Source organism: Thalassophryne amazonica, chromosome 15, assembly GCF_902500255.1.
Source record: "Thalassophryne amazonica chromosome 15, fThaAma1.1, whole genome shotgun sequence".
Lineage (NCBI taxonomy): Eukaryota > Metazoa > Chordata > Actinopteri > Batrachoidiformes > Batrachoididae > Thalassophryne > Thalassophryne amazonica.
The window spans coordinates 19,138,066-19,282,244 of NC_047117.1; the positions used below are offsets into that span (position 1 = coordinate 19,138,066).

Genomic DNA, 144,179 nt, shown 5'->3' on the forward strand with positions numbered 1-144,179 from the left:
CCAGCGTGCTTCTCATCAAGGACTGGTAAATATTTAACAATGTTCCTCTAGCAGCCCCCCAGTCCTGCCCCGCTAAGCACTTGATCTTTTTGTACTTGTTCAGTACATACTCAATTTGGTGTTTCCAGATCAGTTTTTCATCAAAGATGGTGCCAAGGAATTTAAATCTATCTACCTGTTCAAGTGCCTGACCATACATCTTTAACGTAACATTTTTATGTCACATAAAACTTGTGTTTTTGAGACTGGCATTCTAAAGGCCCATTTATTACACCACTCCCCCCACGTTATCACCGGCTCTCTGCATTTTTGTTTGTAAAAACTTCAAATTACGACCTCTAACCCATAACGCACCATCGTCGGTATAGAGGGACCTCCATACATTGCCCTCCACCTCATCAAATATATCATTAATCATATTAAACAACACAGGGCTACACACACTTCCCTGTGGTGTTCCATTTTCTACAGTGTAGGATTTCAGATCAAACCTGAATTAGGCCAGATAATGGCCGCCATTTTGGAGTGGGAATTCCCACTCCTAAACGACCAATAGGAGAGCAGCGCTTGCGCCACACCCCAAGCTTGAACGTCAACATTGACGGCAGCGTCTTGGCTGCCAACCAGTCACAGGCTAGGAGAAAGAGACGGGTGTCCGGCCTAATTCAGGCCGGTTGTCGAGCTACTACAACGCATATTTTTGTTGCCACCTGGCGCCAGAAAGCAACAGCAGCATGTTCGTCAGCAGGAAGTACCGACACTTTTGCATGACAAAAATAAAGCCTTTTTTGTAATAAAAACAACACACAAAACTATGTTTTAAAAAAGTGGAGGTTTCACATAAATGATGAGTAAGTCCTCTCCAGGTGGCCGCGACAAACCAAGTCTGTGAAGAAAGAAAACATGAGGTGAGTCCAACTCCACACAGAGAGACACAACTCAAAGGTGCACGCAATCAGCAAACACTTCCTGGCTTAAAGCTATACATCAGCTTCTCACCCTGCAGGCACGGAACAACTCAGTTCAAATCTCCACTGCAGCAGAAGCTGATTAGACAATTAGCATAACGTGACAGCTCACTAACACAAGGTGTGAGGGACACCAAATCCACTGTCATTACTTCATAAAAGTCACCAAAAACTGAATTACCTCAGGAAGTGTGCTGAAGAGCGTGAGACCTCACCCAATCCTCCTTCACAGACTGTGGCGTCAAACCTGGAGCGGTCTCTGTGTCCGTGATGGTGAGATTGTTCTCCTGACGTCGATCTCACACGTCTGCTCACAAGGTCGAGTCTCTGGCAATCACGCACTGTGCATTCAAGGTTTAAATGCAGCAATCTCTGATCAAGACAAAATACACCACAGCTGTGAGTCCTGATGACCTGCATGTGATAACAAGCCTCAGGTGTTCAGGGTGAGGTCCTAATGCTCAGCCACTCAGTCCTGAATGCATACCACCTGGTGGGAGAAACAGAAAACAAAAACCAAGCCAGCCAAACACCCCAGCCCACAATTTGTCAAACAAAATCATAATTTATGGGACTTTTTGTTAACATGTATGAACAATTACTATTTGTTTGGTTCTGCTCAATCTTTGCTTTTGTCTTATTTGTCAAATTGTAAATTGTCTATTAGTACCAATGATAACATGTCTCCAGTGACAGAACTGCAGCCTGGTGTGTCACAGGGATCTGTTCTGGGTCCAATTTTAATTTCAATATACACGCTTATAAAGATGACAATTGAAAATAGGATCTCTTTTGATTCTGACAACGACGACATGCAATTGTGTTAACTTGTATAAAAATTTATTTTACATTATATTATTCAGTTTTCTTACCTAAATGATATAAAAGACTGGATAGTTGGCAGCAAAATCAAGACAAGGAATTGGCTTAACTGTATGTTTTTCATTTCACATGTGCATTGTATTATTCTTTTGTGGACATCTTATATCGTTGTGTTTGCATTGTTAATTTCTATTGTTAGTTTAATTGCTGTATGTTAACATACACTGTGCTTTTCTTTTTTTTCTGTAAATTCCTTTGTGGCACTATTTTCAAAACGTGCAATGTAAACCTGCATGAAAAGTTAGATGTAAAACACATTATTCTTATTCTTATTATTATTAATTAATTTACCTCTGGAAAGTAATTGTAATATAATAATAATAATAAAAGTAATACTAATAATAAATGGTAAATGGCAAATGGACTGCATATATATATATATATATATATATATATATATATATATATATATATATATAGTGCTTTTCCATCTGCAGCAGACGCTTAAAGTGCTTTACACATCAATGCCTCACATTCACCCCAATGTCAGGCTGCTGCCGTGCAAAGCGCCCACTACACACTGGGAGCAACTCGGGTATTAAGGACCTTACCCAAGGGCCCTTAGTGATTTTCCGGTCAGGCTGGGATTTGAAACGAGGATCCTCTGGTCTCAAGCCCAACACTTAACAACTAGACCATCACCACCCCTATGATAATAATAATAATAATAATATAATAATATAAAAATCACAGCTCAGGTACTTCATTGAAATGTGTGTCAGTGACATTCCATGGACAAAGTAAAACAGAATATTATCATGTATTTACATCACTTGAATAAATAGACAGTTTGCAGCAGAGGATGTTCAGTTCCATCCAAGTACAACTGTTGATTAAAACAGAAATTGAAACATTTCATCAACTCTCCAGTGATTATAAATGTTGATGAGAAACAATTCAGCAGTAAGTCCAGACTGAAAATCCATCGCTGTGGCTGCACTGAGCCTCACAGGCATTTGACTTACAAAGCAAACTCTAAAGGCTCACTGGCACCACACTGGCTTTAAACTTTCATTCTGCCATCAATAAGTCAGTGCGGTTTTCTCTGACAGTCTTTAGCGTGAACATGCTCCTGGGTTGGTAGTTCAATAGAGCAGGTCCAGAGCAGAGATGGTGGGTTCTTTAGGTTTCTTCCTCTCTGGTTTGGGGAGTTTGATCCGGCTCATAGCTACTACACCACAGATGGCAAAGTGCATACCAATGCTGGCCACGCCCAGCCAGAAAGACCAGTCCAGGTCATCGTCCAGGACGACAAAGCGGAAGAGGTTCTCCCGATAGTTGGCCACCCGCTCGGTCAGTTGGTGGTGCCTCATGGCTGCCAGGAAACACAGCACACCGAGGGCTGCAAACAGAGCTACAGGGCACACAAGGGTCAGAGGTCACAGGAGGAGCCTCTATTACAAAAAACACCAGGTAAGGTCACAGAGATAGCACACATAAATATAGGTGGAGTTTCATGTTATACACTCTTGCACAAATATATGGAGATACATCCCTGTCATACAGAAAGTGTAAAACTGAAACACCTCATTTTAGACTTTTGTGACATATGTCACATTACTCCATATCTAAACTGTTGATTGGGAGACACACCCACTGATCCAGTGTCTTCTCTGTGCAGCAAAATCAGATGAAGACGGAGCGGCACCCTTTTGCCAAAGTGACATGGGGTGTGGCAGCATCAAGTTCTTCCCATTTAAACTGACAGTTTCAGTAACAGGCAGATTCTGTTGTGTGGGCTGCCAGAAGAGGAGGTACTGATGGCCCACCACCAGAAGGCGCCCTGCCTGAAGTGCGGGCTTCAGGCACGAGAGGGCGCTGCCGCCTCAGGAACAAGCCGTGACAGCTGTCACTAATCAACACATCTGGTATAAAAGCAGGAAGACACCTCCACCAAACTGCCGAGATATCATCTTCATCTGGAGGTAATACTCTCAGCCCCTTTTGTGAGATCGATAAATCTATTATTGTGAGTGTTTGCAGGAGAACCGGTCGTTTTTGAGGAGGCTGTGCAAGACGGCGCTCCTTTTCAGCTGAGACCGCTGCAACGCGCTGAGTGAGAGGTGGAGGTGGCATTCCCACCATTGTTACTGGGTGTTCACACACCCACCCTTTGACTGTCTTTTGCTTTCTGCCAGCAGTACCAGATCCGACACGCCGGGAAGGTGGCCACCTGAAGACTCCGGGACTTGGCGGCTCCAGTATTCCTCGGGTTCAGGTGGCGGTGGAAATCGTGTGGTTCCGGTTCGTTTCCAGACGGGCGTCTCCTATCGTCGAGCCTGCCCACACGACACCTTTTATTAATTGACTGTTGCACATTCTGATTCTGCTGTGTTTGGTTGTGACATTCACACCAGTAAAGTGTTATAATTTGACTCCTTCCATTGTCCGTTCATTTACGCCCCCTGTTGTGGGTCCGTGTCACTACACTTTCCCAACAGATTCTTAGAGATCTCAAAATTAGGCGTTTTAAAGCTGCATCACCTGAGCAGCTACAAGGTTGACTACAACTTTCTTAGACACAACTGATCTATATGTACTTGATAAAAAAGTTTAGAATATGTCCCTTTTAAGGTGGACATGTAAAGGGTTGGGGAGAGAAACCAGGAGAAAGCATGAAAGGGAGCATTAGGGTGATGTTTGTGTGCACGTTCCAAACTGTGCCACATACCAGCGATGAAGTTCCACAGGTACAGTCCTTTGTGACCTTTGATGCTCTGGTAGGGAACCTTGCGAGCATTGTAAATACAAAACGACAGACTGACCAGTGCAAAGCCCACAGCCAGGAGAAGGAAGAGGATCACCATCATATGAAGACCGCTGTTCAAAGTCTGCACCAGCTTTGGAAAGACTAGACAGCCAGACACAAAAAAACACAATGATTATTACTCTTATCATAAAACAATTTGGAAGGTATTTATCCGTCCATGGGTTCCGGTACGCTTCCCAGATCCTTTGACTGATTTCTTCCAAGCTTCATGTAAATGATGGTCAACCCACCAAACATGACACACATATGTAGGTGGACTCTACAAATGCCCAGGAAAGATAAAGATTACAGGTCATCGGTGTCAAAGGTCAAAATGTATTTTTCGTTTTCTCTCCAATTCGCACCAAAATTCCCACACAGGTGAGTTCTAGAATTGCCCTCAAATTCACCAAAGGTCAATCCTTGGGGGGTTCCGCAGGACAAAATTTAAGTTTTAAATTCTTATTTGTACCAAACTTTGCACACATATGGAGATGAGTTCTGGAATTGCCCAGTCAAGGTCAAATTTGAAAGGTTCGCCCACTGGGGTCAAGGTCAGGTCTGTTTGTTGATTTCTACCAAATTTGGTATGTAACTGATGGTTGACCACACAATTGTTTGGCATTCTATGAGTACAATAAGATTTTATGGTCCATAGACAACTGCAGAACAGGGGTTCATGGCCATTTTCACCCCCCAACTATGCCCCTGTTAAACTGAGTATAGTTGGCGTCTTACTGTAGATTTTGGAGCGCCTCTTCCCGAGCCCGCACTTCTTCGTCTTCCGTCCCTGGAACAGGCCGTAGTAAATATCCCCGATGAACTGATCGAGCTCCGGATCGGACGCGTTTACGATCTCCGCTCCGGTTTTACACAGGATCCGGCCGGTGACCCACCGCTCCGAGGCCAAGGCCACGACCAGGAGCGCTGTGGAGGCGATACACAGCACCGAGGCCACGGAGAACGTTATCCGTTTCCACAGTCCAGGCATTTTAGGAGCCCATGGCGGCCCGAGGGACGCAACACAGACCGCGGAGCGCGCTCACAAGCGGCGTTACGCGCAAAAACCATGAGTCTGTCCGATGGTTTGAGTTAAAAACAAATATCTCAAGCATTCAAAGGGGTTTTGCGTGAGTGTTTGGCAGGAGGAGAAATTGAATCCAAGGTGGCCAAAAGGATCCCTTACGCACGGAAACTCTATCCCGAAACCGGTGCGCTTGGGTGTTTCTCTCTCTCTCTCTCTCTCTCTCTCTCTCTCTCTCTCTTATAACTGTTTTCATAACATTGACTAAAGGTCACCGTACAGACTCAGTCACTTTTTCATGGATCAGTGAATTTGTTTAGGCACTTGGCCAGTAAATATGTTTTATTTGTAATTAACATAAATGTAATTCATGCACACTCCCGTAAATTGATCTTGACAGAAACCGTGGATCTACAGTGAACGCATTATTATTTTAAGGCCAATGCTCTTCACAAGGCAGCATTGTGACGAAAATTCAATATGCGTGCCCTGGTGGCGAAATTGGGAACTACAGTTGTAAACTGAACAGTCGATGCTGATCTCGATATCCACATTGAAATAGTCTTTATACTCTTATTTCTGGACCGATTTTGATTATTCAAATAGTTCTATCTATATGGCATTTCAATTTGTCAAAGCACGTGTCCCGTAAAAATCATTCAGACTTAGTCCAGAAGAAAATAATAATAATAATAATAATTAATTAATGATGATGATGATGATGATAAATTTGAAACCAAACCAGAGAAATTTCAAAAGGAAAGTGAGAAACAAGTCAGATCAAAGAACTGGAAGCAAGAGAAATGACAGAAGGAACTGTATCATAAAAAGGACTCCTCAATTTTATGTTGCATTTTATTATTACAACAGACGGTGCGAGATTCTCAGACGAAAAAAAAAAATCACTTTGAAGTTGTTGCTGTGTTTGTTTGACTACTGGTCTGAGGTATTCAGCACATTGGAGTGCAAATGTGGTTTCCACAGTTACCTGCAGAGGGCGTTTTCCAACCAAGTTTGGGCAATTTCACAACTGGAACTTTTGTCAAGATCAAGGTCGTTAGAGCCCAGAGCAGAGGGTTGTGTTGCAGTATGACCCGGGTATTTTATGAACAGATCTCCTAAAATAAATAAATAAATAAAAAAATCATAATTTTACATTTTTGGTTTAGTACATTTGTGTTGACACTATGTTGCTGACATGTTGCAAATTTTCCATCATTTATCCAATCAGTGATCTGATGAACAGTGAATTCTAAGGTTGGCACATGAAAAGGATAATCTGTGCTCCCTGTATTGGGAATCTTGAATGTCTCTCACCCAGTGTCTGCTGGGACACACTCCAGCTCCACCACCCCATGACCCTTAATTGGAGTAAGCGGTTAAAGAAATAAATGACCGAATGAATTATTATTTATTTTTGTTGTTGCTTTTAAATGTTACACTGTGCTACATGTGTAATTAAACACATCTATTCTATTTTATTGCATTCATTTATGTTATTTTGTAGACTGGGCAAATGTTGAAGGTATTTAAAAATTTAATACATTTCCTTGCTGGACTAAAAACCTGCAGCCCGTTTATATCAAACGCAGTGCGTGTTTGGTGACATCTGCTGGTGACTATTTGACATTGCAGGACGCGATGACGTCACACGCAAAGCGGGCGGTGGGCATGTTTGGCGAAGATGGCGGAGTTGCAGTCGACGGGTGTGGGAGAGGAGAAAGAAAACGAGAAGGAGGAGGACGGCGAGAAGGAGAAGTACGGTGCAAAGTCCGAGAAGAGCAAAGAGAAGGACGGAGTTACGGAGACGTTGGGATTCAGCGATAAAAATGACAGTAGAAAGGGCAAGAGACGCGACCTGTCAGGTGACGGCTAGCATCCGAAAGCTGCTACAGTTAGCTGCTGATGTTTGTTTTCAATTAGCGGCTGGTTTTCCTGACGATCTGTCAGAGTGCTAGTTTCTGTGAGTACCCGTGGGCTGTGACGGACTTGAGTCTGGGTCCGTGATTGACCACAAGCTGAATTCTTTGTTTTTAAACTATTAACAAATCTTACAGATGTTAGAAGCATCATTACAAAACATCTGTTTGCTTTTATGGCAAGCACCTTCTGATTATGTATCGTGTTTGAGTGTGTATACAACTCGGTTTATTAATATTTGGACACTGGCATTGAATATTTTTGTAGTTAATTGATATACAAATAATTAGGGGATAACCCTGTTATGTCTGATGATGTGTCGAACGTTCATGCTGGGATATACAGTCGAAAATATTGCTTTACTGGCTCCGCGTATAAAGGAGTTTTACCGATATTTCGACCATATAGAACAGCATGAACGTCCGACATGTTTGCACCCCTTATTTTTCTGTAGGTAATTCGGTCGGCGAGGGTAGGCTTACCGTGAAGCAGCGTGCCATCTCTCCAACAGCGGGCAGGGTGATATGATACGATACGATACACTTTATTATCCCCTTAGGGAAATTTGTCTTGGACTCATGCTAAGTGCCTTTACAAAAGGAAAACAAACAAATACAAATAGAAATACAGCCACATAAGGTGCGGAGTAATCCATCAAATGTGAAAATCCATCAAACGTGAAATGGTATCAGAATCCAGATCAGTACTTTCGTACGATAGCTAGAGTCACCCATTTCGGTGTCGACACGCGACTTTCTCTCACTCTGAGCTAGCAGAGCGCGCAGGCGGTGTTCTGACCAATTGAGTCTCGGAAGTTCTGCATCCTGACAATACTGTACATTCGTTCTTGTGCACAGAGGACAGGAATCACATTCAACAGTAACAACATCTCATCAGAACACCGGTCAGGGCGCGGAGTAATACATCTTTGGCCACCGGTCTAATATTTTATTCCGTTCCACAGATATTATACGCCTGATTATGTCACACGATTAACCAGTCACATTTGCGGAAGACGTGTAATTGGATTAGAATGAATGTTTACAAGTGCGATGGTAAGAATATTTCATGAGATGAAAGTTGGAATGTTCCATTCAGCTAGGCTCTTGGAACATTCCATGTTTCACCTCACGAAATACTTTCCATTAAACAAATGAAAAAGCATTCATTTATCTTATATAATGCCTAAAATAGATCCTTGTCATTTGATATTTTATTAATTTATATACAAGAGACAAGGGACTTACATTTTGTTGTGCATCGCTGGTCCTTTGACGTCAAGAGGTTCCAAACAGTCCAACGTGAATTTTAAATAGCAGTCCAATCCAATCCAAAATTGTTCTCAGTCAATTTGCAAAAACAGTCAGTTCAAAAACAATCCTGACCATGTCATCCATAGCTGATGCCGTGCACTGACTTCTTTGTGTATGGACTGCCTTCTGGTTTCTCAGTCCTGCAAAAATTCACGACAGAAATTTGTCAAGCTCTTCATCCGACGGCGGTTCTACTTTAGCTAGAAACAGGGTGACCCCCCCCCCCCAAAAAAAAAGCAGAACCCATAAAAATTGTAATAAATCCTGCTTCAGTCTGTGTACGATCATTCCCTAAAGTTTAAGTTATCTTGGTCGCGTTGCGTTAAAAAAGTCATGTTCTTTCAAAATTATGCTCCAAATGGTATGATTTGTTGGCGAAATAGGCCTTCAGGCAAAAGGTCTTTTCCTTGGTTGACCAAGACATGTTGGGGAAGATGTTTGGAACAATAGTCTTTGTAGGATTTATTACAATTTTAATGGGTTCTGGGTTTTTTTGGAAGGGGGGGTCACCCTGTATGTCCCAGATGGCTTACGGCGTACTGGATTTGTTTTTTCTTTTGTGTTAGAACAATGAGCACTGTCAGTAAGCTGCTAAGTACCGTCGTTGCTAGTGTGCGTGCTTGGTGTGCACAGTGTGCAATGGTACAAAACATACAGAACCAAATTTGCACGGTAAATGGAGCACAGTGGCAGATGGGACGAATGATCAATATCACATGGCATACAAACCACCAACCAACCAGATGTTAACGATCTGTTAGGCGTTATATAAAATCAAATATCCAAATCAATTTTTGTGATCTATTAAAAATACAGAGATCAGAAACACCAAAGAACAGCAAAAGTTGGGGCGATGACAGTCTATTCTTTCCCTGGTAACGAAAACCACTTTACAGCAGTAGTTCAGATTAAGAATATCTTCCAAAAGGCAGATGTAAAAGTGAAAAATCAAGAGAAGTCTTTACCAGAGGTCATTACAGAGGATTTACCTCAAAATTTATACTTGTGGTCAGAGGTAAAAACAGGAGGATCAGCTTAAAGTTTGCCCGAAGCAACTTGAATAATTTGAAGAGTGTAGATAAGAGAAGGAAGTCCTGTGTGAGGGTCCCTGTGATGGTTTTTAATTTTTCTCTCTCTAAGCATTTCTCAAAGCGGCTTATGTGAGTGAAAAGGCACACAAATTAATAACACATAAATTACATAGTTAGATGTTATTTATGTTCATTAAGGTCCACTGTCCATGGTGCTGACCAGATGCTGAATAGGAATGTGGCACAATTATCTATATTGTGTTGTCAAAACAAAAAAAAATCACAATGCACATAATTTTAATTAAGGAATTCTTTATGACAATTATGGTTGCAACTAACAATTATTTTCATAATCAGTTAATTGATTGATTGTTTTCTTGATGAGGCGATTTCTTGTAAAATTGTGAAAAATTGTCACTCAGTGTTAACCAGAGCCCGAGATAACACCTTCAAATGTCTTGTTATGTTCACAACCCAAACATACTCGGTTTACTACCAGATAGGAGAAAAGCAGCTCATAAAATAAATGCAGACCTGAGACAGATGCTGACTACACAGGTCATGCCAACAAGTATTAAATATAACGCAATGCTAAAATACCCTTGGCTGTATGAGCATAAAAATAGGAAACAGAATGTGACCTTTTCATCTCATAAAATAGGTCAAGGTTAACCATCTTTGAACTTGTCCAAGGTCTGTGTCCCAAGAACGTTCCCTGTGAATTTGAAGATCCTAGCAGTAATAGGACTGGACTTATGATGAGCACAGACAGACCGACGGACGGACGGACAGACGGGCGCAAAGTCTTTGCAATACCTGACAGCCATATTTTGGCCTTGGGTAAAATAAATTCAATACCACGAATGCTCAAAAAATTGCACATTTAATCTTCAGCATGCTCTGATGGTGTGTGTGTGTGTGTGTGTGTTTGTCTGAACAAAAATAGTGTTGTACCTGGGGGTCTTTTTTTTTTTACCATTATAATGCCCTTCGATATACTGTATTGTAGAAGCATGATTGATTCATGTTCCCTCAATTCTGAAGTGACAATGACAGTTTCAAGGAGTTTCAATTTATTTCATCAAGCAAATACTGTAAGATTGTTTTGCTTAACTGTTAGTCATTGCCTCTCTCTCTCTCTCTCTCTCTTTGTTTGTTTGTTTGTTTGTTTGTTTGTTTTTGGCTCTAGACCTTTCTCTGATCAGGTTCATAACTGCTGAGCTCACCAGAGGCTACTTCCTGGAACACAATGAGGCCAAATACACAGAGCGCAGAGAAAGGGTCTACACCTGCCTCCGTATCCCCAAAGAGCTGGAGAAGGTATTCACACAATCAGTGAATTCAGTCTGGGCTAAAAAAAAAAAAAAAAAAAAAAACTTATTTAATTTAAATGTTACAACTTTCTAAATGTTTCTCTTTCCTTCTTTAGTTGATGACATTTGGCTTTTTCCTGTGTCTGGATGCCTTTCTCTATGTGTTCACCCTGTTACCCCTCAGGGTGCTGCTGGCCCTCTTAAGACTCCTCACAGTGCCGTGCTGTGGTCTCCGGTAAGTACAAGTGTAGATATCAGGGTTGCAGCTAACACTTTTTATTGGCTGTTAATTGTTACAAGTGCTACATAGCACCTACAGAAAGATTAGACCTGCTGTCACAGTCTCACACAGACAAATTACAGGTCCATTTCCTAAATACAGCTACTTTTAAATGCACTTAAAACTTGCGTATTGTAATTCCAGCATTATAATAAGATGTACAAAGTTTGACCTCAGCAGAATTTTACAGTTTTCACAATTAAAGCCCCATGTTGCACCTGGATCATCACAAAAATGTAATCTACTCCCTCTCATATTATATCTAATATTTATACTAATTTTCATAACAGTTTCTTCAGTAGTTTTACAGCAATCACAACTGGTTAAAATCATCACCTGAAAATGTCTGATGATTAATGCCTGGAATACACTGCAAGGGGCTTAGCCGCGTCGCATGCAGCATCTGCTTGTGTGCATTTTCACCGGGCTGCATTACTGCTCAGTCTGGCCACATCATTTTTGTTTGATAATTATTTTTATTCCGCATTATCTTCTGTGACTGTTTTACAAAGTGCATTTAGTGTGGGCTGTTTTTGTGTTATGTGTATGCACACTTAAAAAAATTTTTTTTGGAAAACAGGTTCAGCAGATTAATCTATCCACATGAGAGCACCTGCCTGAAAGCAAACCTTGTTGAATGTTTTATAAATATATATAGTTAAAAATAGAATTAAGTATATAAGTACAACCCCGATTCCAGTGAAGTTGGGATGTTGTGTAAAATGTAAATAACTACAGAATACAATGATTTGCAAATTCTCTTCAACCTATATTCAATTGAATACACCACAGAGACAAGATATTTAATGCTCAAACTGATAAACTTTATTGTTTTTGTGCAAATATTTGCTCATTTTGAAATGGATGACTGCAACACATTTAAAAAAAAGCTGGAACAGTGGTATGTTTATCACTGTGTTACATCACCTTTCCTTCTAACAACACTCAATAAGCGTTTGGGAACTGAGGACACTAATTGTTGAAGCTTTGTAGGTGGAATTCTTTCCCATTCTTGCTTTATGTACGACTTCAGTTGTTCAACAGTCCAGGGTCTCTGTTGTCGTATTTTGCGCTTTATAATGCGCCACACATTTTCAGTGGGCGACAGGTCTAGACTGCAGGCAGGCCAGTCTAGTACCTGCACTCTTTTACTACGAAGCCACACTGTTGTAACATGTGCAGAATATGGCTTGGCATTGTCTTGCTGAAATAAGCAGGGATGTCCCTGAAAAAGACGTTGCTTGGATGGCAGCATGTGTTGCTCCAAAACCTGGATGTACCTTTCAGCATTGATGAGGCCATCACAGATTTGTAAGTTGTGTAAGCGCACACTGTGGTTGCAGCGTGCAATAGCACGAAAATGTATAGAACCAACATTGCACAGTAAATGGAACACAATGTCAAATGGTATGAATAATCCATATCATGTGACATACAAACCACCAAACAAATGACAAGGATTGATTTAGGCATTATATAGTATAGTACAAGGTATAGCTATAATTTTAGTAATATAAAATTGCGTCCAAAATTCTAACTTTGTTTGTATTTCCTGTAAAACTACTGAAAAAATTGTTATGAAAAGTGGTATAAATATTAGGTGTGTCTGTTTCAGTGGCTCATGCCTGTTGCAGCCTGCACAGGTGTGTGATATGCTGAAAGGCTTCATTATGGTGCTGTGTTATTCTATGATGAGCTATGTGGATTACTCCATGATGTACCACCTGATCAGAGGACAATCCGTCATCAAACTGTATATCATCTACAACATGTTAGAGGTACGTCCAGACTAATGTTCAGAACTCTACGTGCAGACAGCCCCACTACTCCGATACCTTGTTGACTGCTGTCATCTTTCTGTTGTTGCGTCTCAGGTGGCAGACCGCCTCTTCTCCTCATTTGGCCAGGACATCTTGGACGCTCTGTACTGGACAGCCACAGAACCTAAAGAGAAGAAGCGAGCGCACATAGGTGTGATTCCTCACTTCTTCATGGCTGTGCTTTATGTCTGTATCCTGAGTGGCAGTGGGGGGAGTGTACTTTTACTTCTGCCTATGACAATGTGAGTGACAACAAAAACACAGGTTGATCTTTATGAGAGACACACCAGTTCCAGATTTCTGCCCCTGTGCTGTTTCCAGTCCCCAAGGTGGGGTGTTGGTCAATAGAGAGTCATATTTTAATATAATAATAAGAAGAGAAATTAGGATTTGCGTAAGTTACCACGTGAAATAGGAAATAATTCTGCGTATAAGACAATATTGAGCGTAACTATTTTTTTCATAAATTGCAGAACATATAAAAAATCATGCAATTGATTTATCACAAAACTTAAAAACTCACACAGATATCTTCCTCGCATCAACTTCCCCTATTAGGGGTCACTTCTGCTGATCATCAGTTTTTATATAACGGCTGAGTGGATCCTTATCATTTGATTGGTGCTTTCTGTGTCACATGACATGGATTAATTTGTCCCATTTGTGTTGCATTGAATTTAGAGTGGAGTTTGGTTCCATTTAGAGTGCAAATTTGGTTCCATATGTTTGGTACCATTGCACCCTGTGCGCGCCATACAAACCATAACTGTGAAACTCAGCGGATCTGACGAATTCCGCAGATTTCATCATGGGGGTTTAGTGTTGCACTCTGTAATTGTGATCGTCACTGAGTCTGTGTCGCTCCTGTAAGACGCTTAAGCTAAACGTAGCATGTGGACATCGCAAACTTTTAGAGCTCTTAAGTTTTTAAAAGCAGAATTTTGCAGCATGTCTCTGTCATGGAGCAACATCAGACAGAGAGAAGATGGCAAGAAAGACAGTTTATAAAAGTTTTGATAAGGACAAGAATCTGTGGAATTGTCACTGGCTTCATCACCACACCTGAAAGATAAAAGAAACAGCAAAAGTGAACTGTGCCATCAAGAAACACGGTAAGAATTTTTTCTCCTCCCTGGAAAATAAACATTGTGCTGTTCAAATAGGATTTTAGATAAGATTATGTGACTTTTTTATTATTAATCTAGACTTTCTTTCACTGGAAAAAAAGACTGTGGCTTTGAATGGATTTACATGAATTTACACAAGAATGTAAATGAGTTTTTATTAATGTATACTTTTTCCTGGGGAAAAAGACACTGTGGATTTACAGGAATTTACACAACAATTTGTGACTTTTTTAGTATAAAGTGTGCTATTGATACTTTAGCCTATTTTTCAAAATATTCTACAAGCAATGCTTTAACTGTCTTTTCAGTCTTCATAAATTTCGTGTAGTTTAATTTTCGGAGTTAATGTATAATTTGGTTTACAATTAAAAGGAAAATCATTCCAATTCCTACTTCCGCGTCATATTCTATTTTTTCAGCATTATCATTGACAGTTCAAATGAAAGGTTGAGTCTAGGATAATTTAAATATGCACTTCTTTTGAGATTTTTTTTCTTCCAGGAGATGCTGAAAATGTATAATTAGATAGAAAATTAATTTGGTTTCTGGGGCCCAACGGGCCCTAAAGCACGGCTCGACCCCCCTGCAATTTTCCTCGGATTTCACAATTGTCATTTAACAGGCCTGGTACACACACACGCGCGTGTGCACACAAAAAAAACATCCACTGTGCTCTAAGCTGTCTGGAGGCTGTTTGCAGGAAGCTAGAATGAAAGCTGGACAAATTTCTGAAGTGGGTTTTTGTGTGTGTGTGTGCTGCACTGAGGAGTACACAGTCTTTTTTTTTTTTTTTGTAGCGCACCACACCCACGCGGGACAACGCCACGCGAGACAATGATTTGATTGAGCTAAGCTAACTGTACTAGTTCTTGTAACACATTCAAAATCCACTCCGCTGTAAGCATGAAGAGCTGTTCACATGAAACGCTGATGGGATTTTCGGCTGCACTGTGGAACTACACAAAGTCTTTTTTTTAATGGAAGTTCAAAGTCAGTGCACAGCATCACAGGCTACACGTCACAATTTGGACTTTAGCAGTAGTAGAACACCAAAATGTAAGTCCCTTTTCTGTTGTTTTATAAAGTAATAAAATATCAAATGACAGGGATCTATTTTAGCTGTTATATAAAACAAATAATGAATGTTTTTACATTCTTTCAATGGAACAAATATTTAATTCGGTGAAAGCTGGAACAAACCATTCAATGAGGCCTCATTGAATTGTTTGTTCCAGCTTTCACCTCATGAAATATTTGTACCATTGAACTCTCAAACATTCATTATTTGTATACCATCTCATCCTCCATGCTCTGCACCTCCTGTCACACCAACCACCTGCATGTTCTTCCTCCGCACATCTGTCATCCTCATCTTTGGCCTCCCACTTCTTCTCCTGTCTGGCTGTTCCACCCTCAGCATCCTTCTCAATATACAGTTGTATGTAAAAGTTTGGGCACCCCTGATAATTTTCATGATTTTCCTTTATAAATCATTGGTTGTCTGGATCAGAAATTTCAGTTAAATATATCATATAGCAGACAAAAACACAGATACTTGAGAAGTAAAATGAAGTTTCTAGTATTTACAGAAAGTGTGCAATAATTATTTAAACAAATTTGGGGACCCTTGTCATTTTATTGATTTGAATACATTTAGCACTAATTATTGGAACACAAAATTGGTTTGGTAAGCTCATTGACCCTTGACCTTCTTACACAGGTGAATCCGATCATGAAAAAGGGTATTTAAGGTGGCCCTTTGCAAATGTTTCTCCTCTTTGCATCTCTTGTAATGAATGGCAACATGGGAGCCTCTAAACAACTCTCAAATGACCTGAAAACAAAGATTGTTCAACATCATAGTTTTGGGGAAGGATACAAAAAGCTATCTCAGAGATTTCAGCTGTCAGTTTCCACTGTGAGGAAATGGAAGACCACAGGCATAGTACTAGTCAAGGCCCATAGTGGCAGGCCAAGAAAAATCTCAAATAGGCTGAAGTGAAGGATGGTGAGAACAGTCATAGTCAACCCACAGACCTCCAAAGACCTACAACATGATCTTGCTGCAGATGGTGTCTCTGTACATCGTTCAACTATACAGCGCACTTTACACGAGATGCTGTAATGCAAAGGAAGCCTTTTCTGCCTTCACGCCACAAACAGAGTCACTTGAGGTATGCTAAAGCACATTTGGACAAGCCAGCTTCATTTTGGAATAAGGTGCTATGGACTGATGAAACTAAAATTGAGTTATTTGGACATAACGAGGCAGTATGCATGGCGGAAAAAGAACACAACATTCCAAGAAAAACACTTGCTACCTACAGTAAAATTTGGAGGTGGTTCCATCATGCTGTGTGGCCAGTGCAGGTACTGGGAATGTTGTTAAAGTTGAGGGTCACATGGATTCCAGTCTCAATATCAGCAGATTCTTGAGAACAATGTTCAAGAATCAGTGACAAATTTGAAGTTGTGCCGGGGCTGGATCTTTTCAACAAGACAACGCCCCTAAACACTGCTTAAATCTACGAAGGCATTCATGCAAAGGAACAAGTACAACATTCTGGAATGGTCATCTCAGTCCCAAGACCTGAATATTATTGGAAATCTGGTGTGATTTTAAGCGGGCTGTCCATGCTCGGAAACGAACAACCTGACTGAAACTGGAGGTGTTTTGTAAGAAGAATGGTCCAAAATACCTTCAACCAGGATCCAGACTCTCATTGGAAGCTATATGAAGCATTTCAAGGCTATTTCTGCAAAAGGAGGATCTACTAAATATTGATGTATTTTTTCTGTTGGAGTGCCCAAATTATGCAACTGCCTAATTTTATTTAAATAATTATTGCACGCTTTCTGTAAATCCTATGAACTTTATTTCGCTTCTCAAATATCTGTGTTTGTCTACTATATGATATGTTGTTGTCCATATTTAACTGAAATGGCTGATCCAAACAAGCAATGATTTAAAAGGAAAATCATGGAAATCATCAGGGGTGCCCAAACGTTTAAATAAAACTGTATACCCCATGCCCCACCTCTGCACATATCCAGACAATCTCATTTTGTCTCAAAACTGTCTGACCCGTACCATCCCTCTGATATCCTCATTTCTATTCTGTGTTTATATTCATTCATTTATTTTGTGCAACTTATCATGGCTTGGGTTGTGTTGGCAGCAGAAGAAGCAGCTCAGTCCACACTATAAAAAAGTACAGTGCATCCGGAAAGTATTCACAGCACTTTTTTCCATATTTTGTTATGTTGTGTGTGTTATATTTTGTTATGAGTCACATTCACTCCTGACATTGGGGTGAATGCAAGGCATTATGTTAAAGTGCTTTGAACATCTGATGCAGATGGAAAAGTGCTATATAAATGCTGTCTATTTACCATGTTACAGCCTTACTCCAAAATTAATGAAATTATTTTTCCCCCAAAGTTTTACACAAAAATACCCCATAATGACAATGTGAAAAAGTTTTCTGTTTTTGTGTTGTTTTGTTTTAGATTTTTGCAAATTTATTAAAAGAAAAAAAAAAAAAGAAATCACGTGTACATAGTTAAGTATTCATAGCGTTTGCTGTGAAGCTCAAAATTGAGCTCATGTGCAACCTGTTTCCACTGATCATCCCATAGATGTTTCTACAGCTTAATTGAGGTAAATTCAGTTGACTGGACATGATTAGAAAGACACAGATCTGTCTCCATACAAGGTCCAGCAGTTGACAGTGCATGTCAGAGCACAAACCAGACATGAAGTCAGAGGAATTGTCTGTAGACTTCCAAGACAGAATTGTCTTGAGGCACAAATCTGGGGAAGGGTACAGAAACATTTCTGCTGCCTTGAAGGTCCCAATGAGCACAGTGGCCTCCATCATCCATAAATGGAAGGCCTTTGGATCCACCAGGACTCTTCCTAGAGCTGGCCGCTCATCTAAACTGAGCGATTGGGAGAGAAGGACTTTAGTCAGGGAGGTGACCAAGACCCAATGTCACTCTGTCAGAGCTCCAGCATTCCTCTGTGAAAAGAGGAGACCTTCCAAAAGGACAACCATCTCTGCAGTAATCCACCAATCAGGCGTGTATGGTAGAGTGGCACAGAAGCCAGTCCTTAGTAAAAGGCACATGGCAGCCCACCTGGAGTGTGCCAAAGGCACCTGAAGGACTCAGACCTGAGAAACAAAATTCCTCCGATCTGATTAGACAAAGATTGAACTCTTTATTGTGAATGCCAGGTGTCATGTTTGGAGTAAATGTGTGTAAATACCTATGTACATGTGATTTCTTAGTTTTTATTTTTAAGTTTGCAAAACTTAAAAAACATTTTTTTTTTTTCATGTTGTCATTATGAGGTGTTGTGGATAGAATTTTGATGGAAAAAATGAATTTACTGCATTTGGAATAAGGCTGTACATAACAAACATAAAAGCACTGTGAATACTTTCTGGATGCACTGTATATAAATAAGTGTGATATCTTGTACTTTAGTTTTTATGTAACAAATACTCATATGTGTGGTTGGGTGCACTGTAATTTGTCTCATAATATCCACCACTGCATTAAAATCAGTTTACTTAACGTAACAGTTTACAATCTGTGGGGATTTTTTTTCCAATCAACCGGTAAGGGTATTGCACCAAATGAGTGGAACACATCAGAATATTGGGCTCCATGTGTTCGGAAACAGTCTCTTTCCTGCAGGTCACCGTGTTTCTAGTTTTCCTCAGACGTGGTTTATGTAGTTCTACATGCTTATCATGGTTCAGGTTCAGGCCACCACTCTGAACGTGGCCTTCAACTCCCACACAAGTCCCTCCTCACCATCATGATGTCAAACAATGTGAGTGCAGCTCTCATACACACACGTCCACATGTTTAAAAAGTGCACATGGTACCAGGTCAATATACTTTGTTTTTTGCAGTTTGTGGAGATAAAAGGAAGTGTGTTCAAGAAGTTGAAAAGAACAATCTCTTCCAGATGTCAAATAGCGGTGAGTTGGTACATAACAGTGATTAAAAGAGCTCTATGCTTTCTACACAAACAGTGGTTTTGGACATTTTTGTACTTTTTGTCTTTTGAACCCACTGAATTTAATACAAGGTAAATTTATGGAATCGAGTTCAGCTGCTGTGTGTGCAAAGTAGTTAATCCAGGGATTGGGTTGTTTGTTTCACCAGATATAAAAGAGGTTCACCAACTACATCCTCCTGCTCATTGTCTGTCTGAGAAACATGGAGCAGTTCTCGTGGAACCCTGGTAACCACCACACTGCTGTTTAAAAAACAAACAAACAAACCTCACACACCCACCAAATATGTACACGACCATTCAATGTTTGAACACACTTTCCCATTCAATTCATATTGTGAAAATTATTTCACTGGTCACAAAAAAAAACACTTTTGTCTGCTACCTGAAGAGAAACAAACTGATTTTGACTAATTTGAGTATACTGATTTCAAATATGCAAACAGAATTTCTCTAGCACGTCAAGATTTTGAGTTATGTGACTATACCAATAAACGCCAGTCGCCAACTTGTTCTCAATGATTTTTATAGAAATGAACACACACTGGTGAAAAAAATTACACAGAATACCAAAATATCAATCATTATGAGGAAACTCAAATTAATACACTCCACATTACTCTTAACAGTTCAAAAGTGAGCCAAACACTTGCTCTTAGTCGCTTATGGCTCACAGACGTTCACTCGTGTAGAAACCAGCAGTAGTCACCCATCATGTTTGCATTATAATGCCCCTGGTACCTGGTCTCCATTTCAGAGATATCTTGGTGGAATCTTTCACCATGCTCATCACTCACATCACCCAAATTGGGTGGAAAGAACTCAAGATGAGAGTGCAGGAAGTGAATCTTAAGTGACATTCTGCAGCCCGTGCGTTTATATGATTTGAGCAAGTTGTCAACTAGTTCTTCATAGTTTGTGGCTTTGTGGCTGCCCAAGAAATTCTGTACCACTTGCACAAATGATTCCCATGCTCTTAGTTCAAGGGGTCTGAGCTTAGATGGAAAGTCTTGTCTCTATAAGTTCACGTATTTGAGGTTCATCAAAAATCCCAGTTTTAAGCTTGGCATCACTTTGGACTGCCCCAAATTTTTTGCTTCAGGTATTTAAAGCCATCTGAGCTATGATCCATTGCCTTCACAAAGTTCTTGATGAGGCCAAGTTTTATATGCAGGGGAGGAAGGTATACTTTCTGTGGATCAATCAATGCCTGGTGTTTTACATTGTGTTTTCCAACTGTGTGTTGGATTCATTCCGGCCACATCTTGATTTTGATAGATGTTCCTTTCTCATAAACATTTGCAGTGTGCTAGATTTGATGCATTTGCTCTAGGTCTCTTTTTTCATGTTTTGCATTTCTGATTTTAGAACATTGAACAAACTATTTTTGAGGCTAGATTAATCATATATATATATATATATATATATATATATATATATATATATTTCAGTGCTCCAGCAGTATTCCATCACTTGATATACATGTACCACAAAAACTTGGTTTTCATCTGTAGACTGATCAAAGCAATCATTATAAAAAAATTACAAATTTCTGGCAATGTTGGCCCTCAATATTGGCAGTTTATTGATTGAATTGTTTTACCATATTTGGATTAAGCAACCCAAAATCACCCAAATTAGTGCTAAATTCTGTTTTATTCTAAAATTAGAAATTTTAACACAATCTACATTTGCATGAGAAGCGCCATAATAGCAATAGAGTAGCTGAATATTGGCATGTGCATAACTCAAGAACCTGATGTGCTAGACAAATTCTGATTACAGATTTGGAATCAGCATACCTGAAATACCTTATACAGCACCTGGCAAAAATTATGGAATCACCGGCCTCGGAGGATGTTCATTCAGTTGTTAATTTTGTAGAAAAAAAGCAGATCACAGACATGACACAAAACTAAAGTCATTTCAAATGGCAACTTTCTGGCTTTAAGAAACACTATAAGAAATCAGGGAAAAAATCGTGGCAGTCAGTAACGGTTACTTTTGTAGACCAAGCAGAGGGAAAAAAAATATGGAATCACTCATTCTGAGGAAAAAAGTATGGAATCACCCTGTAAATTTTCATCCCCAAAACTAACACCTGCATCAAATCAGATCTGCTGGTTAGTCTGCATCTAAAAAGGAGTGATCACACCTTGGAGAGCTGTTGCACCAAGTGGACTGACATGAATCATGGCTCCAACACGAGAGATGTCAATTGAAACAAAGGAGAGGATTATCAAACTCTTAAAAGAGGGTAAATCATCACGCAATGTTGCAAAAGATGTTGGTTTTCACAGTCAGCTGTGTCTAAACTCTGGACCAAATACAAACAACATGGAAGGTTGTTAAAGGTTGTTAAATACTGGTCGACCAAGGAAGACATCAAAGCGTCAAGACAGAAAACCTTAAAGCAATATGTCTCAAAAAATCGAAAATGCACAACAAAACAAATGAGGAACAAATGGAGGAAACTGGAGTCAACGGTCTGTGACCGAACTGTAAGAAACCGCCTAAAGGAAATGGGATTTACATACAGAAAAGCTAAACGAAAGCCATCATTAACACCTAAACAGAAAAAACAAGGTTACAATGGGCTACGGAAAAGCAATCGTGGACTGTGGATGACTGGATGAAAGTCATATTCAGTGATGAATCTCAAATCTGCATTGGGCAAGGGTGATGATGCTGGAACTTTTGTTTGGTGCCGTCCAATGAGATTTATAAAGATGACTGCCTGAAGAGAACATGTAAATTTCCAATCATTGATGATATGGGGCTGCATGTCAGGTAAAGGCACTGGGGAGATGGCTGTCATTACATCATCAATAAATGCACAAGTTTATGTTGATATTTTGGACACTTTTCTTATCCCATCAATTGAAAGGATGTTTGGGGATGATGAAATCATTTTTCAAGATGATAATGCATCTTGCCATAGAGCAAAAACTGTGAAAACATTCCTTGCAAAAAGACACATAGGTCAATGTCATGGCCTGCAAATAGTCCGGATCTTAATCCAATTGAAAATCTTTGGTGAAGTTGAAGAAAATGGTCCATGACAAGGCTCCAACCTTGAAAGCTGATCTGGCAACACTAATCAGAGAAAGTTGGAGCCAGATTGATGAAGAGTACTGTTTGTCACTCATTAAGTCCATGCCTCAGAGACTGCAAGCTGTTATAAAAGCCAGAGGTGGTGCAACAAAATACTAGTAATGTGTTGGAGCGTTCTTTTGTTTTTCATGATTCCATAATTTTTTCCTCAGAATTGAGTGATTCCATATTTTTTTCCCTCTGCTTGGTCTAAAAAGTAACCGTTACTGACTGCCACAGTTTTTTTCCTGATTTCTTATAGTGTTTCTTAAAGCCAGAAAGTTGCCATTTGAAATGACTTTAGTTTTGTGTCATGTCTGTGATCTGCTTTTTCTACAAAATTAAACAACTGAATGAACATCCTCCGAGGCCGGTGATTCCATAATTTTTGCCAGGGGTTGTATCAGCTAATATTCACCATGTAGCAAAACCATTGTTGACCAGTGTTTTATACACTTTCTTATAGACCTGCAAACAAAGGTTTGGGGTATATTTGTTTTTCCATCTATTAGTGTGTCAAAGCACACTTGCGAAACAAGTTACAGATTTTAGTCAAACAGGCACTGAACGTAGCACCAATATGAAGATGAGCATGAAGGAAAATAATTCCAGTCTGACAGTTTAAAGTGAAGATAATTAGACTTTTGTGTTTAACCCCCCCCCCCACAACCCACAACCCACTGGCAGGCTTGATAGGCATGTTTTCTTTAAGAATTTGCCAAAATTACACAGTTTGTCATAGCCAGAATCTATGAAAACAGAAGTCATCATATGTTCAAATTTCTGAGAGTCCTGTGACCTAAACAAGGGCACCGAATCCTTCTGTGATGAAGACCAACTAAATCAAAGTTTAAAGGACATGTTGCACAGTAATCCTAAGCACTTAGATTTAGGCTGTTAGTGACCATCTGATCATACACCGGTGATGCAGACCGAACGGTCCCCCTAAAAATCAGTCCACCCTGCCTTCACTACGCATGCGTCAGTAGCTGCGGTTTCACCGCTCATCACCCGTTTCTGCTACAAACTGCACTCCAGTCATCATCTGTCTCACCGACAGATATCTGAAGCTTTGTACAAGTGTCATTTCCATGTAAATTCAGCATTATTTCATCATAAAAAGACTGAGGAAGCGATCAGAGCACCACAGCTACACAGCTGCTAACTGATGGCGTTCACAGCGTGTCGGTCATTTCAAAGTGTCACCAAGTATCGCCTTGTTTAAGCCCACCTCTGTGTGTGGGGGCTGACCACGACCACCAGCATGAAAGGTTTTCCCTGATTTAGAAGAAGAAGAAAAGGGATAATCCCAGCTAGGCGGACAGGTGTGTCCAGCCCACTAACTGTGAGCCACGGCTACTGGACTCTCTTGGCCACTTCCAAAAGCAGCTCTCTCTCATCATCTCTGCTACTTTGGTGTGCTCCCACGGCAACTCCACCATCAACTCCTCACAAAGTTCTCTCATGATTTTACTGCATTAGATAGAAAGTCCATTATCTCCTGAAAATAATGTATTACAACTTTTTACAATGTAATAAATACATGTGCATGTTGAGGCAGCCTGTAAAACAGCATTGTGGAGACATTCCACATGTGTGCACGGCAACAGTAAAATAGCATCCTTCAACACAGACAGCAGAGTCAGCACAGGTTAGGATCTAAAATCCGACAGGCTCTCTCAAAAAATTGAGTTTCGGAGTGAAATGTGTCGTCTCCTCTCTGTACATGCTCTGTAAATCCAAGCCATCGCAGTTGAATGAAAGCAAAAAGTTTCATTATCGAAGGTAGCAGCGTTTGTTTCACTCTGTTTGACAGCCATTGGGATGTGTCTGCATTTGCTAAAATGTACGTCACACGTCGAGAAACCAGGAGAAATGCCGAATAAGATGTCTTATGGAAATGCAGCTGCTGAATCGCCGATTGAGAGCAATAAAATACATCAGCGACCACTAATTATGACCACATGTGTGCGGATAGACTTACAATCATGACTGCTTTGATGTTGTGTTGCTAACCAGGGGCGTTAAATAACGTGCCACATGTCCTTTAAAATATTTCATCCAAATCACTTTATTCTACATGTCTCATTTAAAATTTTGCCAAAATAAACCATTGTTCTTTCCAGATTCTGTTAAAAATGGAAAGTCTGTGCGTCTCATAGATTAGTTGATAGATTATATGATGTTGATTTGTCAGCTCCTCCTCAACAGTTGTTGGATTTCAGTAATGGGCGCAAAAAAATGAAAAGGTTTTTTACATTTACTTTGGTATGTAATGCACTATGGGATTGTTATTTTTTTATTTGCTGTATTTATTTGTTGGTGAAAATGTCCTCTACATCACTCAGTTCTCACTATTGGATTTACAAGATGATTTATTTATTTATTTATCTATTTACCCCCAGACCATTTATGGGTGCTTTTCCCTGATGTTGTGATGGTGATGGCTTCAGAGATTGCTGTGGACATTGTCAAACACGCCTTCATCACAAAATTTAATGATATCAGTGCTGACGTGAGTATATGTAAAAGGAGGAAAATGAATATTTTGCATGAATTACCTGTTTGTCATGTTAAAGTGTCTTTACTAACAGACAGCTTTAGTTTTGAAACAGGAATATGTTAGAACCCACTGGGAGAGGATTTTTTTTTCTTCCCCCCTAAATGTGTCACATCATAGTCTAAATAAAATCTAAGTCAGTTATTGGATGTGTTTCATATTTTGGCTTACTAAAGTTTTTACTTTGTGCCCAGGTTTATGGGGAATACAGAGCCAGTCTGGCTTTTGACCTCGTCAGCAGCCGACAGAAGAATGTGAGTTCCCTTTAGCCATATCTGCTTTAGCAAACATTCTGTAATTAATTATTGATAGTTCTGTTTTCTTTGAATAAATATTTCATAAATGAAGAAGTTCAACTAAGCCCTATACAGGCCCTGAGGCCGTTGGTTCCAGTGTCGCCAACTGAACAGTCCCCCCTAAAATCAGTCCCCCTGCCTTCAGTGGCATGCATTATTTCGGAGCATCAGCAGCAGTCACCGATTATCACCTTGTTTCTGCTTAAACTGCACTCCAGTCATCATCTGTCTCAGCCACAGATATCTGAAGCTTTTGTACAACAATCATTCCACATAAATTCAGCATTATTTCATAACAAAGGCGGGGGAGCGATCAGACCACCACAGCAGCACGTCTGAGTCTGACTTTCTACACCCAAAGCGATCAAAGGGAATATTGTGATTATTAACCATCAGATGACAGAGTAAAACCTCTTAAATCATTCTAAAGTCAGTTTTAAGCAGAAAACGAGGCGATAATCAGTGAATCGCTACTGACGGTCCTAAATGACACATGCTCAGTGAAGGCGGGGGGACCAATTGTTAGGAGGGGGCTGTTTGGTTAGGGATACCGGCACTTATTCTCAGATTCTCCAGCATGAAACAGATGAGAGTCTACGATTCCCCTGAATGTGACACCAGTCCATTGCAGGTTACTTTCCCAGCCAAGGCAGAGACCCATTTACAGCTAGGTGGACTAGGACAATGCAGATAAAGTGTCTTGTCTGAGAAAACAGACAAGTAGAACAACTGGGAATTAAGAGAATTTTTAAAAAGATTTTTTTCTTGCAGTGTGTTAATTCAGGTATTTCATAATAAAGACTTACTCCCACTAATATATGATTAGTAAGTAGTCCAATTTGTGAGCTGGCCTGCAGCTTTCTCGTTTGCCACAGCATGTTGCTGTGGACTGACTGCTGACAATGTATTTTTATGAAGGGTTGATGTGTGTTAAATGTGTCCACAGGCTTACACAGACTACAGCGACTCTGTGTCCAGAAGAATGGGGTTCATCCCTCTTCCTTTAGCTCTACTGGTCAGTCACAATTTTCTGGCTGCTTCACTCCTACTAATATTATGTTTGTTGTTTTTTAATATTGGTTGTAAACCTACTGGTGTGTTTGTTTTTGTCAGTTGATCAAAGTGGTGACCAGCTCAGTGAAAATTCAGGGTTCGCTCTCCTTTATGTGTGTGCTGCTGTTCTACTTTGGGTAAATATCACAAGTGTTGGACATATATGTGCAGTGTGATTAGCGTAAAATCAAAATTCTACATTTTTTTTTACATTAAAACTGTGTGTTTGTGTGCAGAATGATCACACTTAAGGTGCTCAACAGTATTGTTTTGCTGGGAACGTCTTGCGCATTTGTCAGAGAGGCCAACATGGAAGAAAAACTCTTTGATCCTCCACCATCCGCCGCCTCCAGTCGCGTAAACTCGAGAGTTCACCGGACCAAACACAACTCACCAATGCAGGGTAACATGCATGTTGCCTGTCGCTGAATTACAGATTTTGCTGTTCTGCTGCTGTTTATTATAACCTGATTCTGCCTCTCAGCAGAAGGAGCTGACAAAGGAGGAACGTCCACGGCGTCTGTCAGCTCTGAGCCTCCAGCAGCACCTCCGAGCTCCGCCCCCACCCTGCCCAAAAGCGACTCTGACATTTTTCTAACGACACCTGATGAGGAAGACGACGAGAAAATCATTGCTAAAGCTGACACAGATTGGACCGCAGGTGGACTCAAACACAGAGTGCCCAAAAAAGACTTGCTTGAGATAGACCGCTTCACCATCTGTGGCAATCGAATAGACTGAAGGCCACAGAAACAAACAGCATCCTGGCAGGATAGCCAGGTTCAGGGATCAGCCACGGGTCAGGGAGCACAATCAGAGCCGATTTGTTCCTGTGCCTATGACCCTGGGAATATTTATTTATTTATTACTGACATAACCAGCCAAGGTGTAAAGCTGTTTCTACTACAGACATCATGAACCACTTCAGACCAGCTGCTCCGGTTCTGTTCCTGTCAGCTGAGTCGACTCTGAGACCGGGTCGTGGTCAGTGAGGTAACCTGCAGTCGTGCGCAGTGACAGTGACGGAGAGTACCTGGGACCAGAAGAACACAGTGAAAAGTGTATGTGGGGAATTGTACAAACAGCTGGACTGTGAGAAAATGTGTTCAAAAGCACAATCGTATCAGCTGCAGTGGGGCTGGTGGAGTTGTTCTGAGGAAGAACTATTTTTCAGAAACAAGCGAAGTTTTCAAATTACTGAAAATTTGTGTGTTTTTTTAAGATTATGGCTTCGCTTTTTTAATAATTGGCCTTGGTTAACTGCAGGATTACTTCTCATCACATTTGTTGAAGTCTGATGTTCTGCAGGTGCACACAAAACACATCCTCCTTAGGTTTTGTGATATGTTGAAACACAACTAAGTCCTAATAGATTGCTGTCTTACTTTACAAAGTTCAATCACAAGAACATCCTTATAAATAAGGGTAAAAGTTTTAGTGACATTTTATTTTAAATTGGAGTACAAGCTGAAGACCTTTAGGAAGAAAGTGATGATTTGTGACAAGTTTCTTAGCTGTGGACTTCATGTGTGTCTTCACCATGATGATAATGGTGATACTAATGATAACAGCTTTCTAGTTTTTATTATTATTATTATTATTATTATTATTTGGTTAGTATAAACCAGCCTGAAAAGACGCACTGACTGTAAACCCGCTTGGTGCTTTTAGATTGATGGTGTGTGTGATGGTGCAGCCAGCATCATCTTAGAATCTTTTATTTTATTTTTGTATTAATTCTTTACCATTCCAAGTACGGTAAAAGTGACATGGGGGCAAAAATGACTAAAGATGAGAAGGCAGATAAAATAAGTTCTTTGTCTCCACGACAGCCAACACGCCCATAATGTCGATCTACCTCTAAATAGTGCGCAGCAATTGTTGCCAACATGAATTTGCTGTAACATTAGCATTTTAAAAATAATTTGCAAGAAAGTTGAAAGCATATTGTCCTAAATTGAAGCTGCTGGCATTGTTCTGATTTTGTGAACTCTTGGTATCACTATGGGAACAGGATTGTCCAAATATTAACAGTAAGCATATGCCAGTGTTTTAGAAGTTCGGGGTATTAGCACTTTATGCAATATTGAAATAAAATTGTATATGTGCAGAATGGTGTTTTCTGTCCAGATGAAGCACAACTTTGGCATAAAATTTCAGATCATTTGAATATCTTAAAATGAAGTGGTGCATGTTTCTAAAAACTGATCCCAGTGATGTCACTTTTTTTGGGGGGGGGGGGGGGGTTCATTTTTTGATAAATTAGTCACGGATCCAGCAGATACTCATATGCAAAACCTGCTTGTTTGGGTTATTTACATAGTTGACCCGATTTGTTGTTTTTGACAACATTCTGAGCAATCTTAATAGTGTTGCACTTATGTGTGTAAATAGCTTTTTGCCTGGTTTTAATAGAAGTGTACTTCTGTAAAATATCACTCAACCATAGCAAGAGGTAAACAAATGCTAGTGTACATATAACACCAAAATATACAAAATCCCAAAAAGTCCAAACTTTAAAATACTCCGAACTTAGGAATATATGGCATATACTAAAAGCTGGAGCTTATTCAACCAATCGGTATGTCACTCAATTTCACCTACAGTTGTAACCTGCGCACCTTAAAGGAGAACTCGGATTTTTCTTCCTAGACTGCATTTTATTTTTAGAAGTTTTATTATTTTTAATTTATTTCTTTTGGGGGGGGTCATCTTTTACTTTGGACAAAAACAAAATTGGTGCATTGTTGATTTTAAACACAAATACTGTTGTAGGCTAACCAGCCTGTTCTTGACTGAAACACTCTGAGCAAACCATTTCTGATCAAAGCGCCACAGCAGTTATGTCTCCAGTTATGAGGAGATTTTGATGGCTGTCAGCTTGTTTGGTTGTGTGGAAATTATTAGAAGTTTCCAGTAGCACAGAGATGGTCCCTGTGAAAGTAAATGTACATTTTTGCCTCACTACATGTAAAACTTTTTAAAAATGACTGATTATACAATTAGCCATTTACTGTACCCTAGCAGTTCCCAGAATTAGGGGATCATTCTGTAAGATTCAGTCCCTCATTGACAGTCGAATTGTAATCAGCCTTCAAAATGTCTGAATGTGGAGCCCCAGTTGAAAAACATTGAACTTTCTCTAACGCTAAGATGATTATTTGCCGTTTGTATTACCTGGGAACTGGGTAGTCAAACAGGCGCTCATTCACGCTAAATATACATTTAAACACTGCTGTTGAAAAGAAGGCTTAAATGTTGGATATACTGTATGTTATCATCAGTTTCTTCAAATTACATTAATGTTAAAAAAAAAATTGAGAATGCCGATTAACTTTTGCCACTGGCTTTTTATTTTATTTTTTGCCAGATAGCTAGCTAAGTTAGATACTGTTAGCCTCGTGAGGGGACTTGATGTTTCACACTCTTTAAATTGTCATGTATTGTCTCAATACAGGTTTATGGAAAAGCACTTTCTATGGGTTATGTATGTACCAAATGGAAAAAAGGTTAAATAAGTGCTGTTACTAATGCTGCAACAGACCACGCCCTAATGATGTATTAATTAAATTGGGGGATTTTCTGTTGAAGGACTAACAATTTTCCATTTGTAATTATAACTTCAGGGATTTTTTTTAAAAAATCTTGCCCCGCCCCCGTTGTTTTTTCCTTTTAAAGAAGTCAAGAATGCGTTAAAATGAAGTTGGCCCATAGATTTTTAAAAGAATTGGGATCCCGCTTTTATCGTCCAAGGCAACACTTCTTCATGTGATGCGACTGAAAGAAAAGTGGACTCGGTCTACGGAGAGAAAAGTCTATAATGAGGCAAATAACTCCACTTTTGTTGGTGAAGGACCCACCATCCTAGCATTGTGATAATGTGTGTGTGTGTGTGTGTGTGTGCGTGCGAACATGTTTGTGCATTGATGGATACTGTATGTAGTAAGCATAGTTCTGTTTTTATCTAGGTCTGGATTATCTTTCATGTGTAAGATGTCTCTCCTGTGAAAGGAGAATAAAGGTTTTTTTGTTTTGTAACACTTTTCTGTGATGGGCTTTTTCTTTCTGCCAGTGAAAAGAGTCAGTGCAGCCGCTGTTCATCCAGCGAACACTGCAGGCTACTGTTCCCCCTCTGAATGAACATTTGGAAAGACTATCTGTCATCACACATCGACTCATGTTTTTTTTTTCCTGAAGGTCGCATTCGAACATATCTGTTTTATAGACACAGTGTGGCTTTTCTGATTGTCAACATATTTCACATTTGTGTTTAATGTAGAGTGATTACAAGTTGTAGAACTACACTCAACAAAAATATAAACGCAACACTTTTGGTTTTGCTCCCATTTTGTATGAGATGAACTCAAAGACCTAAAACTTTTTCCACATACACAATATCACCATTTCCCTCAAATATTGTTCACAAACCAGTCTAAATCTGTGATGGTGAGCACTTCTCCTTTGCTGAGATAATCCATCCCACCTCACAGGTGTGCCATACCAAGATGCTGATTAGACACCATGATTAGTGCACGTGTGCCTTAGACTGTCCACAATAAAAGGCCACTCTGAAAGGTGCAGTTTTGTTTTATTGGGGGGGGGATACCTGTCAGTATCTGGTGTGACCACCATTTGCCTCATGCAGTGCAACATATCTCCTTCGCATAGAGTTGATCAGGTGTCAATTGTGGCCTGTGGAATGTTGGTCCACTCCTCTTCAATGGCTGTGCGAAGTTGCTGGATATTGGCAGGAACTGGTACACGCTGTCGTATACGCCGGTCCAGAGCATCGCAAACATGCTCAATGGGTGACATGTCCGGTGAGTATGCCGGCCATGCAAGAACTGGACATTTTCAGCTTCCAAGAATTGTGTACAGATCCTTGCAACATGGGGCCGTGCATTATCCTGCTGCAACATGAGGTGATGTTCTTGGACGTATGGCACAACAATGGGCCTCAGGATCTCGTCACGGTATCTCTATGCATTCAAAATGCCATCAGTAAAATGCACCTGTGTTCTTCGTCCATAACAGACGCCTGCCCATACCATAACCCCACTGCCACCATGGGCCACTCGATCCACAACATTGACATCAGAAAATCGCTCACCCACACGACGCCACACACGCTGTCTGCCATCTGCCCTGGACAGTGTGAACCGGATTCATCTGTGAAGAGAACACCTCTCCACGTGCCAAACGCCAGCGAATGTGAGCATTTGCCCACTCAAGTCGGTTATGACGACGAACTGGAGTCAGGTCGAGACCCCAATGAGGACGACGAGCATGCAGATGAGCTTCCCTGAGATGGTTTCTGACAGTTTGTGCAGAAATTCTTTGGTTATGTAAATCGATTGTTTGAGCAGCTGTCCGAGTGGCTGGTCTCAGACGATCTTGGAGGTGACATGCTGGATGTGGAGGTCCTGGGCTGATGTGGTTACACGTGGTCTGCAGTTGTGAGGCTGGTTGGATGTACTGCCAAATTCTCTGAAACGCCTTTGGAGACGGCTTATGGTAGAGAAATGAACATTCAATACACGAGCAACAGCTCTGGTTGACATTCCTGCTGTCAGCATGCCAATTGCACGCTCCCTCAAATCTTGCAACATCTGTGGTATTGTGCTGTGTGATAAAACTGCACCTTTCAGAGTGGCCTTTTATTGTGGGCAGTCTAAGGCACACCTGTGCACTAATCATGGTGTCTAATCAGCATCTTGATATGGCACACCTGTGAAGTGGGATGGATTATCTCACCAAAGGAGAAGTGCTCACTATCACAGATTTAGACTAGTTTGTGAACAATATTTGAGGGAAATGGTGATATTGTGTATGTGGAAAAAGTTTTAGATCTTTGAGTTCATCTCATACAAAATGGGAGCAAAACCAAGTGTTGCGTTTATATTTTTGTTGAGTGTAGTTCTCAATTGCATGTTGCTGCATCCATCACCTTCATTCTGCTGCAAAGATACCAGCATCTTCAAACAGCTCCATCCAGTGACATGACTCTAAGCTCTTCGCAAGTACAACCCCTGGCAAAAGTTATGGAATCACCGGCCTCGGAGGATGTTCATTCAGTTGTTTAATTTTGTAGAAAAAAAGCAGATCACAGACATGACACAAAACTAAAGTCATTTCAAATGTCAACTTTCTGGCTTTAAGAAACACTAAGAAATCAGGAAAAAAAATTGTGGCAGTCAGTAACGGTTACTTTTTTAGACCAAGCAGAGGGAAAAAATATAGAATCACTCAGTTCTGAGGAATAAATTATGGAATCACCCTGTAAATTTTCATCCCCAAAACTAACACCTGCATCAAATCAGATCTGCTTGTTAGTCTGCATCTAAAAAGGAGCGATCACACCTTGGAGAGCTGTTGCACCAAGTGGACTGACATGAATCATGGATGTCAATTGAAACAAAGGAGAGGATTATCAAACTCTTAAAAGAGGGTAAATCATCACGCAATGTTGCAAAAGATGTTGGTTGTTCACAGTCAGCTGTGTCTAAACTCTGGACCAAATACAAACAACATGGGAAGGTTGTTAAAGGCAAACATACTGGTAGACCAAGGAAGACATCAAAGCGTCAAGACAGAAAACCTAAACTCCATAACATTTAGTTATAGATAGTCCAAATTATACCTTTTTGGAAACTTTATTTTCAGACAAATAATGTGGTATACCTTTAAATATGACTGGAGCATTTTTAAATTTTGACCCCTGTGTAATTCTTTAATTGACCACTACCTGGCTGCCTATTGAAAATTCAAGTGGCCAGTCCATTTTTTCGAAAGAGTAATGTCTAAGGTATATATTTGTGCCAAATCTGGTGCTTGCATCACCATTTAAAGGATCGTTTCAGTTATCTGCTGCACTAAAGGAGGTAGCAGGACATTAACATCAAATGTCAGTCTTCACAGTATTCTTAATAATACAAAATTTTAGAAATCTGGCTTTATCCACATGTTGACAGGGCATGTGCTGACTAATAATCAGAAAAATCCTATTTCTAACCTTAATTTAAATATAAAGTCGAAAAGGTCAAATGTGAAGATTTTCTCCTTTTAGGTGTTTGATATCTACGATTAAATTTATAGTCTGAACTGCTGGCCAAATATTTTAACATTTCACATACAGCTCTGGAAATTTGTGGGGAAACTGGTCATTTTTGAGATTGTGTCGATAGCGTGATATGATTAAAAAATTAAGTTGTCTAATTAATGTAAATTTTTGCTGGGGCCCATTCGGTAACTTATATACATACATGTTTAAATGTTAAACACTAATAAATTCATTAAAGAATAGTTCTGTCGGAATATAAATGAACTTTATAAAGTGTTACGCGTTATTTATTTATTTTGTTAATTTTGGAAATTCACGGCCGACGTGACCTCACGATGCCGCGCGACCTCAACAAGCTAGCACGAGCGCTCTGAGGTTTTCACGTGCACGAGCGCTCTGAGGTTATCCGGTGATCGCGAGGACGGCACGCGCTCATCCTTCAGCCGCGCGGTTCTCCTGGAGGAGAATGTGTGTCATGGGTCCGGTCATACGAACCAAGAGCTAACGGCAGCTGAACCCGAGTCCGGTAGATGTTAACTTTAAATCGTGTTTTTGGAACGGGACTATAAAACAGGTGTCTCCTCCTCACGCGCTTTAGTTGTGTCCGGGTGTCCTCGCGCTGAAGTTGTCCTCGACATGCTGTGGACTCGGTGGCTCGTGCTGCTGCTGTGCTGGAGGGTCACGGGCGGAGAGCAGGAGGATGGTGAAAGGGACGCGACCCCCGCCGAGGTCCGGGCGGACTCCCGCCGACAGCGGTCCCCTCCGCCGGCGGAGCCGCTGGACTTCGGTTTTGTACCGGCAGCGGTTTATGACACTCACGCTTACTATGAACCGGGAGCCATCGGGATCCTTTTCCACATGGTCCACGCATTTCTCTATGTGGTTCAGCCCAACGCCTTTCCCGAAGGTGAGATTCTAAAAGTCCTCCTCCAGAAACGCCGTCTGTCCGCAGGTGCAGGCTTCATTCTGGTTAAATCTCTCATCTGTGGAAGCGTCCGATTCTACTAAATTAAACATTTTATCCTTTGCTAGTCGTTTTCAGTAATAATTGTGACTATTTCATCCAAATTTCTCAATTATGGAAACCTAATTACATTTTCAAAGAAGGTATTAAAAATTAAAGCATTATTCTATTAAGGTTTGTCTAAACAAAAATTCAGGATGTCACCTTTGGGTAATTAATTAATTAATTAATTTTATTTATTTATTTTTTGTTACTGTTTTCACTCATTTTATTTTATTTTATATAACGACGAATTAAATAGAAGCAAAATGCCAACAGGATGATCAACAGTGAAGTAAGCTGCAGACTTGTTATTGTTACTTAAATATTAAAAACAGTCATGGAATTCGGTCTGTTTGAGACAGAAATCATCCTACTTTAAAGAGGAATTCAGAATCTGCATAACGTTCTTTGCGCGGTTATATTGCCCAAACATTTACCTTCCTCTGATTCTACAAGCACAGACTGCCCTTCTAAAAACGGAAGCACAAAAACTTCCAAGTGTTTAGTTGTTTAGGGTTCAGTTGTACCTTAATTTTTAAAGCAATGAAACAGTGAAAATGTTTGGACAGTCAGAGTTTAAAATGTGATATCAATAATAATAATATTAGGTGCACTAGGGGTACATCACAGCTGATCTGACTTTTATTTTTTTGGAATCCCTACACTGGGCATCCCTACACTGGCTTCCAGTTGCTGCAAGATTGGATTTTAAAGTACTGTTATTAGTTTATAAGATTGTTCATGGACTTGCACCTCCCTATCTGGCTGACCTGGTAAGTCTCTATGTACCAGTTCGGGCCCTGCGTTCTCAGGGTGCAGGACTTTTATGTGTTCCCAGGGTGAATAAAAAGTCTGCCGGTCACAGAGCTTTCTCCTATCGTGCCCCAGCTCTGTGGAACGATCTCCCGGCACACGTGGCAGTCGGATACTGTGGAGACTTTTAAATCACGTCTAAAGACTCATTTGTTTTCCTTGTTTTATCATTAGTGTTATGAAGTGTTTTTATTCTTGTATTCTTTTATGGTTGTCTTTTTATTGTGTTTTAAAGTTTTTAATTCAGTTTTTTCTGTTTTTATTATGTTGTGTGAAGCGCCTTGAGACAATTTCATCGTGAATTGGTGCTATATAAATTAATACATTTAAAATTTTGAAATTTGAAATTTTACTCCTATTCATCAGAAACGGATTATCCTTTGGTTATGAACAAAACAAGACATTTGAAAGCTCTGGACTCCAGGAAAACACTGATTGACAAACTAAATGATAGATTATTGGATTTATGAAAATAATAATTTGTTGCAGCCTTACTTTTTAGGTTGGGGGCGGGGTGTAAAATTGAATACCCTACATATGATTTCTATTTAGGTTTGTTTTTGTTTTTAAACCAACTATAGTTGCCTACATGGCATTATTGTCTTCCTTTCAAAAATCACATTATATGGCTTATGTTTTGAGTTATTACAAAAATAAAAAAAGTAAAGTGTTTTGTAATGTTAAAATAATGGAGGAATACATTCTGGATTCATATCAACAGCCTGATGGACACCAGAATTTCAGAGGATTCCTCACATAACAACCACTATTTCCACCAAGTTTCATTACGAACTGTTTGATTAACCTTTTTAGTTATCTTTACTAAAATAGTTGACAAATATAATCTGGATGAAGTACCAGCTGTTAGTGTATGTGTGGCTGCATGTGTGTGGCCTGCAGTTCTTCATAAGTTCAACAGCAAAGTCCAAAAAAACACTCAAAGTTCAAAAGACCAGTTATTTGCACACCGCTGCTGTTCTTGACTTCTGATTGACAGCCCGATTCCAGAAAACATGCCCCAAACTGCTCACCAATTTTTAAAGACTAGGTTCAAAGAGCGCACACACACACACACGGTCTGCATGCAGCAGTGGTGTGCACATGTTGAGCTGAAAAACCAGTTATGAGGAGATTTTGATGGCTGTCAGCTTGTTTGGGTCTGTGTTTTATTAATGAGGGCCAGCGGGTGATCAGTTCGGTCACATGATCAGTACCTGTTGTTGTGTTTGTGTACTACAGTAACCCTGTTGTGTTGTCTGGAATACATACAGCTAAAAGTGGCCTGGTTGTACAACCATGAGTGATCACGTTGGAGAATGTCACGGTGCAATAGGATTGAAGCATTAAGTTGCTGCCATTTTGGTTTCCAGGGTTAGGACCACTGGCGAGGTAATCAATTAGGAGATCAGCGATTAGACGGGACTTTCTCAGTCACCTGCATCACAGCATAATACCTTAATCTACTGGACCATATGCTGCAACTGTGAGGGACTTTCTAACAGGATTCACTGTCACACACCTGCGCAGGTCACGTGTGTGGCAGCCCTCTAAAACATACAGAGCTGAGCTGTTAATTATCTTCTGATTAAATGATTGATTTTGTGGGTAAAAAAAATTCATTTGTAACTTCACTTCTGTTGAAGCAACATTCCAAAACAGTATTAGATACTCAGGGTTCAATTTGGGTTTTGGAATTTGGACTCGTTGGAACTCCATGGGGGAAAAAGTTGGACTTCCTTTGTCATTTGATGGAGTCACCATTCAGTCAATGAATTTTTGATATTGAAATGCAAAGTACATTTGAATACAAGCTATTTCCCTTTCCTGCATGGTATCCACTTGTGCAGCACAGCACTGATACCTCACAGCAAGAAGGTCGTGGGATCACTTCCCGCCCTTCCTATGTGGAGTTTGCATGTTCTTCCAGGCAGTCCAGTGTTATAGACTGAACTGTCCCCCTAAAATTCGGTCCCCCTTGAAGACGCGGTTCACGGATTAACACCTCGTTTTTGCTTCAAACTGGACTCCAGTCATCATCTATCTCAGCGACAGATGTCTGCAGCTTTTGCACAACAATCATTTCCACATAAAGTCAACATTATTTCATCATAAAAGGTGGTGGAAGCAATCAGAACGCCGCGGCTAAACGAGCTGCATACGTTCGCTGCGCATCAGTCATTTCAATGCGTCACAGAATTTCACAGAGTTTCTGCTTAAAACAGCCTAGTTTCTGCTTAAAACTGACTTTAGAATGATTTAAGAGGTTTTACCTTTATCATCTGATGGTTAATAACCCCATTAATCCATTTGATTACTTTGGGTGAAGAGACTCCGTCTCAGATGTGCTGCTCTGGTCCGAAATGACGCATGCTCAGATGCAAAAGGCGGACTGATTTTTAGGGGCGGACCGTTTGGTCTGCGACACTGGTATCCTCCCTGCTTTAAAAAATAAATAAATGAATAAAAAATGCTTGTTTAGGGTCTGCTCCTTTCTATGCCCCTGACCAAGGCAGCGTCTCTCTATCTGGAGTTAGTCCCCAGGTGCCGGACTGTGGTTGGATTGTGTCTAACTGTAATTAGGATGGATTAAATGCAGAGGACAATTCTGTTGTATGTATGTACAATGATGACCATAAAGGAATAATAATAATAATAAATTATAGTTTTATTTATTAGTATTATTTTCCTCTTCTTATTGTTTATAATCTGCTGCAGTGTCGTGGTAATTTATAATGTTGTGGCAGCTTTTCTAAAAAGTTGCAATGCAAGTTGTGAAGGTTTTTGTCAGTTTTTTTTTTTTGTTTTTGTATTTTTTTGCAATGAAATTACAGTAACAAGTGAAAAGGGCAAAAATAGTTATGATCCTACTACTACTAATAATAATAGTAATAGTTGTTCCAGTGAGACATTTTATTGAAAACTATTATTTCTCTACTCACACACAGTTTGTCACACAGATGGACAGCATGCCATGTATCAGTTTAAGACATACTTTATCACGAATCGTGCATATTTCATGAAACGTACTTTCTTTTCAGTACCTGTAATAGATGTGGATGCAAAAGCCTCTGTCATGAGGGATCTTATGGATCTGTTTGTTGTTGTTGTTGTTTTTTTTGTTTACCTCCTTCAAAACAAAAAAATCTTCCCTTTGGCTGTAAATTAATCTGAATGGCGGCCCACATGCCAAAAAGTATTTGCTGTGTGTGAATGACATACAATTTCAACTAAATGCATTATATTTCATAGAAAATTTACATTCTAAAAATAAAATGAAGTTTCAACATAAAATCGCTTCCGTTTAATTAGCTAAACAGTAACTTAATAATTCCATGACCACTGCGCTAACTTTTCAGTTACTCTGAAACATTCTCTCTGCTGCAAAGAAAAAATGCAGCCAAACCCCCCGTGATGGAACATGCCGTCAAAGCTCTGCACGCTGCTTTTGCAATGATGACGAAGTCTGTTCTAAAGAGAATCCATACAGACAAACTTTACATGCTGTTCATTTCGCATCCCCAGGATCTTTTTTATAATTGTTTCATCCCCCCCCGTGGAGGGATGATGTTAAATCCACCTGTAAGTTGTTGGATGACAACAGCAATATCAAAGCGCTGACAGTGTGTTAGTCCTTTACAACGCTATTGGCTCCTCAACATACAAAGAATGTATATGAGTGTGTTCCTCTAAATGGCTAGAAAAATTAAAGCAATGTTTCTTAAGGCAGTAAAATATTCTGAACTTTGACATGGAGGTAAACCTCCTGCCTGTGACATAAAGACACTGAAAAGCTAAGAATGTTCATGCTGAAAGTTTATCATTGTTAATTATAATACTTTGGGGACAAGAAATTTAATTTTGAAAATGCACCAATCAGCCATAACATTGTGACCACCTGCCTGATATTGTGTAGGTCCCCCTTTTGCCACAAAAACAGCCCTGACCCTTTGAGGCATGGACTCCACTAGACCTCTGAAGGTATGCTTTATCTGGCAGCAGATCTTTCTGTTGGATCAGACCACATGGGTCAGCCTTCACTTCCCATGTACACTACATCAGCGAACCTTGGCTGCCCATGATCTGAACTGTCACCAGTTCATTGGTTTTCCTTCCTTGGACCATTTTTTGTAGGTACTGACCACTACACTGACAAGTGTCGTTTGGATCATCAGTGTTTTTCACCTCACCCGTCAGTGGTCACAATATTATTGCTGATCTGTGTGAATAAATTAATTTCAGAATCTGTACAATCCCAATTCCAATGAAGTTGGGATGTTATGTAAAATGTAAATAAAAACAGAATACAATGATTTGCAATTCCTCTTCAACCTTCAATTGAGTACACCACAAAGACAAGATATTTACTGTTCAGACTGATAAACGTTATTGTTTTTGTGCAAATATTTGCTCATTTTGAAATGGATGACTGCAACACGTTTCAAAAAGCTGGGACAGTGGTATGTTATCACTGTGTTACATCACCTTTCCTTCTAACAACACTCAATAAGCATTTGGGAACTGAGGACACTAATTGTTGAAGCTTTGTAGGTGGAATTCTTTCCCATTCTTGCTTTATGTATGACTTCAGTTGTTCAAAAGTCCAGGGTCTCTGTTGTCTTATTTTGCGCTTCATAATGCGCCACACATTTTCAATGGGCAACAGGTCTAGACTGCAGGCAGGCCAGTCTAGTACCTGCACTCTTTTACTACGAAGCCACACTGTTGTAACATGTGCAGAATATGGCTTGGCATTGTCTTGCTGAAATAAGCAGGGACGTCCCTGAAAAAGACATTGCTTGGATGGCAGCATGTGTTGCTCCAAAACCTGGATGTAGCTTTCAGCATTGACGGTTCCATCACAGATGTGTAAGTTGCCCATGCCATGGGCACTAACACACTCCCATACCATCACAGATGCTGGCTTTTGAACTTTGCGCTGGTAACAATCTGGATGGTCTTTTTCCTCTTTTGTCCGGAGGGCACGACGTCCATGATTTCCAAAAACAATTTGAAATGTGGACTCATCAGACCACAGCACACTTTTCCACTTTGCGTCTGTCCATTTCATATGAGCTCGGGCCCAGAGAAGGCAGCGGCTCTTCTGGATGTTGTTGATGTGTGGCTTTCACTTTGCATGGTAGAGTTTTAACTTGCACTTGTAGATGTAACGATGAACTGTTTCAATTTATTTTCATTTATATAGCGCCAAATCACAACAGAGTTGCCTCAAAGCGCTTCACACAGGTAAGGTCTAACCTTACCAACCCCCAGAGCAACAGTGGTAAGGAAAAACTCCCTCTGAGGAAGAAACCTCAAGCAGACCAGACTCAAAGGGGTGACCCTCTGCTTGGGCCATCCTACAAACATAAATTCCAGAACAATTCACGGACGAATATACAAGAAATGCTGTTGGTGCACAGGACAGGAGGGTCGCCAACCCAAATACAACTTCCATCTCTGGATGGAGCTGCACCTTAAACAGAGAAAAACAGAATCAGGCATCAAAAAGACCAAAAAATACTGTATAATTTGCCAGCATTAAACAACAAGAAAAACAGAAGAAATGCTAAGGTGATCGCTGGCCACTAGCCCTAAACGTCACAAAAAACCCCAGAGTTTAGGTAATGTTGAGGCCGTGGCCCGCTCCAATTACTAATAAAACGAATTAAAAGAGTAAAAAGCGCAAAACAAAACTGTACCAGTATGCTAGCCATATGAAAGGGAAAATAAGTGCGTCTTAAGTCTGGACTTGAAAGTCTCCACAGAATCTGACTGTTTTATTGATGCAGGGAGATCATTCCAGGGAACAGGGGCACGATAAAAGAAAAATCTGTGACCCACAGACTTCTTATTCACATTAGGGACACAAAGTAGTCCTGCACCCTGAGAACGTAAAGCCCGGGCCAGTATGTAAGGTTTAATTAGGTCAGCTAGGTAGGGAGGTGCCAGTCCATGAATAATTTTATAGGTTAGTAGCAGAACCTTAAAATCTGATCTCACTGGGACAGGAAGCCAGTGAAGAGATGCCAAAGTGGGTGTAATGTGGTTGTACTTTCTGCTTTGTGTCAAAAGTTGTGTTAAAACTGTGTTAACTGACAGTGGTTTTCTGAAGTGTTCCTGAGCCCACACAGTAAGATCCTTTACACAATGATGTTGGTTTTTAATGCAGTGTTGCCTGAGGGATCGAAGGTCACAGGCATTCAGTATTGGTTTTCGGGCTTGCTGCTTACGTGTAGAAAATTCTCCAGATTCTCTGAATCTTCTGATTATATTGTGGACTGTAGATGATGGAATCCCTAAATTCCTTACAGTTGAACGTTGTTGAACATTGTTCTTAAACTGTTGGACTATTTTTTCACGCAGTTGTTCACAAAGTGGTGATCCTCGCCCCATCTTTGCTTGTGAATGTCAGGACAGGCTGGAGCCTGTCGACCATGGTGGCTGGACCCACAACGCAAACTCCTGGACTAGGCTTAGGTGTAGGAGAAAACATGGTCTTTATTCCAGGCTCTGGTTCGGTACACATGTGATCAAGCAGCGGAGCAGAGGTACAATCAGGATCAGGCATAAACGCAGTCATGGTTGAGCAGGGGTCAGAGGCACGAGCAAACACGGACGTACGGGATGAGGCAAAAGGCATGGTCGAGGAAAACAGAGCAGAGGTACGATACACGGAGAAGCAAAAATCAGAAATGACAAAGGCGCTGGAATGTGTACGAGACAACAAACTGGCTGTAAGACTGTGAAGGTTTAAATAAGGAGCAAACAAATTAGGGTGATGTGAAGCAGGTGCTGGAATTCTCTGGAAGGGGGCGTGACCGGGGATGCCAAAGGTTGTGCAGGGTACAAGATAGTGAAGGAAGGAAAGCACAGAGTGGAGTGAAGTAACAGACAAAGAAACGTGAACTGGAGCAAGAGTGGGAGTGAACGAAAACACAAAGCAGACAAAGTGGGAAACAAAGACATGGGGCAGGTGCAGTCATGTGAACATAATAAGCTGGGTGTGAGGAATAAACTAACACTGAATGTGAAACTACAAAAACAAGAACTGAAATCAAACATGAGCATGTGAACAAAAGCAACTAGAACTGATCAGGGAATCAATACAAAAGCAAAATTAAACAGGAACAGACTAATAAACAGAAATCAAAACCCGATATACAAGTACAACAGAAAACAACAGCAAACATATACAGAAGAAAGCTAAATGATAAACAATGAAAACACAAACCGGCTGAACAGAACTAGAACAGAACTGGACAATGGCTAAAGTATGAAAAGTAACAAAGTGATAAGAAAAACATAACAGAATAACTCATGATGAAAATAATTACTGATAAATCAAAGATGAAGCAGACGGAAAACCACAAAAAGGGGAAAAACAAGGGCTCAGCGCCCTGACCTGGCCAAATCCCTGACAGTGAAGGGCTGAGACTTTTGGGGATGCTCCTTTTATACCCAGTCATGGGTGTCCTCAGTTCCCAAATGCTTATTGAGTGTTGTTAGAAGGAAAGGTGATGTAACACAGTGGTAAACATACCACTGTCCCAACTTTTTTCAAATGTGTTGCAGGCATCCGTTTCAAAATTAGCAAATACTTGCACAAAAACAATAAAGTTTATCAGTTTGAACATTAAATATCTTGTCTTTTTAGTGTTTTCAATTCAGTATAGGTTGAAGAGGATTTGCAAATCATTGCATTCTGTTTTTATTTGCATTTTACACAACTTCCCAACTTCATTGGAATTGGCGTTGTACAATCTTGTGCTTTTTCAGTCAGCTGTTATGTGTCATTTTTTTAATTAAATTTTTTTAGGTGTAATAGTTGTGATCTACCAGTCAGGCTTGTAAATGATAATACTCGGGCTGTTTGATAAAACCTCTGAAGAGCTCCAGTTTGGACTGCAGATTGCTGATAAACTATAATAACTAGTATAACTGTTAAAGAAAGTAGTTGCCAGCTAACGTCTGACATTTATAAGAGTATGATTTTTTTTTTTCAACTGTAAAAGTTGCATTAATGGTGAAGCATTTAAAAAAATGTTTTGGCTCATTCGGTGTGGGGAGGCAGTGTCTTATCCCTCTGATACACACAGGCTAGATTAGAGGATTAGCATCCACAGGGCTAATGCTAACACTGCATCTATCACCGCTGCAGATGGCATTGTCAACACGCACACCGAAAGTGGGTCATAGTGCTGATCTGTTTGCTTTAATCACTGTGATTGGTAGAAGAAAGAAGTGGTTTTTTATCTGGAAGCAGGTATTTTAAAATCAAATGGCACAGTCAAGAGAAACACAGATGAGTTGTCTCGTAAGTGAAGTAACAATGATATTACTACCTAAATGTCCAGATTAACATGGATTGATGCTGTAAAGTCTGAGATGGAGGGTCTGGGTTTGTGACTGTCCTGAATCAAGATGAAAATCCTGCCTTTGAATGATTCCCTGAGATGGTCATCAGTGCTGTATCTGCATTGAACTTGTTGAGGGTCACTTATCTCAGTATTGATGTTCATGTCTCTGGGACTTTGAGGTTGAGAGATGCCTGGGAAGGGTGTATGGAGAGAGTCACAAGGTCCCTGGACAGATGTGTGTTGAAGAGCCAAGTCTTTAGGGTTCCGGAGCTTCCTGTCTTATTGGTGTGAGACTTGGACACTAACCAGTGACCTAAGGTGACACTACATGTCTTTGGCAGCAGGTCCATTAGGAGAATCCTTGGATATTGCTGGAGTGACTTTGTGCCAAATGAATGATTTTCTTGTGGGGGAATATCACTTGTATCATGAGGAAGCATCAGCCACGACATTTGGCGTGTTTCTCTGGACATGATCCAGCACACTGGTGCCTCAATGCTGAGGACCCCAGCTTGTGGAACAAGACTCTGATATACTTGAGCTCCTCCACTTGGGGCAGTAGCTCTTTCTTGACCCAGAGGGGACAATCTACCTTTTCCAGCAGAGGACCGTGGTCCAGAAGGAGAGGCTGATTTACCCTCCTGTCCTCATCTATGGTGATGAGCTTTAGGTATTGATTGAAAGCACAAGGTCCAGGGCACAAGTGGTGGAAATGAGTTTTTTTTTTTTTCATTGGGTATCTGGTCTTATATTCAGGAAGACGGTGAGAAGCTCAAACATCCAGGAAGGACTCTGATTAGAGCCTATGCTTCTTCACATCAAACAGAACCAGCTGAAATGTTTTGGGCATCTGGTGAGGATGCCCCCCTGGAGGTCTCCTTAGGGAGATCTTCCAGGCACATCCAGCTGGGAGGAGGCCAAACCCAGGTCCTGCTGGGTTATTCATAGTTCCCAGCTGGCTTCGGAACACCTCAGAATGCCCTAGGAAGAGTTGGAGTACATGGCACAGGGTAGGGAAGTGTGGAATGAGCTGATTGGTCTGTTGCCACAGTGACCCAGACCTGGATAAGTGGGGAAAGAGTTTTCAGATTTTTACAAATTTACCTTTGTCAGCTGTGTCTTTTCTCAAATATGCTTGTGCTCTAAAGACTTGGACTTTTATTCACCTGCAGAAATAACAGCATCACTGAATACCTCTGTCGTACAACCTCATGAGTTCATAAACACTTCCCAAACTTCTCTCAGTCCCAAAGGCCAAGGTCCCATAGACATGGAAGTTACTCTCTATTAGCTATTCCCTCAACAATTTTGACACATACAGATGCACTTCTGATGGCTGATTCAAGGAAGTAATTGGAAAACTGGATATTAGTCTTAATTCAGACTACTGGGAACCCAGAAACTGCCCCTTCCCTGAGTTTCTCAAATGCTACAATCAGAGCGCCTATTGACTACACAAAGATCAGAGCATCATCCATAAGGTCAAGGTTGGTGCTCCGTGATCCTCACCGAGAAAGATACCTAAGTTGCTGGACTCCATAACCCTTCCCAACATCATGTATATGCAAACGATGTACAGAGTAGGAACCAGAATACATCCCTCATGACCACCAGAATTCACTGGGAAGAAGTCCGACACCAAGTTTCCACTCCATACAGCAATAATAGTTCCTGCATTTTGGCCGGCTGTGGTGTTCAGCAGTTTAATGGGGATCCTGCAATTTCTAAGGATATCCTAAAAAGCAGCCCGATCAACTGAATCACATCAACACAGGCTGCAAAGAAGCACTGCCAATATTCATGCTTGTGTTCCACAAGTACTCGCAAAGCTATGATGTGGTCGATAACTGACACCTTGGGCATGAAGCCACACCACTGTGGTTGGCCAGCAGCAAGTAGCTGTGAATGACCGTTGTAAATACCTTATCCAGGGGAGGTGATGATCTAGTGGTTAAGCATCAGACTTGAGATCAGAGGATCCTTGGCTCAAATCCCAGTCTGACCGGAAAATCACTAAGGGCCCATGGGCAAGGTCCTTAATCCCCAACTTTGCTCTCGGTGTGTAGTGAGTACCTTGTATGGCAGCACCTTCACAACTGGGTAAATGTGAGTCATTATTTGTAAAGTGCTTTTGAGCGTCGTAGATGGAAAAGCGCTATATAAATGCAGTCCATTTACCATTTATCCACCACAGAGAGCAGTGCAATGTCTTTGTAGTTGTTGCTGTATAAATAAAAAATATAAATAAATGGAATATACCATTCATGATTATTTGTGTATTAGTGTATAGCTACTTACCATACTGAATCAATGTGTTTTCATAAGCTCATAATGAGTCCTTCATATCTACCTGGAAACATGCCCCACCATGGAGGCCACCATGCTACACCATCATATTGATACCGTAGCCCAAAAATACATACTTACTGTCTTTGTCATTTGGAGCATGTCTGGAAGATGGAAAAAAAAACAAGGGTTCAGTGTTTGCTCCCCTATACGCTGATTGCTAGTGCAGGCTAACAAGTGTGAAGATCCTCATTGTTTGAAACGGAGGATCATACGGATCACAAACAACAACACTTGAAGAGAAACAAAATTGTGACTGGCATAATTGTGAATGGCATAATGCAGTCTGCAACAGAATCAATACATGACACCAAATCCAACACACTGTTGCTTTAAATCTCTCAGTGTGTGTGTGTGTGTGTGTGTGTGTGTGTGTGTGTGTGAGAAAGAAATTATATTATTTCCAGCCTTGTTTAATGTCTGTGTTAAGGATGAGAGCGTGTCTGAATTTATTAGAATTCCTCTTATACAAAAACAGCAGAGCTGCTTGTACGGTTGCATAAGACGCGGTAATCTCTTGGAGCAGGTCACTGTGGAGGACTGTGCTGACTATAATTACACATTACCGTAAGAGGGTTCTAGGTTCTTGCATCACAACTTTTAGCCAACAGCAACATTGAATGGTTTGCTGTTGAACTTTTGACTAGCAGTGTTTTTGTTTTGTTTTTTTGCATTTGTGAATGTGTGATGTTCACTACCGTTAGTTTGAATAAATAAAACTATAAGGCCAAAGTGGACTTGATCTTAAAACAAACAAACAAACAAAAAACTATAAAATAACAAAAAAAAATGGCCACATCACAAAGACCTACCATGCACAATAATTACTGTTGATGCTTAAAAAGTAATTTTTAGTAAAAATAATTCTGTAAACATGTTCCCTTTTTTTCCATTCAAAAAACTTGCATCATGTAGAAAGCAATTATAATTGTTTCTTGACTTTTGCACCACAGACACTTGAGTTTACGGTGGATCGTTTATTTATCTTCTATCTTTAGTTATCTTTTTGCTAATGATTATGACAGCAAACTCATACTGGCTCACTGAACTAAGCTGCTTGAGCTTAACTGCCCTCGGTGGATAATGCTAACTAAGTAGTTTAGCATCAACAGGTGGCATAGACAGATGTGCTCATATGTGCTGCATCCGTAATGTCAACACACACTCTTTTCACCTACAAAATGTGTGTGTATGTATGTATGTATGTATGTGTATATATATGTGTATATATATATATATATATATATATATATATATATATATATATATATATATAAACACTGCCAGTCAAAAGTTCAACAGCATTGTTTGAAACGGAGGATCATACGGATCACAAACAAAGGCAAAGGAGCATGAATCTGACACGCCTCTGCAACATCGCGTGGCGGTCGGGGACAGTGCCTCTGGATTGGCAGACCGGGGTGGTGGTCCCTCTGTTTAAGAAGGGGGACCAGAGGGTGTGTTCCAACTACAGCGGGATCACACTCCTCAGCCTCCCCAGTAAGATCTATTCCAGAGTACTGGAGAGGAGAATTCGACCGATAGTCGAACCTCGGAACCTCGGAGCAGTATGGTTTTCGTCCTGGTCGCGGCACACTGGACCAGCTCTACACGCTCCATCGGGTGCTCGAGGGTTCATGGGAGTTCGCACAACCAGTCCACATGTGCTTTGTGGCTCTGGAGAAGGCGTTCAACTGTGTCCCTCGGGGCACCCTGTGGGGGGTGCTCCAGGAGTACGGAGTCCGGGGTCCTTTGCTAAGGGCTATCCGGTTCCTGTACGACCACAGCAGGAGCTTGGTTCGCATTGCCGGTAGTAAGTCAAACCTGTTTCCAGTGCACGTTGGCCTCTGCCAGGGCTGCCCTTTGTCACCGGCTCTGTTCATTATCTTTATGGACAGAATTTCTAGGTGCAGCCAGAGTGTAGAGGGGGTCTGGTTTGGGAACCACAGAATGTTGTCTTTGCTGTTTGCGGACGATGTGGTTCTGTTGGCTTCGTGAAATCAGGACCTTCAGCGTGCACTGGGGCGGTTTGCAGCCGAGTGTGAAGCATCTGGGATGAAAATCAGCACCTCCAAATCAGAGTCCATGGTTCTCGACCAGAAAAAGGTGCTTTGCCCTCTTCGGGTTGGTGGAGTGTCCTTGCCTCAAGTGGAGGAGTTTAACTATCTCGGGGTCTTGCTCACGAGTGAGGGACGGATGGAGCGTGAGATCGATAGACGGATTGGTGCAGCATCTGCAGTGATGCGGTCGCTGTATCGGACCGTCGTGGTGAAGAGAGAGCTGAGTAGGGGGGGCAAAGCTCTCGATTTACCGATCGATCTACGTTCTGATCCTCACCTATGGTCATGCCCCCATGACCCAACTCTGGATAAAGCGGAAGAAAATGGATATATATATATATATGTGCTACACGCTGTCAATCCTGGTTATTGGGACCCAATGTACTGTGCATGATCCGTTTCTAACTGCACATAATGAGACAAATCAGGTTTGTTTCATTATTCATCCAGCTGTTGATTGGCTGGATACACCTGAATGTGCTGATGTGCTCTGAGTAGACAGGAAAACGAGCAGTACTTTAGGTCTCCAGAGCCAGGATTGGGAAACACTGAGCTACGGTATCTGGCGATAAGCGTTGTCCAAATGGACCTCAGAGCCTGTATATACTGGTAACGTGCTTCTACTTACTTCAGATGTTTGCAACTTTCAGAAGGGGATATGTGATCACCCCGATCTGTCTGTTTTTGTATAAGCCATCTCAAGATGTAAAGGATGGATTTTAACAAAATTGTGAAGAGTGACACCAGGAACAAGTTATGACTAAGATAGCTGATATCATGCAGAAGTACTGTTGTATGTGTGCAGCGACAGATTATTCTTGAAGCACTGGTGTATAGCCTTTCAAATACCAGCAAAATGTACATGGAATGACTTGTCATAGCCAAGCTGAATGATTGAATTGTCTGGTTGTCCTGGCAATTTCTTTTAATACATTTCAGTGATGTGTATTTTCATGGTTCAAAGTCTCTCAGTGGGTTTAGCAGACTGTCTCACATGACAGCCTTTGTGGACGTTTGTGTCAGATGAAAAGTTTGTCCACTGTTTCAGTTTGAAGGACAGCCCATCTGATATGGTGGTCAGTAGCACGGGGGCACCCCAGGGGTTGGTGCTGGCTACCTTCTTTTCACCCTCTACACAGTAGACTTCAATTACATGACTGAAACACCTGCATCTCAGTACTTTTAACACTAAAGAGCTGATTCTACAACCCCTGGCAAAAATTATGGAATCACCGGCCTCGGAGGATGTTCATTCAGTTGTTTAATTTTGTAGAAAAAAAGCAGATCACAGACATGACACAAAACTAAAGTCATTTCAAATGGCAACTTTCTGGCTTTAAGAAACACTATAAGAAATCAAGAAAAAAAAGATTGTGGCAGTCAGTAACGGTTACTTTTTTAGACCAAGCAGAGGGAAAAAGCATGGAATCACTCAATTCTGAGGAAAAAATTATGGAATCACCCTGTAAATTTTCATCCCCAAAACTAACACCTGCATCATATCAGATCTGCTCGTTAGTCTGCATCTAAGAAGGAGTGAACACACCTTGGAGAGCTGTTGCACCAAGTGGACTGACATGAATCTGTGACCGAACTGTAAGAAACCGCCTAAAGGAAATGGGATTTACATACAGAAAAGCTAAACGAAAGGCATCATTAACACCTAAACAGAAAAAAACAAGGTTACAATGGGCTAAGGAAAAGCAGTTGTGGACTGTGGATGACTGGATGAAAGTCATATTCAGTGATGAATCTCGAATCTGCACTGGGCAAGGTGATGATGCTGGAACTTTTGTTTGGTGCCGTTCCAATGAGATTTATAAAGATGACTGCCTGAAGAGAACATGTAAATTTCCACAGTCATTGATGATATGGGGCTGCATAGGGTCAATGTCAATGAGCAGATCTGATTTGATGCAGGTGTTAATTTGGGGGATGAAAATTTACATGGTGATTCCATAATTTTTTCCTCAGAATTGAGTGATTCCATATTTTTTTCCTCTGCTTGGTCTAAAAAAGTAACCGTTACTGACTGCCACAATCTTTTTTTCTTGATTTCTTATAGTGTTTCTTAAAGCCAGAAAGTTGCCATTTGAAATGACTTTAGTTTTGTGTCATGTCTGTGATCTGCTTTTTTTCTACAAAATTAAACAACTGAATGAACATCCTCTGAGGCCGGTGATTCCATAATTTTTGCCAGGGGTTGTAGACTTTACAAGATCCAAAATCCCCAAGAAAACATAAATGAATGAAGGCAGCTGAAAACGGATTTGACTGTTTTTGGAGAGAATGAATGTGTGGGTGCTGTGTCAGCATTCACACGCTAAACTGGCTTCCATCTGCTTACATTGTGTGCATCACTTGCTGTGTGACAATCTCCATGTTAGCAATGTTAGCGACGCTGCTTTAAAAGTCATCAACCAGCACTGCAGGACAGCACTGAAAGTTGTCTTTTTTATTTTTGTCTACAGCTATTTTGTCCATAGCTTGACCAAAATTATTATTTATACTTTTAAAGATTGAATGATAGAAAGTTTTTAATGCAGAGATGATTGTCTCGAGTCCTGGTTCCCAACCTGAGTTTCGTGTGAGATTTTGTTTGTGCTGAGGTTCTCAAAATTAGAAGTTAAGTAAGGTCGCAGCATACTTACTGGAAATCAAAATTACAGGTGTCAAGGTTGGAGGCCATGTAACCATAGTTTTATCACATGGTGGAGTGAGCAGTTGGTGCACTTTCTTCTAAAAGCTGAAGGTTCCCAGTTCAGAGCCATCTATGGCCCTTTCTACAGGTACCCCTGGACCTTCTTCATGAAGGACATCTGGAGTAAATTTGTTTTGGCCAAATCAACATGTGGATGCCTACATGAGCCACTGTTATGACATCATGCAACAGGGGAGAAGCCAAAAGATATTGATAGCTTTATCTTCAGTCTTGAGCCATTCTAAATGTGTTGGACCCCTCATGGTCACCAAGGTCAAAGGTTATGGTGTTATATTACTTCTTCCATAATGGTCTCTGTTTAAGTATTGGCCACAAATGTTGACCTTGGCCTGTGACCTTGACTTTTAACTAATTTTAAAAATCACGTTGCCTTTGGCCATTTCACTGATTGGTCCAAATGGAATCAAAACTCATTAAGTTGTGTTGTTCATACACGGGTGGACACGCAGGACTAAAAACAGTCGACCTGTATGCGTTGCTGAGGCATGTGGTGTAACAAGAAACCATGGAAGACCCAGAAACCACGTGGGAAACCAAAACACTTGGCCGGAGTCTCCAACTGTCACACTACCTTTCTTCCCCTAAAATCTGTTGACCAAATGAAAAAAGGGCTGCAGTTTTCGTCCATTCTTCAGCTGGCACTCTGCATCAATGAGCTCATAAGAAATATTTGATTTGACTGTGATGTGATGTACAGCGGAAATAACAAACCTTATTGTGCGTGCGTTCACCTGCTGAGTAACAGTCTGGGTGAGTCACAGGTTGGCTTAAGGTCGACTGACCTCGATAAACGCTCATCTGGACTGAGCCGCAGCGCTCGTTAGCTCGTCACACTGACAGCGTTCAAACAGCGTCAGGTTGCACTGGCATAATGTTTCAAATTTATTTAGAATTGTAGCTGAATCAAAATATTAATCAAGTACATTTTTTTGTTTTATTTCTACAAGAATTTTATGTTAGTTAAAATATTTGTTCCATTCTTTGTGTCATTAGCATCATTATTATCCTGTAAAGATTATCATTATGCTGTATAATTTCTGTAGATATAAACACAGCGATTATCTGCATCATGTTTTCTTTTTCAGATCTGATTATTAAAATTGTTCAGCAAAACAAGGGGGGACTCAAAATGGAAGAACTGAGAAAGGTATGTCAGCGCTGGCTCACGATACGTCATCACGTTCTGATGAATCCTTTTAATTGAAATGCGGAAATGCAGCACTGTCTCTGCAAAACTTTAAGGCACACGTTTTGATTAAACTGTATGGTTGGATTTTTAATTTGTGCATAGAAAGTGTCCAAGCATTCCTTTTCCAACAAATATCACATTTGGTGAAAAGTCGATGTACATTTTGCTTATATTTACAGATATACATGTTTAGCACATTTTTAGTGTTTTTCAAATGTGCCCAAAATATTGACACAGGACTGTATGCAGAGTCTAATATTTAATACAATTGAAAAATTATGTTTTGGCAAATGCAGTGTGGAATTATATATTTTATTCTAGACTCATTTTGACGTGTCAGTGTGAAATAAGATCTTCACAAATATTTTATTTAGTTTGAGGCACAGACATGAAATTGTGCACACAGTTTATTTAGCTGAGTGGTGAAAATCTGTTTTCCCATGACAATGCAAGTTTGGATCTTTGATTTCTGGACAGGGATTTTGTGTGTACATGGTGGAGAACTGTTGCAGGAGAGATCTGTGATAGGATATCTGCAAAACTGAAGGGGTCAAGGCTGCAATAAGACCTCCTGTGCTGTACGGGGTGGTAGCGCTAACAAAAAGACAGGTGGCGGAGCAGAGGATGCTCCGATTTTCTTTGGGAGGGACGAGAATAGACAAGATTGGAAGTGAACATCTCAGAGGGACAGCTCAGGTAGAACAGTTTGGAGACAGAGTCAGACGGGAGACTGAGATGGTTTGGACATGTGCAGTGGAGGGATCTGGTGTATACAGGGAGAAGAATGATGAGGATGGAGCCTCCAAAGAGGAGGTTTGTAGACGTGCTGATGGAGGACATGCAGGTGGTTGGGGTAACAGGGGAACATGCAGAGGGCCGGGTCATGTTGCAGGGCAGGGAGCAGCGTCTTCAAACTCCTTTCAACACATATGATGTTTCTTTAACTTACTTCTGTTTTTGTCTTTCATGTCTCCTTGTTGGTTTCATATTCAACATTATAAATTGCTTTTGATTCCACTCATTCTTTTAGCTTTAAAGCTGACCTCATTTTGCTTGTTTGTCTTATGTTGTGTCTCTGTGTGCACATTGCCACATGCGTGCACGTTGCAGCCAGAAAACGTGGTCCTGTTGTTGCAGGTAAACTCTTTTGACCAGTGTGAAATTTTTCTAACTGTAACGTGTGCCAGGCTGCTACAAAATAACATGCTACCCCCCCCCCCCCCGTTCACAGTGGCTCTACTATGAAACCGGATTCATTATCTGTGCGACCATCGGGGTGCTGTTTGTTGTCCTCACCCCAATCATCGGCTTATGTTTCTGTATGTGCCGATGCTGTGAGAACTGTGGAGGGGAGATGCACCAGAGACAAAGGAAGAACGCCGACTGCCAGCGAGGTTTCTACACGGCCTCACTCATCGTGACCTCCATCTTCATCATGTGAGCTCTCTGACATTATCCTCTTTTTGTTCATCATTGTCATGATCATTATTTTTGGTTCTCTGAGGTTGAACGTTTGTCTTTCTGTTCACCCACTGCTCTGACGTTCTTTGGCTGATTTCTGCCAACCTTAATATGTAACCTCTAATAGGCATTTATTTATTTACTACAGTTTGCACTAATTCTAGCACGGGTGGAGGTGGGTTCTGGAATTGCTTGGGGGAGGTCAAATTTAGAAAAGGTCAGTCATTGTGGTGAAAAGTGAAAATTTTAGTTTTTTCCACTCTGATTTGCATCAAAATTGACACACACATGGAGGTGGACTCCAGAAAGGTCACTGCCAAATTCTGGCAATTAATAGACTGTTACCATAGGATTACCATGGATTGGGTATTTTCAAGTTGAAATGTTGTGCCACTGTCAAGCTTGGGCTGATTCTCTTCTTCAAATGTATCTTTTGTGACTATTTAGGTTTTTGTTGTTTGTTTGTTTGTTTTGCCACCAACTTTAGCATCTGAGCTATATTAACTTTTTCAAAAAGGTGTATTCCTTGTTCACATTATTTCACAAAATGTCCAAAACTGCAAGTATGCATGAACCTCTCTGAATGTGGAGAAGGCAGGTGCAGGAAGGGAGAAATCTGATCCAAACTGTGTAGCACAGTTTGATGTTGGGCTGACTGAGAGAGGATTCTCTGTCTCAGTAACCAGAATCACACACTGCACACCGTGGATTCGGGTTGATAAAAAGCTTAAATGACCCTATCGGCCACTTTGAGTTGAAGCCCACAGTGTACAATCTGGAACCTAATATTCTCTATAGGCCCCCGTGGGCATGAATTTTGTACGTGTGCTTTTTTTTTATTATTTCCTCTGAAACCTGTAGTTACAGAAAACACAAATGCTCCTGTTCCCATTCAGATCTCACAAGTTAAAGGGGAATGCCAAAATTTTCTAACCTAGGCTCTATTTTTAGATGTTTTGAGGATTATGGTGATGTCTTGTTTGGGATGGGGGTGGGGGTTACTGCCCTCTACTGACAAACAGTAGTCACTACACACGTTGGTTTTACTGACGACTCCTGTGTGTTTTAGTGCAGGCGTAGTAATCGCTTATGCTGCGAATCATAATATCAGTGCCCAGATCAAGAACACGCAACGATTCATCAGTACCAATATGAGGGACCTGAAGACATTTGCAAACAATACACCTGCGGTATGTGCAAGCATGTATGTTTAAAAAAGAAAACAAATACAGACATAAATGTCTAAAGTTGGTCTGCCCCTCTCATGTAATCATGTTTCCTGTTGCAGCAAGTTGAGTACTTGATGGCTCAGTACACCGTCGTAAAGAACAAAGTCCTGTCAGACTTGGACAGTAAGTGGAACCCAGAGTATTAACATCTTTGTCTCAGGTTGGGCAAGCGGTGTGTGGAAGCCGGACCTTCTAATCTTCCTGTGTTTGCTGGCAGATATTGGGCCTGTGCTAGGTGGGAGAATCCACAGTCAGCTGGAGAAGGAGGTGGTTCCTTCCCTGGACACGGCCTTGCGTATGGCAGGAGGTAATGCACTCATGAGCAGCTTATGGTCACCACAATATCACAGTTCCGTGCTGGTGGTGTGGAGTGGAGATAAAATCGCCAGATTTTCTTTGCCATCACATCTGATTGTTTTTTGGTAAACTACAAGACCGTTCCTGGTCCAGTCCAGTGGTTCATCCAACAGGAGTCAGGAGGATTTCCCCCCGGAAGGGACGGCACTGTTTAATAACTCTGTAAGTCTGATGCGCAAACTTTCATGGGCTTTTTTTTCCCCTCAAATATCAGACACTGATTATCTTTTTGTTTGTTTGTTTGTTTTTGTTTTTTCAAATACTTACCCCCCCCCCACCCCCCCAAAAAAACCCTCTTGTTGAAAATACTTTTAATGTATAATGGGGATGTTTGCTGAATTTCCGCATCAGACTTAGAGTTGTTAAAAAAGTGCTGACTCCCCAGAAGCTGCATAAGCATTTCAAAGGAAGGAGCCATAAAATAGGTGGAAGAAAATGTGACCTAAAGACTGAATGAAGCTAATTCCCCATGAAACAATTAGTAAAATTACTTTGATTTAAGGTCATAAATACCTTTATAAAAAATAAAAACACGCAACAACATATGTGGTGCACCTTGCACTGTGTTGCTGCTCGAAAGACACTGTCGTGTGCACGAACTCTCGCACCAGGATCGTACACGCCTGCCCGCGCGTTGTGTCGTGGTGCGCAAATTCGAACTGTTTCGCCATTTTCGACCAAACTTCGCACTATGTGTGAAGGGGCCTTAAGAGCTTTGTGATTTTTTTTTTTTTTTTTTTTTTTTTTGTGTGTGTGTGTCTTAAATTTGTTGGCTTAAACAAATTGTAGCATGCTTTTAATTTGCTCCACAATGACAAACACAGGTGAAAACAAATATACAAAACATGATTGTTTTAATGTTATTTTAATTAAATTCAGTTTTCTTTGATTATTATCCTTATTATTGTTAGTTTTGTTGGTGATGCTGCTGTTGGTGTATGTTCTTGTGTTGGATTGGGCTCCATATAACTGCGTGTGCGTATTTTAGCATACTCGTATATCTTAGAATCTCTAATCTAGTTTTGATCAACCTTTACAGGTACATTGGACCTACAGATGGGGAAAAGTGATTTGATTTGGATCAGTTATTAATGAATCTCAATGGTCAAGGTTAAATTTCTGGTCGAATGCTAATAAATAGGAAAGTCTGAGTAGACGATTTCACATATCATCTGTGAATTTAAGTGTTTAAAAACCCAAGTATGAGTTTCTCCATGCCAGACACCATAAAATGTGGTTTTGCCATATTGGTCATATTTCATCAAATACATAGTTGTGTCACCAGGTGTATTAACAGACAACTAAAATTGAAACCAGTTTAATCTTAGAGGGTGTTCCTGCCTTTACATTTTCACATGTGGGTGCAAAAAAAAATCACTCATCAGATCATGTCTGAAGACAAACCGATATATTTTCTTCAATTGTAAATACTAGAATAAAGAGACACATTTACATATGCCTCTCCTTAATATTGTAGCTGTAGCTTCTTCTTTTGTGGTGTTATTACTGCAGAGTTCTGATGCATCTCTTTTCCATTTTCTTTTCCTTTCCTTTCCACTATATTAAAGCAAAAGTTGAGATTGCCATCAAAGGTAATCAGTGCTAGTTCGGATTCATTTAATATGGTGATGGTGAATCCTGAGTAGAGCCTGAGTCATTGTAACCTATCAACATCTTTTTGTTGTGGCTTTCCCATGGGTGTAGGAATTTCACAGGTGGGAAGTGGACAGTTTTTTGGCCTGATCCGTCAAAATTAATTTAAATAATTGCATTATCGTTTTTAGTAGAATGTCTCACACAGGCCACGCGTGTCAGTGTTCATCCCTGGATACCCTAAAGTGAAGTGAATGAGAGTCTGTGATGACTCATACATGGGACACCAGTGCATTACAGGTTACTTTCCCAGACAAGGCTGATAGATGGAATGGGATGCAGACAGGTAGCAGGTAGTGTGAATGGGAATTGAACCCAGATCTAAATATTGATAGTGCATTGTTAGTTTTAATAATATAATGATGTCCCCTGAAATAAGATAAGATAAACTTTATTGATCCCACAGTGGGGAAAAATCACTTGTTGCAGCAACAAGAGTTGTACAATAGTAAAGAAAAAGGAAAATCATTTACATTAAAGAAAGGTGACTAAAGTATATTGCAATGTTTGTTGGTGGGTGCATAAATACTAACGTGAACACATTATATGAAAATGGAATATAAGTGAGTGTGTGTGTGTATATATATATATATATATATATATATATATATATATATATATATATATATATATATATATATATATATATATATATATATATATATATATATATAGTAAAATTATTACACAGGATAAATTGCACAGTTGTGTATGAAATAAAACACAAAAGGTGGAAGAAGACATAGTTAATAGTGCAAATCGTCAAGTGGTTATGGTGCTAAAAACATTTTGAGGTATTAAACAGTCTGACTACAGTTGGAATAAATGACCTGAGGAGGCAGTCTGTTTTGGTCTACAGCCAAAATGCTTCTGAAATAAGATAGTCAAACTTTACTAATTTTGGGCCATGAAGAATGAAAATGTTGTTTGAAATTGTTGATTGGCTGTAGTTTTAAGAAATTGTACATACTGTGCTACTTTGCTGATTTTTAAAGTGTTACAAAAAGAGAACAGGTGAAATATTATACAAACAGTCAGAGAAACTTAAAAAAAGACCTATGTTTATGCTTTTTCATGAAAACTCTACTGTTAACACAATATAATTATGTAGACGCAAAATGTAAAACCTTGTATATCTTGTAAACAGTAGCCAATTAGCCATTGTCATATTCAAATTAAACATGCCAAAATCCATAATAAATAGCACATTTTATTTCTGAAGCAGACAACTTCTAAATATTTGTATACCAGTGATGTCTTCCATTTGAGATATATAAAATATACCAATTTATCGATTAATGGACCACATCTTGACGTTCTGTAGCACAAAGTCTATAGTGCATAGCACAAGTACTTTCGGTGCATGTGTAACTCTGTTTTGAGCATAACATGAAATAAACAAAGCGTATTGACATTTATCATTCCCTTTTAAGAGACGTGTCTGCTCGAAAATGCTATGTTGGAACTCTGTGTTTATTTATTTTAAATTGACACACATATAACTATACATCAGAATTATTTCTCAGCACTGTGCAAAAACATTAATTAAGAAAACAGAACATCAATAACAAGAACAATACCAATACAGGAAAACAAACACACAAAAAAAACTCCTCCCCAGACATAGCACTTCTTTGTGTACACATTTGTGGAAAATGTTATTTTGATGGCAGAGGGAAGTGAGAAATTTCCTGGTGAGGAAATGGATGCAAATTGTCAGTGTAGCAACAGATCATTTGTGCAGCCACCAAAGTTTGTTCCTGTAACACCTCTTCAATGTCCATCTACCTGATCACCTCCGTATGCTCTAAAGACTGGAAAATGTAATTTAAAAAAGTAATATGGCGAATGTTTAGTTGGCTGGAGGGACAAGGCCCACCTGATTCCACTCTGGTTCCTACGCCTATGAGAGTTTCCTGTATGGGTTATTAGTCTGTGATCAGTGTCACTGCTGTGTTTTGATAGTTATAAGGTGTTTGTATCTGTGCACATAGAGTGAGTATAAAACCAGTGAGGCTCAACAAAATGTCAGTGTGAACAGACATGGATATTTTTGTTGACATTTTCATTTTCCCTCAATGATTTACCATCAAACATGTGGCTGAGCTTCTTCCTGTTCCTGCTGTAGCCATGAGGGAGACAAAGGAGGCCCTAGAGAACGTCAGCTCCTCCTTGGAGGTGCTCCAGGAGGGGACAGGGAAGCTTCAAACCAGTCTGTCAGCAGAACGAGCATCTCTGTCCAACACCTTGTCCGACCCCGCTTGCACCAACGGAGCTGTGTCGCCCACCTGCAAAGCCATCCGCTCCACGCTGTCACAGCTGGAAATCAGTGCAGATTTCTCCAGGGTACCCGTGAATGAAATACTGTCCAAAATACACAGCACAGTGACACACAGCAAACAAATCAGATAAGTAATAATTAACTCTTCAAATTCCTGTCTGTCAGCTCCCAAGTGTCAATCAGCCGTTGACCAACATCAAGACCATTCTGAAAACAGATCTCAGCAACATCGTCCAAAAGGTTAACGTCCTTATTCAGTACATCATCCTGCCGTGAATCCGCATTGTTTGTTTTCCTTCATCCATCCTGAACACATCTCTGTTCAGATTAATCATCTTTCTTTCCATCTCCAGGGTTACTCATCGTTTAACGATACACCAAGTATGGTTAAAGAGCAAACTAAAAACATTGTCGCAGGTAATTACATGTATCCGTATGAATGTATGTAGTTCGTATCTGTCATTTATTTAAAACAGCATGACTATAGTCTTTCACATTTTTTTCTTTCACCTTCTCCGTATATGTGGATGATTAAACCACAGCTCTGCCTCGTAAGTTCTATTTCTTCACTTTACTTTCTGCATGACTACTTCTATTCTGTTGTTGATACATCAGAGTTGACAGATTAATTTTTTTCCATTCATTTATTAGCATGTCTTTACTATCTTCTGCCTATCTGTTTGTGCAGGAGTGAAAGCCATGTTGGACAAGTTTGGCGCAGAGATCAACGGTTTCTCGAAGATGTTTCCGGTGGAGGCCTCTCTGGTCAATTTCACCATGTTCCTCAACAAAGGACAGAAGAACATTGAGTCGTATTATCCTCAAATGGACCAAGTGGACTTCTACAGGTCTGTGTTCTACACTGACATAGCTCACACAGGTCAGATCTGGGAGCAGACGCCAGTGAAATAGTAAAAATGTTGAAGTTTTATTTCCCACAAACGCGTGGAGTCATCTTCAAATTACTACTTTTGTTTGCCAACCAGAAGATATTCACAATGGAATGTAAAAATGTAGAAGAAAATAAAACCTTCCCAGTGACCCTTATTAGAGTAAGTAGTATTAGAAAATGAAGGAATAGATTATTTTCTCTGTTGACTGATTAATCGATTTAATTATCTAATTGTCTTAACACTGTAATAAGGTGGATATGTGTGTTTCTGTGCCTCAGGTGGATTGGCTGTGTGGCGGTACTCTGCATAGTTGTCTTGATCCTGGCCTTCAACATTCTGGGTCTCCTCTCCGGCACCTGCGGCTACGACAAACAGGCCACACCCACAACCCGCGGCTGCCTCTCAAACACTGGAGGCAACCTGCTCATGGCGTAGGTCACTGCACCAACAATCATAGCTCAAATTGTGGAAATACTTTTTTTAATTTGGACCTGCATTTGTCATGAGACCTGAGCAGGCAACTTTACGGAAGAAGTGACTCCTAAAGTGAGCAAAAAAAAAAAAAAAGAAGTTTATTGATAGATCTCAAAGTTCTCACAAAACCGAGGCAAAAGTTGTCCATTCCTTTAGGTGGCTCAAAAATGATCAATCCAAACTTTGTAACACAAAACACAGCATGAGGTGTTGAGGTTAGAATCTGCAGGCAAAAACTCAGTCCAGTAAACAGAGCAAAATGGCAAAACCGTGAAAAAGACACTCGGGAAACGCACTCAAAAAGAAGGCTGGGAATGAAAATGAAAACTTACCACCTGAAACAAGACCGTAGAGGTTAAATAAGCAGCAGGGATAAGGAACAGGTGTGGGGAGTGATCGTGCATGGGTGAGACTGATTACAGTGAACGGGGAAAGCATGAGACCTCTTGACCCACAACAAAGTGGTGGAACAGAAAACAGACAAAACTGAGAACTAAACAGTCTAAAGTGAAAGGGTAAAAGCAAAAGGAGATGCTAACTAAAAAAGCTGACAGAGCAAAATAAAACCAATGAAAGCAACAACATTAAAGGGGAGCATGTGAGGAGAAACTAGTGACTGTACCCAGAAAACACTCTACAGCAATTGGAAGAGAAACTACTGGATGCCCTATCATATGTAAATGAACATTCAAGAGTAAGTGCAAGCTCCATGTCACATGGCAATATAATTATGTTTGCCAGGTCTACGTCTGTGGCAGTGCACATTACTGGAATAATGTTAAATGTAGTAATATTACTGCTAATACAAATAATCAATGGTTAGCTTGTGTTTCACTTCGTTTTCATAAAGTTCAAGATCAATTAAAGGTGTTAATTAATTAAAGGCCCTTTTAAATTTCTGCAAAATTGACCAAATTTACTATGTGTTGAAATCTAATTATTATAAAGTACCTTTATTTCTGTGGTATATTTCATAATTATGAATAATTTCACTGCTGGTAAAGTATTTTTTCAGGGGATTCCATGACAGACATCATGAGTGTACTCTGAGATTTTGCAAATGAAAGCAAAGCGTACAGCCAAAGGTTCAAAGTTCATGCTGTATGCAGTGGAAACTGGGATCGCGAAATTGGCAACTTACAATTAGACACACACACACACATATCTTTTTTTTTTCTTTTTTTTTCAGGGTGTCACGGTTCAATTCATATTTGTATTTAGACATTGTGGGCTTCAATATTCATTAAATGTTTATGAATTGATTGCATCTCTTGTGATTTGCATTGGAATTCATTTACTGTGTAGCTTAAGTGTTTTGTTAATTTGCGATGCCTTGTTCCAGACTCTTAATATTTTGCCAATTTTAAGTTTGTCTTTTGCACAAATGGCGGCCTCTCATAAACCTCACTCTGTAATTAATTGAAATCATTGTTCAGCAGCAATCTGTGAAATTTTAGACTATAAAACTTCAACTTTGTCATACGTTGGTGGCATTTTTGATCTAAACTTGAATTCGGTCTGACCGCATCTGGGGAAAGTGTTTCATCAACAAATATGGGACTGGTACACTTTCACTTTTGGGTTGAAGTTTCAGAAGAAAAAGGTACATTAACCAATTCCATTTATGCTTCCGAAGTTTATGATTGGAATATCAATTCGCTTGCTTCAACTGGCTGGCTCACTGTTTCCTGTATTCGGCATACACAGCAGGCTGAGGGGTGCACTGAGTCAGAAGACCACACCGTCTCCTGCACAGATCATGAAACTAGAGTGACATAGTCTGTAGACATGAGATGAAGTGTTGGTCACCTATGGAAGCAAATACACATGTATAATCATACTATGCAGTCATACCGTGTATTCTGCATACAGTTCTGTGCCCTGAACCACCGCATGTATGCCGTACGATTCAGATACATGTATTGTGACACCCCTAATATATATAGGGCAAAAATGAACAAAAAATAAATGTTTGAAATAGGAGATTGTTCTTGTTTGTTGTAAAAGCCAGTGCATGAGCATGTTCCAGCACTGTGCATCCTTTGTGCACAGTCATGATGTCCCACACGGACTCTGATATATTCATCTGTTTTTGGTCTACCTGTTACACACGGAGACATTTATTCATTATAAAACAAGCATGAAATAATTTAAATATGTCCGTTTACAATAAATTAATTTATTTTCTGTGCAGCCTCTGTTCTGGAACAGCAATCTTGAACAGCAGTTTGTCAAGTGCAATCAGTTAACACCAAGATTTCAAACTTGCAGCATACAGACGTCAGCAGCACCTGCTAATTTTCCCGTTACGTTGATAAATCATGTTGCGTGTGCAGACCTCATGCATTTGCCTGTTTCCTCCCACAATTTTGCGCACTTATAAGGAAAAAGACCAAATTGCATATTCATGAAGGCAAATGTGCTAAATTGGCAACATGCATTTAACATACGCAATCCTCACTACACACTCTTAGTAGTGCAGCATGCAGGTATATTTGCGATTGCAATGGCGTTTGAGCATGTTTTTACACATCTAAATCTTTAATAAATCAGGCCTATTAGAGTCTAATAAATCTATACTAAAATGTTACTCTGACTCATTTTGGCAAACCAAATTAAAAAAATAACTGTAACGTTAGAATCGACAGCTGACAGTAGCGCTGTGTTAGCATTGTGTGACCTGTCCAGCAAATATGCTCAGATTTTTATCCGGCGTTCTTCCAAATAGGATCTCTGGTGGTCTGTGTTTATCTGCTGTGGCCACAGCTGTCTTTCTTCATCAGTTATGACTTTTTTTGATACTTTGTCACACCTGAAGATTTGCAGTGTTCATTTGGCTTTATGAAGATAACACTAGCACATATAGCACAGCAGTGCCAAATGTTGGGAAAACCCTCCATGTGGGTCAAAATTCTTCAATTATTACCAGACAAGGTAAAGGTTAATCATATCGACAATGTTCTCGAGACTGTGAATCTTTTATTTGAATACTAAAGAACAAAACTGTAGCGGGGCAGAAAATAATTATTTCCATGAATTAAATGATTAATAAAAATCAAGAGGGAATACAGCTTTAAGAATCATATGGTCTGTTGCTGTCTGTGCCCCCCCGCCCCAGAGGTGTGGGCTTCAGCTTGATCTTTGCCTGGGCTCTGATGGCCTTAGTGACCGCCTTGTTTGTGGCTGGTGGCAACCTGGAGAAGCTGGTGTGTGAACCTCTGGCTAACCGGCAGTTTTTCAAGGTACTAAAAGCAAACTGACAAATGTTGAATTTTTCATTCTTTATGCTGCCTCTTAATTTTCTTTTGTTATGGAGAATTTTATCTGAGCAGAAATGTTTCATGCAGTTTACAGACTAAACTCTATGCTAATCAGAATAAATATGTGTGTGTAGATCATAGATGCACCGTACTTAGTTCATCCTGCCAAGAAGAACTTCCTTCCTGGAATGTTGTTCCAGAATCCAAACATCCACTTGACTGTTGAAGCATGTACCGGTAACCCGCCAACACTTAGTACACACATTCCCATAGGAAAATATCAATTTAACAGGAGCATTATAGTTTAAGCTAATTTATTACCTGGACTTCAAATAATTTTACCTTGCCTGGAATTTGTGGAACCCAACCCCATATTTGTGCCAAGTCTGATGCAAGATGGGGTGAAGATCTTTAATTTTTACCTTTGACCCAAGCGACCTGAACTCTAATAATCCCCTTTTGGCAAATTTGACCGTACCTGGGCAATTCCAGAACCTGCCCACATATATGTTCCAGGTTTGGTGTACATCATAGTACTGAAACAAACCTTTCAAGGACAGATCTGGGTTTCACTGTCATTCATATATCAAGTTCAGTGGAAATTGACCAAAGGACCTAAAAAGAGTAGAGGAACAGACAGACAGAAAGATAAACCAAGATTTAGACCTTTGTCCCCAGTGATCCGAACCTTTGCCCAAACAAACCTCGTAAGAGCAATTCTGGGGCAAACCTACAGGAACACAGCAAGTTTGGTGGAAATTGGCCCCAAAGCAGTGGAACGAACAAAAACTTCTCAAATTTATAGTATGGTATCCACTGGCTTGATTTTTCATTTTTTCTCCAAGCCAGTGGAAGGTTTTGTGTTGACTTACAGTATGTTTTTAAGATGTTTGACTTTTTCGAACTTACTTTTGGTTTTGACCTTATGGCTCTCCTAGAGAATGCTATCAGAACAATGGACTCTACCACGCTCTGCAACTAGAGACCATGTTCAACATCAACTCCTTCCTCAACAGAACCGTGGTGAGTGTCTATCTGCTGCGTCGGTATTTCTCTTTGTTACGTGTTAGTCGCACTCTGATGGTGTGTGTGTTTGAAAACAGTACAACAATGATCTGGCCAAAGTGTTTGACAGCGTGCACATCGACTTACGTGACATCACATTGCTGGAACAAGCTGGCAGGGACAACCTCATCAACTTTGCCAATTCTGGAGTTGGACTGATTGACTACGAAATATACCTATCGGAGGTAAATATTCTTCACATGACTGATTAGCTTCCATCTCTTGACAAAGAAAGGTGACCGCACGTTTGGTTCAGGCTGGTGTTAAAGAGAACTACAAGGAATTAAGTCAAGGTTTCCACACGTGATGAAAACAGACCAGGCCAAGGCACATTTCTGCAGCAATCATGCTGTTTAATTGGCCTCTTGATGCACCACACCCGTGTGGGAGTCAAAGATGAGGTGCTCACTAACACTGATTTTAACAAAACTGTGAACAAAATTCAAACAAAAAAAAAATGTGTGTGCATAGAATAACACTTATATCATTACTTTAACTCAGAGTGAAAAATAAAATTGTGTGTGTGTGTACGAACGCCTTGTAGGTAAAAAAGGGAGTCACTGTCGTAGATCTTCTGTCCTTCTGCAGTGACCTTGAAGCACAAGCTGACAAACTGGTAAGTCTCTTTTTTATTATTAAACCAACAGTTTATAATGACGGCTGTAACTGCTAAGATTGATCAAAGGCCAAAGTCAGATTTGCTTTAACTTTCATTTGATGTAAGATCAGTAAAGTTAGCACTGGCTGATGATGACACACGTAATCCTGAGCAACATTTTGGTCCTCCTTCTCACTTTCACAGTTGTCTTGAAATCTTGTCCTTGCACTGGAATACCTGAGAGGGTCTGGGAGCGTGTATGTGGTGAATTGGGATATTGTCCATGTGGTCTTAAGTTAACCTCCCTGAATTTTAAAGATGGTTGAAAATTTCTTTTTTCCTGTCGTGCTTCCATGGACTTTGTAACATTGTCCTACCTGCAACTTCACTGGAAGGTTTTCCAAAAGCGCCACAGCTATGCTAAAGTGTTATTATGGAGGTTCTGTAGTTGTTGTTGCACACATGAACTTTCACAGACTGTGACCTTTTGGGTCAGGTGTCTGTGAAAGTGAGAATGGAGCTTTATTAAAAAAAAAACCTCAATGGCAGATTTGTGTTGAACGTCAGAATCGACACAACAAAAATATGTATGTAAGGACAACAAAAGGAAGTGATGTAAATGTTCAAAATGAAAGAATTTGATGGAAACTTTAACATTGTATGTGGAGCAATTAATTTTTCTCTGCACTTAGTAGGGCAAACGTGAGCAAGTCAGTCCGAAAAGCTTCCATAATTAACTCCTTAAAAACTAATGAATACTCAACTCTGAATAACGTTGAAGACAGGGAACCTGCTATTTTGGGCAATGTTGGCTTTTTTTTTCCATAATAATTTGAAGTTGTTTTGTCTTAAATAGGAAAATTGGATGTGTCTGGGTGTGTCCAGACAGGCACATGTAAAGTAAACCTCGTTTGCGATCTGTGTGAGCTTGTTACTAATCGCAGAGTCCTGGTTGCTTGTTATTAAGTGACTGCTATAAAGATTTGTCCAATTTTGTACATAAATTAATTGAAATTACAACAGTCCTGCACATGAATTGAATTGTCACGTTAGACTTTGAAATAGACTTGAAATCATTTGGGTTCTGTGTGCACTTTGACTGTTTCTCAACCATGTCGGTCTGCAGTGTCAAATTTGTAGAACTTTTAACGCATTTATTTTTCTCATTTTAGCATTCAATTCCTTATTTTCTGAAGTATCACTCAGCCTTTCAAAGGCTATAGGGATAACGTAAAGTAGTTCTTAGCTGAACCATCTGTTTGAAATTTTTTGTGCTCAGTGATTGCACCTGCTGGTCTGAATAAATTTTAATTTCTTTATGAAACCATATTGCTTTTAAAGTTCTGGAACTAAAGTCTGTCATTGTAATAGTGGCGGTCACTGCTTTCCTGAAAGGAAGATAATCGTTAATCCACTAACTGTGTAAATCACTAAAACATTTAGCTGAAGCTACCGCTGTCTGCTAACTTTTATTATATGAATTTAGGTTTGGCATGGTTGAATTCTAAAAACTAGAGGTGGGCGATACTGGAAATTTTGGTATTGATCCGATACCAAGTAAATACAGGCCCAGTATCGCCGATACCGATACTTTTTCATATTTAAGCTTCATAGATCCAAAGGATTCAAAAGGCCTAGGATAGAATTTCGCCAAATGTGCGTGACAACAAAATATTATCACAATCAACATTTTTGTTTAAAAAATATCACTCACACAACTTAAAACAAAATCTCCTGAGGTAGAGGGTTGACAAACCACAATACAAGGGTGCACTGCTCCATGTTGTGTGACACAGGGCAGCGCTGCTCTTACAGACAGTGAGTCAACTTTGATGAATCTGCGTGTGCAGCAGTCAGTGCGTGTGGGAGAGAAAAAGCTTGAGTATCAATCTTTTTACACGGGGATCGTTCATTATCAATACCAGCGTGGTATTGATATTAGGATCGATCCGCCCCACCTCTACTAAAAACCCTTTCAACACACAACTGAAATTTTAATATGTTGAAGCATAAAGATGGAGGATCCCAAAAAGATTTGGTGTGCCAAGATCAGATGATGATCAAGATGTACATAATAATAAAATGAACAAATAAATTCAAACGTCTCTTTCCATTAAATGAATAGGAAATATGAATAAATAAAATGGGAAAATGAATTTAATGAGCTGTTACCTTTGTGCTATGTCTCAACTTTTTTTATGCGATTTATGTTTATTGTTGTAACAACAACAATAATTCCAACAACAACAAGCTTGCATGATTTTTGGATTTACAAACATTTTTTATTTTAAACTTTATTTAAAAAAAATGTTAACTGGCGTAAAGTTAGCAGAACTGCATTTAGTGAGGTTAATTGGTCTCCTCATGGTTTTCATGGTCAGCTGAAAAGCTAGCAGCTAATTAACAAAGCTATGTTTCTAATTAGCAGATTATCTTTGTTAATTAGCTGCTGCCTGATTAGCAAATTAACAAAGCTAAGTTGCTAATGAGCAGCTTAACAAAGCTAAATTACTCATTAGCAAATTAGATTTGTTAATTAGCTGCTACCTGATTAGGTGAATTTTGCCCACCATTGGATTCTAAATTCTGTAACCGTAAACTGCAGCCCAACAGTGTGTAAGTGCAATTAACGCCTGTGTCCTCTGCTCTTTGTGTGTTTTGCGTGTGAAGCCGCGCGGCGCGCTGGAAAACGCACTGAAAGGACACGCGAACAGCATCAGACACATTCACAGAGAACATGTGGTTCCCATGGAGCAAGCAACGGTAATAACCCCGCCCACAACACAAACTGCTTTAACATCCTACATAATTCAAATTAATGCAATAACACAATTTTCTTACAAGCAGTCACACACGTCTATCTGTTCATGCATTGTTCAACTGAAGCCCGCCCCTTTTTTTCCTCTGTGTCCTCTGTAAAATGATGGCAGAAATATGTCAGAGCGCGGGTAAGCCGCTGTCAATACAGAACGCTGTGGTTGTGCACCTGATTTGTGTTTGTGTTGCAGCTTTGTTTTTGTGCACTCAAAGCAGTGACGTAATGTGATTGTGTTTTTTTTATGAAGGTGTCTACTTGTGTTTTGTGTGAGCGATTAACAATCAGATTTTTGTCTTCAAATGCAGAACACACTGAGTCAGAGCATCCGGAAGCTCCAACGCATGACTTCTGAGCTGCCGGTGAGCAAACACACTGATTTAACAAAAAACAAACAAACAAACAAAAAAAAAACCCCTCAAATACCATCAGAAAGGTAACTCAGCCTGCTTTATTTTCCATTTCAGTTTGACAACAGCTTGATGTGAATACAGCCTTTTCCTGATTACTTGCATGATAAGAAAACCTAAAACCTAAACTTATAAATATAAAACAGTTACTGTATTTCCCAGAGTATAAGTAAAAAAAAAAAACAAAGCTTTTTGAAGAGGAAAACCCCATATATAAAATGCAGTGGAATATAAGTCGCACCTTTTCTGTTTTATTAGCTCTTTAATTTGGGATATTTGTACATTGTTGTGTCCTTTTTTATTTATTTATTTATTTATATACACACGCACACCGTGCTTCCGGAAAGTATTCACAGCGCTTCACTTTTTCCACTTTTTGTTAGCTTACAGCCTTATTCCAAAATGGATTCTTTTTTTTTTTTCTCAAAATTCTACACATAATACCCCAAAATGCCAATGTGAAAAAGTTTTCTTTTTTTGATATTCTTCCAAATTTATTGATTATTAAGTCCCTTCAGTTGCTCCCTTGTTTTCACTCAGGGTCGCCATAGCAGATCCGAGGTGGATCTGCATGTTGATAAGGGACCTTCCTGATACAACTCCACATTACAAGGAGAAATGTGGTAGGGGTGGGGTTTGAACCAGGAGCCCTCTGCACTGAAACCAAGCACACTAACCACTTGGCCACCACCCCTGCAAATTTCTTAAGAATTTAAAAAAATCTTAAAAATCACATTGACCTCAGGTTCATCCTATTTTCACTGATCATGCTTGAGATGTTTCGACAGCTTAATTGGAGTCCTGCTTTAAAGGTCCCAATGAGCATAGTGACCTTCATCATCCATAAAAGGAAAAAGTTCAGATCCACCAGGAGTCTTCCAAGAGCTGATTGCCCTTCTAAACAGAGCAATCAGGGGAGAAGGGCCTTAGTCAGGGAAATGACCAAGGACCCGATGGTTACTCTGTCAAAGCTCCAACATTAACTCTGTGAAGAGAGGAGAACCTTTGAGAAGAACGGGCAGCTCTGCAGCAATCCATTAATCAGGCCTGTATGGAATCCACTCCTTAAAGGCACATGGCAGCCTGCCTGGTGTTTGCCAAAAGACACCTGAAGGACTCTTAGACCATGAGAAACAAAATTCTCTGGTCTGATGAGACAAAGATTGAACTCTTTGCCGTGAATGCTGGGTGTCATGTTTGGAGGAAACCAGGCACCATCCCTCCAGTGAAGCATGGTGGTGGCAGCATCATGCTGTGGGGATGTTTTTCAGTGGCAGAAACTGGGAGACTAGTCAGGATTGAGGGAGAGATGAATGCAGCAATGTACAGAGACATCCTGGATGAAAACCTGCTCCAGACCGCTCTTGACTTCAGACTGGGGTGACCGTTCATCTTTCAGCAGAACAATGACCCTAAGCACACAGCCAAGATATCAAATTAGTGGCTTCAGGACAACTCTGTGAATGTCCTTGAGTGGCCCAGCCAGAATCCAAACCTGAATATGATTGAACCTCTCTGGAGAGATCTGAAAATGGCTGTGCACCGATGCTCCCCATCCAACCTGATGGAGCTTGAGAGATGCTGCCAAGGGGAATGGGCAAAACTGTCCAAACATAGGTGCACCAAGCTTGTGGCATCATATTCAGGAAGACTTGAGGCTGTAATTGCTGTGAACGGTGCATCAACAAAGTATTGAGTAAAGGGTGTGAATACTGGAACTGTGATTACTGTGTTTTGTTTTGTTTTTTTAATAGATATATCTGCAAAAATAAAATAAAAAAACATTTTTTACATTGTCGTTATGGGTTGTTGTGAGTAGAATTTTGAGGGGAAAAATGAATTTACTCTATTTTAGAGTAAGGCTGTAACATAACAAAATGTGGAAAGAGTGAAGCACTGTGAAAACTTTCCAGCTGCACTGTAGTGGTTAAGGTTAAACCCCTCACGAACTGATATATGAGAAAAATGTTCTTCGTGACAGCCAGGTCCCAGCAATAGAGCTGGTTTCTAGTACAGGTAGTGATGGCCTTATTTGTCTAGGGAGAATGTGACCAGTGAGATGAAGATTATCTTTTTTTTTCTTTTTTTTTTTAAGAACAATAATGGAGCAGTGGCTACACAACAAAACTATGCATGAAATATTTAACTCTTGCCCACAGGTTAAAGTCAACAATATCCTGAGTGCTATTGATGCAGCGGAGTACCTCCTCTCTCATAACGCCTCTCACGTGGTTAAACAGGTACACGGCTTCCAGAAATACTGTTGTACTAGAACATATAGTGTACAGTTTAAAGCTGTATGCAACCTAACTGATTTTATTTTGTCATGCACACAAACCACCTCCAATGACTTCCTGCACTCAGTCATGAGAAATGTATCTGTATGTGGTAAAAGTGTTGAACTTGTAGAGACATTGACTCATCTCGGCAATGACGTTTGTATCCTTTTGGTCCCAGGCCTTTGATATCGACAGACAGCTGGAAAGAGCTTATGGAGTCATGAGGTCACTGGAGAAAGGTGTTTGGTCATGGTGATACCTTTGCAGGAAAGCAAAGGTCCACGTTTTTAGGGTCTTGTTGCTTTGTGTTTTACTGAAAGGTTGTGAGACTTGAATGCTAACAGTGATCTAAGAGAAGGACTACATGTCCTTAGTCCTCTGATTGATGTGAATTCATTCCAGTGGGTTTGAAGGATCCTCCAATGAAGCAAACACTGTTTCTCAGTGAGACTCAGATGAGGACAATCACTTGCATCATGAGGGAATGTCAGCTGTGACAATTTGGCCATGTGATGTTTCTCTCTGCAACACCTCAGTGTTGAGGACTCCAGAGACTAGAGGTCAATAGTACGTCCATGTTTCACCTGGCTGTGGCAGATAGGTGGTTACTTTGTACAGGTGGGGATGGACCGGTTGTCTTCCTTGGTGGTTGCCATCCATGACCTGAGACTGCTCTGTAGTGTGGTGGAAGCGACAATGGATGGCCCCAGTACATGTTCCCAGGCGTCATCTGATATTTTGCATATCTCCATATGGTGTGAGGGTTTATTGAAATTCACCAGCTGGTTTAGGACGAGTTACATTTCCAAGGTCTATTGACGGATGGTGTGATTTTCCCCCACACACACTCTAAATTAATGTTTGTTGGGGGTATAAAAATACAAGTTTGTCTTTCACAAGCTTGTTGAATGTGACCAGCTGTGATGAAAGTTTAAAAGTTTTTCAGATCTTTTCTTTGGAGTCAGTGCTTCAGTTAGTTTGAGCAGAAATCTTTGAAGGTTTATGTTATTTGGGCACAAACTTTGATCCTGTTCACACAGCACAGTCGTACGTTCCCTCTCTGTGTTTTTTGTAGGAAACAAAGGGCTACACACAGAGATTAGTGGGTTACTTCACACAGTACACAGAATGGGTGAAAAACTCGGTGAGTATACTTTGAGTTTTAGCTCTGACTTAGTCTTTTTGAACATTACAGGGCAGTGTACATGGTTCCATGTCGATCAGAAACTAGGGCAAAGTGTACACCTGAAATGGATAAATGTTCAGTCTGCAATTGAATTACAACTAATCACACAGCAAAGAGCAAAACTCGAGTAAAGTCTCAGTTCAAATGGATTTAGCTGCTCTGTCATTTGCCACCAGGGGGCGAAAGAGGACTGCACTTCTTGGTCTTGTTCACATAAATAATATTTTTGAGAAATCATTTTTAAAAGTGCATTTTTTATTTATTTATTTATTTATATTTGTAGTAGTATTAGTAAAATATGCACAGTATGTAATTCTTTTATATTTTGTGTCTGTTGCTTGTTTGCACCTGCAGCTGACTGCAGAGGTCGCTCAGTGCAAACCCATCAGTAACATTGTGGACAGCATAGAAATAGTCGCTTGCAGCTTCATACTGGATTCGGTGGTAAGAAACCAGAACATTTCACAGCTCTGTTTCCATTCTCTGTGTGTATGTGTGTGTGTGTCTGGGGTGGTTTGAGGGACGTCTGTTGTGGAAGCAAGGAAGGATTTGGAGTCGACAACAAACAGGAGAATGTTTTACTTGCTCATGCTGTGTTGAGATATGACCTGTTTTAAAGCAGTTGATGGGTTCCATATGCAGCGATTCTTTACTGTTCTCACCCAGATGAGCTGTAAAGCTTTATATTCTGCACAGCAACTAAATATCAAAAGTGAATTTCAGAGTTGAGCCAGAGCTCAAACAAGCCGCAGACTGTGGTCAGATTAAATAAGGAATTTATGCCGTGTGCTGTGTGTCTTTGCACATATATTTAACTTTTATATCATATATTCTTGTTTCATCTGTGAGAGGTTACTTCAGTTGAGGTGCGAGAACACTTCTATAATTTCCACAGCTGAGAGAAATGTTTTCAAACAAATGTTTTACAGAACACATTCTGGTTCGGTCTGGGCGCCTGCTGCATCCTACTGATCCCCAGCATCATCTTCTCAGTCAGACTGGCCAAGTATTACAGAAGGATGGACACAGAGGATGTCTTTGAAGAGTGAGCATGCACACACACACACACACACACACACACACACACACACACACACACACACACACACACACATTTATGCAGGTAGGTGGGTGACAAATTAAAGATAAAGCCTGTCGAAATGAAACAAAAAAAAAATGCAGACTGAGTAGAACTCTGTTTCCACTGAATCGTTCATTGTGGAAAATACATTTTGACAAATTTCTGGATCTGTCCCATTACCCAGGTCGGGTCAAGAACTTTATGCTTCACATTTGCAGCCCAGACTCAGATGTTTTCAGAGATTTGTGAAGATCTCATCATTTCATTTAGAGAATTCAAGCCAACAAATCCACAGAAGACTGTTTAAAAATGAATAAATCGAGCTGGGATAACATGACCATGTAACTACAATTCACAGAAGGTTATTATTAATAAACTTTAAATGGGCAAGAAGACAATAAGGACTACAGCAATCTGGCATTTGACACCAATGACTTGACCAAATGATTGACCTCTGGCTGACCTTTCCAGGACAATTCTGAAATCCAACTGTGTGCGCCACATTTGGTCCAAACTGGATTGAAAATCAAATTCCTCAACTTTTGATGAAATTAATTCTTTAAGTGTAATTTAAGCATCAACCGTCATTGACACACCAAGTTTGTCAAAATCAGCAAAGGACCTGGGAGGAGTCGGCCTACAAACAGACAAGCAGACGTGACTTTGGCTGCAGTGATTAACTTATGGAAAGGCGATTCTACAACCCACCTCCATATGGGTGCCATGTTTAGTGCAAATCGTAGTTGAAATTTGACCTCAGCTTGGTGGTGGTTTGATGGGAAAAACTTCTTTGAAATATTTTTTGACCATTGACCCCAATAACCTTGACCTTTGCCATAACCACCGCTTTAGTTGTTATTCTAGGGTCAACGTTCATCCACGCACCAACTTTGGTGGAAATCGGCCAGAGACCCGAGAGAATTAGAAGAACAAACATTTTACCAAACTGATAACACACACACACACACAGAGAAGAATCGTAAATATTTTGTTTTGTCACCCACAGAGATGTTGGCTTTCCTGTGAGTTTTTCTTAATTGTCTCTGTTGTAGATCAAAATGAGCTAATGTGCGTCTGTCCTCTCCTTCCCTCTGTCCTTACTGCTCTTCATGGTCTTCATGGTTTGCCATCATGTTTCTCCAGCTCCTCGTACCCATGGCTTGTTGCACTCTGATGTTGATCTGTTCATACATTCTCTCTTCCCATTAATCTGTTTTTTGTTTTTTTTTCTTGTTGCAACATCTGTCTCTGTGATTTTTATTCTTCATGGCTCAAAAATCTTTCTTCACACATATTCTCTTGTCACCAGTCTGTCTCACATCTCTCTCCTGCATCATTCTTTATTTCCAACACGTCAGACGCGCATCACTCCATCCTTTCTGCTTTCTGCAGACTCTTTCCGTCCTTTCTGCGGATTCTTTTCATGCTGTCTTTCTCACCATATTCATGTTGGCCTTCGCTCTTGTGTTTCAGTATGGATAATACAGGTTACCCTGCCGAACAGGTGAGCGGTATCCATGGAAACCTTGCTATGGTCAGGTATGAGCAGCACCCCCCAAATCTGCATGTTGCGGGGAATTAATTGGTGGAGGGATACTTTAATGTGTGCAGTTTCGACTCTGTGCAGCAGATGTAGAGAATTCTCCGTCTGTGTGCGGATGTTTGTTTGTGCACATGTAGCTCCCCCTACTTCAACACCTTGACCCGCTTCCCGCGGGCCTCTGCCCTCACAAGATGCTCTGACTGCTGAACCAAAGGAACGTTCTTCCTCTCACAAAGGTACTGATGGTTAAAAATATCATCTAAGAATCATAAACCAACTCATTAAACCCAAACCGTGTAGCTGTGGTTCCAACTCACCCTATACCTTCAGGTTTTGTTTTTTAACAGGTAGACTCTGATTGTATACTGAAATCAAATAAAAAAAGGGAAGTAGAATGAGTGATGTGCATTTATGGAAAGAGATTGTTACTTTGTGAAAATTTTGTATAAGGTAAAGGTTCTTAAACTGGAAGGTTGTTTGATCAATCCCCAAGTACTCCTCTATGTCAAGGTATCTTGAAAAAGTCACTAAACCCCAATGTTGTTTAAATGATTTGTTTTTTGTAGTCAAGAGGGGAGCTGGAGCTCACTGGGCAAGAGGTGGCGTAAATCCTGGACATGACACCAATCTTATCACAGGGCTGATTAGATTAGACAAAAACACACATACCCATGGTTAATTTTGAGTCACCTCTTCAACTTGCATGTTTTTAGAAGTTGGAGGAGGCTGGAATACCCACAGGTAATCCACAGAAACTTCACAGAGAGAGGACCAGACGGACATGAACCTTGGATCTTCTCATTCTGAGGCAACAGTGTTAACCACTAAGCCACCGTGCATCTAAAAATATGAATTAATTTAATATTTATATTTCATTTGCAATCAAGGGATATATGTAACACTAACTTCATATATTTATTTGAATACATTATTTTTGAGAAAAAAATAGATAATTGGATACCTTCCAGTGTGTCAGTATTTATTTCCTCTTCATCTTTCATTTTTCACCTTTGTCTTTTATGTCCATTCAAACACCTGCGCATGATGAGCACCATACGTGCCTCATACTGTCTCACACTTCAAGAATGTGCCCAAATACTTTTACACGGGGAAAGCATTTTTCTCCAGGCTTCAAAATGTGTTTCCACTGTACACAATAAAATGCAATTTCTCATTCTCAGGCATGAGGATTTCTGTGTATCTGACTTTATCTTTTGATAATATCCTTTAAAATACAAACAGAATATACAGTATTGTTCAAAAAGATTTCATGAAGTTTACATGAAGCATAATTGTTGCAAAAGCAATAAAAAGCATCTTAATGTCAATTTATGATAAACAGCGCTGAGCAAATAAACATCTGTTGTGGCTACCTGCTATATTTAAAATGTAATTATTTTGGGTGAACTGCACCATGGCTTCAAGATAAAGGCTAGTCGCATCAAATGTTTATTTTATTCACTCATTATGTTTAGTATAGAAGTGAATAGCTGCTGCACAGTTACAAAACAAAATTGCTCAGTATCACATTATAACAAGAAGCTTTTCATTTAACTACAACATCCATCACGTTATGTGTTGCTGATTAAATTCAGTGCACTTGATCCACAGATGTTCATGCTTCACTTTTCCTTCACAGAAGGTCACATCTTGAGCCTCCAAATAATTTTTTTAGTGAGGTGGAGAGCTTTTTGAAGTACACTTCGTATATGAATAACTAAATGATTTGTCTGGTTATCATAAATTAAATGCATTTTTCTGTAGGCATCACACTTATCTCTAGATACTGTAACATTTCAATGCAAATTCCAAACATCTTGTGGTTTCATTCTCTGGACCAGTAGATTTGGTACCTTTGTTGGTGAGAAAAGGTTCATTGACTTTGACCTTGCAGATGCTTGGATCCTTGAAGAATCGGTGGATGAGAAGCTGGGCAAGGTATTGGCATGTCTGGGTTTGTGATTGCCCTGGATCAAGATCCAAACTGTCTGGACTTGGCCATCAAAAGTATATCTCTGTGTTGAACTTCTTGAGAGACTTGCTTATCTTGGCCATTACATTCATGCCACTTGGGTCCTCGACCTTTTGAGGTTAAGCGTTTGAGGTCACTGAAGAGAAGTGTCTGTCAATCTTTGTGGATAAATGAAAGCCCAAGTCTTTAGCTTCCAGGTGCTTCGACTCTTAAGATTGTGAGACCTAGATGCTAACCAGTGTCCTAAGGCCACAGCTGGATGTCTTGGCTGTGGTCTCACTGGAGAATCTTTTAGGTATTGCGGAAATGATTTTGTGTCAAAGGAATGACTGACATTATGGTCATGTGGTACGCTTTTCTGGGCACGCAGGTGCCTCAGTTGAAGACCCTAGCAACTGGACAAGACCAAGGGGATGCCGTGGTATCACCAGGTTTCAGCAAATGGACTGGTGGTTAGTACCCAGGATCGGAGGTGGTTCCATAGTGTGGTGAATGCGACTGATGCTTTTTGTTTTGTTTTTGTTTGTTTTTTGCCTCAAAAACCTTTACTTGCCTGGACATGTTTATGGCATTATTTTAAGTACAGCTGATGATTTTATTTTATCTTTTCCCACAGAGGACAAGAGAGCTGGAATTGACCACAGAACCTTGAACCAACGTGGTATGTGATGATCTGACCTTCATCTTCAATAAGGAGTAAGAAAGTGAAAGTTATGACGCCTTTTCAAATCAAAAGGGAAGAACAACAACAATCACAACCTGTACAACGAGGAGCCATCTTGTTTGACAAGGACTTCGGATACTAGAAAACTAATTTGTCATCTTTTCTCCCGTGTCTTTTTAGAGTCACACAGCTTATCGATTCTCAACGCTTTGTTCCTGCATCCCTTTGAACATTAGCAAATACTTTGTCATTCAGTTGAATACTATGGCACATATGTAAATGTTTTTTACACTTTCAAATTTTTTGAAAGTTTTATATATTTTTGTTCATGTTTGTTTTATAACATTTTGGTAGTTTTTTTTTTTTTTATAGTAGTAAGATTATCTGGCTGAATATCTGAATATGGCATCATTTTGGCTCAAAGATTGTATTGACCAGCTACATTGTTACCGGTTTGTTTTGGCAAGATATTTCTAAATAGTGCAGTGAAAAATCATTCAAATGGTGATACAAGCATTACGTTTTGTATGAAATTAAAAAGTTACATAAAATTCCAAGATAGCTGCCATTTTTCAAGATAGCGATCAATGGCGACATTTTGGCCAAAATATTTTTTGCACCTTGAGCAGGAAGAACACAACAAAACTTTATATATGTGGAAAGTACAATAGTAAGATATTTACATCACATACACCATCTGTGAGAAACACTTGGTGCATATTTGAAGGAAAGCATGATTTTTTTTTTTCTTCTTTTTTAAAATTTTCACATTAGGTATGCTGCCTGTTATTGGCAGCATTGGTCGCCACCATTTTTTGTGTATGCATGTGTGTGTGAGGACGGGTTCTGAACAAGTGACTAATGATTATCCATGCAAACATTATACCTGTATCACTATTTGAATAGTTCTGTCAAAATTTGTAATTATCGACTGCAGGAAAAGTTTTCAAGCCTTTGAAAGTATGAGCAGTCCAGTTTGAGCCGATTCCACATTGTTGCAAGAGGCAACAACATGCCGCTATCCAAAGCACAAAGACACTCAAATATGCTTTTCCATAACTAGGTTTGAGACAAAAAAAAAACCCTGTTGTTTCTTTGGGATTTGTCTCCTGACAATTATAGTGAGGTCTTGTGGAGGGTATGCACATGATGTAGTTAAACCCAGAAGCCAGCAGTTACAGGCATGCTGGTGACAGCAGCTCTCTTCGCTCATCCATAGACTGCATTGTCTGCTCTCACAAGGTGGATGATGGAACAGTCCACATTGTGAGAACAGGAATCAAACCGTTTTAGACTGTTTTTAAGCCTGTTGGAGGTCCGGTTTCATTAACGATCGTTAAAGCCGAACCAGTAGCATTGTTGGATCTCACAATGTGGACGACGGGAGAATCCACATGTGAGAACCTGATTCAGACACTTGTAGACTGTTTTCAGTCTGTCGGAGCTCCGTGAGGCTGTTTAATGATAGTCAAAGCCTAACTAGCATTTTGTGAATTACCGCCAGTAAGCGCAGAAAATCTTGCATTAGTGAAAAAACAATGACAATCATTCAAGCAAGTTACTTTGGAATGAAAAGTATTTAACATGTATTTTACCTCCATGTCTCACTCGCTGTGGATGCATGTGATTTTGCTTGCCACCATTTTAAAAAACAAAACCGTGCACAAAGTAACTCGCGTTTATTACGATGTGACACTCCTCTTATGTTGATCTTGTTCACGGACCTCATGATGAAGTATTTGTATCCCTGACAAAATAGTTGTAGATGGCCGGCTACTGAACATCAGGGACATATTCACATGCCAGCAACCCCGAAACTAGCCAGAGAAGGCCAGTCCACGCAATGTTTGTCATATACCTATCCTTCGCTGACCTCACCACAAAAAAGGATTTTGTTCTTGGTTGTGGAATTTTGGAACGTTTGGCTTCCATCCAGTGCTATAGTATTCATCACATTCTAATATGTACCAAACCTCAGTGGTGAAGGAGACACAGCAACGGCACTACGTCCTGGGAAGCCTGAGAAGAGTGAACCTGACTAATGACATCTGAGCTGCCAGAAAAGTGCTGCAGACAGTAATTCAGTCAGCAGAGGAAGCTGGCAGCACACCGATGGACGTTTACAGATCCCGATACATATGGCAAGAACTCATAGAAACCAGATTTGACTCCTCTGTCCTTTGGAAAGTGATATATGTCCATTAAGGACATGCAATTCTAGCATAATGAACACTTTTATCCAACTGCAATCAAACTGCTTAATTATTTTAAACATTATTAACCAAATTATTACAATTGGGATTTTAGTGCACCAATCTGTTCATCTTGTTTATAAGTGAGGGTGCTGCTTATCTCAGTATTTATTTATCCTTGCAACACTAAGAAGAAAAAAATCATTAGGATCGTTCTCGTAAAGGTCAGTAAAGCAGCTAGTGACAGAGGGTTAAAAGGTCCAAGCATCTGAACAGAGGGAAATCCAAAAGGCAGCAGTTGTTTTCATTACCTACCACCACCAGTGTGCCTCTGGCAAGATGACACTCTCTTCCGTCACCTGTGAGAGGACTGGGTTGGGCCTTAATCTCCAGGTTTCTCCCAGTATGCAGTTGAGAGTGTTGCATTGTAACATTGCGATGTATTATAGCCATCAGAAGGAAAAAACATTTATAAATAATAAATAATATATATATATATTATTAATTCTATAGTATACACATATATTCTATATAAATAAAGTCCATTTTTTGCAGCACAGTATTAGTTGTGCACCATCAATATACGTATATCAAGAACTATTCTGTATGTGGTGTGCTAAGAAGCTGTGCACTACACACAATGTAGTATAATGCAGCAGGGAGTATTGGTGCACACTCTGTTGGGGGTGGGAGTTAATTTTTGCCCGTGTCCCTTTCCAGGCACTATAGATGTTCATGAAGCAGGCAGAACACACACACACACACATACATACATACGTATAATTCCAGCTGGAGTTTTTGATGAAGCTGTGACTCACTGAATAAAGAATGCAAAAGTGTGTTTTTTTTTCTTAAAAACAAAGCTGTGTTTGTGAAGCTTGCAGAGGATGTTGGTTGTGTCCTGTGAACACGTGAAAGAAGAACACCAAAAACATTTCATCGCACTGTTATTTTTTTTTTTTTTCATGGACTGGACATCTCTCTTGATAGAACCAAATAGTGAGGGTGTCTGTTCATCATTTTCACCAGGTGTTTGTTAAACTCAGGTAATTCATTTATGCAATTAACAAGAAGAAGAAGTCAGTCTTGTACAGGCTCTGGGGCTCACTGGTGCCAGTGCTTCTCCTGGATTCCATGGATGAGAGTCTACAAGTCCCCCTGGATGGGATTGCCATTCTGATATAGGTCACTTTCTCAGCCAAGGCTGGAACCCATTTACAGCTGGATGTACTGAGGCAATGCAGATTAGAGTTTGAATTGATAAGCTCCCATGCAGCAAGTGCATTGGACATTCAAAACTTTAGTGCACTGAGTTGTGCATTTTATGGTTGATTTACTAATACCGTAATTGTGCATACAGTAGTGTTCAGAATAATAGTAGTGCTATGTGACTAAAAGATTAATCCAGGTTTGAGTATATTTCTTATTGTTACATGGGAAACAAGGTACCAGTAGATTCTCATAAATCCAACAAGACCCAAACATTCATGATATACACACTCTTAAGGCTATGAAATTGGGGTATTAGTAAAAAAAAAAGTAGAAAAGGGGGGTGTTCACAATAATAGTAGCATCTGCTGTTGATGCTACAAACTCAAAACTATTAACGTTCAAACTGCTTTTTTAGCAATCCTTTGAATCACTAAATTAGTATTTAGTTGTATAACCAGTTTTTCATGAATTCTTCACATCTGTGAGGCATTAATTGTTGGTTTGGAACCAAGATTTTGCTCGTTTATAGTGTGCTGGGGTCATTGTCTTGTTGAAACACCCATTTCAAGGGCATGTCCTCTTCAGCATAAGGCAACATGACCTCTTCAAGTATTTGTCATATCCCAAACTGATCCATGACACCTGGTATGTGATATATAGGCCCAACACCATAGGAGAAACATGCCCATATCATGATGCTTGCACCACCATGCTTCACTGTGAAATGTGGCTTGAATTCAGAGTTTGGGGGTCGGTCTCACAAACTGTCTGCGGCCCTTGGATCCAAAAAGAACAATTTACTCTCATCAGTCCACAAAATATTCCTCCATTTCCTCTTTAGGTCAGTTCATGTGTTCTTTGGCAAATTGTAACCTCTTCTGCCACGTCTTTATTTAACAGAGGGACTTTGCAGGGGATTCTTGCAAATAAATTAGCTTCACACAGGCATCTGCTAACTGTCACAGCACCTTATAGGTAACTCCAGACTCTTTGATTATCCTGGAGCTGATCAATGGGTGAGCCTTTGCCATTCTGGTTATTCTTCTATCCATTTTGATGGTTGTTTTCTGTTTTCTTCCACACGTCTCTGGGTTTTTTTTTTTTGTCCATTTTAAAGCATTGGAGATCATTATAGATGAACAGCCTATAATTTTTTGCACCTGCGTATACGTTTTCCCCTCTCCAATCAACTTTTTAATCAAACCGCTGTTTTTCTGCAGCAATGTCTTGAAGTCCCATTTTCCTCAGGCTTCAAAGAGAAAAGCATGTTCAACAGGTGCTGGCTTCATCCTTAAATAGGGGACACCTGATTCACACCTGTTTGTTCCACAAAATTGACAAACATCACTGACTGAATGCCACACTACCATTATTGTGAACACCCCCTTTTCTACTTTTTTTTTTTACTAATAGCCCAATTTCATAGCCTTAAGAGTGTGCATATCATGAATGCTTGGTCTTGTTGGATTTGTGAGAATCTACTGAATCTACTGGTACCTTGTTTCCCTTGTAACAATAAGAAATATACTCAAAACCTGATTAATCTTTTTAGTCACATAGCACTACCTATTATTCTGAACACTACTGTATGTCAATGGGTGGTAATGTGACACAGCACTATGTAAATAAGAATTTTGCGTGTGTGTTAATAAACCGAGTCCAGTCTCACATTTTTTTTGTTTTGTTTTTTTTTTTTGTGCTCCTGTCACGAAATGATTAAAATTTTCGTGACTTTTTTTTTTTTACTCGCTATTACTAACACTAACCCCAACCCTACCGAGAGACTGGGTTGTAATAACCAAAGCACAATGTTGAATTCAGTCAACCACATGCAGCATAACACAAAACGCATCCAACCTTAAAACGTGATTTTTTGTACCAAATAAAAAATGAATGCATCTTGAAAACTGTTTGTCATGTGAACTGTGTAGTGTTTGGCACAAATCTAAATTCGGCTCTGTCTCGCCTTAAGGTGACCATCTTCCATGTATGTCCCACAACGGGGTGCAATTAACTGTGGTGTTAATATGTTCTTCACTTTCACGTAATCGTAGAGGACATGATACAGAATTGAGACTTGGTTGTGTGTGTTTTGTATGTAGTTGCCTGTCCAGGGGCCTTGACAACAGACAGTGGTACTGACTTGTCAGCCTCAGATCTGGGAGCATGCACAGGTACCATGTATCACTGGATCCACCACATTACGGAACCACCTTTGGGCCTTCATGGCAACCACCCAAGCAGACAACTCCTCCATGGTCATTTAGTGATGTTTTAACAATAAAAGTTCATCTTCCCAAAGTTGCATAATGTAATGCAGATAACATAGACCTAAACACATGCAAGTGCACGGCCTCCGCAGCTTCAGGTCCGACTTTGGAGGGTTGGTTTGCAGAGAGCAGTGGGGGTGGGCTTAGATGGTGGCGTGATGCGATAACATCCTATCGGAGGGCGAAGTCACTCAGTGTAACTAAGAAAACATCTGTTTCACATACAAGCACACAAGATGTTTACATCCTCGGTGTGTGTAACCTCCTGGTTTTCCTCTTCAAACTGACGACTGTGCAAATAAAATGTCCTGAGTGCACGTGTACGGTATTTATACTGTACACTGTGCCTCTGTTCTACACTCTGTTTACAATGTGGCCACCTTATGTGGAATATTTGGCTCCCTCAAAAGGAAAATCGGTTTAAAAAATCTGTTTTTAATGGAACAACTCACTGTAGCGTGCAGTATACGTGCAAAATGAGGAACCCTTTGGTTGATGCCACAGTCGCCCTTCCACATCCAGTACAAACTTGTCCAAGGTTTTGGTCCAGAGAACATCAGTTTTGAATGTGGAAGTGTTGATAAATTAATTTAGCAACAAGGTTTGACCATGACCTACTTTTAAGTAGGTTACAAGGGTGACAGGTCACAAATTCACAGAGTGTGAGCTTGTCCAAGATTTTGTTCCAGACAGCATGTCTATCCAGTATGAAATGGATACCTTTTTTTTTTTTTTAATCATGACCTACTTTTAACAAGGTCACAAAAGTCACACAGTGCGCTCGTGCAAACCAGTCTAAGATTTTGCCCCAGAGAGTAAAAGGATCTGATGTGAAATAGATAACTGGAAGATTATGATGGCAGCAAAGTTTTGACCTTGACCTGCTTTAACTAGGTCCCCAGGGTCACAGAGGTCATCCCAGCTGACAAAATCCTAATGTCAGACAATGTAAATTTAAGTTGGTGCACCATAATTTTGTCTCGTATGCTGCAGTTGCCACCATGTTGTACTGGGAGTGGAACCAGTATTTTAATAGGAAATATTTATAGGTTTGGATCTGTAAGTCATGGTTTGGTATACTGTGCTCCCACCCAGGAGTGAAGCAGGGACCCCACACATAAAAAAAAAAACCTTACTATTGATTCACAAAAGGAGAAATGGCTCAACTACATGAACATGTACATGTTTGTACTCTTCAAAATATAGTAACATTGCTGGGAGACAGTGTGGTAACGTTAAACATCAACCAAAATATAACATTGCATTTAGGTAGTGTGTTTGCTTGGACAAGGGTCATGGAGCAACTCACGTGCAAACTTCTCCAAGATTATGGTCCAAGAGATCATTTATATCCCATATGAATGTGATCCCTGAAAGCACTGAGGAGTGATTGTGCCAACAAGTTGTTGACAGATGCACAGACACAACCTGTTTTCGTGTCTCCCAGGGGCTCTTTGGTTTCTTCATGGTTCTGAGTTAACCTTTTATTTTCTGTCTGTAATTCTGTTTTCTTGCAAGTTATATCTTTGCAAAATTATTGTACTTTTATGGCTTCCTCAGGGAAACATTTTGGCTGTGCATTGAGTAGAAACCAAAAACTCATGTTTTTTCCTGTGCTGGTAACGGCTTGTGGCTTGTACACCCAAAATGTTGATGAGTGGGGGAGCGGGCGGGTTAGGCCAATCCAGCCCGGATTGTAGGCAGTAACTCAAAAAACAGTAAATGCAATCATCTTATACGTCTCCAGTATTCTCATTGCTTAGTAAAACTGGAATTAAACAATGGGCTGAAGGTGTAAATGGTGATATACAGTACCATAACTTTATGTTGGTGCTGCAAATTACTCAGAAGACTTGTTTCAAAACCACTGAAACACCCATGTTTTTAACATTGGTCTGGGAGTCCATGCTGCCATCTGCTGGACAATTCAAAAATAAGCATCCATGTAAAATTTTTAATTTAATATTGAATGGCTGCAGGACAGAGCAGCATCTGTAGTTAGACGAACACCTACAATGTTTGTAATTATAGGAGATGTATTCACCATTGTTGGTGTAAAAATGGAAGCTTGCATGTCCTTTTTTTAATAACAAATCAAAATTAACTGTTCTGCAAATACCCACATCAGTCATCAAAGAATCTCCTGTGTGGGTTCATAAAATGTGAAGGTTTTTCTGAATATTTGCATGCACACACACACACACACACATTCATTTAACATCTCCCACCTTCACTCCATCCTGCCTGTCATTTTTTCCCCCTTTTCGTTTTGCCTGAGCCTCTGTGAGGTGAGTCAATGCTGGAGGGAGGGGTTTATGTTCTTCAGCTCACCTGAATAACACTTTCTTTGTGAGCTTCAGCCCTTATAAAGAGGCTTTCAGATGCCATCCTCCCCTCTGCACACACACCATCATCCTACGCACACGCCAAGCCATCGAAAGCAACCAACGCTGCCATGAGAAGCCGGTCTGAGAGCGTACTGTTGGTCCTGTCGGCGACCGTTTGTGTGTCATACGCTCAGACTAACAACAGCAGCAACGACAGCAAGCAGGAGGAGCAACACGTTGTTCAGGTTGTACCAATCCAATTTTCCACCAAGTCCAAGGATACTTGCACGATGGTGGTTTCTGCAGTTGGAGACTTTACTCGCCTTCGTATCTCTTGCAAAAGCCCGAGACGAGGACACTCCTATTCCTGCAACTTCCAGGGGCAAACCTAACCTGTGTCGCGCCTACAACCTCAACCCTCGCCACTACTTCACCCAGATAATGTGGCAAATAAGGAAGCTGAGCCACGCCTGCCAGGGCCACAAAATCTACCATCCTCACATGTGCAAGAAGTATCCCGATGAGGCCCAAATGACCTTCCTCCCTTCTTGGCCAAAGACAGCAACCACCAATCCCACCAGGGTCATACAGCAGACCCACAAACCAGCTGCTCCAGCCCAAACCAACTGGCCGCCACTGCTAAACCCATCAGGCCTCTGAAGCCCCAGATAGGCAAAAGGTCCTCAGAGCAGGAGAACGACCCCAAAGCCTGGAAAGAACAGCATGAATCCCACAGAGCAGCCCGAGTCCACAGCTTCTCGCCTCGCCAACGAGTACTGCTGGAAGAGCTTCCACGGCATCTGCAGCTACGTCATCAGCTGGTTCAACAACTGAGATGCCAGTGCAAACAGGTGGGTGAGTGGAAAAATGATGCAGGTGGCGCGACATACAAAAATACACTTAGTGAATGAAATATACTTTGCTTTTCCTGTCTCTGTGCAGTCTGCCAATATCTCAAAAACACAGATGCATCTCTGATATTGTTTATTTTTGTTGTTTTAGTTCAGAAACACTGAGAATCACGTCACCACACCGCTGAGCGCCTCTGATCCTTGTGTGTCGTGCCAACAGATGGAAAAGCCCTTTTTCCTGCCTGCAAACCACACAGCCAGAGAAAATCCAGCAGTTGTGTGATTGTACATGATGCATTTCAAACATTTTCTTGGAAATAAAGTGTGAAGGTAAAGACCTCTCCTCTTCTGTGTTGCTCAGTTTGTGCCAGCAGAGTCCACGCTGGTTTGATTTTCAAAGGGGTCTTTGTGCGTTTTGGAGTAAGCTGTAACAACACGTTTCCTCACGGTTAGAGTGACGATAACGCACCTCATGTTCGAGCTGAGCTAAACGCTTCTTTGTGTGACCTGATGAATTGTGTCTTCAGAGGTTCAGGAACAGAGGGGGCCAGTGTGGAGGTCAAAGACGAGCCTCCTTGGCGGCGGTGTTGTTTCCCACATCACAACTTTATAACTTTTTTGATTATTCAAATAAGTGTTAACCAGTTTTTTTTTTTTTAATTTCAGTTATCACATTGATACTTTTCAAAAGTATTTTACTCATAAACTTTATCACTCTGGTTGGCCAGGTGCATATTTTGCACTTTTTAAACAGTCTGCAAAATCGTAGCAACAATTTAAGGTGTAGTCCTTCTTTTTAACCATTTAAGTAATAAAAAGGATTTTCTTCAGCAGCACTTTAATATTGTTCTTTAGTATTCAATAATATATCGACAATCTAAAATTGCCAGTATAATTACAATCCACCTGGTCTGAAAGTTATTAAGGATTTTGACCCACATGGGTCAAAATACAACAATAAGCCATGACCCACTGGGGAACTCAGTTTCCTGTCAAGGCATTGAGGCTGAAGTGCAATGCTATGCTACATGCTAGTGTTAGCATCATGATGCTGAAGAATATGGGTTAATCAAACACCCGAACCAAGGTAGCATCTTTAGTTTCTATTGTAAATGCAAGATGGGGCCAGGGTCGGACTGGGAACAAATTTCGGCCCTGGCATTTTTCCTCTGGACCAGCCCACTATTGGCCCGACGAATCCACCCCCAAACACGCACACCCACCCGTCCATACCGAACCCCAATGAACAAATACTATACACCTAAACACCATGAACACACACCTAAACACACACTTTCACTGTCATTTCACCTTGATCATAGTACAAAACGCGGACCCGGCGCCACGAGGGGGCGTCCTGATAACATTAAAGGCAATTACATATTTTGATGAAATTACAAGTTTAAATGACTATATATATATATATATATATATATATATATATATCACACTGCAGTCATTGTTAAATTGTTTCCTTTTGCATTTATAATAACACTGTATGTATTTAGTGTTTGTTTTTCTGGTTGAAATAAGATATAAATAATCTACCAGACTTCAAAAATATACAAGTTTCCATGTTATTTATTTGTCTAAAATAAATGTCTGAGCTTCCTTATGTTAAACAAGAAATTATCTAATCTGAAATAACAGGTGGTTTTAATACAGATGAAAGGTTTCTAAAGAACCATTTATTGATTTATTTACCTATTTTAATTACAAGTGTTCTAAACTTTTTAACAGTAATCAGAAATTTGAAGTAACAACAACAAAAAACATTTCCAATGATTTTTTCTTCAGAAAAACTGCTTTATAAATGAGCAGTCCTGTCACACGTTAATGTTTTGTACAGATCAGTGGTTTCTGCACCAATCGGATTGGTCCAATCCATTTTGTAGAGATCAGTGGTTTCTGCCACGAGTCCTTCCGTGTTTTGGCCCGACGCGTCGTTCCTATTGGACAATGCCAAGGTACGTCACAGCTCAGAGTGTCGAAAGTTGGCGCACCTCATCTTGACAGAACACCGACTCTGTGGTATGCAAGAGATCACTTGACCGAGTGTCTATACGTTCAAATAATAATTTAAAAAAATACTGTCATCACTCTTCACTCTGGTCAGTCTCTTACAACGGTGCAGCATAAATACACGAGCTTTCCAGGAGCGCACGTCTCCTCCGGTGCGCACTATTTTTTGGGGGGGGCGACCCTTCCCCCTGTGATCCCTTACCAAAAAATAGTACTGATAAGTATATAAAAAGTAAACTAGAAGCATACTTGAAACATACTTGCATATACTACTTTTTGGTAAGGGATAAACTCATCGCCCCCTTAATTTTTTTTTTTTTCTGGCGCCGGGTCTGACAAAACGGAAGCAAATGCACACAAGCGGAAAAAGTTTTGTGTCTCCAAAGTGTGTGTGTGTGAGAGAGACAGAGAGAGAGAGAGAGAGAGAGAGAGATTCACACAGCAGCAAATTAAGGAGCTGAAGTCCGTAGCTGTTGCATTTAAAGATTAACAAAAGTAAAGCACAGTTAATTGAGATAAAAGAAACGATTCCAACCTTGTATCAGTAGAAGAGCTGAGAGAAGTCCAGGCACTGAGGACTCAATCCATTCACAGAGGCGGGAGCGCCCGCCTGCTCTTCCTGCAATCTGATTGGCCAACCTGTATGCTTCTCCATTATCATTGGCTGTTGGTCATGTGCTCGATGTAAGTCTCCGTTGTGTGATCAAACGGAAACAAAACTGAAACCTAGAATAAGACTGCGCCGTGTATGAAACACTACAGAACTTTTATTTTGACACAAATTCAGGAAGTGGGCTCTGCAGCTGCGCTGATTAAATGCTGTAGCTTCACCGATCACGGACTTTCCTCATGTTGACAGCAGCGCGCGGTTCGAGAACACTATATATTTCCATAATCTCTATGAATATGGGAAGGCCGGCCCACGCACGTCTAAACGTGCAGCGGCCCACCGGGCAAATGCCCAAAATCACAGATTATCAGTCCGAGCCTGAATGGGGCCATGTTCGGGCTTCACTGTCATGCTGGTCTTGCCCAGACACACTCTTTATCCATAAATTTATGAGTAGGCCAGAAGTGAGGCAAAAACAGGCACTGCCAAGAAGGTGACAATTGGGACCGCCCTATTTCTGTTTCAAGTCCATTGTTCAGAAACACTATGGTTGATAACAGAGTGGGTTTTGTCCAGTATATATACAGTCTATGGTCAGTTTCTGTGCTTCGCTCAGTGCATCAAAATTGGTTATAAACCTTTTCAGTGGGCTACTGCAGGTCACGGGTGTGATATTAAAGTAAGTAAACGATTTGAGATGCTGTAACTCATCCTTGGTCTTCATCAACCCACGATTTTAGTGGCTGGGGAAATTAAAAAAGCAAAACTAGCAACACTGGTGACAAGCAAGTGTTGTGCACTTCAGGGCTACCATACGGGAGAAAGGGCAAAAGCAGAATTTAGTCGGCAGACTGGGCACATGTCGGGACAGGACTGTCCGCGTACATAGCTTTCTCCACGCTACGACACACCCACCTTTTCTATTCAGTCACAATTACGCACCAGGTGACGCGCGCGTTTTACATCAGAAGTGTTTTTCTAAATGAAACATACACTCTTAGGCATAAAATGTTAAATTTAATTGATAAAGTTAAGGTAACTTTTTCAACATAACATTGTTAATTAAGTGCAAAACAACATTGTCACTGAGATTAATTAAATCAAATGAAACATTATTACTTAAATCCCAGTATTGTGTTGCACTTAATTGACAAAGTTATGTGGAAAAAGTTACCTTAACTTTATCAATTATATTCAACATTTTATTTCTTAGAGTGCAGAGAGCCACAGGCGCGTCTTTACGCACAGCAGCAGATCTTTTATTTCAGAGAGTTTAGAAAATGTAATGATGAGCAGCTGTCCTTCAGTTAACGTGCCAGAGAAAACCTGCTCCTGCTGAGGACATCAGCTCTCTGGTCACTGCTGGTCTCCATCTCCTCACGGACGCCGGTTCACCGCAGCGGAAACATCCACAAGGAGGAGATGTAGACAGTGCACGAGGGCGGCCACAGACGTCAGGGAGACGGTGAGGCTGTCGGTGAGGTTCCAGAACCTCAGGCGCAGGACACTGGCGGAATCAACGACCTGGAGTATGAGTACGACGGTAACCTGATATCGGAGCGACCCCAAGACCTTCTGGGACAGTGGTTATAGCAGACAACAAAGCTAACGAAACAACAGTTAACAAAAGCTAGATAGTTCATGACAACGACCAACCTGGAAGTAACAAAACTGTTGCGCATTGGAGCTGTCTCTTCGCAACAGGATGCGCAAGGCCATTACGCCTGTGAAACCATCGACGAAGGTAAGCCGGCTAATGTAAAAGTTTACCATGTGAACCAGTGATTAGATGGATAATGTTGGGCGACTAATTGTAGGCGACTAAGTAAGTTTAGTAGACTAAAACATTAGACTGATTTATGAAACCGGGCTCTGGAGATGCATCAAAAGAAAACATTTACCTGGGTTACAGGTGCGCTGAAATCCATCTGTATTGATTGATGTTTTTTGTAAATATTTTCCACAGTAGGTGGACCAAAGCTGAAGGTTTTTCTGATTTTGAGTTTGGCTGTCCACTTCCTGAAAGGTTCTGCCACTTTTTGAATTGACATGAGGGTGCTAAGATGACATCTTATTTTCCTATGGCAACCTGTTAATTTCCCTGAAATGCACAATAAATTCTTAAAGATTAAGAAGAGTTTGAAGTCTGAACAATAGTATTAATATGGTCCAGTTTCCAAATTTACAAGAAGACACTTTCAGAATTGTGCATCATGTTTGTGTATATTTGGAAGTCTGCACAATGTCATACCTCCTATATTGTCCAGGTGCACATCTGGAAGTGAACCAATACCAATACAGTGTGGAATATAAAAGTCACATGCTTCCATCTATTCTTTTATTTTAGCTACAGTTCAAACTAATCACAAATTCATGATATTACTCAAAACAACATTTCAGATAACATCATAAAATTTCAAGAACAAAATTTGAAAAACACAAAATTTAAGGAAGTTATATTTCATATCATAATATTTTATAAACCACCACAGCATTTTGAGCGGACAAGAAAATGCGTGTTTTCCACTTTTCCTTTGCTTTTCCTTGTATGTGTCCTAACATTCATCGACACATCCAGCCAAGGCTTAGTGTCCATGAGCACAACACAAAAACAGAATTTTCCAGCAGAGTATGAACTGTTTTCTGTTGTGGGCTGGGGTGTTTGGCTGGCTTTGTTTTTGTTTTCTGTTGCTCCCACCAGGTGGTATGCGTTCAGGACTGAGTGGCTGACGTGTGGCTGAGTATTAGGACCTCACCCTGAACACCTGAGGCTTGTTATCATGTGCAGGTCATCAGGACTCACAGCTGTGGTGTATCTGTCTTGATCAGAGCTTGCTGCACTTAAACCTTGAATGCACAGTGTGTGATTGCCAGAGACTCGACCTTGTGAGCAGACGTGTGAGATCGACGTCAGGAGAACAATCTCACCATTACGGACGCAGAGACCACTCCAGGTTTGACGCCACAGTCTGTGAAGGAGGATTAGGTGAGGTCTCACGCTCTTCAGCACACTTCCTGAGGGTAATTTGGTTTTGGTGATTTTCATGAAGTAATGACAGTGGATTTGGTGTCCGTCACACCTTGTTATATTGAGCTGTTACGCTATGCTAACTGCCTAATCAGCTTCTGCTGCAGTGGAGATTTGAACTGAGTTGTTCCGTGCCTGCAGGGTGAGAAGCTGAGTTATATTAAAGCCAGGAAGTGTTTGCTGATTGTGTGCACCTTTGAGCTGTGTCTCTCTGTGTGGAGAGTGTTGGACTCACCTCATGATTTCTTCCTTCGCAGACTCGGTTTGTCGTGGCTGCCTGGGGGGTGTCGGCGGGGTCCCTGGGTCCGAACTGCTGTGGCTCCGGACCGTTTGCGCTGCTGAGAGCGCGCCGTGTTTCCACCTCACCAGACCGCGGACTTCTTGGGGTTGTTTATCACTCCACTCACTATTATGTTTATTAATTCTGTTTGCTTATTTTACGCTGGGTCGGTGCTCCGACCGTGTCCGACACATAACAGTTTTCCACTTTACTGAAATTAATACTTGATTTCAAGTTGTTAAATTTACTAGTTTGAGGCTTGTTTTTTTTATTGATATTTTCTGTATTAGCATAACTGTGTTAGCTTTGTGGACCCTGTTTGTTTGGTGTCACCAATAAGTTCTGTTTAGATTAGTCCTGCATTCCAGTTTTGCTGCTTTTACATCATTCCAAACAAAACATACCGGCTAAATAACCAAATTTATAACTACTGTTAGCCACTTGACAGATGCGTCTATAAATTCAGCGTACCCATAGGATGTTGGACGGGTCCTCAGAACACCAGGAGAGTAAAATTCAAATAATTAGAATGGGTGAGTTCAAGGAAGCTTAAATCATATCTTTAATCCACCTTTAAATAAACTGAATATGGTGCATTCGGATTTTCCTCTTCCCGTGTGTGTGAGAGAGAAAGGTCATTGTGTTTGCACTTCATGACCACCGAATTCCAATTATTATCGATGCAAGAGTCTTTTGAGAGGTTAGGGGGTGAAAAGTGTGTGTGTGTGCGGCGATGTAATCCGATTCTGCAGAATAAACAGGGAGCGCATAGATCTGCTTCTCATTCAGGTGGGACGAACCGGAACAAACCATGAATGCCAAGAGCTCAGCGACAGTTGTGCGCGCGTTAACGCAAGTGTGCGTTGTTGGGCGTGAATGGTGGGCGTGTCGCAGTCTATGAAAGCCATGTGCGCGACCACAGAGTGCCACAAGGAGCGTCTTTACGCACAAGAACAAACTCATTCACGGTAAGAGACACGGAGTTGGACTTTATTAGGATCATATTAGTGGGTCTGAAAACACTTTATAAATATTTAAAACCTGTTTTAATCCAAACTCCATCGGCTCTTCAGGTGGTCTGCTGAACAAACTATGTATCTGCTGAGGACTTTGGCTTCTTGGCTGCTGCTGCTTTTCGTTGCGCACCGGATCTCCGTCTCCTGCGCGCGCGGCAAAGAGCGCGCACGGGAGCAGGGGGTGACCGCAGCGCCACGCAGGAGCGCAAACCACCGTGGAAAGTTCTCCGGCGGTGACGTGCACTGTACGTGGACGTCCAGAACCGTGCAGGAGACGGTGCGCCTGTCGGTGAAGTGCGAGGACCCGGAGGCGCGCGTCAAAGGCGGAGTCACCGAGCTGCAGTGTGAATATGGCGCAAAACCCGCACTTTGTGCGGGCTTCCGGTCCGATCCTAAAGGCTTCTGGAAGCAGGTGAGCCGCGCCATGAAAAAGCTACAGGGAAAACTGTGTCAGGACGAGCGCGCGCTGGTGAAGGCGGGGATGTGTAAGCGTGCGCCCCGCGGTGCGCATTTCAAATTGGACCCGAGAAACTCGGTGGCTGCCTCTCAGTCTGGCAGCGACTGGGAAACTCCTCCTCCGTCCCTTCGGGAGGTCCGCCCCACCGCCACCGCAGCTCCCGACCGGACGACGGCGTGCGCAAAACGCGCGAACCACCGCAAAGCGGCTGAAGAGTACTGCAACAGCTCGTGGGCCAGTTTGTGTAATTTCTTCATGAATTTACTGCAAAGTGACGACTGCTAAGCACAAAACCAGTGCGCAGTGTGGACATGAACATATGCGTAAAGTGGACATGAAATAGTTCGTCAAATAACCAGGGTTGGGTAGGATTACTTTGAAATGTAATCCAAAAGTAATCAGATTACAAGTAATCCAAATCTATGTACATACATACATGTAGTCCTACGCAACCTTGCAAAAAAATATTTTAAGTCCATATTGTGATTAAAAAAATACTCGAGATTTTTAATGATCTTGGACTTTCTTCTACCTGTACCTCTTGTATGAAGAACACCACTGTAACTTTCATGTATTTTAAATAAATATTTTGTAGTCTAAAACATGTTTTGACATGAATCTCAGGTCGTCTCACATTTTATTTTGTGCCAGATCAAGTTGAAACAATTCTATATATCCTGTATTACTGACCTTGAATCCAAAGAGGTTATATATGACTACTTAAATCAATCAATCAATTTTATTTATATAGCGCCAAATCACAACAAACAGTTGCCCCAAGGCGCTTGTTGGGTATTTTCTCCTCCAAACATTCCTTAAACCTTTGATAAGACAAACAGAGTCAAGAACCACCAGTGAGACAGAAAGTCAAAATTTTACGCGCGGAGTGCAGTCAGGCTATACACCAAAGCTACACTAAAGTCTGGCCTGCGCTTCACTCTTTTTTATAGTGAATCCCTCATCACATGAACAAAAACTTGTCCTAAGGGTGGGGGAATGACGCAAGACAAGTTTCTTCCCGTAACATAACACACACGTCAATAAGTGCAGCTGTAAGCAAAAACAGTTTCTTTCTTTTACTCTTATCGTCGAAGGTCAGCACATCTCGTTCATCTGTTGCAGTTATCAGCTGTCTGCATCTGCCTGGAGTGTCCTGGTCTTCACACTAAGCATCACGTCATAACAGTCAAAACAACCTTCAGTTCTTTTACTCCCAGTTCAGCCTGACCCAGCATGCTAAACAAGGTTGAAACACGTACATTCTCGGGGTTAAGTGCAAACAGCACAACACCGTTCTCATCAGAAGAAGACAAAAGGTACAAATGTTTAACAGTGATAACATATATATATATATAAAATCCTTAACAGCGCTTTATATTGTAAGGCAAAGCCATACAATAATACGGAAAAACCCCAACTGTCAAAACAACCCCCTGTGAGCAAGCACTTGGCGACAGTGGGAAGGAAAAACTCCCCTTTAACAGGAAGAATCCTCCAGCAGAACAGGCTCAGGGAGGGGCTGTCTTCTGCTGGGACTGGTTGGGGCTGAGGGGAGAGAATCAGGAAAAAGACATGCTGTGGAGGGGAGCAGAGATCAATCACTAATGATTAAATGCAGAGTGGTGCCTACAGAGCAAAAAGAGAAAGAAACACTCAGTGCATCATGGGAAACCCCCCAGCAGTCTAAGTCTATAGCAGCTAACTAAGGGATGGTTCAGGGTCAGCTGATCCAGCCCTAACTATAAGCTTTAGCAAAAAGGAAAGTTTTTAAGCCTAATTTAAAAGTAGAGAGGGTGTCTGTCTCCCTGATCTGAATTAGGAGCTGGTTCCACAGGAGATGGAGCCTGAAAGCTGAAGGCTCTGCCTCCCATTCTACTCTTACAAACCCTAGGGACTACAAGTAAGCCTGCAGTCTGAGAGCGAAGCGCTCTATTGGGGTGATATGGTACTACGAGGTCCCTAAGATAAGATGGGACCTGATTATTCAAAACCGTATAAGTAGAAGAAGAATTTTAAATTCTATTCTAGAATTAACAGGAAGCCAATGACGAGAGGCCCAATATGGGTGAGATATGCTCTCTCCTTCTAGTCCTGTCAGCACTCTAGCTGCAGCATTTTGAATTAACTGAAGGCTTTTCAGGGAACTTTTAGGACAACCTGATAATAATGAATTACAATAGTCCAGCCTAGAGGAAATAAATGCCATGAATTAGTTTTTTCAGCATCACTGAGACAAGACATTTCTAATTTTAGAGATATTGCGCAACCTATAACCTCTTTGCCTGAATCATCTGTTTAAAAAAAAAAAAGAAGCCATATTTACATCTGGTTATCTTAGCCTCATTGTAATTAGTTGCATGAAAAAAAATTAAAAATCTTCATAGGTCCTGAGGCGCATTGGGCTGGTGCTTTTCTGTGCTTTTTGTGTCATGAAGTGGATGAGAGTCCAGGACACCAGTCCATCACAGTTTACGTACCAGGCCGGTACACATTTTACAGCTGGGTGGATGGAGACAATGCAGATTAAGTGCTCAAGGTCATAGACAGGTAGTACAAGAAGGATTCAAACCCAGATGCAGGAAGCGTGAGGACTGGGCTGAGATTGTTACTGGCCAGACCAGTCTCATCCACGGAGCTACATGCTCTGAGAAAATCTTAATGTCATTTAATTTTAGCATTTCTTTCCTTTTTCAAGTGGACGAGAGTCTCACCATGGATGGGGTGCCAGTCTATCCCAGGTTACTTCCCCAACCACCAAGGCTTGTACCTCTTTACATCTGGGTGGACTGGAGAAATACAGATTGTCCTGTCCAAGAACACAGTCAGGTAGCATGAGCAGGATTAAAATCTGGGCCTACAGATTGACAGACCAGCTCCTTATTCACAACTACTACCTACTCTACATTCTAAGTAAGAAGTACATATAAAAGCTGTTGTTTTTGTCTTTTTTTCAGTACCCCCTGTAATCGGAACTGTGGACAAAATGTTTGATGAAAATCACATTAGGTGTTCTTCTTAATTCATCTTTCTAATATAGATAAAAGAGCAATCCAAGATTTCTGACGTCCGCCGCTCCGGATCCAGATCACCTCCAAAATTCAGTGGAGTCTTCCATGTCCTAATTAATATCTGTGGTGCAAATTTTGTCAAAATCTGTGAAGTAGTTTTTACATAATCCTATATAAAGTGAAATCTTGTTCCAGAATCCTGATCTGAATCACCTCCAAAATTATTGGAGTCTTCCATGGCCTAATATCTGTCTGTGGTGAAAATTTCATCAAACTCCATGGAGTAGTTTTGACGTAATCCTGCTGACAGACAAATAAATAGACACCAATGATTTTATTACATCCTTGGTGGACGTAATTATGAGACCAAATAATGACAACAGTGTAAATCTCCAGTGATGTCAATAAAATGTGGCTGTAAAGGTGATAATTAAACGTCATATACTATGTACAAACTTGTCCTGACTTTTTATTGTATTATATTCCAGTATAGTCTGTTTTTATTCATAATTTGGAAACTATTTGTCAACTTGGACACAATGCGAGTATTGAGTGGTGACGATTTTGAACTATTTGACATTTAAGTGATATTATCAAGAGGCGTGTGGGCTTTATATTGTGATCTTTGCACGGAAGCTGCTCCCGTGGATGTTTGCCACAGAAACCAGCAGCCAATAACATGGCCTGAACAGCAGGGTGTGGAGGTCAGACCACCTCGAGCCACAGGAACAACAATACGTCCAACTCCTCCTCTCTGACGCCGTATTGTGTGTGTGTGCGTGTGTGTTCAGTCAGCTTTGTAGGTCCACCTTTGTAGTACTCAGTGGGGTGTTGAGTTGTGTTTGGATGTTTTCATGCAGGATCCCTTTTCTTTTTGAGACAGAGCCGCGTCAGTTTACTGAATCAGTTTACACGGCACGACCAAACCCAACGCAATTATTCTAATACTTGAGGAAGGCACAATAAGAAAATACAAGTCTGTTTCATTTTAGCACCATTTTTGTGGTGGTGCACAGAGACCAAAAACACAACACTTGTCACTGCCCCAACAAAACGTATGGACCTGTCTGTAGTTTGCACGGCTTCTTTTGAATGTAATTCAGGAGAGAATTAGTATCTCCCATAGCCAAGGCCGTGGTATTTTGCTGGAAAGTGTGGATTATCTGTCAGTTTATGACCGATGCACACCTCCACAATCTATGACCCTTTTGTTTCACATAATTTAACATTTTATGGTTTATGGGTCAAACAATCATAATTAGAATAGATGTAGGTATTTTAAATTCTCACTTGCACATTTTAATGTAATAATTGTTTTATGGCTCTAAAGGATTCAGGACACTGATTTTCCATTTGACATTGATTTATTTAAGATGGTATGTTCATCTGTCGGTCAGCATGGTGGCTTAGTGGTTAGCACTGTTACCTCACAGCAAGAAGGTCATGGGATCGATTTCCACCTGTGTGGAGTTTGCATGTTTTCCCCGTGTTTGTGTAGGTTCCCTCAGGGAGCTCCGGCTTCCTCCACATCCAAAGACATGCAGGTTATGTGGATTGCAAGTTTAAATTGTTCGTAAGTGTGCATGCAGGTATGAATGCAACTCCAGCCCCCCACGACCCAATCTTGGATAAGTGGTTGAAGATGAATGTGTGTGTGTGTGTGTGTGTGTGTATGTTCATCTGTCACACACTGCCAAATAAAAAGTACTAATGTATAAAAGTGTTCATAAACTGGCATAAATTACAAATATATAGTCATTTACTAATGTATAAAAGTGTTCATAAACTGGCATAAATTACAAATATATAGTCATTTACATTTTCTCCAATCTACCACGATATTGCAAATAAAACAACAACAAATAATGAATTCAAATTAAAAGATACTGAATAAAATTGAAACTATGGGTTCTGAAACATTTGACCTTGACCTTTAATAATGAAAAATGCAGTTTGGGTTTGGCCATTACTCAACTCTTACTTGAGGCAGACATCTGAAACAAACTCTGTAATTTTAATTTGTATCCTGCATTCCCTGACATTACCTCAGAAGGTGCTTAAAATACGCTGAAAGATCCTGCTTGCAGTATTTTGTTACATCTTACTCCGTTTTTCTGTTTCCTGTCACTCTCTAACTGAAATCCCGCACAAAATAAAATAATTAACAATAAAATAATAAAAACAACAACCCAGAGTTCCAATATTCACCCGAGAGCAAGTACAAGAGGATGAGGACAAACTGCTTTTAACAGGAAGAAACCTCAAGCGGAACCAGGCTGTATGGAGGGGCCATGTGCTACAACTGACACTGTAATTTACTGTAGCAACAGTTCTATGAATTCTTAAAGGGCATATTTACTTTTTTTTTTTTTTTTTTTTATAATCTTAGTTATATTACAACATAACCAGGAATAAAGCTTCTGAATGCTCTCCTCACCTTTGGCATGATGAGACAAAAAGCTTTTTTCCTACAAACTGCTAGAAAGGAAATACATGAGTGTCAATTGGGGTACCTGTAGTAGAATTTCAGTGATCTCAAATTGTGTTTTCCAATCCTTAACATTTACAAAATATAGTTATTAACACAGTCTTACATTTTATGATTATTTACAACATGTATTACAGTTGATATTATTACATTTTTATAGCGACTATTTGCCCACTGGTGGTATTTGAAGATTAATTTTCAACTGAAGATTCCACATCCAGCTTTGTTATTTATTGCTTAAAAAGTTCAAGGTCGGGGGGCATACTAGAGGGTTCAGCCAATAATAATAATAATAATAATAATAATAATAATACACACAAGATAAGACCACAAATAGAGGAAACCAGAGACCAGAACAAAGCACCAGAAATGTGACCTGTCATAATCTTCATCTTATGATGGACTTTTGTAACTCCTGGACTGGTTACCAAGTTCACTCTTATTCATTTTTGTCCTCATTTAATTTGTTAAAACAGTACAGACCTGGGAGGGGAGCACTCACAGTTTAAAAAGTCAATATGACGAACATTGTTAAAAACAAGAGAATTTTTCCTTTCACCGTCACAGATGTTCCTTTCTGATCATTCTTGTTATGGGAACGCGTCTTCTGGTGCATCTAAAAAAAATAAATCTTTACATGTAACCTGCTGGAGAAAGGTGACGCAAACCCACAACACTTAAAATTCCTGAAGACATGCTGCAGCATTCCCGGCTCGGCAGAGGAATCAGCTTTGAAACCAACCGCTGTTCTTGTACAGTCCCTCCATCAGTCCCTGTACAGTCACATTATGTGAGGATGACCTGCACAGTGGTACGAGGTGTGACCTTGTGCTTCATACAGCAGGTGCGACCGTCCTCTCCCAGACGGGTGCAGCATCTCATGTTCTCACTCAGCCAAAAGATCATGACAACAAATCCAACTTTCAGACTCTAAATCTGAAGGAGAAATTCAAACATTTACACCTGATTCCTCTCATAAACAGTCCTGCACTCTGTGTGAGTGATTTAACACTTTTTATTGCCTGTGTGGAATCAAGCGTTTACTTGTGAGACCAGAAACTTCAAAGGGCTTTTAATGATCCTGTGAACGGAGGCTGTTCTCACCACACGTCTTCGAGTCAAACAGAAGCTTCATCAGTGACAGAAACAAGACCAAACACGCAGCCATCGTGCCAGAAAACAGCAGGAACACCCACCCCACACACACACACACACACACACACACACACACACACACACACACACACACACACACACACACACACACACACACACACACACACACAGTTTGTGACACGGATCATTATCTGTAATCTTGTGTTTTTCCTTCAGGTATTTATGTGAATGTTTAATCTGATGGAGCTCCAAATGGAACATAAAGTCTAACAGTGTAACTCCAAAATTTGTTATTACAGATGTGTTACAAAATGTCAAAAAGTAATATATCTGCAGTCTTCTTTACCTTTTTATGTTCAAGTCAGGATGGTTCTCTATATTATAGAAACTGTGTTTCAAACTATGCACCAGTGAGTTCCATTTTTTTTTTTTCCAGTTTCTGACACTTTAAAATGAACCAATCTTCATCAAAAGTTAAATCAGGCTGCACCTAATTATTATTGTGTTTAGTCTACAAATATCAGAAAATGGTCAAGAAAAATGCCATTATTTAACCCAAATTAGAGCTTCAAATTTCTTGTTTACATTGTTTTAAAATGTATTTAGGTAATGAATGAATGTATGAATGATCGACTTAGAACACAGTAAAGGAAAAATATCACATCAGAAAAACTGATGTCAGTCATTTATCTTTTTCAAATTATTTGAACAACAAAAAAGTGTGAGAATATTATATATTTTTAAATATTTATTAACTAGTCACTCAACAATTTGCTGTAAAATATCTGTTTTTCAAGATTATAGACTTTAAAAAAATAAATAAAATGTATAGATCAAAAGAGGCCAAATTATAATCATTCATTTGTTATTATTGTCTTTTTCATTTGTCAGGATGTACTATCCTAATATCTAGCAAAGCATTAATACACACTGTGAAACAAATATTCTCCTCCACAAAAGGAAAACATGCACAACCCACAATTCAGAGGCGCAACAGAAGACTCTGATCTTTTTTTTTTCTGATATCTCATCCAGTAATTCTGTCCAATATCGGACCAATACTGATCCAACATGATGGCTCAATGCACCAATAACTTCAATGCCAAATTGTAAATTCAACAATAGTCAGGTTTATTCTGTCGCTGAAGCACCAAATAATGACTAACGTTAAGAAAGAAGATGAATTGAACTGTTCTTTGATGTTCTCTCTCTCTCACACTCTCTCTCTGACTGCATTAAATAAAAACTAATGGTGGTACTTCAATGTACTCAAAGAATTTTTCATCACTGACTTTCATGTGAGCCCCATTGAGGAAAAAGGAAACACTTTGGATTTCAAGGACAGATTAAACTCAAGTTGATGATTCATGTTACAAACATTATCATTAACTTGTTTTATTAGCTAATGTTTATTTAGCCAAAATAAAGCCGTGACGGTGGCACGGCGGCCCGCGGACTGACTACCTTGCTGAGGGCGACCTCTCTGAGCCGCTGCAGTCTGCTCTTCCATGAAGACAGCTTTTACTTTAGGGCCTGTCACACCTTGGCAATTTAAGACAGCGTATGCTTACTGTAGTAAATATGCTAGCATACGCAGACGCACATCTAAGTGAAACCGACAAAGCAATGGATGGGTGCTGGCCCTGCACCCCAGGGCGCCGTACTTATCTCATGACTCTTTTCTGTTTCTTCAGCTTGTTAAATCTTCATAAAAAAACTTGTAAAACTTGTTAGAATGGCCTTAGATGTGGGTCACCCCTCTGAGCCTGGTTCGCTTGAGGTTTCTTCCTCAACATCGTCAGAGGGAGTTTTTCTTTGTCACCTGTGTGCTTGTTTGGGCAGCGGCGGGTGGGGGGTTGATAAGGTTAGACCTTACTTGTGTGAAGCTTTGTTGTGAATTGGCACTGCATAAATAAAATAAATTGAAACTGAAGTAGTTAGTGTCTTTGAAACAGTGCACTGAACTCATGATGGAGTTCCAAACATCCACAGTGATGAATAATGGTTTAATGTTTTTCCCAATGTTCAACAAGAGAACAGATTGACATAAACTGCACTTACTAAAGACACCGTGAATAATACATATATCTATGAAAAGCATGGAACAGCTTCATCGAACACTCTTGGTCTCCAGTGTGGAGGAATTTCATCTTCGGCATCAGGACATTTAACTGATGATAGAGCTGCGAGATCACCATTATGTTTCCATGCAGAAATCTGCATGTTGAGGAAAAAAAAAAAAATCACATTACATCTTTTATTTCTGTGACTATAATCGATAGTCTTTTTTTGTCACATAATTTAATAATCTGTTACTCCTCAAACCTCTTTGTTTAATTGTGGGGTAGTTTTGTGTGGACACCACACACAAGGGACTAAATACGACAAACTGATTCAGTCAGATCATGAATCCTTAATTTTCTCTTTGTATTCTGGCTACGTAACCTGACCTGCAGACTTCAGCCTGCATGTAACATTAACTTCCAAGCGAGACAAATGGAGGGGGGTTTGTTTTTTTTTTAATAGTAGATATAGCAAGTATAAAGCTTGCAACCTATAGATTTTGACCTCTTGACCCTGAGCCTGGTTCTGCTGGAGGTTTCTTCCTGTTAAAAGGGAGTTTTTCCTTCCCACTGTCGCCAAGTGCTTGCTCACAGGGGGTCGTTTTGACCGTTGGGGTTTTTACGTAATTATTGTATGGCCTTGCCTTACAATATAAAGCGCCTTGGGGCAACTGTTTGTTGTGATTTGGCGCTATATAAATAAAATTGATTGATTGATTGATTGACCTTCAGATCTGATGGTATATTTTTAACATCCACATATTACTTCCTCTTTCTGCTTACGGGCTGATCTACCACCACTTAGCTACTATAAACTATCAAAGTTTGAGTGACCCTGACAGTGACATTCAAGGTTATTTAAGGTCAGATCTGATGTACTAACCACGGGTTTATCTAGCACCATTTCTCCACTATACACAATCAAAGCTTGGGCAACCTTGATTGTGATGTTTAAAATCACTCAATATCAAATCTGATGATATATTTTGAATGTCTAATATAAACCATAGGTCTCTCACCTCTGACTCCTGAGTTATAAACCCTAGAAAATTTCCCACTGTCTATTTATACTGGGCATTTTTTAAACCTTGCGGCCTTGGCCTTTGATATTTAAATCTAAAATGTCACTAAGTTCATCCTTGTGTTGGACTTAACTAATGTTCAAATTTTGGTTAAAATTTCTTAATTAGTTTTTGAGATATGCTATTAACAGACACACTGACAGACACATATGAAAACAATAAGCCCCCTGATAATTGTCAGGGGCTTAAAAGTGGCTTTAAGTTTTTGTTTTTCCGCATCAAAAAGACAACTTCCTTGAAAAGAAAAAAAAAATCACTTTTAAATTGTTTTTAAAGGGGTCACTTTATGCAGAATCCATTTTATCTCAGTTTTACAGTTAAATGTGATGGAGGTTTCTTATTAATCATCCTTAAACAAATTCTTACTCGGGACATGTCTATCTCGGCTTTCAGTGCTTACCAGTCGAGTGAGTATAAAAGAACTTGTGGAGAGCTGGACATGTCCAAACTTGTCCTCTAACACGCCGAAACGAAGGTGTTCCTTTGTCTCGCTTCATCAGCAAATCGGTCGTGACGTGCGAAGCCTCCGCGCGGCTTTCCATGACAAAATCTCTTGTTAAAAGTGAAATCTGCCGGAAAATGGCTGATGTCCAGGTCTTGTGATAACCAGAGAAAGAGCACACGACGGTCTCGTATCCACAGAGCCATCAGCTTAGAAATGATCCAGTGGTTTGTGCCGCGTCGTCGCAGCTCACAGCGCGGTGCACCGACCGTCCTTTAAAGGGGTCCTTAAACCTGTAGTTAAAGTCCTTATTCTCTGTGAAGCCCGTAAAATTTTCACTGAAAGCCAGATAAATTTTTCGAATGGTTTCTAGGTGCCAGTCTCTAACAGCTTCTGAAAAAATTCTGATGGAAAAAAAGTCCTTTTCATTCCGCCATTTCCAGACAATGAAAATCCGACGAGGGGGCGGGACCACTCCTTCCACAAAGCGTGCTCACAGGCGAATGACGTCACCGACAGGCGTGGAAAAACTCACGCATGCGCACGAGGGTTCAAGCATGTCTGACTTAAAAACATATGAATGAAATCCATATAGTTTTTGAAAAAAATAAAAAGGTACGATACTTTATGGACAGACCTTGTATACGAAGTGTAAGATTATTTACACAGACAACAGCTAACAAGAGTTAAACTGTTAAGTAAATATTCACTTACATGCCATCTGTGACAGATAATCTATCATGTTCTCTGCCAAGATACAAAGTCTGTTCCCTTGTTTGGACTCGGGGTCGCCACAGCAAATCCGAGGTTATGGTGGACATTCAACAATGGACATAATTTACCATAATGGGTATGTTTCCTGTTTGATGTGGCAACATGCCCAGATGTGTGAAGCACATACCAAAGTGCTGCCACCAGTAGTTTGAGTGTGTCCTCTGTTCTATGGGTGTTAACACACCAACGTGTGCATATTGATGTTTCCTGTCTTGGCCCCTGTGTGGGTAATTGCCCATGTGTATTCCTGATATGCATAAAACAAGCTGTCTCGGATATTGCTGTTTCCTGTGTCTGCCCCTGCGCGGGTGATTAGTAGTGTGTATTCCTGCTGTGCATATAACAAGCCGTCTCGACCCCCTTTGGTGTTTTTCCTGTCAGAACTACTGTGAAGTTGACAGGCATGGCCGAGCTGTTATAAAAGGACTGTGAATTGTGTGAAAGGGGGAAATAAAGTGGCATGCTAATGTGTTGTCAAAATGGGAAATTGTTGCTCCTTCTTTCAACTATCACAATTTCCACACAGTGGATCTGCATGTTGACATGACAAGTTTTACATTGGATGAGCTTGAACCCAGAACCTTACACACTGAAACCAAGGGCACAAACCACTTGACCCCCCCCCCTTCTGCCAAGATAAAAAGTTAAAAGTCACATCAACTCAAAAACTCATGTATCAAAATATTATCTGAGTTTTCTATAGGAAATTACAACTTTATAATTTCCAAATCGGCAAGTCGTGTTTAATTCCTATAGAGATCAACAGTGCAATCACGGAAGTAAAACTCCCATTCATAGTATCCATAGAGATTCAGATTACGAGTTAAAAGTTGTAACCATCCAAAATAGACTCACTAAGAGCTACGATGTGTCACAACGGTATGTGCTCCTGTAGAAGCCACGTCTGTATATTAACCCTGTTTGAACAAAAAACACATTTTATTTGCAAAGTTATCAAAAAGAACTACTACAATCCTAAATTGAAACGTTGATGTCTCTGATTGGTGGACGTCATTATTCCTTGGTAATTTTGTTTTAATATATTTAAACTGGGAATAACCAGCTGGTTTGCTGTTAATATCCGCAGTTAATATGAGATCAAAAATGAATTAGACTGTGTCTACAGAACATAATTAACTAGTTACTTTCTACCACTGGTTGTATTAAAATGTATATACTTGTATTGTATTTTGCTGCATTAATTTTCATTATTATCTTGATAGAAAACTGGTTCTTGATTTTCATGACGAAATGCTCTACTTGTCGGTTCAGGCATAATCCAATTATTGAGAGGTGATAACAGTTTTGAATTATTTGACATTTAATGGATATTGCCCACGGACCTGGCACCCAGCCAAACGCAGAGAAACATTTTACCTGGGAGCCATCCCACACCCCCAACAGCTACCGCGTCATGTTCTGCAGTGTTTAAGTGAAAGAATGTACGGTTCATAAAAACATTTTCTGTACAGCTGAGAACAAAATGTGCCAAAACACATCAGTGGAGAAATGCAACAATTTAGTACAAAAATGAGGAACCGTTACGAGTTAGGACACAATCTGCACCACAATGCCACCATATTGCAGAAAAATCAGATGCTGGATCCAGTCGCTCAGCGCACAAATAAGTATATCAATAATATAATACAAACCAATTATGTGATCCAGTGGTGTGAGCTTCCAGGGTCTGTAGTGGGCATTGTTACATCGACAAGTTGCGTTTTATGATTCACACGCCAAATTCAACAAACGCTAACAGCGGATAGTCCCAGCATATGCAGTCAATCCATTTGCTGTTATGCTAACAGTTAGCAAAACTAGCCTCAAACACAGTTAGTATATATACACATAGCCCTGCATCGAGTTGTCTAAGTTGCTACTGCACCCTTCAAACATGGCAATGTGAATCTTCAAATGCACCGTGTCAAAATTGCATCATACTGAGTTTGTAACTACACATGTGCACTACAATTTGAAACTGCACATGTACATTGCCATAAAATGAATGTCGACCACTTCAGCTGTGCTTGAGGTGTTCTACTACTTTCAAACGAGGAAAAAAGTGTAAATAAATGTATCCAAATCAGCATGACAAATTCAGTACAGCAATCTCAGCATGACCAATATTTTTTTTGCATATGTACTTCAGTAAAAAAAACAACTCGAAGGTATATTTTATTTTAAAGCCTACAGTCAGGGATTACCTCTTGGAATGAAATATGGTGGGGACCTTGTGTGCCTTGTGACCGCAATGGTAGCCATGAAGGACCAACAGGCACCCTGAAAATGAGACAGCTAACGAGGCTCTGGTGAAACAAGAAGTCCTCAATGGCGGATCAGGCGAGGAGGTGGTGGCTTGTAACCAAAGGGCTGTGAAGACAGATGAAGGCTGCAGCGGGTCTTCAGACCCTGAACGTCTGGGATCCCAGCCATCAGACCAGGCTAAGGATCTGTCAAGGATCGTGTTAGTCGGCGTGCAACATTACAATATTTTAAGCAAAGCTGGGCACAGGTGTCTCTAGATCAGAGGTCTCAAACTATTTCCAGAAAAGGCCAAGAGGGTGCAGGTTTTCTGTGCAACCACCCACTCCAACAGGTGATTTCACTGATTAATTGCTCATGTGCTCATTGTGATGTTAATCGGTTTGAGACCTCTGCTCTAGATCAACAACTGGATGTAGATAACGCATCCAGGAATCGATCAAGAGACAATCTTCCTCGCCACCAAGAGATTACCATGACCACCGGAGAACCACAGCTGTCTTTAGGACTGGATCAGTATAACGTATTTTCCTCAGGAAGGGTTTGACCACACCATAAGCGACCAACAGTCAAATTCACAAGATGAACAGTAATAAGATGTCCAGTTGCTGCAGAGTAGACTTAAAAAAAAAAAAAATCCTGAGAACCTTCACTGACCAATTTCTAAACTGCGCCACAAGGCTAGACTCACAATAACAAGCACAGTATGTTAAAGTTCTAGTTTAAGAAATCTTACCCACATTTCTTGTCTGGTGTAATCATTTAAAAAAAAAAAAGTCGTACATAAAAAGTTACTTTTTTAAAAAAGGTAAAATTCTAGCCACAGTAAAGATTAAAAATATTAAAATAAGTCATAGTAGGTAGCAGGTATGGACATTTTTTCTTAAAATTGTATTGAAAAGATTTTAAAAGACTACAACACACATTAAAATTTTACTCCTTTAAAAGCTTAATTTAAAAACACTTAAATGAAATGCATACTGCAAAATAATTATTGAACATGCTTCAACTACTTTCCATTGTGATGTAACAATAGCTTTCTATTTATATGAAATTTAACCAAGTTCTTTTAAAGAGCCTTTTTGTGATTGTTGAAGACAAAAGTTCCATTCTTTCATCTTAAGTAAAGGTGCTTTATAAATCCAACAATGACATTTTTATTGAAAAAAACAAACATTCAAAATTTTCAGTCATGAAGTTTTATTCTATAATTATATCACTTCAATATGAAAGTATTTATGAAGATGCAGCTACAGCAGAAATTTGCACAGTGTGGTATGTAAGCTGCAGTCATGATTTATACTAATTAAACATACTGTATGATAAGGTGAACATGTCTTGCATAGAAAATATTCTTCAAAGTGTGTACTTCCTAAAGAAATCAGATTAATATGCAGGAGAAAAAAGGTGTTGTAGAAATTAAGTGCACTGAAATGCTTTAAAACTCGTAAAAAACTGTCAGTTACTTTCCATTCTAATCATGTGGGTGATGTGAATGTTTACGTTTAAAGCTATTAAATGTGATATAGTGCAGTAACTCTTTCAAAGCTTCTCTAGCGCCCTCTTGTGGTCGAACGCCACTACTGCGTGAGGACAATAAATTTTCACCTTTGAACTTCAACAAAAATGTTTATTTGTGCATATACTGGTTCCGCAAATACCAAGTGGAAAAAAAAGACAAAAAACAAAACATAAAAAATAAGTCTGATACTATGGGATAGTATATGAATGATACAGTATTAATCATGCTAAAATATTATTGGAACAAAAGCTGCTTGTAAATGCAGACATGAACAAAATGTTAGCTACCTCTCAAAGACAATTTGGAATTGTTAAAATGTTTTTAGGGTTCTGCAATTCACAGCTGATGAACCATAAGTTGTTGTGAGCTTGTCATCTTGATGAGTTGATGGCCAAAGGGTCCACTCGGTGAAAAAGTAGCACTTCAGGCTTGGTTTGTTTCAGATGTGAGGTTATGCATCGTCTCCTCCACAGAGCAGCAGTAAGGTTTTTCTGAAATCACCACCAGTATCTCGCTGGAACAGACAGACATATTATGGAGATGACTCATATAGTGCAAGTTATTATGTGTGTATGACAGAATGTTCATTCATTCACTGGTTGTGAACCTTAATCATGGAATGTAGAGAGGTGGGAAACAGCCTCCTGAACTCCCTCCTGATGTCCAACAGGTCCACCTCACTGCGAGAGACCATCACTCTAATCAGAGTGTTGTCGTCAGTACCCGCACCCTACAGCAAAAACGTGTGTTAGGACTAACATACATCATCAAGCACCACAAACGCTGAACAAGTATGTCACAGCAGTACTCTAATATCCAATGCGTACACGTGACAAAATACTCACTGCATTTGCATGCTAAAGCACAACTGTCTTTATTATTTACAAAAATATATAACCTGTTGGGTACGATTACTTTGAAAGAATACATGTGGATTACATGTATATATGTACATACATTTGGATTATTTGTAATCTGATTACATTTCAAAGTAATCCTACCCAACCATGCCTGTAACTGTGCATCAAAACCCCCTGTGGTATTAATCGCACACATTGCAGGTTTAACTGTTAGTTAATTCTGAATACATCATGTTGATTCTACACATTACTAAAATGTATTTCCAGAACATTTACATTTTGAAATTATTTTCTGCCCTCAAATGTTATATTTTTTGTGCTAGTGTTGTTGTTGTTCTAGCTCCACCCCTTTTTCTGAAGTCCTCCCAAAATGTAAAGGTAACTATTCTAAGATAGTACTAACATTTACAGCAAATTTAAAAGAAAAACAACAAAACATTTCAGTAACATACACCATTTTGTATTTAACAAAATGTAACATCTTACATTTTCTAAGTTCTACCTGCCACACACAATTTTTCTGTGGACCTGCATTTTAAAAAAAAAAAGCATTTTAGACCACACCCAACCACCAACTTTCATAAGAGTCCATTTATTATTAAACCAGCCCCTCTCACAAGGATAAAATAAATACTAGCGTGTTGGCCGTTGGGATCCACAGGCTCTAGATTGGGTAGTGTTTATAAAATAGGTAGCTGATATTTATCAGGGGTCGTAATAAATTATGCAAAGCTTCTATAATGATGTGGATTGGCGTGTGAGTCCAGAGTGTAATTATCAGCGTCCATTGTTCACTGTTGTTAGGACCAAAAATATTAGTCCTATCAACGTTCTGTTTCAGCGGTGTTCATCCTTGACCCAAAATACATAAGCATACCAAACGGAAAATGTCAGCTCTCCCCAATTTCTCCATGTTCGAAGGTACACATATGTACACAGAGGCCACTTGCCTATTGATATTGTGACAGAAAAAAAAAAATTTCCCAACCAAGTTTCACAAAATAAATTAATAAAAATTAAAGTGTGTGTGGTTGTGGTGGTGGGGGGTGCTGATTTATTAATATGTCCTACCTTGCAGTGGAGAGGAAAACAAAAACACATTTCATGTGTGTCCCTTTGTGTATGCTCAGTCCAAAACAACAGTTTCTGTATCAGGTTAGACCCAAACATTTTAACAGGTTACCTGAAAATAGTTCATTACATTGAGTTGCTTTTCCAACAAGCAAACAGGTTAAAATTCATCTTCATTCTTACAAGTAATTTAAAAAAAATTTTTTTTGATCTGTTTAAGCTTATAAACTGGATCTTTGAGAAAACACTGAAAATGGAGCAATCAGCATTTACAAGTAGTAAATGTCCACCAGCTAAAGGTGGGTGATGATTATGGTTACATGAGGCAACGTAGACTTTAAGATCTTGTTGATAAAAAAGTTATAATTACTCTGTGAGCCAAATGTGTGGTTGATTAATCAAAAAAATACCTATTTCTATGACATCATCATGAATGGTGACATTCAAGACCCATAGCTAATCACTTCTCCATTGGTCAAAATAGTAACCATTAAAATATTACAGCCTTCTATTCTTGATAGACCAAACTGAGGTTTATTTAAAAAAGAAAAAAAATGCCAACATCACAATACATCATGAAAGGTGATTTACTTGAAATGATTGTGGGGAAAATGTTTAGTTCCAGTTTACTTCAAAGCTCAAAATTGGGTGCCGTCCTACCTTCATGGAGTAGTAGAGAGTCTCAGCAAAATATGCTGGTACACTTCTAGCACACTTAACTTTGAAAGAAAAACACAAAACAAAAAAGAAATCTTAAACTGCTGAAGAAGCGTAAGACAAAATAAGAGTGCAGTTTAAACGTGTGTTGTCTCGTACCCACAGCAAGAAGCAGAGATCTCAAATTTCCAGACGTTTCTCTCTGAATGCTCTCCTCAATCTCGTACCCGCTCAACTTCATGTAAGCGTCAAACACTAAAGAGCACAGGTCTCATTACACACACACATATCACCTGAGAATGTTTAAATCCAAAAGGAATTCAAGTTTCTGTAGCGTGGAGTTGAAAAATATACATAGAAATGATGTGGTCAGAATACTCACACTTGTCCAATACCTGATCAGTACTGTTTGGGAAACCATGGCTGCTGAATAAATGTATTGTTTTCAAATCCTCAAAACAGTTTTTTTTTTTTTTTTTTTTTTACCCCCATGGTGGTAAACAACTGATGATCCCTTCAAGTGAAACAAAAGCCCTGTACACCCTACTTATGGCACTTGAAGAGGTTTTTCATTTTGAGCTTAGTCATCAGGAATTCCGTAGACAGTTGGGTGTTCCGTTCGGATTTGCATTCTTCCCAACTTCAAGTGTGTTTGTTTGTGTGTGTGTGTGTGTGTATGCGCTTTGGTCTGTTTGTGCTAACTTGTTTGCATTCAATTCTTTCTTTCTTCTCTGGTGAGCCTGGTGTCCTGTTTTTTGTGCACTGCACCTTTGTGCTCTATGTCCACACCTCCCCCCCAATTAAATTTCCAATTTCAACTGCTTCAAATAATGCAATTCTGATTAAATTCAAACTTGCATGATGTTAGGTAAGTGTTGTCCTGTGATTGTCTTATTCATGTGTCCTTGTGTTGTTGTTTGATTGCAGTTTTGACTGTTGCAGGTACAGCGGTATAGTGTGTCCATATTATTTATATGTATGTATGGCTGCATAAACATTTATGTAGAAGTATGTTTCATATTGATGTGGAATGAGGTCTTGTTTTACTTCAGTTTATCTGACACATATGTAATCCCACACACCTTTCTGAAGATGTTCTGCACTCCGATTGCCAAGGATCGTGACAAATGATTGTTCATCAGTGCCAAACTTCTGCTCTCCTGCCTTGAATAGGGCCTACAGCCACAACGAGTTGAGGAGGGGAATAAAAACACAATGGAAATTAGGCTTTAAGTGAACATGTATCTCACACTATATTTAGTGGGCAACAAATACAATTTGTGTACTGTAGACGGTTCAAATTTCTCAAAGCTTCATTACATTTTCCAGTCACATATTAACAAAACAAATAGTACCAGACATGGTTTTTGCTCGTACATAAACTTTACTAGATGAGGAAAACGTCTCCAACATAATGATGAAACCTTTCACCACAGTACAACTTTAGGTATCTGAATTTTCTTCTAAATTTAATAAAAAAAAAATTAAATATTGTATTCACTCCCTCCACTAGAGGGCACCACAACATCACTACAGAAGAGCTACCTCCAAAACATCCACCCACCAGCATTTTTTAACTTGCACAAAACCCAGCATTTAGACACCACCACCAAACACATGTGACAGTCACATTCTTAAAGACAAAGACACAACTGTCTTTAAGAATGTATTCACTGGCACTTTCAGTGATTTTAACAAGTCTACTTAATCATAAACAGCTGACTCACCTGAGCGTCACTCTCAATAGTTCCGTGCTGGATCCCCTGCTGCCTGCTAGCCTGAAGAAAGATTAAATGTTTTTGTTAGGAAAAAGTAAGACAAGAGGAGGCGAGATGAGATGTGAGGAGAGTTACCTGCAGCAGAATAACTAGCAGTCTCTTGAAGTGACCTGAAGTATCCCCGGCTACATCCTCCTCCAGGTTATCATCGTACTCTGCAGGACCAGAGAAAAAAAATTAACACATCCTATTACAGCATTTTGCTTCTTCCTTGGCAAAAGGCTTCGCATGCTGCCCCCAAAATAAATCTATAATTTATAGGTATCACACTGTACATGTTTCCAGCTCTTTTAGGTCAAGAGGCCTCTTAAAGCAACAGTGTGGAGGATTTCTTGTCATCCAGTGGTAAGGTTGCAGATTATGGCACCACCGGTCACAATATTATATACTTCCCTTCATGTTTTCGTTTCTTTGTCAAGTGGGATTCATGCTTCCTTGCATTGCGATAAACAATATGTATGATCCTACATTTACGAAAATGAGGGTTCTCTAACTTGTCAACCACCTACACTAGCAACCAGTAAACAGTGCAGAGGGGAGCAAACACTAATTCTTCTTTTTTTTTCTTCAGTCTTCTAGTACGGCTGCAGAATGTGAAATGTATGTCCCATTTGGGTTACTGTATCAACATGACGGTGCAACATGAGGGGGACTGCTCCCATGTAGATATGAAGGGCTCATTTCAAACTTATGAAAACACATGAAATTGTTGTTGCAGGTAATTATACACAAATGAACAGATTGTTATGAATGCTATATTCCATTTCTTCTAATAGCTTTTCTTAGCACCAAATATCTAATGCCCATTGAGGGAATGCATGAAAATTAAATAAATAAAATCTGTAAGAAAAGAACTGTTTGTGTGCCTGTCGCTTCAAATGGAAAGAAGCCGTTTTACCTTGTTTGTAAGCAGCAGAGATATCCTTCACCTGCTTTGGTGTTCTGGAGGCAAGAATCTCCACCAGGACCTTCTCGTCTGTTCCCGCCCCCTACAGGTCAAAGGTAAGATGACACCAGCTTGACAACTGAACAGATTTTCCAGTTTCTTGTTTGCCTGTATTCTAAAATTACTATCTATAAAATATTCTCCCTGCGATGAAGAATCTTTAATCGGTTTGACACCCAGCGCGTACCTTGATGGCATTGCGAAGTAGCATCACATCATAAGCGAGAGGTGAGGTCATCAATGCCACGATCAGGGTTTCAAATTTACCACTAAGCTCTCCCTTGAGGTCACTTATCAGATCCTGGGATGAAAATGTACCATTTCATTAGTCGATGCATCACAGTGTCTGTGATCAGCAGTGTTGTTATTGTGTAACTTCCTGTTGTAATGTGTGCGCTTCCTGTGCCAATTTACTACTCATGGTGTTGTGCTTCAAGAGTTGATAATGAGGAATTCTCACCTTTCCAAAGAGAGTTTTATAGGTAGTCTTGATCTCCTGCCTTTGTGCATTGCTGCGGGCGGTCACCAGCTGCAAGATGGCATCCTCATCCGTCCCTATAGCAACAGCCACCATAGTTACTCAGTCTAGCCTACAGTATTCACTTACATCTGCTCTCAGAAGACACAAACAGCCATGGAGCATGCTCTGTTTAAGCCTCTGATTAGGATTATTCACACACATAATAGTAGCCATCTGTCTAATCCAGCAGATGTTTGCCCACACTGTCACATGTCATGTTTCACTTCTTCCCCGTGTTTATGACTCATGGCTCTTTGGGTGGAGCTCCATGGAGACTGCAGGAATTACTACAGTCACACTCCCAAACCACAAGACTCTCTCTCATTGCCGTGTTGGAAAAAGTCTACAGACTGATGTGTTTATCATCTCATGAGCATCTTACCAAGCCCTTTCATGGCCTTGTAAAGCACCTCAGCATCTGCACTGGCACTGAAATTCGCACTGGGTTTTACGGTTCCTCTGCTGGCCTGCAACACAGGAAACGATGCATGTGACATGGATTCTCCTTTTTTTCCCCTTTTAACCTAGGTTTGTCTAAATTTTCTCCAAAGAAACAACAATGCACATCCATGTGCAAATGCTCACTGAGGCATATATTTTGTGTTCTTTTGTGTACAACTGTGTTGTTGACCTAACAACTATCAAATAGGTTAACATGGTTATCTAATTCAAATTTGGTGAAAACCAGATCAATTTTGATCAAGTTACCATGGCTACAAGAATCAATACTCTGTTCAATAAAGTGGGCAGTCCTTAAAGGGTCTTGTTGAAACCTGATCATGCTCAAACCCAAACTAAGATATACACATTTGGGATGTACAGGTTCATCTGGTGAAAATCTGATCAATTTAGTTCATTTTATCATGCAAAAGATAATCAGTACTCTGTTCAATAAATTGGGCAGTCCTAAATGATGTTCAGTTAAACTTGTCAAAGATACTCACATCTGCATTATCTAGTTCAAGTTTGGTGAAAATCCAATGAATTTTGCTTAAGTTATCACAGGCACAACAGTTGATACTCTGTTGGATAAACCTGGCAGTCTCTAAAGGGTGTAAAATAAATGGTAAATGGACTGCAATTATATAGCGCTTTTCCATCTGCATCAGACAAAGCGCTTTACAATTATGCCTCACATTCACCCCGATGTCAGGGTGCTGCCATACAAGGCCCTCACTACACACCGGGAGCAATAGGGGATTAAAGGCTTTGCCCAAGGGCCCTTAGTGATTTTCCAGTCATGCGGGGATTTGAACCCATGATCTTCTGGACTCAAGCCCAACACCTTAGCCACTAGACCAGGGGTGGATGAAAGACTTGTTAGCAGACTTTTAATGAGTCTTTCATTGGATTCAGGTGTGTTGGAGCAGGGAGACAACTAAAAGTGTCAGGAATGTGGCTCTCGAGGACCAAACTTGGCCACCCCTGCACTAGACCATCACCTCCCTGTTGGTGAAACTCAGTCACGCTCAAATTCCAACTCAGCGATAAAGTCATTTAGGATGTTTACAAAAACATTTGAGGACAATGTGATAAATATTGTTGAAATTATCATGCGCACAAGAAAGTGGTTGATGCAGGTACTGTGATATCATATTAACAGAGAGCTTAAAAAAAGAAAGAAAAATCTACCCAGCAGCATCAACAGGACACAGAGAAAAAAATAAGACATTTTAAGTTATTGCAGATAACGTTAAGTCTTGGTGTTAGAGGTGGGCGATACCAGAAATTTTGGTATTGATCCGATACCAAGTAAATACAGGCCCAGACAGTATCTCTGATATATTGATACCGATACTTTTTCATATTTAAGCTTCATAGATCCAAAGGATCCAAAAGACCTAGGATAGAATTTCGCCAAACATTGTACGTGACAACAAAATACTTTATTATCACAAGCAACATTTTTGTTTTAAAAAAATATCACTAAACACAACTTAAAATAAAATCTCCTGAGGTAGAGGGCAGACAAACCACAATACAAGGGTGGGCTGCCCCGTGTTGTGTGACACAGCGCAGTGCTGCCCTTAGAGACAGAGAGTAGACTTTGAAGAATCTGCACGCGCAGCAGAAAAAATATTGAGTATCGATCTTTTTACACGAGGATCGTTCAATATCAATACCAGCATTGGGATCGATATTAGGATCGATCCGCCCACCTCTACTTGGTGTGTTTCACCGTATGAACCCCATAACAAATGGGTGCATCAGAAGGGAAAACTTTCCTGCTCTACCTTTTTTTTCTGTCAGCAGTTTTATCAGCATTGCCAGATACTGCAGAATGAAACGGTGGCTATGACTGTATAAATATATTGAGATTCCTTGTGTGCATACTTTATCAGAATCTTTCCTTATTAGTGATGCCGCAAGAGGTGTACGCCATGCTCTCTACATAACTATGCATGTTAGCAACCAATCTTAAGAATGGCTCCTCGCATTTTGGTCAAACTGGGTATGTACTCGTATATTGGGCCTATGGATGGGAAGAAGAAGTGATATTTGGTTAGGAATGATCAATAATCAGGGGTTAATGTCAGATTTCCAGCCTCATACTAATAAATATCAAAATGGCAAATTTTATGGAAATGAGTTCAAAATTTTTTTCCAATTGATGAAGCCCCTTTATCTTTTTCTTCATATGCTTGACACTATACTTTGAAATGTAGGCGTGGCATATCTGTGCTCTCTGAGCAGTTTTGACCTTGGGATATTCATTCAGAAAAATTCTATGACAGATGAAAATAAATAAACAAACAGATGCAAATGTGTAAAAAAGTCTCACAATAAACGCTTATTTTAGTTGCATTTCATAATTAGCGTCACGTTTTCTGTGGTTCCTAATGAAACAATACTGCACTTATTTCATTCTGTCAGACTGTGACAACAGCAAGAAAACATTCAAGTGATCACAGCCTGATTTCAGGGGACAGATGTTTAGAGAGAAAACCCACAGGAACGTTTCTGTGAGTCCACCCCTGGAAAAGTGGGGGTGGGGGATCTGGACACCCAAAATCAAACTGCTGTTAATAATCAGGATTCTGTCTTTCGACAGGAATGCAAAAATGTCTGTGCGCTCTGCAATTCACAGTCAGCACCACAAGTTAACAAAATCAAATCAATGTGCAGCTGACTCCTCAGACAAACAGCTGAAGAAGAAGATATTCAGAAATGAGGAAAGTGCAAGAATGTGAGATCACACAATAACTTAACCCATTTCTCCTGGAATAAGAAATGAGTTGCATGGGTTGTGTTGTCCCTTTATTCAGCTGTCTGCAGGTTGCAATAAGTAACGTATCCTTTGGTCCAGGTTCAGAGAGAACATGTAACACAGGGTACAGTATCTGTGAACCTGCCAAAGGTAAACAGCAGCTGTCAGGTTCTGTTTTAAATCAAAGACAGAGGAAGCAGTCATGTCTTATCATCTCAGCCTACATTTATGGACTGTGGTTGTCATAGCCACGGTCCTCCATTCAAGCAGACACACCTACTAATGCATCCCAAGTCCCCACAGTTACACATTACTCCCGTTCCTGCTGTGCTGCAGTATACTGCATTTAGCCATCACCTAAAACTACTAATAAGGTGCAACATATTCCTATTTTCATTACTAAATTATTTAAAATTTATTGTGGCTGAGAGAGGCCACAACACTCCCAAATTAAGACAAGACTAGCAAATAGAGAAAATGTTTACAACACACACATGCAAAAAACACCTGCATCAATTCTACAAGTAGTTCCATAAAAACTTGTGCAAATTGAGAACATGCTCACAGAGAACAGAAAGTAATACAACCAACAGTGGGTGCAACAATTTAAATTTGACAGTGTATCTGCTGCAAATTCACACAACCCGTGCTGCAAATAACCACGACACAATGGAAGTACTAACAACAGAAAAAAAACAAGTTTAGTGCATCACAGCGTTCTGTTATCTTTGGGTTATGTGGTCGACAGAGATGAGAAAGTTTATTTACTTCCTTTATGATTTTCCTCTTAAGCTCACAGGATGATTTCACATTTTATTATTTATTTGCACTTAGAAAACTTTTCTCCATTTTTGTTAGTACTTCCACTGTGGCTATTTGCAATGTGTCTATGTGTATGCATGTGTTATGTGAGTTGGTAGCAGATTTGATATCAAACTTAATGTGCTGTAGGTTATATATTTCTTTCTGTTCTATGTTTGCAAGCATTTTCTCAATATGCAATATGTTTTTTGATGTAATTTCTTGTTGCAGAATTGACTTAGGTGTTTATCATGCTTGTGTTTTCTGCGTTTGGTAGAAATAATAATAAAAAAAGGTTAAAAAAATTACTTAAGTTGATGTGGGCTTTTACACAATTTAATTTCGTTATGCCAATTACAAAATAAATAACAAAAATCAGCCTCATCTATATTCAAATTTCTGAAATGATACCATTTAAACTTAAACCAAAAACAAATCTCTACATCACAGAAATTCAATAAAAATGTTAAAGACAAATTGATGATTTGATAAGTACAGTGCATCTTTCACAGCGCTTCACTTTTTCCACATTTCGCTGTTAGTCTTATTCCAAAATGGATGAAATGCATTTTTTTCCTCAAAATTCTACACACAATACCCCATAATGATGATGTGAAAAAAAAATTGATTTTTGCAAATTTATAAAAAACAAACAAACAAAAAACTAAGAAATCACATGTACCTAAGTATTCACAGCCTTTGCCATGAAGCTCAAAATTGAGCTCAGGTGCATCCTGTTTCCACTGATCATCCTCGAGGTGCTTCTACAGCTTAATTGGAGTCCACCTGGGGTAAATTCAGTTGATTGGACATGATTTGGAAAGGCACAAACACCTTCCAGAAGGACAACCATCTCTGCAGCAATCCACCAATCAGGCCTGTATGGTAGAATGGCCAGACGGGAGCCACTCCTTAGTAAAAGGCACATGGCAGCCTACCTGGAGTTTGCTAAAAGGCACCTGAAGGACTTTCAGACCCTGAGAAACAAAATTCTCTGGTCTGATCAGACAAAGATTGAACTCTTTGGTGTGAATGCCAGGCATCATGTTTGGAGGACAGGCACAATCCCTACAGTGAAGCATGGTGGTGGAAGCATTAAACTGTGGGGATGTTTTTCAGCAACATATTTCAGCAGGACAATGACCCTAAGCACACAGCCAAGATATCAAAGGAGTGGCTTCAGGACGACTCTGTGAATGTCCTTGAGTGGTCCAGCCAGAGCTCAGACCTGGCTAGGCCACTCAAGTTCAAACTGCCCAAAGATAAGTGCACCAAGCTTGTGGCATCATATTCAAGAAGACTTGAGGCTGTACTTGCTGCCAAAAGTGCATCAATAAAGTACTAAGCAAACAGTGTGAATACTTATGTACATGTGATATCTTAGTTTTTCATTTTTAATAAATTTGAAAAAAAAAAACTTTTCATGTCATGATGAGGTGTTGTGAGTAGAATTTTGAGAGGAAAAAATTAATTTACTCCATAGCATAAAAAAAAACAAAAAAAATGTGGAGAAAGTGAAGCGCTGTGAATACTTTCCGGTTGCACGGTATGAGAATCCTTTAGTGAAACACAACTAAATAATAACTTTTACAGTCAATGAATGTGTCTTGGACCTCATTTACATCAAAGCGTGCAAAGTTTCTCCAGTCACAGTCAGAGAAGCGTTCAGAGTTTTCTAGATGCCTTGGTAGCTTCCCTCACTAGTTTCCTTTTTACATGGCCACTCAGTTTTTGAGAACCTTCTCCAGATAGATTTACCATACAGTTTGTATTTCTTAGTGGTTGATGTAAATTAAGTCCTAGACATATTCACTGACTTGGCAACATGCATGTATCCATCCCCTGACCCGTCTAAAGAAAACAGACTGTAAAACTGATTAGTTTTATTTTACAAGTAGCTTTGATATAGCTTTCAAATTACCATATTGTTTTTTATCTAAATGTGTAAAGCTGAAGGGTATGTGCACTTTCACCTACTGTACATGAGATTAAAAAGGCACTTTTAGCTCCTTAAAGGCACAGTGTAATAAATCCTTGAAAAAATTCCCTATGGCTCCACCCCTTTCTGCAGATCTAGCCCCAAAATTAAATTTGCAGTGCAGCAACACAACATCATCTATCAGACACTTTTTATATAACTCCACCCTGACCTGGAGCAGTAGAGTGGGTTTTGCTTTAAGAGGAGGTTCCCTTTAAATTCTGAAACTTCAGCTAAACTAAACACGAGCAGGCAGTAGGTGGAGAGAGACAGCGGGGCCCACCCCAATGGAATATGGCTCATATGAGTCATACACCAAACTTCCCAACTTCCCCAAATCCTCTTTTGCAGCCACATAAGCATGCGCACTTACAACCTCACAGATACGCATACGTGTTACGACCGCTATACTTGTGAGGACTCCCAATGGCACGGTGCTTTTCCTGACCATTACGACCCCACACCTGATCCTAAAAGGGATCCTGATCAGAGCTGTGAAGGCATTCAGGAAAAGTGGGGATGTCCACACACTGAACTTCTAAACTCAAAGGAGTGACACACAAACTGGTTTATTTTGTAACCTCTCTCAAAAGAGACAATTAGGTTTCTCAAAATACATGAGATCATGGAAGCTTACTTAACTACAGCATGACTGTACCATCACAGGCTTTTAATTCCAAAAAGTCATGTCTGTGTGATGTTGGATTACTTGAGGTTTTTCCTTTTAACAGCAATGTTTTGTCTATTATGGAGTGTTCCAATTTAGACCAAGTGAATGTAATCAGGGCAGCATGGTGGCATAGTAGTTAGCACTGTTGCTTTACAGCGAGAAGGTCGTGGGTTCAATTCCCGTGGTCTTTCTGTGTGGAGTTTGCATGTTCTCCCCGTGTTTGCTCCGGTTTCCTCCCACGTCCAAAGACATGCGGGTTAGGTGGATTGGTTGGTATGTACCAAATTGTCCTTAGGTGTGCGTGTGGGTGTGTCTGTGTTTGTTTGTCTATTTGTGGCCCTGCGACAGACTGGCGTCCTGTCCTGGGTGTACCCTGCCTCACACCCTATGACTGCTGGGATAGGCTCCAGCCCCCCGCGACCCTTAATTGGACAAAGAGTAGAAGATGAATGAATGTAATCAAATTAGTTGTGGAACCAAGGGTCCAAAAACTAAAAACATACTGAATTTATTATTATTATTTTGCATAAATAACGTGAAATTGATGTGAAATTTTACAAAGATTAAGAGAGTAAAAAAAACAAATCATGCCATATTTCTTCAGGCTAAAAAAAATATAATCACTCACCATGTTGACAGTATGGAAGTTAATTCACACGAAGAAAACGGGCTCTGTTAGAGAGATAAAAACGCTTTTCAGCGACGAAACGAGACAACAAACTCAAAGTTTACACAACAATAATAGTAATAATGAAGTATAATTCCATTATACTTCTTGACAGTCTGGCTCTCTCACAGGCAGTAGGGACTCAAACTCCCAGAATGCCTGCTGCCTTGTTTAATAAGTGTTACTGACGCTTAGTAAGTGTTGATAAAAATGTCAAAGAGAGATGTGGAAACTTACCGCTGAGTTTCAGCTGTTTTAGTTGAAGCTAGAGCTGTGAGTGATCCGACAAGAGGAGCAGAGGAGGAAAAAAGAACGAACACCACAGACCTACTCAGTAAAACTCTCGGCTGGGCGCGCGCGAGTGTGCGCGTGAGTGGCGCCACACCCTGGACGAAACCAGACGCGGCTCTGGCCCTGAAGCACTCTGGGAAATGTTGTTTTTGATTCGCATGACGGCAGGCTCAAAGGTGTGTCAGATACCAGCACAGCAGAGGACCTCAAACCGGATAACTCCTGCTCACTGATGCCATATAGATCAAGATGGCGGACTTTGGTTTGTGATCTTTGTGGAATCAGTGGATACAGTACAGCACTTAGGAAGCTGAATGAGGAATCAGAGCACCTGAGTTTACTATGGTCCTGGATCAAGAAGACTAAGATCCAGGCTTTTAATGACTTCCTGGACTCAGCCATCAGAAGTGTATCTGTACGAGGTCTGTTAGAAAAGTATCCGACCTTTTTATTTTTTTCAAAAACCTGATGGATTTGAATCACGTGTGCTTGCATGAGCCAACCTTGAACCTTCGTGCGCATGCGTGATTTTTTTCACGCCTGTCAGTTGCGTCATTTGCTTGTAAGCAGCCTTTGTGTGAGGATGGGTGTAGTCTCTCGTCGTTTTTTCTTTGCAAGGAAATGGCGGAACAACTGGAGCAGCGCGACTGCATCAAATTTTGCCACAAACTGGGCGACAGTCAGGTGGAAACCATTCGGATTATTCAGACGGCTTTCGGTGACGATCCTCTGGGCATCACACAGATTAAGGAGCAGTACAACCGGTTTAAAGAAGGCCGCACAACGGTGGAGAGCGCGCTGCGCTCCGGTCGGCATCAACACGCTGAAACGACCGGATCATTTCCAAAGTGAACGCTGTGGTGATGTGGGACCGTCATGTGATTATCCGAGAAATTGCGGAAGAGGTGGACATCAGCACTTTTTCGGCACATTCCACTGTGAAAGAAGATTTTGCCATGAAAAGAGTGGAGGCGAAATTCATCGGCACGAAGCTGATGGCGCAGCAACAGCGCCTCCGTGATGAAGCCTCACAGGACATGCCCTGATATGCTCACCTCGTCCACCATTCGGAAGATTCAGATGGCTTTCGGTGGCTTTTCAGTCGTGTGACTATCCGAGAAATTGTGGACGAGCTGGACATGTTACAACATGACCTGTTGGATTGTGTTAAGACATGAATGTATTAAGACATGAATCATCTGCTTACCAAATCTCAACAACATGCTCGCACAACATTTTGATTTAAATGTTGGTATGTACCAAACATTCTTCAGGACCTCAGTTCCAAAATATATCCCAGATCACTTCAAGAATTGAAACACTTATTTTCAAGGACATTATTTATTTGTACACCAAATTTGATTAAAATCCATTCATTACTGTTTGAATTATCCCACTAAAATCCAAACAAACACACCAACACTGACAAAAACATTACTCCCTTGGGGGAAACCTTCAGATGCTACAATTTTGTTATCTGGCAACCAACTACAATTCATCACAAAAAGTAAATACCTCGGTGTATGGCTAGAAGCTGATGGATTTATGAATATGCCCAAACAAATGTATTGCTCAGGAAATTTCACAAGTGCGGCTGTATTTCAATTTTTTTCCAACTGATTTTCATTTACATAGTGCCAAATCACAACAAAGTTGCCTCAAGGCGCTTCACACAAGGAATAACCTTCCCAATCCCCAGAGCAAGCACACAGGCAACAGTGGTAAGGAAAAACTCCCTCTGAGGAATAAACCTCAAGCAGACCAGACTCAAAGGGGTGACCCTCTGCTTGGGCCATAAGTTATGTTAAGTTATGTCATTATATAATGGCAGCGCCCCCTGTGGCTGCGGCCACGCTAGCTCCCGATAGCGATGTGCATTTTATGTTAAATATGTCGTCTGTACCGTTGCAGTCTCCTACAAGAATCACATACAACAGGAGTACATTACTTGGACTGAGGAACAACACCAAGGATCTTTCAGGAGTTAACCTAGTCGTGGATCGAGAAACCCTTCTCGGACTAGGACTAGGACTAGGACACCAGCCGAAACTGGAAGCAGATGAAGTGGCAGGGGAGATTAGCATGCACCGGCGGAGGTGTGCTAGAACTAGCAAGCGAGGCTGTCGAGCTGGTATCACCAACAGACTGAAAATAAACCCTCAAAGAACTGCACTACCATCTATCCTCTTATCCAACGTTCGCTCACTGGAAAATAAAATGGACTACCTCAAGCTGGATTTAACAACACAAAGAAATGTGAGAGACTGCAACATGATCATCCTCACTGAGACGTGGCTTCACAACACCATTCCGGACAGCACTATTCATCTGGAAGGGCTAACAACATTCCGATCGGACAGAAACCACGCCAGCACGGGTAAATCTCAGGGAGGTGGTGTGTGCATTTACATCAATAACAACTGGTGCACAAACGCTGCAGTCATCACAAGCCACTGCTCAGAAAACATTGAGTTTTTAACCCTTAACTGCCGCCCGTTCTACCTGCCGAGGGAATTCAACACCGTCAATATCACAGCTGTTTACATTCCACCCAGTGCAAACAAAGGAAGCGCTCTCCATTCTGTGTCTGTGAGTACACTACAAAACACACACCCGGACTCGGGCAACTTAAAAACAGTACTGCCACACTATCACAAGCATGTGAACTTTGCAACAAGGGGGGAGAACACACTCGACCAGGTCTACACAAACATCAGACAGGCTTTCAGAGCAGTTCCACACCCCCACCTGGGATCATCAGACCATCTCTCTGTTATGCTAATTCTAGCCTACAGACCTCTGTTGACGAGGAGCAAACCAGTTGTGAAGCAGATCAGGGCCTGGCCAGAGGGAGCCACAGCAGCTCTACAGGACTGTTTTGAAAGCACAGACTGGTTTGTTTTCAGGGAGGCGGCTACCACCAACCAACACGTCAACCTCACCGAATACACAGACTCGGTAATTGGATACATAACAAAATGCATGGAAGATGTAACCGTCACCAAGGACATTACAGTAAGAGCAAACGAAAAACCCTGGTTCACCAGGAAGGTACGTGAGCTCCTGAGAGCACGCAACACTGCTTTCAAGTCTGGGGATAAGGAGGCCGTCAAGTCAGCCAGGGCCGACCTGCACCGGGGCGTAAGAGCAAGCGTGCCTATGGACAGAAAATCAACTCTCACTTCACAGACACAAAAGACCCAAGACGCCTGTGGCAAGGCATCCAGTCAGTCACAGACTACAAGCCAGCCCCCCCCACCGTGTGAGGACAACACAGACTTCCTCAACTCACATAACACCTTCTTCAGCCAGTTTGAAGAAAATAACACAACACCTACAAAAGCCCCCGTCAGCCCAGACAACATAACACTTCAACTGGACCCAGCGGACGTGAGGATGACCCTACTCAAGGTGAACCCCAGAAAAGCTGCAGGTCCAGACAACATACCCGGGCATGTGCTCAGAGACTGTGCAGACTCACTCACCGATGTCCTCACAGACATTTACAACATCTCTCTGAACCAAGCCACCATACCAGCAAGCTTCAAAGCTACCACCATTGTACCACTACCAAAGAAGTCACCAGCATCATCACTAAACGACTACAGACCCACAGCACTCTCTCCCATCATGATGAAGTGCTTTGAAATACTGGTAAAGGCTTACTTACATAACATCCACCCTCCCCACTACTCTGGACCCATATCAATTTGCCTACCGCCCCAAGCGCTCCACTGATGACGCCATAGCAACAGCACTCCACCTCTGCCTGGCTCATCTGGAGAACAAAAACAGTCACGCACGGATGCTGTTTATCGACTTCAGTTCCGCGTTCAACACTGTCATCCCCCAACATCTGGTAGACAAGCTGAGTGCAATAGGCATCAACACTGTGCAACTGGCTGCTGGACTTCCTCACAAACAGACCGCAGACAGTCAGAGTCGGCAACAACTCCTCAGCGACCACCATCATAAACACCGGGGTGCCGCAAGGATGTGTGCTATCTCCTCTGCTGTTCACACTGATGACCCATGATTGCTGTGCCAGATTTGCAACGAATCACATCATCAAATTCGCCGATAACACAACAGTGGTGGGCCTCATCAGAGACGACGACGACTCAGCATACAGAGAGGAGGTACACCAACTCATCAACTGATGTGAGAGGAACAACCTGCTACTCAACGTCATCAAAACAAACAAAATAACTGTGGACTTCAGGAAAGAACAACCAACACACATCCCACTCATCATCAGTGGCAGTGCTGTGGAGTCTGTGAAAAGCACAAAGTTCCTTGGAGTGCACATCACAGATGACCTCACATGGACCACAAACACTGCCCCCCTGGTCAAAAAAGCACAGACACGACTCCACTTCCTGCGGAGGATGAGAAGAGCTGACCTCCCCACATCTGCACTCACCACCTTCTACAGGGGTGCCATTGAGAGCATCCTGACCAGCAGCCTCTCTGTCTGGCACGGCAGCTGTTTAGCTGCGGACAAGAAGGCACTACAGGGGGTAGTGAGGACTGCAGAAAAGATCACCAGATCACCCCTACCAGCCATTCAGGACCTGTACACTTCGCACTGTTCCAAGAGAGCAATGAACATCATCAAAGACTCCACTCACTCAGCACACAAAACACAAACTGTTCTCCCTACTACCATCAGGGAAGCGCTACTGCAGCATGCGGTGCCGCACAAGCAGACTGGGAAACAGCTTCTTTCCACAAGCCATCAGACTCATTAACACACTGAAGAAAACTACAACACACTGAACATTTCAAAGACACTGAAGAACATTCCATGAACACTTCATTTCACCATGTCACTTGCACTTTACTCTTCGCACCTTACATACTGCATCTACACTACTGCACATAACCTGTATGTGCACTGATTGTACTTCTGCTGCTGTGTGATTTTGTGTGTGTTTTTATTGTGCATGTCTGTATCAGTATGTTAGTATTTTTTACTGCACATGTGTGTGTGTGTGTGGTTGTGAGTGAAATGTGTCAGAGAGAGAAATGTAAATTCATGTATCAGTATGTTAGTTTTTACTGCACATTGTGTGTGTATGTGTGTGTGTGTGTGTGTGTGTGTGTGTGAGTGTGATTATTTTCAATGTCTTATCTATATGTTTAGTTTAACTGCACATTGGAGACCGGTCAAACACAATTTCAATCTTCTGTGCTAACCCTGTTACATAGATTTTTGACAGTAAAGTACACTTTGACTTTGATGTTAAGCGTATGTTGTTCTGGTCATATTGTATCAGTTATAGACTGCTCTCCTCTTTGGTTCAAGACTTCTGCTGCTGTTATGAATAAGATCTGTGCTGCTTACAATAAATCCCTGTGTAGATTATCGATTTCTAAAAGATCAAGTGCAAGTGAAATATTTGTTAATTTGTCATCACCATCTTTTGGTGAATTGATGAGAAAGAATGTGTATAGCTTTAAAACCAGACTGTTAAAGAGTAAAAAGGCATTTCTGGAAAGCATTAAGAAAGCAATAAGATTTTATATGTATGATGTTTATGTTGTAGTTTTTAATGTTTTACATATTCTTGTTGACCAACTGAGATGCTGGTGACCTCTTGTGGTGCTTGTTTTAAGTAGCAGGACTGTTTTACACACACACACACACACACACACACACACACACACACACACACACACACACACACACACACACACACACACACACACACACACACACACACACACACACACACACACACACATTGCAGACCACTCAGAACAAAGAACAAATATATGCTAAATGCCCCTTCCAGAACCCACACAGAGTTCACTGAATTTAGAGCAAGTTAAGCAAGTTAATAGTGGAAATCCGTGGTCAGCAAGTTCCCCGTCTTTCTTTATTCCTTTTGTTAAATGTTTTGGACTAAATCAATTTTTTGGTCTTTCTTACATTGGTTCTTGTTTATGGGACAGTTTACCTAGTCATGTCAAATCTGTGTCAAACAAAGTCCATTTTAAATCCGAAGTTAAAGATTTTTTATTCCATAATGTTTTTATCATTGGATCCAGTTCTTTTATTTACTCCTAGTCTATCTATGCCAAATCAACATGCAGATCCAACACTGTGACCCCAAGTGAAAAAGGGAGAAGCTGAAAGAACTTACTACAAACTTTTATATTGCAGAAACCTAAAAATTGTTTTATCTTCTAGAAAGTATTAGTTTCAGTCCATACAGTAATCTTTTGTCCTCTTCTGCTAAGATTCATCTGCATCTTGGTCAGTCTTTGGCAGCATACATCACTTCACCCCCACGTGAGGTTCATCTGCTTCAACTCGGCCATTGCTCTTCTCCATGTTGTTTTAGGATGTCTTTGTTTCCAGTTGTAGACCATCTCAGGCAGCCGCAGGGATCAGTGTTCCATGAAGGACCAAGTTGGTTCAGGTTTTTCTTGCTTTCAATCACCTCAGCAGGTGATTTCACAGATGACCAGAACTTGCTCCATGGTAAAACCTGCACCGTCTTGGCCCTTCATGGCACACTGATGCCCACCCCTGACCTAAGGGTTAAATAGACGTAAATGGACTGCATTTATGTAGCGCTGTTCCATCTGCATCAGACACTCAAAACGCTTTACACATCAGTGCCTCACATTCACGAAGTAAGGCTTTTGCCATGCAAGGAGCCCACGACACACCGGGAGCAACTAGGGCTCCCAATGGTATCCCAGTGGTAACCGTTGTTACCATTGGGATTATGGTCCTAGCCACCTCAAGTGCTGATATTTAATTTTCACACCATACCATGAGATTTGTTCTTCCAGTAGAGCTCATTGGAGACTTTTTTGGGACTGATTATCCCACATATTCTTCTTAGACATCCATTTAAAAAAAAACATCCAGTGATGTCATGTCACTTTGGACAAGACAGACTTCACACAACTATTATACCACCATGTCTTGGTTTGGAAACCGTATATTGGTCACCCTGTCTGGTAAATGCACTGTGAGTGTTCCTTCATCTTGCTTTGATGTCTTTGCTGGCAGGTATCTATATTGATAAGCTTCCCAGATCACTAAATTCTGACACTGACTGGTGTGTGTATGTGTGTGTGTTGAGCTGATGCACATCACTTTAGTTTTACAGGGGTTGATGTATGTCTGTCTGCCATCTTCAGTAGATGTCAAGATCTTCTAGCTGAGAATCAAATAACCATTTTTTAATGGAATTTTCATGAGTATTTTACCCCTGCGACCCGATGCCGGATAAGCAGATGAAGATGTACGAGTATGTATGAATATTTTACCTTATATTGTGATAAAGCAATTGAAGTGTCTTGTCCAAGTACACAGACAGGTAACGTGACCAAGAACTACATATTTGAGGACGGCACACTGAAGTAATGTTGCTTGAGTTGAGAAATGGCTTGGGAACCTCCACATGGTTAATAGCAGATGATTTGATGGTAAGATCATCAATATTGGGCAAGTCTGCCTATTTATCAGTGAAAGAAGGATTTCGACAACAAGCAGAGTAATGTCTCGAGTATTTTTGGAAACTTCTCTGCTTGTACCATTTGAAATTTTCCCAATGAAATATTCTGTTCTGCTCCACTCAAAGGTCCAGCTAGTTTTGAATCACTGAAGCTTGCAGTACTTTGCAAATACAACAAAAAATACAAAGCTAATTTTGACATTGATGCTCAACACATCTGAGACGACAGACTGATTATTCCTCAGTATGTGACTCCTTACCACTTAAAACCATTCACACAACCTCAGTCTTCCTTAGTCAACTGCCTGTTTGAATTCAGATATTTTTCAAATATAGTTAGGTACTTTATTCCCGAGTCTCGTTTACTATCTAGTGTCCATGAAAGTACTATTGTGACTTTGTATTACTGCTTTTAATGAAGTCTGTTTGCAGTTTTCATTCTGCAGGAATGATATTGAAGGTGGCAGGTTTGATTGACACTCCAAAATATTCCAGACCATTCACTGTCAACATACTGCTCAAATAAACCCCACATTTCATGTTCAAACAAGTCCCTCGCTAAAATTTTAGATCATATGACCTGTCTGCTGTCCTGTTACACGCTGGCAGGACATTGACCTTTCCGATGTGACATAAAACTAGAATAATAGAGCTTTGTTTAAAGTGATCTTGACCACTGTCAAGACTTAGTGCTAAAGGTGGACCAAATCCACTCTGAGAACCTTTTGGATGCAAAAAAAAAAAAAAAAAATTACATTTAAGGTACATTTCAGACAGACCTTAATTCTTCATTGATATTATCTTGCTTACATCCATAAACAGTTACATAGAGACCAGAGCGTACACCCCCAGCAGTCAATAATTATAATGCATCAATAAATTTAACTCTGTCACATCACAATTCCATTACAGAAGATAATTTTTAGTAATGAAAGCATTTGTAAGCTGTAAAGCCACCAATGAGGTGACGTCCCTGAGACAAACAGGTTTGTCAACATTACTGGCAAGGGCGTAGGTTTGGTCTCAGCTTTGGTAGGGACAATACCACCCCCACCCCCCCGGCCCCCCTGCCCACCACCACCCCCTAACCCACTCATACCATTAGACGCACAAGTACAGCATAATACATAACATATGACGACATAATGCTGAATAATTTAACACTTTATTTACAATATTAAGTGTGTAGGCAAAACAAACAAATAGCTTAAATAACAAAATTGCACCCAAATCACGAATCTATTCTATAGGCCTACACCTGAGAGAACAAGACAACAACAAAAAATATACTTGTGGAGCTAAAAAAAAAAAAAAAAAAAAAAAAAAAAGTTTTTGCAACCAAGATGTATAATCTATTCTCTTCATCAATAATGCAGTTGTAGGTATCTGGCAACCTAATTTGCCAAAAAAAAAAAAAAAAAAAAGGGATTTCCAATAACATATATGGTGTATTACGGTAAACGTAAGCCTGTGATGTCATAACGCAGAGGAAAAACACGGAAGTTTCACACTAGTGCGCCGCTGATTCTCATTACCGTAAATTCTCATGTAAGCCCTCACTCAGAAAAATTTCAACACTGACAGCAAGCCAAGAACCCGTGCTTTCCAACAGTATGCTATATGTTGCATATATTATGGTAAAGTGCGTTTGGTGACTTTTGAAACGAGGGAAAAGTATGAAAAAGAGTGCAAAACTGACAGAAAAGTACAGAGACAGACAGCAAACATAAATGTAGTAATTTTTGAGGAAAGGCAGGGTGTTAGTGTCATTTGTGAAGGTGTTTGTGTGGGTGTGCAGTTTATTTTAAGTGTGGCGCACAGCATTGTTCGCAAGCCCCGCCCTTCTTGTTTTTCTGCACCGGAGCAGTGTTGCCAGATATGAAATATGAAACTATCGTACCAAAACCTCAAAATTATCGTATTTTGGGAGAAATTATCGTACACAAACAAAACGCATACAACGTAGCTATTTTTGCGTTTTTTTTTTTTTTAATTTACAAAGAATTTTGTCACATTTTTAAACAGTAATTATAGTAATGGGGAAACTATGGCACAGAAAGATCACAAATGCACTACCAGACATAGAATATTTTTTTTTTCTGTGAAGGGACACAACAGTGTCAATTACCAGACTAGAAAGAGTCGATTTCAACCTTGAGGGTCGCTGTCCGTCATCCGATGCCATGGACACTTGTGCAGATTTTGTTGAACACAGAAAAAATGTTGACACCATCCATAAGGAACTTGAACCTTTTTTTTATTTTCCTTGTATATCTCTTTGCTCTTGTGTTTTGTTCGTTTGTTATTGCATTTGTTGAAATAAAGTTTCGAAAAAAAAAAAAAAAGATGTTGGCTGGGGAATCTCTGTCCTGCAGAGATTGGATGGGAACTTGTATAGAGAGGGGGGCTGGCTTTCAAAGACGTTGTCCCGGGCGGCCAAAGCCAGCAGCAGCCCTGTGTGTGGTGTGTCTTTGATGCCGCCTGAGTGCAACGCCTGCAAAATGATTCTTGGGTGTCAGAGAGAGATGCGTGTTTGGGCAACCAACTGAAATTATCGTACATATTGGATTTTTTCCCATTATTGATCGTACAGAGGGCAAAACTATCGTACAAATACGATAATTATCGTACATCTGGCAACACTGCACCGGACCCACCCATCCTCTGTGCTCCGGGACCTCCCACTTTACAAATGAAGCACTGCCTGCCACGAGATGCGCTTTGTTTACATCCATGTGAGAAGAACGTGAGCCAATGAAATTGCAACATGGTAACCCTGTCACTCTGGCACGTCGAAAACACAAAACGTGACGACTAAAATTATAGTATCGAGTTCGCAAAAAAATAGTGAATGATTTTGATATATAAAAAATGCTAAATATTGGTAGGGACTATTTTGCCATCCCAAAATATTGGTTGTGACTTGTCCCTATGGTCCATATGCAAACCTACGCCCCTGATTACTGGTTTAGCAGGTGTGGTGGCCAAATGGTTAATGCGTTTGGTTTTAATGCAGAAGGTTCCGGGTTCAAATCCCACCCCTGCCATATTTCTCTATCTCAATGTGGAGTTGCGTCAGGAAGGGCATCCCCATAAAACCTATGCCAATTCAACATGCAGATCCATCTTGGATTTGCTGTGGCGACCCCGAGTGCAAACAAGGGAGCAGCCGAAGAGACTTACTTTTTCTATCTAGTCACTTTTATTTCTTTACATTTATTCAATTGTTCATAATTATTTGTCATTTTTCAGTTTGCTTGCTTAACTAATCAATATTTACTATTATTATTATTATTATTATATTATTATTAATTATTATTATTATTATTATTATTATTATTATATTATATTATTATTAATAATAATAATAATAATAATTTTTAATTATCTCCTGATCATTTCGTTACCTCAACTTTCAAAGGACTAATTGACATAAGTATATTTGTCAATTTCTTGTGTTATCCTTCTGAATTTTAATATACATGTATGCTATGCATCATTGAATCTTACTAAATAAAATCGATCAATCAAATCGGTGAAAGCAGAACCATTTTGATAGGTCGTGACGTCACATCTTTCGAGAAAACGCGTGGTTTGGATTGACCTCATTGTTACTACCTACAGCACACATTACGGGGACATAGTTCGCTTTTCAATGTGTTCAGTGTGTTTGCCGAATAAGAAAAAATACAGCTGAATATTAAATGTAAATCTTTCTGCGCATCATTATAAATTGGCGTGAGCGTACCCCCCTGTCTGCTGGGTAAGTGGTACAGTCCGCTGTATTCATATGATCTGCGTGCACGAGCGTTAATTCCCGCCGACGTTGGAAGGTGAAGAAGGCGGACTGGATCAAAATCTTCCGGACACACCCTCAGTCTTACATTAAAAAATGGAGTGGACCCCGATGGAAATCAACCCAGAGGTTAGAAAAAAATCCCCGGCTTTCGTAACTTTTTTCCCCCCACACTGCGACCTTTCACATGCAACAAAGCTACCTTTTATTCTCCGTTTGTTTGTTCAGATGCTCAACAAGGTGGGTAACTAACGCGAATTGCTGCGTCACGGCAGCACGCGAACTGTTCAAGTTTTAAGCTAGCTAACTAGCTACCTGACGAGTGAGAAGCTGTGAAATTAAACAAAAATGCCACAGTGATGCAACTGAAGTGTTGTCTGTGATTTCTTCGACTTAAAGGTAAGCGAATTGCGTGTTTTGAGGGGTAAATGACAAGCACGGGTTGGGCCGTGTGGCGTCTGAACTGTAGGGTGTGGTCTCTGGTCTGCCTTCCTGGACCAGCATCACGCAGCGTGATGGCGATGACATGCGTGGAAAAGAAGACAAATATATCTTTCAGAAACTGCGTTTGATCTCGTGCAGATATCTAAAGTCATTTCTCTGAGGTAAATTTACTTGTTGGCTGAAACTGTCTGAAAGGCTGTAAATTGATTGAAGGACTACGAAAATTAATAATTAAGAGCCGTGAATAAAAGAACTGACAATCACTACCCCATTGCAGAGTGAGAACTGATGCATGTGTCAATATTAAGTTTAGAAAATTAAAATTAAATTTAGACTCATGTAATGATTTGGGGATCTGTGAAAAGGTGTCAAATTTATCCTCACATTAGAGGGGTAAAGTACACGAAAGCACTCTGCACAAATATTAATCAAACACTAATTATATTTTGATTCATAATCTGGTTTTAACAGCAACCACAGAATTGGAGGCAGGGCCTTGTGTCCTCTATAATCTGCTCCTGTCCACAAAGTGAAGACAAACAAATGTCCACCTACCACATAGACTGCAGTAATGTGCGGCAGTATACAAGTGGTCTTGAGTGGGTTACAGAGGAGCCTAGGTGACCATCGAGTATAGAGGGTTTTCTGGGAGCCTTTAGTAGCCAGCTGCTTCCTTGGAGCTTTTCCTCCGGTGGCTTTATGGCGGTCTGCTTGGTTCTGGCCATAATAAGGCTTCCTTCAGATCTGCTCTGCCTATTCTGCTGAGCCAGGTCTCTCTGCGTTGCTTAGAAAGCTCATAACACTCCACTGCTTGATGCACAAGAACTGCTGGTAACCTTTAAAATGAGCAACCTGCCTCATTTTTATCACCTCTGTTTGAACAACTGACGACAGCACAAAAGTTGACCATTGTTGAAGCTTCTGCAGTTGTTTGCCAAATGCACGTAGCGTATCACAGCGGCCACCACATCATAATCCAAAATGGACGCAGGGCACAAAATCACATGACCAATACGTTACATGAAAACTCTCTATAGTGTGAACCAGCAGTAAACTGAGTAGAATTAAGATGTAGTAGTTTGAACAGAAGGTCAGGGGCCAAAAAGACTGCCATCTGGACATTTTCTCAAAACTCAATGAAATTTGGTAGGGGACTGTCTGGTCATAGCCTTTCAGGGTCCCATCATCCCCTGCGCTCTTGACTGGTGCAGTTGTAAATAATGAAAATGTCGCCGCTCGGTACATGAAATGCAGTCACCAAAGGCATTCAGGGATGTGGGTGCATGATATTGTCTTCCAAGGATGTAATAAAATAATGGAATTTATTTTCCTGTCTGTTTGCAGGATTACATCTAAACTGCACAGATTTTGATGAAATTTTTCACCACAGATGAATATTAGACCGTGGGAGAACCTATAAAATTTTTGAGGGGATCCAGATTCTGGCTCAAGTTTCACTTTTTATATAGGGTGTGAAGGACTACAGTTAGCAGGATTATGTCAAAACTGCTGCATGGATTTTGATGAAATTTCAAGATATATGATCGGCCATGGAAGACTCCATTAAATTTTGGAGGTGATATGGCGTCTGGATCAAGAATTCATTTTGTATAGCTTTTGAAGTATTATTTCACAAATTCTCACCAAATTTGCACCACAGATGGGGTATTAGGGCACAGAAGACTCTACTGAATTTTGGAGGTGATCCAGTGTTGCCAACCAAATGGTCCCCTTTATAAAAAAAAAGTCTGCTCTGCCTTCACTGTGCATGCATCATTTGGGGCCACAGAAGCACATCTGGGACTGACTCTACACCCAACATGATCAAAGGGAATCTGATTATTATCCATCAGATGACAAAGTAAAACCTCTTAAATCATTCTAAAGTCAATTTTAAGCAGAAATTAGGTGATAATCATTGAATCGCTGATTATGCTGCTGGTATTCTGAAATGATGCATGTGCAGTGAAGGCAGGGGGGACTGTCTGGTCAGTGACACTGGAGCCGGGTTCTGGATCAAGATTTCACTTTATATAGGCTTTGAAAGATTATGTCAAAACTGTCAGATTCTCACCAAATTTGCACCTCAGATGGATATTAGGGCATGGAAAACTCCACTGAATTTTGGTAATATAAAATGTCAGAGCGTTAAACTAAGTGTTGACTAAAATTGCAGTCAAAGGTTTGTTAGTGGTCATACTAATATGCCTTCGTGTGATGCCACAGTAGCTTAAGCCTCCTGTTGTGTTCAACTGCAACATAACTGCCCTGGACTAAGTTGAAAAATTTAGTTTTTTTTTTTGTGTGTGTGTGTTTCACAAAACGGGTGAAAACCAAAGAATTCCGTGTTGAAATTTCTCAATAAAATGAGCGCTATTATGGAAACAAACCTAAAGTGGACAAACTTGTTACAAGAGCCGTGATTGGTTGGAAATTGAATAACTTAACATTTTAGTGAAATGTAGTTAAATCTACTGAAAGACCATAGTCTAAAAATATGCTGAATTAATAGCAAAGCACATAGGGTGGTGGTCGTCAAGTGGTTAGTGCACTTGGTTTCTGTGTGGCAGGTTCCCGGTTCAAATCCCACCCCTGCCACATCTCTCCATGTAATGTGGAGTTGCGTCAGGAAGGGCATCCGGCGTAAAACCTATGCCAATTCAACATGCAGATCCACCTCAGATTTTCTGTGGCGACCCCGAGTGCAAACAAGGGAGCAGCCGAAGGGTCTTACTAATAGCAAAGCAGATCAACCACAGGCCACACATGTGTCACTTCATCCTCTGGCCACAATTCTCCAACCAGGTCATCTTTGGGTCCCTCTGGTAATAGATCTGCCAAGTCCCTTTGGTACACTTAGAAAAGATACTATTTTTTTTTTTCTCATCCATGGAATGGCCAGTCTTCTTCCTTGTCAGCAGTAGTACTACCACCATGTACCAGTTTTCCAGAAAAAACCTTAAATCTGCATCAATTCTCTCTATAAAATTGGTTGTAACTGCAAGTGAGGGTGCCATTGTCAAGCAAGGCTGGCTTGTACAGTAGCTCTAGCTAGTAGAAAGTTTACATTTTTGAGAGCCACTAAATTTTTTTTAAATCTGTTGCTGTATTGCAGATGTTAACTAAGCTGGGTGTAGCTGCAACTTGCCGTTTTGTGGATGTGTTGGAGCTGAAAGGAGAGTGTCTTTCCTCAGTGCCTTCCCCATGCTATGCCTTGATGCTGCTTTTCCCTCTGACGCCACAGGTAATAATGGGGGTTATAGATGCATTTTATGTTGACCTGGGCTGAAGGAAAATAAACTAATTATTTTTTTAATCACTATTATAGTAAATGGGATAAAAGATGGGTTGAGTGTTGGGAGGAAACTAGGAGCCATGTTTAGACCTGTGGTCTTGGGCAATCACACTCATTGATATCATGCAAGCTGCTTGCTGAAGTAGCAGGAGGCATGTTTGACAACATAACTTCTATAAGGTAAACTTAATTCATTCAGAGCCTGGGCTCTCCTGAAGCAGTAGTGCTGTACAGTCATGTGGGTTCTTGGTGACATCATGTAGATTTTCAAATTTAGGATGTTCCCTCTATGCACTTTATTCATTTCATATCAGTTCAAGTTTTGGCGCTTTCACGGACCATAAGCATGGAAATGCAGTCTATGGAAAATCTGGGCTGTGGATTGCAGCATTTCTACAAAAGCTGTACTGTGCTACTATGCACCCTGTTGATGAACAGAGAAACTCTGATTTAATTGGAATAGTCTTGTTTTTAAATGTATAGTTAGACTTAATTCAGAGTGTGCATCCCTTACTCTGTAAGGGTGACAATTACCTTTTTAGATGGCTCCAAATGCTTTCTCCATCTCATTCAGCGTGAGAACAGCTCCGGCTGGAGCGCTCCTCTGATTCAGGAAGTGATTAGGTGTTTAACAGACAATTCCCAGAGAAAATGATTAATCCACTAAAAAATAATTATTTTACATACGCAGCGCACAGCGTGTGGCAACCAGTGGAACAAAGCAGTGTCCAGCTGGTAACACCGCGGGTGGGATCGTCACGATGTGTGTGTGCAAGTGTAAGGGGCCTTAATGCAATGACATGCAGATGTCTCAAGTTCTATGAAATGTCCCATTCCCTGGGATTGATCACTATAGGCCAGGGGTGGGCAACTTGTTCCAGAAAGGGCCAAGAGGGTGCAGGGTTTTTTTTTTTTTTGTTTTTTTACAGCCACTGACTCCACCAGGTGATTTCACTGATAATATCACTTTGAGCAGATGGAATCAGTGAAATCACCTGGTGGAGTCAGTGGCTGTAAAGAAACCCTGCACCCTCTTGGCCCTTTCTGGAACAAGCTGCCCATGCCTGCTGCTACAGGCCAACTGACACGAGCATGTCTTTAATTTACACAGTAGCACGCATGTTATCGTGATGATCCCAGCTGGATGCTGTTCTTTGTTCTACCGCCTGGCATGCGCTGGACAGTGTGTATATAAAATAATTGTCGGATTATTAATTTTCTCTGTAAAACGGCTGTAATCACTTCCTGAATCAGAGGACTGCTTCAGCTGTTTATGTGCCGCCTAACAAGCTGCAGAATGCATTTTGAGCCATCTAAAAAGGCAATTATTTGTCCTGGCTTGGTAAAACCTTTTCTCGTCTGCAGCAGTTTAAGTATGTTTATAACAGATTTAAGTTCTTGTTATAATCTTTCAGACCGCGCTGCGATTTGCTGACATCACCACTCGCTCTATTCACTTCTTTACTCCACTTGACGAGCTGCACATTGTGTTGGTGATTACGACATTTAGGCGTGAAAGTTTTTTTTTTTTTTTTTACATTTCAAAATTCTCTATGTGCAATAGCATGCACCGGCGCCCCTCGTGTGCTGTCTGCACCCATTAAAGATGAGTTTACTCTCTAGCACAACACAGGTTTTGGTAGTGCGTGAGTCAAAGGCATGCTCATGTCAGGGGGCCTTATCAAGCGCAACTTGGAATGACAAAACTATCATACTGTTTTCCAACAGCTTGAGTCCTTCAGACAGGAGCAAGCAAGCAAGGCTTCAGGATGCTCTGAAGTGTACTTTCTGAAACAGATGGAAGGAAATTCCTGTGGCACAATTGCCATGGTGCATGCAGTGGCCAACAACAAAAGTGAAGTGACATTTGGTGAGTGCAGTACAGGTATTGAAGATTTAAGTGAAATTTCTAGGAAAAGTAAAGAAGGCTGCACAGGTAGCTCAGTGGTGTAAGAGTTGGACTAACTGTAGACCTAGGCTTGACGCAGTCACACTCTGTCCTTTAACAAGGCGCTTAAGTAACTCTTATAAACAGTCAGTGGAGCAGTTATTTGACTTAGGCCAAGGTTTTACAGCTGCCTGAACATTAATAACAGTGCACTGTTAATCTGAGTCTGTGCAAAGATTATTAATCAAATGGCAACTAACTTTCAGTGACTAATTTTAAACTGTTTGCTGTTCTGTCTTTAGACAGTGGTTCAGCACTGAAGAATTTCTAGAGGAGACTGCAGACATGAATGCTGATGATCGTGCAAACATCTGGCGCAGAACCAGGTAGGATGGCTGACTGGCCAGACAAATGGTACAGTATATTGGTAAAATTGTTGTGGTTATTAGCTTCTCACCTGCACAGATGGGGATTTAAGGCACTTTGCCCAAGGGCCCTTAGTGTTTCCTAGTTTGAACACAGGATCCTTTGGTCTCTATACATGGTTCTCACCAGCATTATAATGGTGTAATGGCCCCAGTACGCTGCTGCATGAAAAAGTTATGCTGTTTCCATGGGCATGTAATAGGAAAATGATTATTTCTGATATCAGAAATAATTTGATTGTGGACCCACAGTGGGTCCAAAATCAACCTACAGAATTTTTTTTATTTTTTTTTCTTAATCAACCTCAGTCAAACCCATTTAAAGATGTCAATCGTGACTCACTTTTCTGCTGATTAAAGTTTCTACCGGACTATCATCTGTTATTGCACACACAGTTGTTGAGTTTGTTTTCAGAAGGAGCCAGAACTTGTCACTCTGTGTTTCTTGTCCTGTGGTGTGTCTCATTTGTCACACTTCATCTCGTAGCACCTGCAGAACGCTGCTCGGCATCTTGTGGAACAAAACTGTTTTTCAAAGTTGGAACTACAGTGTTATTGCAATAATTGTATTTTTTGACATGGAAAGGATCTTAATTTGATCAGAAAACAGTCAGCGCAGTTCCATCGGCGCGGCTTTACCGAGGCGCCAGCGCGGAGTTATCTGACCATGGGTCCGAAGAAGGCACTGACGCGGAGGAGGGAGACGATATCAAGAAGTCCCTGGACTTTTTGTCTGAGGAAATCTCTGTGGTTAAAATGCAGCAGAAATCCATTATGGAGCTGGTGGAAGAAGTGAAGGCTCTCCGGGTCCAGAATGTCGAGAGACCGGCGTCTGGTGTACCTGGAGAACCGTGTTGCGGAGTTGGAACAGTACACAAGGATGAACGACGTTATTATTACAGGAATTCATATTAAACCTCAATCCTACGCACGGGCGGTGTCAGAAGACAGCGGAGGGGAGGCCAACGAGCAGGAGGCCAGCTCAGTGGAACAACAGGTGGCTGACTTACTGCAATCTAAAGGTATTCAAATGGACTGTAATAACATTGAAGCGTGCCACCCCCTGCCCAGGAGAGAGGATGGAGACAAGCGAGCAGTTACAATGAGGTTTGTCAACAGAAAACATAAAATGGCATTGTTAAAACAGGGACGGAAAACTCAAAGGAACAAACGTATTCATCAATGAACATCTGACCAAAAGAAACGCAGACATCGCCAGGAAAGCTCGATTCTTAAAGCAGGGAAAAATTCAACAGACATGGACATCCAACTGCAAAACATTTATCAAATTGAATGGAACACCAGAACAAGCAAAGGTTATGGTAATCAGGAACATCGAGGATCTGGACAAATATGACCAATAAGGTATGAGGACACAAACACATCACAACACCATGACACAGACCAGAGGAACCTATTCATCTACATCTGGAGACGAGAAGGATATAACTCAAAGGATTGCTGATCATGGAAAACTAGAACTGAGAACATTTAAATACACAGACCACAATGTACTGGACTTGGAGCACAATATAGACCCGGACAATAATTTCTTCTCAAATATCAATGACAATTGTTGCTATTATACAGATGAACAGTTTAATCGGATCATTAGAACGGATAACAAATATCATAATCCATTTCAACAGCAGAAGTCTATATGCAAACTTTAACAACATTAAAGAATATTTAAGTCAGTTTAAAAAAATATTTAACATAATTGCTATATCAGAAACATGGATCAATGAAGATAAAGGAATGGATTTTGAACTGGATGGATATGAATTTAATTGTGTAAACAGAATAAGAGTGGAGGAGGAGTGGCTGTGTATGTGGATAAGAACATGGATTATAAAATAGTAGACAATATGACAACTGTGATAACTTATTAGAATGTATAGCTATTGAAATATGTGAAGAAAAAAGCAAAAAAGTCAACTGTATATATAGAGCACCAGGATCTTGTATTGAAACATTCACTGACTGTATGGGGGAAAAATGTTCTCAAACTAATCAAAAAACTGTTCATTTGTGGTGACTTAAATATTGATCTGCTCAATCCAAATAAGCATAAAATAACTGATGAATTTATCAGTATAATGTACAGTATGAGTTTATATCCAAAAATCACCAGGCCAAGCAGAATTACATCCCATAGTGCTACCTTAATTGATAATATATTCAGCATGATATTGAGAATAACACTGAGTGGATTATTAATCAATGACATTAGTGATCATCTACCAGTTTTCATCGTTATAATAGAAACCATCGGCGGAATCAGCCGAGGAGAAAATAAAATACAGGCGAGTGCGGACAGAGGAAAACATGAACACACTAAGAAGGATTTACAGGAGCAAAACTGGGAAAAGGTACACAGTGAAAGTGATGTTGATAGTGCATATGAAACTTTTTTTTACAAATATTTATATCATATGATAATTGTCCAATTAAACAAGACTACAGTAAACAAAAAAATCCAAGCTCGACCATGGATGACGAAAGGGTTACGAAATGCATGTAATAAGAAAAATACACTGTATAGAGAATTCATAAAACTAAAGAGGCAGAAAATAGATTAACTAATATTATACGGGTATGTAGGAAGGAATATTATAGTAACATATTATATAATAACAAAAACAATATTAAAGGAATATGGGATATATTAAATAGCATTATAAAAACAGAGTTACCCTCAGTATTTCATTGATAATCTCAAGAAGGAAAATAAGGATGAGGTAGTCACGGTTTTAATTTTTTTTTTTTTTTTTTTTGTAAATATTGGACCAAGCTTGGCAGAAAAAATTCCCGATTCCCAATCTGAGGATTGGGATAATAATCTCATAGAAAGAAATCCCTGTTCAATGTTCCTCACAGCAGTGGATGGAAAAGAAATTATAGACATTGTGAATAATTATAAATATAAAACATCTACCGATTTAATGAAATTGATATGGGGTGGTAAAACAGGTCATGAATGGATTGTAGAACCATTAACATACATCTGTAACTTATCATTTCAAACCGGTAAATTTCCAATCAAATGAAAATAGCAAAGGTTGTGCCGCTGTATAAAGACTGGGGATAGACAACCACTTCACAACTATAGACCTGTTTTCTTTGCTTCCACAATTTTCCAAATTATTAGAAAAGTTATTCAATAATAGATTAGACAAATTCATAAACATAAATTACTTACTGATAGTCAATATGGATTCAGAGCACATAGTTCAACATCACTTGCATTAATAGAATCAGTTGAGATTACAAACGCCATAGACCACAAATTACATTCAGTTGGAATATTTATAGACCTTAAAAAGGCTTTTGATACAATCAATCATGACATATTAATCAATAAACTTGAACAGTATGGGATTAGGGGGTTGGTGTTGCACTGGGTGAGAAGCTACTTAAGTAACAGAAAACAGTTTGTGAAGTTGGGGGAATATACATCATGCTTGTGGCGTCCCACAGGGGTCAGTATTGGGTCCAAAACTTTCTAATTTATATAAATGATATTGTCAATGTTTCCAAAATATTAAAATTAGTATTATTTGCAGATGACACAAGCATTTTTTGTTCAGGGGGGGGGATTTGCAGGAGTTACTGAGGATCAGTATAGAAATGGGAAAATTGAAAATATGGTTTGACAAACAAATTATCATTAAACTTAAGTAAAACAAAATACATGTTATTTGGCTATTGTGATACAGACATACAGTTCAGTTACAGTCGAGGGGGTAGATATTGAAAGGGTACATGAAAATAAGTTTCTGGGGTGATAATAGATGATAAACTGGAAGACTCATATAAAACATATACAAAGTAAACTGTCAAGAAGCATTTGAGTTCTAAACAAAGCGAAACATTCTGGACCACAACTCACTCCACATTCTTTACTGCTCACTGGTTTTACCATATTTACAGTACTGTGCAGAGGTATGGGGTAATACTTATAAAGGTACAACACATCGCTATCAGTAATGCAGAAAAGAGCTATAAGAATTATTCATAATACTGGCTATAGAGGTCATACAAATCCACTATTTTTACAATTCAAATTCTTAAAATTCAGACTTGGTTCATTTTCAAACAGTACAAATTGTGTATAAAGCAATAAACAATTTACTTCCAGCGAATATTAAAAATATGTTTTTTAACAGATCAGGGGATTACAGTCTGAGGGGGAAATTTAATTTAAAGCATCAGTGGGCACAAACATTAAAAGGTTTCTGTATTTCTGTCTGTGGGGTGAGGATGTGGAACAGATTGGGATTGGGGCTCAAGCAATGTCCAAGCATGAACCAGTTCAAACAGCAGTACAAAATATGTTTTTTTTCTAGGTATAGGGAGGAGGAAGGGTAATGAGGGTTAGGGTGTCTTCGTTTTTTGCTTCGGCTTGTAAATATATAGTATTTGTGTATATATATGTATATAGATATATATATGTGTGTATAGATAGATATTGATATCGGTTTAGGTGTGTAGGAATCTGTGTATATGTGGCAAAGGGTATTACTGGTTGTGGGTAAGAAGGGGTAGGGATAAATAAGCTGATGCTTCACCCTACCCCTTTTCGGACATGTTGGGTACACAGTAGGAACTTTTTTTTGTTGTCTTTACTGATCTATCTTGTAATTGTTGTTGTATCAAATGTTCGAAATAAACAGTCTTCATTCACTCATTGCAGGCAAGAAAAGAATTATCCACCGTTTCACACCACAGTCTCCCCCCCCCCCACCTTCCTATATATATATCATGACATACATTTGTCATGGGACAGCGCACAAAGGTTCTCTGGTGTGGGTTGCATGTATGGGAAATGTTTGGGGGGTGTTTCTCCTTCCTGAGTGCTGCAGCATAGGGGAGACCAGTCAGCTTCCCTGCTAGATTTTTAAAATTATAGCGCTCTGAAACACTATTGCCTACATTTTGAGCACCAGATTGTGTGAAGTAAGGCCATATTTTTATTTTTTTTATCTTTGTTACAGCCTTACTTTAAAGCCAAAAGAAACAAAGCATCAGGCCAAAATAAAGAACAGTGCAGACATGTCTGGAACATCAGAACTCCTAATTTCTACACAGCAATTTATTCAAGAAAATCTTTTTTTTTCTTACATTAAATAACGTAATTAAAATAGTT

General features: G+C 40.2%; 6 protein-coding genes and 1 pseudogene across 6 annotated transcripts in view; 5 read left to right on the forward strand and 2 right to left on the reverse strand.

Annotated features, from left to right (window-relative positions):
* Positions 1-2,550: 2,550 nt before the first annotated feature.
* On the reverse strand, positions 2,551-5,838 carry clrn2 (clarin 2). Its single transcript, XM_034188180.1, has 3 exons — positions 5,338-5,838; positions 4,522-4,701; positions 2,551-3,204 (listed from the first exon to the last, which is right to left on the reverse strand). The coding sequence occupies exons 1-3, from the start codon at positions 5,588-5,590 to the stop codon at positions 2,936-2,938; spliced, it is 702 nt and encodes a 233-aa protein (XP_034044071.1). The 5' UTR covers positions 5,591-5,838; the 3' UTR covers positions 2,551-2,935.
* A 1,427-nt stretch (positions 5,839-7,265) lies between these two features.
* tapt1b (transmembrane anterior posterior transformation 1b) lies at positions 7,266-30,629 on the forward strand. The gene is given in 17 exon segments (XM_034188440.1): positions 7,266-7,488; positions 11,077-11,207; positions 11,317-11,435; positions 13,096-13,258; positions 13,355-13,490; positions 14,121-14,143; positions 19,197-19,233; positions 19,236-19,270; positions 19,353-19,383; positions 19,386-19,429; positions 19,609-19,687; positions 24,958-25,067; positions 25,307-25,366; positions 26,355-26,423; positions 26,522-26,598; positions 26,698-26,864; positions 26,949-30,629. Coding segments are annotated over 17 exon segments (1,716 nt in total). The 5' UTR covers positions 7,266-7,307; the 3' UTR covers positions 27,203-30,629.
* A 3,377-nt stretch (positions 30,630-34,006) lies between these two features.
* Positions 34,007-77,874, forward strand: prom1b (prominin 1 b). The gene is given in 30 exon segments (XM_034188018.1): positions 34,007-34,428; positions 51,911-51,972; positions 53,125-53,151; positions 53,246-53,451; positions 54,545-54,665; positions 54,764-54,827; positions 54,922-55,011; positions 56,630-56,653; positions 58,843-59,060; positions 59,161-59,235; positions 59,349-59,412; positions 59,538-59,546; positions 59,684-59,843; positions 60,167-60,319; positions 63,481-63,604; positions 63,757-63,844; positions 63,847-63,859; positions 64,561-64,645; positions 64,726-64,872; positions 65,232-65,303; positions 67,956-68,048; positions 68,216-68,233; positions 68,409-68,462; positions 70,670-70,750; positions 71,865-71,933; positions 72,330-72,419; positions 72,905-73,020; positions 74,530-74,595; positions 74,737-74,835; positions 77,188-77,874. Coding segments are annotated over 29 exon segments (2,730 nt in total). The 5' UTR covers positions 34,007-34,157; the 3' UTR covers positions 74,807-74,835; positions 77,188-77,874.
* Positions 77,875-85,125: 7,251 nt separating this feature from the next.
* On the forward strand, positions 85,126-86,426 carry LOC117526166 (annotated as a pseudogene).
* A 5,692-nt stretch (positions 86,427-92,118) lies between these two features.
* Positions 92,119-94,102, forward strand: LOC117527082 (fibroblast growth factor-binding protein 1-like). Its single transcript, XM_034189256.1, has 2 exons — positions 92,119-92,995; positions 93,101-94,102. The coding sequence occupies exons 1-2, from the start codon at positions 92,904-92,906 to the stop codon at positions 93,783-93,785; spliced, it is 777 nt and encodes a 258-aa protein (XP_034045147.1). The 5' UTR covers positions 92,119-92,903; the 3' UTR covers positions 93,786-94,102.
* Positions 94,103-108,344: 14,242 nt separating this feature from the next.
* Positions 108,345-121,786, reverse strand: anxa5b (annexin A5b). Its single transcript, XM_034188417.1, has 13 exons — positions 121,651-121,786; positions 121,375-121,418; positions 114,472-114,556; positions 114,030-114,124; positions 113,757-113,870; positions 113,522-113,612; positions 112,699-112,778; positions 112,573-112,623; positions 111,928-112,021; positions 111,005-111,100; positions 110,849-110,907; positions 108,865-108,987; positions 108,345-108,771 (listed from the first exon to the last, which is right to left on the reverse strand). Exons 2-13 carry the CDS (start codon positions 121,375-121,377, stop codon positions 108,709-108,711), a joined length of 954 nt encoding a protein of 317 aa, XP_034044308.1. The 5' UTR covers positions 121,378-121,418; positions 121,651-121,786; the 3' UTR covers positions 108,345-108,708.
* Positions 121,787-132,960: 11,174 nt separating this feature from the next.
* uchl1 (ubiquitin carboxyl-terminal esterase L1 (ubiquitin thiolesterase)) overlaps positions 132,961-144,179 on the forward strand; it is a 23,142-nt gene continuing 11,923 nt past the window's right edge. Inside the window, 7 exon segments of the mRNA XM_034188179.1 lie at positions 132,961-133,107; positions 133,207-133,218; positions 136,538-136,666; positions 138,446-138,587; positions 138,908-138,925; positions 138,928-138,966; positions 138,969-138,991. Of these exon segments, the coding sequence (XP_034044070.1) occupies positions 133,075-133,107; positions 133,207-133,218; positions 136,538-136,666; positions 138,446-138,587; positions 138,908-138,925; positions 138,928-138,966; positions 138,969-138,991 (396 nt within the window). The 5' untranslated portion in view covers positions 132,961-133,074.

Bases quoted from the DNA above. Each gene is read 5' to 3' on its own strand.
- clrn2 (XM_034188180.1), bottom strand. From the start codon at position 5,590: ATGCCTGGACTGTGGAAACGGATAACGTTCTCCGTGGCCTCGGTGCTG. The intron at 4,702-5,337 runs GTAAGACGCCAA...CTGGCTGTCTAG, and splicing joins GAGGCGCTCCAAAATCTACA to TCTTTCCAAAGCTGGTGCAG. The intron at 3,205-4,521 runs GTATGTGGCACA...TGTGCCCTGTAG, and splicing joins CCTGTGGAACTTCATCGCTG to CTCTGTTTGCAGCCCTCGGT.
- anxa5b (XM_034188417.1), bottom strand. The intron at 113,613-113,756 runs GTACGCGCTGGG...TTTGACCTGTAG, and splicing joins TACTTCGCAATGCCATCAAG to GGGGCGGGAACAGACGAGAA. The intron at 110,908-111,004 runs GTACGAGACAAC...TTTCTTTCAAAG, and splicing joins ATCTCTGCTTCTTGCTGTGG to TTAAGTGTGCTAGAAGTGTA.
- LOC117527082 (XM_034189256.1), top strand. From the start codon at position 92,904: ATGGTGGGCGTGTCGCAGTCTATGAAAGCCATGTGCGCGACCACAGAG. The intron at 92,996-93,100 runs GTAAGAGACACG...TCGGCTCTTCAG, and splicing joins CAAGAACAAACTCATTCACG to GTGGTCTGCTGAACAAACTA.